The sequence below is a fragment of the Sciurus vulgaris genome (assembly GCF_902686455.1).
Source record: "Sciurus vulgaris genome assembly, chromosome: 1".
Taxonomy (NCBI): domain Eukaryota; kingdom Metazoa; phylum Chordata; class Mammalia; order Rodentia; family Sciuridae; genus Sciurus; species Sciurus vulgaris.
The window spans coordinates 119,816,946-119,940,225 of NC_136461.1; the positions used below are offsets into that span (position 1 = coordinate 119,816,946).

At 37.2% G+C, this 123,280-nt stretch overlaps 3 protein-coding genes across 3 annotated transcripts; 1 reads left to right on the plus strand and 2 right to left on the minus strand.

The window, feature by feature from the left end:
- Positions 1-1,873: 1,873 nt before the first annotated feature.
- On the plus strand, positions 1,874-2,815 carry OR10Z1 (olfactory receptor family 10 subfamily Z member 1; the record flags this gene model as incomplete). The annotated part of the gene is made up of 1 exon (XM_079146416.1): positions 1,874-2,815. One exon carries the CDS (start codon positions 1,874-1,876, stop codon positions 2,813-2,815), a length of 942 nt encoding a protein of 313 aa, XP_079002542.1.
- A 5,357-nt stretch (positions 2,816-8,172) lies between these two features.
- On the minus strand, positions 8,173-115,980 carry SPTA1 (spectrin alpha, erythrocytic 1). The gene is given in 60 exon segments (XM_079102580.1): positions 8,173-8,758; positions 10,138-10,282; positions 11,444-11,590; positions 11,985-12,038; positions 12,909-13,096; positions 14,335-14,386; positions 15,174-15,191; positions 16,310-16,422; positions 17,186-17,482; positions 20,113-20,322; positions 22,592-22,668; positions 23,329-23,491; positions 24,645-24,743; positions 56,147-56,279; positions 57,099-57,220; positions 57,849-57,886; positions 57,889-57,968; positions 59,047-59,185; positions 59,188-59,254; positions 60,549-60,599; positions 60,601-60,654; positions 60,838-60,917; positions 60,920-60,974; positions 61,475-61,528; positions 61,530-61,547; positions 61,549-61,557; positions 61,559-61,609; positions 61,824-61,948; positions 61,951-61,985; positions 62,751-62,854; positions 63,386-63,529; positions 64,278-64,475; positions 64,586-64,685; positions 66,827-67,008; positions 67,828-67,972; positions 69,610-69,701; positions 71,124-71,225; positions 73,968-74,154; positions 74,758-74,909; positions 77,022-77,159; positions 79,858-79,950; positions 80,809-81,026; positions 84,823-84,945; positions 85,781-86,024; positions 89,272-89,453; positions 90,767-90,971; positions 92,446-92,601; positions 92,740-92,817; positions 94,878-94,988; positions 95,615-95,752; positions 97,180-97,281; positions 97,391-97,526; positions 98,553-98,707; positions 107,171-107,315; positions 107,869-108,002; positions 110,200-110,346; positions 111,138-111,278; positions 113,056-113,181; positions 114,481-114,720; positions 115,833-115,980. Coding segments are annotated over 60 exon segments (7,242 nt in total). The 5' UTR covers positions 115,857-115,980; the 3' UTR covers positions 8,173-8,632.
- LOC306654345 (spectrin alpha chain, erythrocytic 1-like) lies at positions 25,141-50,923 on the minus strand (the record flags this gene model as incomplete). Its single annotated transcript, XM_079127810.1, is given in 23 exon segments — positions 25,141-25,408; positions 25,507-25,583; positions 30,777-30,909; positions 31,729-31,850; positions 32,477-32,597; positions 33,681-33,889; positions 35,190-35,294; positions 35,448-35,615; positions 36,042-36,251; positions 36,466-36,628; positions 38,036-38,178; positions 39,231-39,330; positions 41,539-41,630; positions 42,464-42,608; positions 42,775-42,974; positions 44,249-44,341; positions 45,760-45,795; positions 45,797-45,817; positions 45,819-45,840; positions 45,842-45,861; positions 48,591-48,777; positions 49,380-49,566; positions 50,890-50,923. Coding segments are annotated over 23 exon segments (2,856 nt in total).
- Positions 115,981-123,280: the final 7,300 nt, after the last annotated feature.

Genomic DNA, 123,280 nt, shown 5'->3' on the forward strand with positions numbered 1-123,280 from the left:
GCCTCCGGGAGGCAGGCTGGTGCATGTCTGTTGAAAGGTAGGACTTGCTCTCACTGTGAGCCTCGTTGGTGAGAGGAGCATCCTCCCTTGTCAGATCTCTCCCAAGCTTTGGAGGGTAAACACAGAGCCTGGTGGCTGATCTTTGGAGTAAGGGATGCCTTATGTACAACCTGCCATGGGCCCCATTCTTCCTTCAGCACTCCCATAGTCTTAGCATGAAAAAGGAGCCTCCCCTACTCTGCCCAAGGGATTTAGAAAGGATAAAATGACATGGGGAGTGGCTGTATAGACACAAATGTTTAATGTTGAGTAAGATATCTCTTAATCTACATTACTATCGGTATCTCACAGAGTCTGAGGAGAAATCATTTTAAGGGGAAAATAATGTTAGGTTAGCACTGACCATCCTTGTTCACCAGTCCTAATTCTGACTTCAAGAAATTAACTTCACCTTTTTTTTTTTTGTTGTTAATTTGTTCTTTTTAGTTATATATTACAGTAGAATGTATTTTGACATATGCATACATGGAGTATAACTTGCCATTCTTGTGGTTGTACATGATGTGGAGTTATACTGGTTGTGTATTCAGATGTGAACATAGGAAAGTAATGTCAGATTCATTCTACTGTCTTTCCCGTTCCCATCCCCTCTCCCTTCTCCTGGTTCCCCCTGTCCAATTTGGTAAACCTCCACTCCTCCCTCCTTCCTCTGTGCCTATTTTAAACATTTGGCCTTTGGTTTTCATGGATTGGCCTTATTTCACATAGCATGATAGCCTCCAGTTCCATCTATTTACCAGCAAATACCAAAATTTCATTCTTCTTTATGGCTGAGTATATTTCTTTGGGTATATATACCACATTCTCTTTAACCATTCAAGTATTGGAGGGCACCTAGGTTTGTTCCATAGCTTAGCTACTGTGAATTGAGCTCCTATAAACATTGATGTGACTGTGTCACTATAGTATGCTGATTTTAAGTTCTTTGGGTATAAACGGAAGAGTGGGATAGCTGGGTCAAATGGTTGTTTTATTCCAAGTTTTCTGAGGAATCTTCATACTGCTTTCCAGAGTGGTTGTACCAATTTGCAGTCCCACCAGCAATATGAGTGTACCTTTCTCCCCACATGCTTGCCAACATTTATTGTTGCTTATATTCTTGAAAATTGCCATTCTGACTGGAGTAAGATGAAATCTCAGTGTAGTTTTAATTTGCATTTCTCTAATTGCTAGTGATATTAAACATTTTTTCATATGTTTGTTGACCATTTGTATTTCTTCTGTAAAATGTCTATTCATTGACTTCACCTTTCTTGACTTTTGTTGCCTGATCTATAAAATAATATCCATTAAGCCATTCACCTCTACATCTAATAAGCAATGTGTGTGTGTCTAAATAAGGGTACCTGAACATATATGTGGCACATGTATCTTTAAATTTGTATGTACCCAAATACATATGCATTTGTTATATGAGGGCATGCCTGATATATTTATGAACATGGTCATTATGCAATCACATATAATTTTGAATGTGCAAAATATGCATAATTATGTGAGTGCTTTGTATGTACTTACACATATGTAGTCATATATGTTTGTGTACAAATGTGTGCACATGAATTTTGTGATGACTGTGTGTCTGTTTGCAGGTATATGTACATACATGCCTGTGAGAATGGATTCATACATGTTTGTGCCTAACATAACAAATACCTGTCTGAAACCTGACTGCAGTCTCAATCAATCCTTTCTTTTCAGGTTACTACAGACACAAAGAAAAGTGAATCCATAACTGCTGCCTTTTGATGAAACTAGGCACCGACTAGCAAAGTGTAAGGAATTGGCAAACCCATCAGGAATATCCCTCAGAATGGTGCTGAGGAATGTGACCTTCTGGGGAGGCTTTGTTTTTCTTGGATTCTCCAGCTTTGGTGAACTGCAACTCCTGCTCTTTGCCTTGTTCTTCTCTCTGTATCTTGTCACCCTGACCAGCAATGTCTTTATTATTATAATCATCAGGCTGGATAGGCATCTACACACCCCCATGTATCTATTCCTTTCCTTCCTGTCATTCTCTGAGACCTGCTACACTTTGGGCATCATCCCAAGGATGCTCTCTGGTCTGGTTATGGGGAGCCAGTTTATCTCCTACGTGGGCTGTGCTGCACAGATGTTCTTCTCTGCCTCATGGGCCTGTAGCAATTGCTTCCTTCTGGCTGTCATGGGCTTTGACAGATATGTGGCGATCTGCGCCCCACTACACTATGCCAGCCGCATGCATCCTACCCTCTGCGCCCAGCTAGTTAGTGCCTCCTTCCTGAGTGGATACCTCTTTGGGCTTGGAATGACATTGGTCATTTTCCACCTATCATTCTGCAGCTCTCATGAGATCCAGCACTTTTTTTGTGACACACCACCAGTGCTGAGCCTCGCCTGTGGAGATACAGGACTGAACGAGCTAGGGATCCTAATCCTCAGCCTGCTGGTTCTGTTGGCCTCCTTCTTCTTCATCACCATCTCCTATGCCTATATCCTGGCAGCAATCCTGAGGATCCCCTCTGCTGAGGGACGGAAGAAAGCTTTCTCCACCTGTGCCTCACACCTCACGGTGGTCATCGTTCACTACGGCTGTGCCTCTTTCATGTACTTGAGGCCAAAAGCCAGCTACTCTCTTGAGCGGGATCAGCTCATTGCTGTCACCTACACTGTGGTGACCCCTCTTCTGAATCCTATTGTTTATAGTCTGAGGAATCGGGCTGTACAGAGAGCTCTGAGGAATGCTTTCCCAGGGAGCTTACTGAGTAAAAGATGACACTCTTTCCTCTTTGTAAGCTGGTCATAGACCAGACCTTAGGCCAAAGCTGTCCTGCTCAGCAGCCACTGAAAGAGCCCCATCCTGCCTCCTCTTTCTTCTGCCCAGGCTGCTCTGGAAAGCAGAGAGGGGGCTTCTGACTCAACTATCTGTGTTCAACTCTTAGCTCACAATATGAATTTTCACTTTCAGCTTCAAAAATGCCCCCTTAATTACTGAAACCCATTAAGTAATTAAGACTTTTCTTAATTCATTAAAATCATGACAATTTCTTTTTTAATTGAGCTGAACAAAATGAGGGAAATGTGGAGTATTGAAGTGCAAGACATGGCCGGCAGAAACCCTAGCAGGGTCACTATAGAGATTTCCGAAATCATGCCCTGATTAGAACATTTAACCTACAATGTTCTTCCAAGATTTAGAAATCAGTGAAAAGCAGTATGACATAGTAATACCTTGCTAAAATGAAAAGGTAAATTATTCTCCCTCTCACTGGGTATCTTCATCTTTTTATATAGTAAAGCTTTCAATCTCTGACTCATTATTAATTTACCTGCTTCATTTTAATTGGTTATCTAAGATGGGCAATTCTATTTCAGAAAATGTATTTATTTCCTATTCTCCTTGATAACTTGTGGTGCTCTTTGGTGTCAAGGAGCATCCTTGCTCCCTAACCAGCATATTATCCTTTGAATCTGTTGTAGAACTATCTATTCTGCCTACACTGCCTTCTACCTACAATGCTCTATATGTGGTACCAGACATGGTTAGGGATAAGAAGAAGTGTAGTGCATTCCCAGACTGTCAGGTGGGAGCCTGAATGTAAGCTCTTCAACCTAACTCTATAACCCTGGGCAAGCGGCTTAAAATTTACTCCATTTCAAATTCCTTGTCTGAAAAATGGTTTTAACTTCATAGTTTTGGTGAAAAAAAAGGATCATGAATGTAAATAATTTAGTCATAGTCATATTCTAATAAATTTCAGTTGGTGTTATGAATGTGTTATGGAAAGTGATGTCGGCTTTCTGTTTAGGGAGATGTTATTCTGGTGGAGGAAGATCAGAGAAGGCTTCATGTCTAAGGTAGGACTTGAACTTGTTCCTAGAGAATTAGTGAATCCTGAGTGCACTGACTCAGGACACTCTCAGAAGGGAGAACAAAATAACCACAGGCTGGGTGGTAAGACAAGAGAGAACTGTTTCAGACATTGGTGAGTTAGTTGTCCAGGACAGAGCTGAAAACATCTCACAAATTACTGTGAAGTTTACTCAGGTCAGGACTTATTTGTTGGGGGTGGGCAGCAATTTGAATACCTTGCTTCAGACATGATCCTTTAGGCAGTAGGAGACAGGACACATTGAACCTGGGAGCAGATAGTAGAATGGCATCTGTGATGTGATTTCAGATTAACCCAGTGTCAGGAAGGATGATGAATTTCAGCAGGTAGAAACCAGAGGCAAGGAGACCAGTAATCAATCTATTTCTATTATCTTCCAGAGAGCCAGAGGACTGAATAGGGAGTGTAATATTGTACTTTAAAGAAAACTATAATTGTAAGGAATTTTGAAAGAGTGACATCCAAATCCACAGGATTTGGCATGAGACAGAAGTGAGGAACAGCTTCAGAAATCAAGGAAGAATTTAGTCTGTGACAATATTTTTTTCAGATTGTGTCCATGTTTTTTGTTGTTTTTAGGAAATAAAAACATTTTATAATTAGAATTTGATGAAATTTTAATTTGGGAGAAGGGGCCTAGGTCTTAGAGAAAAGAACAAGAGAGAGAGGAGTAGGTGAGTTATTTAGATAGCAGAAAGGTCAGGGTCAGAGGAGAAGGGCCATCCACCCTAGAGTCCTTTTCAGTGTAGGATGGAACATACCTCATTGCTCCAAGGGATTTGAGAAAATTTATTTCCACAGCCTATCAACAACCCAGCATAACAATCTCTAAATGTCCACAGGCCAATAGTGAGTAAAGATGTCCAAGAATCACTAAGCAATATTTAAAGGTATGTCTAGCTTACAAATGAAGTAGTCAAAAGTACAGAAAGGTAAAAGAGTCACTTGGGGGGGGGTGTTAGATATTTCTGAGGTTCATGTCTATAGAACTTGACATAATTGACTTGGGTTGGATACAACAGTAATAGTCTCTGAAAATTTCCTCTCTTAATTAAGGATTTGACCACGTGCTTTAAAAGAGAAAACACTCCTTCTAGGTACATGTGTGCGCACACACACACACCACACACACACACACACACACACACACACACACACACACACACACAGAAGAGAGAGAGAAATAATGGAGGTCTCCCTGATGTGAACATATCATACCTGCCCAACTCATCATCTTTTTTAAGGAGACTCTGGACTCAGGATTGGTGAGTTTTAAGAGTAGTCTAAATGCTTTTTAGCCATGTGACCTATAGAAAGTGTCTTAATATTTTGTGTCTTCATTTTCTCAATTGAGAAATGGAATGATAGCAATATCCATTTGATAGGGATTTGGGGTGAAGATTAATATAAAGTCTTTAGAACAAAGCCTGATACACATCGTGTACACAATACAACCCTCTATTATTATTTGAAGTTTCTAGTCAGTATCACCTTAAGGGGCCTTATCTTTTGAAAGTGGATGTTGGTAGAAGCCAGAGACAGCAGTGTCCAGAATTTTATGTATCACAATAGAGTTGGACAAAGTGCTGTCACCCAGCACTATGTCAGGCTGAAGAAGATCTAGATCCCAAGACATGAGAGGATTAAATACTGGGAAATAGGTCAAGCTATATGTAGGCAGAGTATGGAAATAAGAATCGATGAATGGAATCAGAAAGATTCATAAGAAGTAAGAGGGGTGTTGTGTTAGAAAAGGTACAATTTTGGAAATGCAATCAAGCATTAGGTATTAAGAAAGAAAAACTTAAGGATATATCCAAAGAGCTAGGGTTCAGGAACAGGCTGTAATCTGTAAATCATAAAGAAGATAATTAATAAAGGTTAAGGGAAGGATTATAATTTAAAATAAGTAAACAAATGGTCAAGAAAAGATGAATATTAATAGGAGAAATTAACTTTGAGACTAAGAAGGATATTTGATATAAGTTCTAATATAATATTGTGCACTGAATATTTATAGTTTCCTACTAAATTATGTATGCTGATTAAAAAATTACACTATTTTGCACAGATCTGATTTCCTAAAGAACTGTATGTATGTCTGACCATTTTATCTTAAAACATTTTCATTGCCTTTGACCATAAAAAATACTTTTTCACCCCACATGCCTAAAATATGATCTAGGTCTTGAGATTCTTGGCAGGAGGGTTGAGGATGAAGCTCAGTGGTAGAGTGCTTGCCTAAGTACGCATGAGGCTCTAGCCTTATTCCCTCATTTGGGGGTGAATGTGCAAAACAATGATTATCTTTGTCTTTGATTATTTCAATTTGTGGTCTTAGACTCTCCTTACCTGGTAAGTGTGATACTACACAAAACTGATTATTGATGGTCTATTGGACTGCATTCTTTTCAACTGTAAAATTTTTTGTTACTTGTGATTAATTTAGGTATTTGTAGACATTTATTTTCAAAATGCTTTCTTATTATATTCTGTCGTAGTATTTGTTCGTACAAGAGTCAGTAAAGTACTTATTTAAGTATTTATTTATTGCAGCAAAGATAACTTATTAGCTTTAACCAAAATTCTCTTAAGTGATAGAATTCTTCCCTGAATGGAGAAAGGATTAATTCCCATGTAGAGAAAGTGATTGAGACAAGATGGTAATCAAGTGGCAGTTTTCGCATATTTAGGACTGAGGATTATTTATGTGTGATATTAGGACTTTTACACAAAGTAAAAAAAAAAACCTAAGAATTCTCATGACCAAATGACACCATCACCTTTTATAAGTCAGACCAGAATGTAAACATTTGAAAATGTTCAGATCAAACCTGTCCTGAAAATTCCTGGACAGAACACTGCCTCTTGTTTTGTCTTTAATTTGCAATTTTATTAAAATTCTACTGACATTTTAATTGAAGATTAAAAGGGTTTTTTTTTTATTTTTATAGAACTGCATTTTGATTCATTGTACAAAAATGGGGTACAGTTTCCATTTCTATAGTTGTGCGTGATGTAGATTCATACTCTTGCTCCCTGTCCGGCAACAAGGTCCAATGTATCTCCTCAGGGCCCGCCTGAGGAGAATACGGAGCCGAGCAGGATGATGAGCGTTAGCGGGGCAATGGAAACACACTAGCCGGGAGGTCTGTCAGTGCACGAAGCACTTATTGAGGAAGTTACACAGCTTTTATGTAGGGTGGGGGCTAGGTGGGAACCAATTAGCTCAAAGGTCAGCAGGGCATGGGGATTCACGCAGGGGAGAGTCCCATAGAACTATATGGCAAGCACGAGCTGATCACGTTCATGGAACTACTGCTGCTAACCAATCCCTGACAGTAGAGGGTGGAGATAAGCAGGCCAATCAGGAAGTTACATATAACTGGTTGCTGGGTAAGAACACACTTTTCAGTTTCCAGGGGAGAGTGGCAGTGCAAAGAAGTCCGGGTAAACTGTTGGTGGATCAGGCAGTGCCACGTATGAGGAAGAGGTTGCCATGAGGGTGCAGCCGCCATTATAGGGTGTGTCCCTTATATCATACCATTCATGTAATCATATATGTACATGGGGTAATGATGTCTGTCTCAATCCACCATTTTTCATACCCCTGCCCCCTCCTTCCTTTCATTTCCCTCTATGTAATCTAAATTTCCTCCATTCTTCTCTCACCCCAACCCAATCACCCCACCCCCATTATATATCATCATCCACTTATTAGGGAAAACATTTGGCCTTTGATTTTTGGGGATTGGCTTATTTCACTTAGCATGATATTCTCCAATTCCATGAATTTACCTGCAAATGCCATAATTTTATTTTTCTTTATGACTGAATAATATCCCATTTGTATATATACCATAATTTCTTTATCTATTCATCTGTTGAAGGGCATCTTGGTTAGTTCCACAATCTAGCTATTGTGAATTGAGTTGCTATCACAAATGTTCTTTTTACTACGTTAAACCTTAAGAGGAAATTCAGGGGATTGGGGTACAAGGAGGGGAGCCCTGCTGTAGTGGAATTTATGTCATTCTCACAGTGATAACATCTACTATAATGGTGATGTATGAAAAAGGAACAAGTTAAAAAGAAAAAAAAGGTCTCCATGCTGATCTCCATATGGTTCCATTTTACAGACAAAAATACTGAAGTTCCCCAGAAGATCAAATATCTTCATTTTCAAATGTAAGAATTTAAACACATTCCAAAGTTAAAAAGAAATGCAAGTTACCTTGAATTTTATTTATTGACTCTACTATGGCCATTCTTTACAGTACAATTAGCTGTCCATATTTTGAGAATGGTTTGCTTTCCAGAAATACAGAAGGTCAATTGGGTCAGAAACATTTTATTTAATCTATCCCTTTAAAAAATATTTTATTTTCTAATCTAAAATCAATAAAATAATAAAGGTATACAGAAGTCTAACAAATAAAAAGACTGGCACTCCTCAGCAGTGACGAGTTGCCTCCAAAATTAGCCCATAGCTTCCTCTCCTCCAACTCTGTTAGTTTTTTATACACCCCCAAGCTTGATATATTTTTTAGATCCTGCAATAAATGTAACACACACACACACACACACACACACACACACACACACACACAAATATTTTCACCCTCTACCCTCCCTGTTTCCTTCATTTCCAAATATGTCCCCCAAACCAAGATTTTCCATGATCCACAACAATCTGCTCATTAGTTGCCAAAGTAGGAACTGGTGAAGCCAACATAATCATAGCCAGCAGGATGACTTCGACCCCGTGGGTCCATATACTGCTGCATATGTATGGTGCAGAATGACACTTGTTCTGGGGTTAAGGCCTAAAAAGCATAAAAAGAGAAAGACACAGTTATAGAGATTTGAAATAACTGGTTCCCCATGGCATTCAGATGCACTAAATGCAGGACATGGAGAGCTTCTGGAAGGAGGGACAAGCTCTGTTTCTATTACAACTTTTATTCATAAATTTATGATGTATAGAGTTTTCAAGATGGCAGACTAGAGGGTGACTGCATTTCATGTCGCTCCAGGACTCAGGATTCAAGAAGAGGAGGTATTGAGAGACTTGGGACCAACTCAGAGCCACTGGGTGAGTCTCTCCCATTGGTCGTGGGGCAGTAGTTCCAGAACGCAGGGAACTTTGTGAAGTAAAGTTGCCCAGGGAAAACTCCACTGAAGTGGTAAGCCCAGAAAACCGGGAGCATTGTAGAGGAGGGTCGTTCAGTGAGAGGCTTAGGAGCCAAGTGAGGGTCCCAGGACCACAGGCAGCTTCTTGGAGGAGGGGCCGCCCAGTGAGATGCTTCGGCGCAGGGAGAGGCTCCCTGGCCCAGGAGGTTGGTCTGTTCAGAGAGGGCTGCCCAGCCCAGGTGGTAGTTCTGGACCAAAGGGAACTTCTCGGAGGGGAGTTGCCCAGCGAGACTTCCCCACCGGGTGAGTCTTCCCTGCCGGGCAAGGCTTTGCCACCAGGGCAGTAGAACCAGAGACACAGGCCCAGACCAGCCATACCCCAGCCCACAGTCTCATTCCCCTTTGGCTGACCATCCATCAACAAGTGGAGGCGCCTCTGCCCACTACCAGGGAATATACTCCACCTGAAGGCCCCCACCCCTAGAGGGGCAGCTTTCTGGTGGAACACTGCATTATCAAGTTCCTCCAAGACTTCAGGCTACTGAAGGGAAGGAGGTGGGATATTGGAAATCTACAGGGACACTATAAGTCAATAGAGGAAATCTGCAATATCCATGTATAAACAGAGAAAAAAGATGTACCCCATTTGTTTACAATAAAAATAAATTAAAATAAAATTTTATGATGTGTAATAAAAATGACCAACTCACATTTTCAGCTTGGCTCTTTCTTGAAGAAAAGAGCTTACTCATTTTCACTGCTCTCTCTCATTCCCTAACTTTGACTTGTTAAATAGAAGGGAAATGAATTAGCCTTAAAAACTGAGCTGCAGGTTTTAGGTGAACTGACTCTTAGTCAACAGAGTAGCACTGTAGGTTTTTGAGTTTCATCAAGACAAAATGTAGTGACCAACAAAATAACATTGTGAAAAAGGAGGTGTGAAGCAAAATAAATAAATAAATAAAAAATAATGGGTAGGTGGGTGGGGTTTTCAAAGTAGGCAAACAAAACTGGGATAACTAAAATCCAGATGGTAAGAGAAGCATAGTAACAGAAAGAACTGGAATCTAACCTGTTTCAAGTCCTCTTTGGTAATATAGGCCTTGCCCTCTGCCAGGGAATGGAAAGCATTCTCTATTTCATCACTGGTCTTGATGTTCTCCGACTCCTTGTCAATCAGGAATGATGTATAGTCCTCCAGTGAGACATAGCCCTTTCTGTGGGAGAAATGGAGGAGGAGCTGAACCTTTGCAAGTCAGAGAAGAAGGCAGGCTCCCTTTCCATGCTATGTAGTATCCCAAGGACAGAGAAAACCTCCAGTTCCTCCTTCAAATAAGCTCTCTGAGACTATGGGCTATACTCTCTATTTTGATAATTTCCCCCACCATACAGACAAATAAATGTTGATAAGCTCCAGACTCTGTTCCACATGGGTTGTCACTCTCTTTACACAGTTTTGGAATTCCCCATTAGCACCAGTCCCACATATTTAAATAATGGCTTGTCTTCTTTAGTCTTTGGTATAAGAAAGAATTGGTCCCAAACAGTAACTTATTCTGTCTTTGACTACACCACTCTCACAAGTGCACACACCTCTACCCTCAAGTGTTAGCTCTTGAATCATCTAACATTCCTTAAGATCTCATATATGTGAAAGGATTCTTCTCTCAAGTTCCATTCTCTGAAATAGCTGAAATTCATAAATCAAACATAAAATGTGAACTGGGAAAATTGCAGAACTAGGGGTTGAGTTGGGATTAGTGCCATTTACTTCTGGGTTATTCATGAAAGAAATCAAGAGCTGCCCAATTTGTTTATGGAGTCTAGATCTTCTTATTTTCAAATAAGTTATTTCATGTGTTATGGATCATTTTATTCTTTATGCTTCTCCCTATGTTTTGAATGAGATGTCCCCCAAAAGCTCCCTGTGTGAGACAATGAGAGAGGGTTTAGAGGGGAAATGATTCGGTTTGACAGCCTTAACCCAATCAGTGAATTAATCTCCTGACAGGATTAACTGAGTGGTAATTGAAAGCAAATAGTGTGGCTGGAGGAGGTGGGACTTTGAGGACATGGCTTTGGGGTGTATATTTGTATCTGGCAAGTGGACACCTCTCTCTCTCTGCTTTCTGATCATTATGTGAGTCACATCCCTCTGCCACACTCTTCTACCATGATGTTCTGGCTCACCTCAAGTCCCAAGGAATGGCGCCAGCCTTCTATGTACTAAGACCTTTGAAACATGAGCCAGCAAATAAACTTTTCCTCCTCTACAGTTGTTCTGATTAGCTCTTTTAGCCACAGCAGCTAAAAAGCTGACTAAAACACCCTCCAAACCCCAACTCCCAGGACGATCTGACTCTTGGTCCTCTTCTTACCTCCCTGGGTCCACAGCATCCAGGAACTTCTCAAACTTAGGCTCAGGTTCATCCTCCTCCACCATGGGCAAGTAATAATTGAGTCCTCTCAGGCAGGACCGGAATTCTTTGTGAGTCAAGCGCCCTGTCAAATTCTCATCAAAGTGTCTAAAGAACAAAAACATGTTATCAAGCTCAAGAAAGGAATAGGTCTTGGTTTGCATCAGCTACAGCTGTTTTGACATGTCATAGGTTATGAGAGAACAGGGTAGAGAGCCTGTCTGTATCTCTGGATTTTTTTAACTTAATGAATAGAGGGAAAATCATAAAGAATTGAGCATAAGTGAAATGTATTTTTTAAAGTTCAAGAATCTTATGGACATTTTATGTTAAAAGCTGTGGCTGAAACAAATTAGCATATTTAGATCTTCATTTAAGATCTCATCAAATCTTATAAGATGAAAGAAAATCAAATAAGAGGGAGAAAAGGATTAGTTAGTTTTTGACTAATTCTGAATGATCTAGAAAACAAAGCACCAGTCAATTATGAGGTTGTACTCACTTATAGGTGGTGCTAAACTCCTTTAGTGTCTCCTCACTCACACCTATGGTATCCCTGAAAATAAAGCAGAAATCAACCCAGGAAATAAAACAAGAACAGCAGAAGACATACCACATGGAAGAGAGGGATTTTAAGGGACAATATGCTGTTTGGGTCATCTAGTTCAGAGATTGACAAACTGTGTTCCATGAGCCAAATTCAGTCTGCCATCTGTTTTCATAGTCCATGCATCAAGAATGGTGTTTACATATTTTATATGGTTGAAGATAATCAAAAGAAGAATATTTTATGAAACCTGGAATGTATATAGAATTCAAACTTTAGTGTCCACAAATAAAATTATATTTGAACATGCTCATTCCTATATGAATGATCTATGGCTGCCTTGCCACTATATCAGACAAATTGAAATGCTAAAACTGGAATCACTGGACTCACAAAGACTAAAGCATTTATAATAAGGCCCTTTAGAGGAAAAGTTTGCCAATCCATGATATAGATAAAAATACTGCCCCAAAGCTATTGAGACCTAAAAAGCTGCTTTGAGATAATTTATCTAAAATAAAATTTCACTGTTCTGCTCTATTAGGCTATACTTGAATATTTCTTCCATTCTAGATATTATATTTTGAATGGCATTTGCAAAAGGGAATGTTCTCTGAATACATCACACAAGATGGTGAAGGGACTCTGAGAATTGGATAGAGTCATTTATCCAGACAGATGATGGGTAGACTCAGGGGGAAAGGCATCATGACAGGCCCCAGTATAAACTGAAATCGTCCCTCTGAGAAAATGAGAAAGAATATTGACTCTGGAGGTGAGCGTACTATTTCTGAAGCAGATCTTCCATCCAGTACCCCAAACACCAGCCCTTGGTTAAGTTTCTGCACCCTCCCTGCCCTGGCTATCCATCCTCAATACTTGGCTTGGATCTGTTGCTCCAGATTGTGTTGCATCCGCATCCCCAGCTCATGGAGCTGGTCCCACTGCTGGGCCAGACCAATGGTGCTGTATTTGATGTCGAGGATCAGAGCCTCTTCCATGTTGTCTCCCAGGTCCTCGATCTTGGTCAACTGACGCTTCATGGCCTGAATCTCCTTCTGCTTCCTCTGGATAAAAAGAAGAGAGGTAGTCAGTAAGACTTCCAACACCAAATCTGGAAATAGGAGAGAAGTGAGGAGGCTGATGAGTTTGGGTTTCACTTAATTGCTCCTTTTCAATTATTTTCAGGGACTCACTCCTCTTTTAGGAAAATCACTTCATTTCTGTAGTCCTCATTTATGACATAGTGGGAAGTTTAGGTGAGATGATATCTATCATTCTGGTATTCTCTTTTAAAATTTTTATTGGTGCATAATAATTATTCAGAATAGCTATTTTCATTGGGGCATATTCAAAATGCACGTAACATAATTTGATCAATTTAATTCACCAGTCACTTCCCTCATCCTCTCTTCCTATCTTCCCCTGATACCCTTCTTCTACCTTACCAGTCTCCTTTCTATTATTTAAAATGTGAAGTTAAGAGTTAATAGCCATATTCTGCAGATAAAGAAGAGCAGAATTTCTGGGACTCATGCATCATGAACTCCCAGTGATTACATGTGAATTATCTGCATTAGTGAAATGGCTGAGCTCTAAGTGTTCACTCCTGGGCCCCTTTCATCAGCCTGCAGATAGATATGCATGGGCTGCTGCTGTCACCCAAGCACTTTAAATGACAAATTTCTGCATCTTGACTATGATTTCTCAATGAGGGAATATTGTCCCCCAAGGAGAGGAGGAATGAATTGGATATGATGATGAGGAATGTGTGAGAAAATTTAGACATCATAAGGCTTCAACTATCAACTCTAGCTGCCACCTTACTCTTCTGTTGTTATAAAGAAATTAAATTTAATCAAATGTATGTTACTTTTCCTCTTGAGAAGAGGCAGCTAAAAATAAGATGGAGAAACACTATTCTATGCCCTTAGTTTCACTCAATTGTTGGGAAATGATGTAGATTCATTTATATCATTTTCCACATAAAGTAACAGCACAAATTCACTGATATTCCAGGTTGTAAGCTAAGAACCTTTCTATCTTGCTCCCTTACTTAATTATTACAGCAACTCTGTACTGTAGGTATTAGCTCATTGTACAGATGCAAAACTGAGGTCCACATTTACAACTTGGTGACCTGAGGTTAGAATGCCACTTGACGGCAAGATAGGGACTACATTCTAAGTTTTGGGATTTTGGGTGATAATTACCTAAAAACATTACCACATTGCCATTAAGCAGTTTCTCTTGAATTCTTTTTAATTCTGGCCATGTTTTCAGTGAATAAACAATCATTACTTACTTTATTTGCTTCCAATTGGGATTCTAGAGTTCCTGTTTCTTTGAGTAAAGATCTAGTTAAGAACAAAAAGAAAACATTATTCATAATATCAGAGGACAATATTTCATACAGATATAACAACTTAAAGGCCCTACACATCTCTGCTTCTACTTCTCCCAAGTTATACGGCTTTGATAAGACGAGGTTTCATAAAACTAAATTTTCAAACCAAACCTTCTGTTTGTAGCAATCATTCAGATTGTAAGCAGGACACAGGACTGCCTAGTTCTCTGTGTAGAAGTAGACTTGCATGTATATTTCTGGTTCTATTACCACATGCAGTCATCCCTTGGTACCCATGGAGATTGGTTTTAGGATCCCTATGGATACCAAAATTATGATGTTCAAGTCCCTTTTATAAAATGGCACATATTTGCATATAACCCACACACACCTCCCATACACTTTAAATCTTCTCTAGATTACTTATAATACCTAATACACTGTAAATATCAAGCAAATAGTTGTTATACTGTTCAGGTGATAATAAGAAGAAAAAAGTCTGTATTTGTTCAGTACGGACAATATTTTTCATGAATATTTTCAATCCATGTTTGGTCGAATCCATAGACGCAGACCGTGGACATGGAGGGCTGACTGCACACTTCAGCCTTGTCAGCATGTTTCCTCCTACTGGAATATAGGGTCAGAGTAAAATAAATGAGCTGCTTTCTCACCCTACATTTTTACTTATGCATTATCAATTGTAAAGGGATCATGATGCCTCCATTCTAAGATCTCCTTAACTAATTCTTCCAGAATAATATAAGAAAACAAACATGATAACATGAAATACTGACCCATCCAGAAAATAAGCCCTGGATACAAAGGACCGGAACATGAATTGGAAGACAAAAAAAAAAAAAAGAGAGAGAGAGAAATCATATGTTAACATGGATTATTTCAATGATCCTGTTTCTTCAGATCTGTGAATCATTATAGATCATTCTAAATCATTTGCAGCCATAAAATATGAGGCTGTCCACACTATTTCTTAATCTCTCCCACCTGAGAAGCTCAGAGCTTTTCATTGAAGCTCCTTGCTTCAGCACAGATGTAAAGGGGTATGTTTAATGTTAAGCACACGCTGCCAGGGACTGATAAGGGAACCAAAAATAGAGGCAGAGGAAGATGTGCTGCTTCCTATGAGTTCTAATGATGTATTTTTAGACATGATGCAAGAGTTCTTTTTGTTCATTATCTCAGTGAGTATACAGGAGCAGTCTGTTATGGATTGTCCAGCTACCCCTTTAACCATCAAAACACCTCCTAGTAGATACAATCTACCATTTTGGACCATTTGTTCTAACAAATGTATCCTCTATGTTTCCACTTTTCCAGGTCATTTCCCCAGGAGATGTAACAAATGTTATCTTCATGCATAGAACATTTTGTGCCCAATAAACCGCAGTTAGCCTGTATTAGCTCACTTGATTTCTCACTGCAACTCTAGGAGACAGGCAAAATAATAGCTTCATTTTTGGTGATTTTGGTTGTGCCAGTAAGTACATATGTGACCTTAAGCAAGTGAATTTACTATTTGAACATCTTCACACACTTGGAAGTAATACAATTTGTTCTGTGCACTTTTCAAGGTTGCTCTGAAAGATAAGATAATAGACATGGAAGTACTTTGTAAAGTGCAATGTGGCATACAAACATAAGAATTGCTATTATTTTGGACTGCAATTATAGGCAACAGAAAGTAAGAATACTAAGGAGAGAATAAATAAGGGTGCTTATGGGTGGCAGGATGAATTCTTGTTTCTTGAAGTTATAAGGATTAAAGGAATCATATCCAAATATAAAGCACAGGCAATATGTGATTTGGGAACACAGTACGTGCTGTGGGTGTCTCTCCATTCCATTCACAATGTATGTTGTCAAATAACGTGGGCGGCATAGGGGTTGCGGGATTGGAGGGAGCCCAGCTTACCTGGTCTCCTGGATCCACTGAAGGAAGGCACTGGCATTCTGCTCAAACTCTTGGCACATCTCAAAGTTCTTGACCTGCCTCGCCTCTTCTTTTTGCAACTCCTCCTCCCGTTCCTAAAACCCAAACCACAGACAATAAGACGTGTTGACAACCTGTCTTTGCAGCCTCAGTTGTACATCCCTCTCCCAAATCTGACCTATCTTCCACAGGCACAAGTCTATGTGTTCATATTTCTTCTTACTCCACTGTTTCTCACCTCCAAAATGTGGAGAAGGCCCATGTCACTCCTCATAAGTACTTAGAGGAGTATCTAGGACCAATCACAGTAACAAGCAAGTAAATAATAAAACAAACTTTCCCCTTCTCTTTTTTTTTTTTTTTTTTTTTCTTTTTTTGGTGTGTGTGTGTGGGGGGGTAAAATTAAAGAAACACATAATCAGCTTTAAATAGAAAGATAGTAATAAGAGTTGCCATTAAAAAATGGAGATATAATGAGATTTCTTTGGTTAACCTTTTGGTTTTTTCACTTCATATAGTTCTAATAATGACCATCATCACAGATGACAAAAATTAAAAATGAGCATGTAAAAATTAGTTTGGGAGGTATGTATGAAGTAGAGAATACCTTGGATATGGGATAGATAGGGCTTCTAAATACATATATACGTATACATATACATACGCATACACACACACAGAGACACACATACACAAAGATATTGCTATTTCCCAATATTTCTTAGTGTTAGTTTGTGGCTCCTTTCTCCATTTAATTATTAATAATGTTTATTTGTTTCTTGAAAGACACCAACTAGGATGACAAATTAAGTGGTCATGCTCACTGTAGACTGAAGTCACTCTTCTGTTTCAAATTACCTTGATCATGTCAGGTAGTTGCTTCCAGATCCTTTCCAGCACCTCCACTGTCAGCCAGGTATAAGGGCTGGAGGGCACATCTAAGGCCTTAATCTGCTTATCTAGCTCCAGCAAATGGTTGAAGTCTTCTTGAGCCCCAGCCAAGGAGGCCAGGAAGGCTTCATGGTCCTTGTGCAGCTGTCGGATCTCCTGCAGGGACACGCAGTGAACAGGCTCTGATAGGTCCTCTTCGGCATTCTCACACCAGTTGTTGAAAACTGAAGCCTTGTGTGCAAACTCCCTGAACAGCTCCTCAGCCTGCAAAGGAAAACAAAGACGTATCCATCTTTCCTCATCAAGCCTCTCAGCAGAAGAGAAAATTGAGGATAAAAATAAGGAGCCAGCGCTTTCAAAAGGCGGAACTAAAACCAGAAAGGATCTTGCAATCAGATAAATGGGCATGTGAGGAGCAGCCCTGAGCTGAGAATTTTCTCATTGTGTGAAAGTAGTCAAGTCTTTCCTCATTTTTAAATGAAAAAGTGAATGACTTTGAAAGTTATTTCACCTCTGAGCTCACAAGTGGCAAGGGTGGTTTTCAACTATATTTCTTATTCTAGTATGTGCTCAAGTTCTACCCGGCACATGGAAGACATGCAGAAATGTATGATAAACAAATACATGGCAAAATCATTGGATAAACAAATCAGACAACTCTTTCATTCATTATCCACTTCCTCTTCTTTTCCTCCGAATTTCTGCAGACCACATCCTGCTGGCATTTCTGAGTACACTAAGTCATTTTCCTAATCCTTGTTCAGGTCTCATCTCATGCCTGAAGCTTTTCAAACCACTACTTTAAAACATTTCCTACCCTTTGACCTACATCCTTAGCATGAAATCTATGTATTGTCTGAAAGACTGAATTGTCTTTAATACTAAAAATGTCTTTCCAAAAAAGCATGGATTATTACAAGCAGCAGGTGATCAAAAATAGTTTTAGACTTAAAATGCATCCTAGATTTTGGGTCAGCAGATTGTATTTCTAAAGAGATCCGTCTTGAGAAAATATGAAAATTAGTTTCCTCCCCTACAAAAAAAAAAAAAAAAGACTTAAAGAAAATTCATCTAAAGGAAAAGGAAAAGGACAAAGGTATTATGCCATTACTTCTTATCCTGTGAACTTACTTATTAACTTATTTCAACAACATATATGCTAAAATAAATCAATTCAGAGAAAATTAATATGGTACCTACACAAAAAAACTATAAAGTTTTTTATATTATTTTCATAATATTATGTATTGACTGGATAACTTAAAATATTTTGTAATCTAAAAATAAAATAGGCAAACCCCTTGAATTTTAAAGTTAAGCAAAATAGAATACGAAGTAGCTTCCTATGTAGAATTCATATATATATTTGCACAGTTGAAAACTTAATTGATTTATCTTTTCATTTAAGATTTATTTCTATAAGTTCTATGTCCTTTTATTAACAGAGATATGCTTTGTGTTCTTGGTTCTTGTGTTCTTGCAGCAGAGGATTTCAAGCAAGGCAAAAAATATAGTAAAACCATAGCAAAGTCTATTAAATAAAAAGGCACCCAAGGGAGAGCGAGGGTTATCTTGAGGAAGAAAGTGATAACATACTTCTTTGTGCGCGTGGGGTGGGAGGATGGAGTTGTTAGAAAGTCTCACCCAGGTATCACCTTCATGCTCTCTACTGACAGACTACATTGATTAAACACCCTAATGGCAACTCTTGGTCATCTTGCTCCCACTGACAGGATTTAGTTAGAACTTGGGTTTGCAGGATTTATGGTCAGTGTACTCTGATCTTAATTGTCCTACTTTCCCAAGTTTGGGAATCTTTGGTCTGTGCTATTTGAGCAGAGTCTTGCTTAGGATATTTTAGGAATTAGGCCCTTTTGAAGCATACACTCACCCTTGATTCTTACCTCCTGAATTTATCTACACTTCCTCCTGTTGCAAGAGGAACAGTTTATAAAGCTGAGGTTAGGCAAGTGTTCTGAAACAGCTGTCTTGTCAGACCTTACAACTCCACTAAGGCAGAGACTGTCTGGTTTCCTCGGTACGAAGTATTTTCTTCAACCCCTGACCCACTGATTATGTCTAACTGCTACCTAACAGTTCAGTAGAGTAGAAATTAACTAGGGATCCAGACTGACTTTCATGTGTGTGTTTATTTCTCAATTTCTCTAACTCTGCCAAGTACAATGCTTCTTATGGTCTGGGGATGCTCAAAAATTTCACTGACCCTCTTTTATTATTGATACACCTTATAAGAATAAATATCCAATGCTTTAGCAGCTACCACTGGAAAGAACTTTTAAATCACTTATATCCACATAGAATTTAGTGGTTTAGATTTCATTTTTAGATTCACCATCTGCTTTAGTAGTAAAACTGAGGAAATCAAGAGAGGTTGGCAATATTTTTCTATTCCTTAAATGGAAAAGTAAGTTTCAGAAATGTCACCTGACGCATACAAGGTTGCCCACCTAGGAAATGGCGATATGAGTTGAGAACAGGTTTTATGTCTTCTGTCCAGTGCTCCTTTTATTTGAGTTAGACCAAACCACAAGGCCAGTCTTCACTCCTCTGTGCCAAGTTTTAGTTTTAAGTATGTAAAGACCTTCTACCCTCTTCTTCCAACCACCTCTCCCACTCCCTGCATGCTCCTGGATTCCATCTGAAGTTAGTTGTATAACTGATCAATCCATTTGAAAAAACCCACCTTTCAATCTAAGAAAAAAATTGACTCCTTTTCACTGAATCGGAATATCTTCTTGATCCTTTTCAATGCCCTAAACTGTCTGTAGATTTTTCGAAACAGGATTTCCAGTATCTATTTCTGAATTCCATGGTTAATATCCATGTAGCAGAGACCTAATTGTGCTTCCCTCTTTTCCTTTTCTTTGCCTTACCTTTTGTAGAGGCAGCTGCTTTTCCAGCAATTTCTCTCTGTGGGCTGCAGAGGCTTCCAGCAACTGCTTCCAACGCCTTTGCAGGGCATCATGGCGCTCCTCAATGGCTTTGCTCTGGCTGTGCTGAGCGGCTACCAGTTGGTCCTTCAGGTCAGTGATCTCAGCAAGTTGCTCTTGCTGGAAGCTCTGAAGACTGGCATCCAGTGTGTCCTGAGAAAGACAAGTAGGGAGATCATGAGCAGGAAAAACATACATTCCGAGAAGTCATTCATAACTGGATTCCACATACTTTTATCATTGAAAAGATAAAGGCGAGGCAAGGGTTAAGATGATTTTCCCCATCAAAATTAAACCCTTTCTCTAGCATGCACTTTCCCAGATTCTCTTTTATCTCTTACTACATTTGGTTCAAATTAGTAGCAGTGCACTACTAAAGACCTTGGAAGTGCACAAACTAAAAAAAAAAGACCTCATGCAGGTGTCAGTTACACAAATTAATTTTTTTGTGTGGAACCGTTGGTACCAAAATCACATAATTCAGGAATTTCACTCCCAGCTTTACACCTTAGCTTGCATTAGACCAACTATCCCTTTGAGATCAATTTTAACAGCTGGATAAAAGTAAAAAAAAAAAAATCTGAGGAATCATGGATTGGAGGGGACACAAAAATAAAACTGTAGAACAATTGGTTCAATATTTGGCTCCCTTTCCTCTTAAGTTTAGATTCCTACACTGTATAGGACATACTTCCTAGAAGCCAAGCAGAAATAGCAGCTAAGGATCTAAAATGCTAAGTAGAACTTTTGGTCGTGTTACAATGCTGACTTCAGGACCCATCAGGAAGGAGCTGCCCTGATTATAGGACGTTAGTGGAAATCTCTAAAAGGATTTAGGAGTAAGAGCAACGTGTTCAAACCCTCAAAAAATAAGCATAAAATAAATGCTCAAACTATGTTTTGAACCACTTTAATTCCTGACCAAAATATAAGGAGGTTGGATGGAGAAGGGTCACTAAATTACCACTTTAAACCAAAATTTATTAATTGCTTTAAATGTAAATAAATTCACTTTTTCAATAAATATTGTCAAGTTAGAAAGATAAAATAATACCCAAATGTGTGATATTTACAAGAGACACATCAAATATTTTATTATATAATAATTTTTAAAATACCCAAAGGATGGAAATAGATACACACTACAATATTTTAAAAAATTAGTGTAGTATATTACTAGATGAAAAAAGGGTATGTAAGTCAAGAAATGGTATTAGAAAGAAAGAGAAGCATTTCATAAGCAAAAGTATTAACACATAAGATGATTCCATGATTTTACCTAAACTTTTAACCTAGATCAAAATATATAAAAATAACAAAGTATTTTAAAAACATAATTAATGACCATAATCTGGTTTATAATATAAACCACTGTAAAATGCATAATCTTTACAAGTGTCCATGAAATATTAACCAAAACAGAATATTTACTATATATAAATCAACACTGAAAAAAATATAGAGGATATTTTCAAAACACAATAATTAATTAAACTAGACATAAATCTCAAAAAAAGATAATGAGAAAATTCCCTACTGTTTAGAAATTAAACAATATACTACCAAGTAATGGGTATGTTAAAAAAATAAATTAAATTAGATATGGCATAAAAGTGTAACTGAAAGGTAATAAAAATGACAAAATTTGTGGAATACAGCTAAATTCTTCTCTTAGGGGGAAATTCGTATACTTAAATTCATGTGCTTACATAAGAAAAGAAGAATGGTTAAATTTTTATTATCTAAGAAATTTAAGAAAGAAACAAGAGCATCAAGTTGCTCTAAGAGAAAACAAAATAAAAATAAAAATAAAAATTATTGCCATGGATTGGAAACAAATGTATTTCCCAAAGTTTTATGTGTTGGAAGCTCAGTCCTCTGTGTGATGAGTGCGGGACCTTTAGGAGGTAGTTACATGGGTACATAGGTCACTTGGAAGTGCATCCTCAGAAGGTACTGCTGAACCCCACTCTCTCTGGCTGTCTGTCTCTAGCTGTGATCTCTTCTTTTGCACATGTCCCTACCATCCACCATGGGGCCTTCATTATGCTATTTGGACTTCCAGCCTGAAACTGTAATTTAAATAAACCTCTTCTCCTGATAAAGTCAACCTGCATTTTATAACCAAAACACAAAGTCGTTAACACAAAGGAATGCACAAACAAACAGAGAAAAAGCAATGTTGATTCCGTATAAGCTGAATACCTAGCAGCAAAACTAGTATGTGAGAGAGGGCAAGGGAAAATGGAGGGAGTGAGGCAGCAAGTTATCAATACTGAGAAGGAAAAAGGGAACATACTATAGATGCTACAGACAGTCAAACCCCGATTTTTTGAAATGCAATAACTCCAGAGGACTGAGCTTCTGTGTGATGTGGGTTTGGGGTCCCATGGCACCTGTCAAGATGGTAGCCTGGCCTCACCTGCTTTGCCAGGAGAGTGAGAAAGGCAGTGAGGTCCGCACCATTGTACTTGTTCTCCAGGCTCATTTCCTTCTCAGCTAAAAAGGAAAGACAATTCATAGAAAGAAAAAATATGTTGGTCTTGTAGGAACCCTTTTTGGCAGAAAATGAATTTTTTTAAATTTATTTATTTGGGTAATTTTACAGACTGCATTTTGATTCATTGTACACAAATGGGGTACATCATTTCGTTTCTATGGTTGTGAATGAATTTTTTACCACAGACTACATGAAGACCTCCTGATTCTCCAAGGATGTATTTCATGGGATCAGGGGTATAAAATGGATGGTTTTTCTAAGCTGATAGAGGATAAAAATTACAGACAGATCTAGGGCTAAGAAAACTTTTGAGTGTTTCATAGAACAAAAGGAAAATTGAAAATTAGATATAGATTATAAGTACATCAATCATACATTATAGTTTATATTTCCTACAATGTTTTGTGATGATCCTATCTTTCTGAAAATCACACATTCCCCCCACAAAAAAATCTGTTCTTTGAAATTATGTCACTCAGTTTCCCTAACTTCGTATGTGTATGTGTGTGTGTGTGTGTGTGTACACATGGGTATAACCGTGTCCAGAATGGATAAGAGTGGGTAGTAAAGGAAGTGCCTCTTTCTTCATGGTGAAAGAAAAATCCCCAGAGACTATATTAAACATGGAATTTATCAGGGATCCCAAACTTGACACATACCTATCCAGGACTCTACCACATCAGCCTTCCAGTTAAATTCCTGAAAGGCATAATCATCTTCCAATTGCAACTTCCAAGCTGCTATCGCATTGGCCAGAGAAGGGACCTTTTCATTCAGAACCTGGATCTTTGCAGAAATCTTCTCCTTATTCTGAATTTCATCCTGCAACACCAAGGTGGAGGGGAGAGGAAGACAGACATATAAATTAATGAGTGTCTGGCCTAGCAATATGAATTCATTAGCACTCTTAAAAAGCTCTCATCTCAATGTTTATAGCAGCTCAATTCACAATAGCTAAATTGTGGAACCAACCTACATGCCCTTCAGCAGATGAATGGATAAAGAAACTGTGGTATATACACACAATGAAATATTATTCAGTCATAAAGAAGAATAATATTATGGCATTTACAGATAAATGGATGAAATTGGAGAATATCATGCTAAGTGAAATAAGCCAATCCCAAAAACCCAAATGCCAAATGTTTTTCCTGATAAGTGGATGATGATATATAATGGGGGTGGGAGGGTGGGGAGTGAGAGAAGAATGGAGGAACTTTAGATTATGTAGAGGGAAATGATGGAGGAGGGGGCAGGGGTATGAAAAATGGTGGAATGAGACAGACATCATTACCCTATGTACACATATGATTACACGAATGATATGAATCTATATCATGCACAACCACAGAAATGAAAACATGTATCCCATTTGTGTACAGTTAATCAAAATGCAGTCTGTAAAAATAAAAAAAAATAATTTAAAAAAGAAACGAATATTCAGTCCCATATAATCCAATAAAGTTTCTGAAACTGAAAAAAAAAAAAAACAAAACAAAACCCTGATCTCTCTTATTCCAAATATATAACTACTGTCTTATAAGTCTAGTATATCATTCCATTATTCATCCATGCCCAAGAAGGTTATTTGCACTCTAGTGTCTGAGGATCTTGTCATGTTTGTACACATAAGTATAATTTTCTTAGTTGATATGAGCCTCCAGAAGGTATGGAGTCATTTCTGTTTAGGGGTCTCCACATAGCACTCAGATCAATAAGGTTTTGTAAAAATGATACCTAAACAAAAGAGCAATTCTCAAGTTGCAAAGATGTTTATGTGTGTTTCTGTTCCTTAAAGGATCAGAAAGAAATTTCTTCAGATTCTTAGAATACTCTAATAGCCAAAGCCAGCGACAAGATCTTAATAGCAAGAATGTCAACAAAGGATTTAAGGAAAGGTCAAAGGTACACATGACTATGGGACACTTTCTTCCTCAAAATAAAAATTAGACTTGGATTCTCTGTGTGAGCTCACCTTACTCAGGATGTCTTCTCCTTGTGCACACACATTTTGCACTCGGGTCTCATGGACAGCAAAGTCATTATTCAAAGCTTCATGCTTCTTTAGAAAGTTCTGCATAAATAAAATTAGTGAAATTCAGAATAGCCAAGGATGAAAAATCTGTCTCTACCCACATTCAGGCTCATTGTGATATTATTCACCAGGTTTGGTTCAGCTAAACTCACAGACTGGGTGAGTGTCTGTTCCCTCTGGAAAACTACAAAATTCCTCTCAAGATTCTTCCCTGGAAGGCAGTATCTTTGGAAAATAGAACTTGGAATATAACTGACATTCTTTTTAACTTATCATATGACCTTTACCTTTTTCGGATTTTTTTAATGAGGGTGATATATAAAGATGTCTCTGTGTGGAGATTATAAAATTCTACAAAATGTTGTATATATCAGACAAACAGTAAGCTTTAAGAGTATCCTAAACTAAGAAGTTATCCAAAAGTATGCAAAGAAGGTTAAGGAAATTGTCTTTGAATATCACTTCTGTATATCTGACTGCTCAATGGAAGCATGACATCTGTATATACAGAAGGGTTGACTGCAAACCTTCTGTATATCTGACTGCTCAATGGAAGCATGACATCTGTATATGCAGAAGGGTTGACTGCAAACCTTCTGTATATCTGACTGCTCAATGGAAGCATGACATCTGTATATGCAGAAGGGTTGACTGCAAACCTTCTGTATATCTGACTGCTCAATGGAAGCATGACATCTGTATAGCTGGCAGAGTGGAAAGAGAAGTGAGAATGAGGCATGCAAAGCACTGCTTTTCCATCTTTTGCTGTATGTTCCTAGGAAATATCTTTACCAGTCCTCACCCATCACCACCACCACCACCGTCGCTGCTGCCTTTCTGCATTCTGCTTGTCGTACAGCATCTCATTAATATTTTGTCCTATACAACACAGTAACCCAGGCTAAAGGAAGAAATGGAATTTCTATGACAAATATACCTTTTCAAAATCACCATTTGAAAATAAAAGAATTTTCAATGTATGATGATCTTAAGCATTGCTATAAGATGGTCACTCCTTTTAAAACAAGATGGGCCTCATTATATTTTGTTTCATTTTGCAGAAGTTGTTAATGGAGACTAGATGGATGGATTCCTAGAAACAACCTAGCAAGACTAAGTCATGAAGAAACAGAAAGTAGGAAGACCCTGATAAATAGTATGAGATTGAATCAGAAATTAAAAACCTCCCAACAGAATAAGTCCCAGGACCAGATGGCTTCACTGATGGATTCAGTCAAGCACTTAAGGAATTAATGCAGATCCTTATCATACTGTAAAAATTGAAGACGAGTGAACATTTCCAAATACATTTATGAAACTCGTATTACCCTGATACAGCCAGACAAAGAACCCACAGGAAAAGAATAATAATATAAGTTAATGTTCTCAATGAACATAAATACAAAAATCCTCAACAAAATAATAGGAAACAAAATCCAACAGCACATTGAAAGGAATATATACCATAAGCAAGTGGGATTTATTCCTAGCATGCAAAGATATTTCAACATGCAAATCAATAACTGTGGTACACCACATTGAAAGAACAAAAGATGTTTAAAAATCACATGATCATTTCAACCAATGCAGAAAAATGCATTTGACAAAATTCAGTGACCTTTTACAATAAAAGTTATCAACAAACTAGAAACAGAAAGCCCATAGTGAACATCATACTCAATAGTGAAAAACTGAAAGCTTTTCCTTAAAGATCAGGAACAAGGCAGAGAGGCAGTTTTCCTTAGTCTATTTAACACAGTGCTAGAAGTTTAGCCAGAGCAATTAGGAAAGAAAAAGAAAGGAAGGAAGGAAGGAAATGCATCTAAATCAGAAAGGAAGATGTAAATTGTCTCTATTTGCAAATGACATGATTCAATATATATTAAAAAAAAAAAAAACTAAAGACTCCATATAAAACTGTTAGAATCAATAAACCAAAAAAAAGTTACACAAAATTACACAAGTTACACAAAATTCAATTCCATTTCTACATGCTAACAATGAACTATCTGCAAACAAAAGTAAGATGACAGTCCCTTTCATAATCACATTAAAAAGAATGCAATACTTCAAAATAAGTTTAACCAAGGAGGTGAAAAACTTGTATACTGAAAATTACATAATGCTGATATAAGAAATTTAAGAAAGATATACACAAATGGAAATACATCTCATAATGCCCATACTATGCAAAAGAATCACAGATTCAAAATATAATTCTTATCAAAATTCTAATCACATTTCATATAGAAGTAGAACAAATAAATTCTAAAAACTCATATAGAACCAGAAAAAAAAAAATAATACCCAAACCAGTGCTGACAAAGAATAACAAAACTGGAGGGAACACTTACCATGATTTCAAAATATATTATGAAGCTATAAACAACAGTATGGTACGGCATAAAGAAAGATACAGACAATGGAGCACATAAATAAATCCATGCACATACTAACTAACAAGTATCAAAAATGCACAATGGAGAATAGACAGTCTCTTTAAAAAATGGTTCCGGAAAAACAAAATCTTTGTTTGCAGAAGGAGGAAACTGGACCTTTATCTTACATAATACCTCAAAATCAACTCAAAATGGACTAAAGACTTAAGCTAAGACCTGAAACTATAAAACTCCTGGAAGAAAACAAGCAGAAAGTTTCACAGCTCTGGTTTTGACAGTGATTGCCTAGATATGACACTAAAAGCACAGGCAACAACAAAAAATAAATAAATAAATAAACAAGTGGGGCTTCGCCAAACTAAAATACTATGCACAGCAGAGGAAACAATCAACAGAGTGAAATGGCGACCTACAGAATAAGAGTTAATTCATGCAAACTATTTCTCCAATAAGAAGTTAATATTCAAAATGTATAAAGAACTGATTAACCAATTATAAAAAAGAACTGCTCAAACTCATTACTATAAATAAATAAATCAAATTAAAAAAACAAATAAGAACTTGATCAAAATGAACTAAGAACTTGAGTAAAATTTTTGTTAAAGAAGACATATAAATGTCCCACTGATACATGAAAAAATAATCACTGTCACTAATCACGAAGAAAATGTAAGTTAAATCCAATGAGAAGTAACCTCATACCTGTCAGGCTGCTTATTAGTAAAAAACAAAAGACGGCAAGTGTTAGTGATGGCTTAGATAAATTGGGTCCCTGGTACACTGTTGGTGGGGATTCAAAATGGTGCAGTTATGAAAAAACTGTGTGAATGTTTCTCAGTAAGTTGAAACCAGAACTACCACATGTATCCAGAAATCCTAATTCTGGGCATTTATCTAAAGGAATTAAAATCGGGATCTTGACAAAATATTAGCATTCCTATGGTCAGTTCAGCACTATTCACAATAGCCAAGACGTCAAAAAACCCTAAGAGTTCATTTACAGATGAATGGATAAATCAAATGTAGTATATACATATACTGGAAAGACTGTTCAGCTTTAAAAAAGAAGGAAATTATGCAGTATGTTACAACAGAAATAAAACTTGACATTATGCCAAGTGAAATAAGTCAGTTACAAAAAGAAATACAGCATGATTCTACTTATGTGAGGCAAGCGAATAGAATAAAAAGTGAAGTAAGACAGACTCAGAAAGTCAAAGGCTGAATGTTTTCTCTGACAGGCGAAAGCTAGTCCTAAATAAGGAGGGAGACAGAAGACAGAGAGAGAAAGAGAGAGAGAGAGAGAGAGAGAGAGAGAAGGTGGGTGGGCTTCATAAAAATAGTAGAAAAATCAGTGAACTAGATGAAGGAGATTGAGGGGAAGGGAAGAAGGATGGGAAAGGGTAAGAACAGTGAAATGAATCTGACCTAAATTTCATATATAAATATATGAATATACCACAGTGAACCTCACCATCATGTACATTCACAGGACACTAACTAAAGAAAAAGAAAACAAAAAACTAAAAGTTGAACAGCAGAAAGATAAGTAGAGAGAAGAGAACAGGAGGAGGGAAGAGGAGAATAATTGGGGAAGTACCAGGAACTGAATCAGAATAAATTATATTCCATATTTTTATAATTATGTCAAAATGAATTCTAATGTTATATATAATTAAAAAGAACCAAAAAAGGAAGAAATGAACCAACAAAAAAAGCAGTGGAATGGTAGTTACCAAGGGATAAGAAAAGGGGTAAATGGAATATTAATTAGGCATGAATTTCAGTGAAACAAGTAAAAGTCCAAGAGTTCTACTCTATAGATACAATATTGTATTTGTAGTTACCAATGTGTTGTACACTTAAAATTTATTAAGATGACATCTCATGTTAGGTGTTATTACCAAACCAAATTATTCACTTAGAAAATGGGTAAATGACCTAGAGATATTTCACTGCAGAAAATATACAGATATCAAACATGAAAAATATAAAACATCATTAGCTATTAAGTAATATATATTAAAACCACAAGGAGCTATCACTACACACCTAACCGAATGGTTAAAATAAAATAGCAAAAACAAAAAGTGTTGGCAAGGATATAGAGAAACTTTATCACTTGTGAAATTGGTAGTAAGGCTATAAAATGATATAGATACTATGGAAAACAGTTTGGCTTTAAAAAAATAAATAAATGGATGATTACTCTACAGTACAGCAATTAGACTCATAAACATTTGTCCCTGAGAAACAGACTTATGTTTGTTTGGAAATCTTTCTATCAATATTTATAGTAGTTTTTCCCAAAATAGTCAAAAAGTAGCAACAACCCAAATGACCTCCAACAGGTGAGTGATTGAACTGTGTACACTTATACCATGACACTATTCAGCAATAAAAAGGAATGAGCTATTGTAACACAAAAACTTGAATTAATCACCTGAGTTTTATGCAGAGTGAAAAAGTCAATCTTCAAGAGTGACAGAGAGTATTATTTCATGCACATAACAGCCTTGAAATGACAAAAATTTTTAGAAATATAGAAGAGATTAATGGTTGCCAGTTGTTAAGAATGGGACAGGGCAGGAAGAAAGTAGGTGTGGCCATAGAGGAGCAACCTGAGACATATCTCTGGTGATACTAATGTTCTGACTCTTGGCAGTGTCAACATCCTGGCTATGATATTATACTATGGTTTTTCTGGACATTACCATTGGAAAAAACTTGGTAAAGGATACATAGGATTTTTCTGCATTATTATTTTAATGCATGTGAATTCATAATTCTCAAAATTAAAAAGCTTATTTTTTTTAAAGAAGAACCTTTGGAATATTTGATATGAAACTTTAAAACTACTGAGAGTGGTCAATGATTCAACATGGTAAGTGGTGCTCATGAACACATTCTAAAAGATTTTTTCAAACCATAGGAGTCGGTAATTTGAACTATATGCTGCTTAGATTTTTAAGGTTTCTTTGGTAAGTCTAAATTTTTTTTTATGCCATCATATAAAAATGAATTAATCTCCACATAGAGTTTTGGGTAAAGTCCCAATTTTTAGAAAGCACATTTCTCAAGTTCCCTAGAACATTACTGTTTTACAATCAGTATCTCAAAAGCTGTCAAAATCTATATTAACTCAACATCACACTGTAAACTTAATTTTTCTATTCATTGGGAAACCCAGCCCTGCATTTAAAAGGGCATTTCTTAAGTGGAACTATTGTTTCTAGTAGGCATATTAAAATTCTTTGTATCCTAAAAATTATGTATTCTGGAATTCGTAACCAATATCCAGGCATAAGAGGAATTTTTGTCAAATTACTGTAACATTAGGGTTGGAGGAAATCTTTAGAAAATTTATGCCCTGTAAATAATCCAACCTATCAGGAATGGATTTTAAACATAAAGTCTTTTTGAATCATAGACACAGATTACAGATTAAGATTTGAGGACCATTTTCATGTCTGATTGGTTCCTTTACTTTGGACAATTTACTGATACCTTCAGATCTTTACATTTTCATGCTTAAAATTGGTATAATTATCCAAAATTCCCTCCTCTCCTTCTTTCCCTAGGAAAAGTTTCTAATTTTACAGGTGAAGACATTAACTACTTAAGGATCCGAATTAGAGAGAGAAAAATTGATTTCATTCTGCTTGTTGCTCACCTGAGTAGCAGCCAGTGTGTCTCCAGAATCCCCTCGGGCCACCATCACCGCCTTTTCACTGATCCACGTTTCCTCTTCCTCTGCATTCTCCATGAATTGCAGGAATTGTAGAGACTCTTCCAACCGAAGCCCTCTGTGACAGGGTGGTTAACCAGACATGAGAAGAAGGAATGGTAAGCCACGGATGACAGCATGGCGGCACGATCTCATCCAGGCAGACCTGCTCATACTCCACAAGTTAGCCACAGTTAAACTGGGCCAGAGCACAATCTGCTACATGCCTACTGGTCAGGGGTGCAGATCTCCTGTGAAATGGAGCAGACTCCTGCCCTAGAAGTCCATTTTGGGTCTACTTTCTAGAAAATTTGCTAAAGAAAGGAAACCCTATGGTCCCCAAAAGTAAAATGCTAAGGTTTCATAGTTGAAGACTGTCCACAGTGAGCTAAGTGTCTCTTTCTACAGTACATGATTAAGGAACCACAGATCTAGAAGCTTCCTTTTTCCCTAGGAAGAAATGTCTTCCTACCACCAACAGGTTGGGATTACAGTCAGAAATTGTTATATTTGTGATATAGCTATGTTGTTCCAATTGTCTAGGAGGCTGCAAAAGAGAAAAGTACTCCCTCACTCTTTCATGACTAAGGGGTGTATCTGGGACAATAAAGTAAACCAGATGTGTGGCTGCTAACACGATATGAAGAACACCACTTATAGGAAAATACTGATAAAAGACAGCTGCATGTAAGTGCAGGAAGAAAGGCATTTTCAGAACAGAAGTAATGATCATTTCTGTCTAGGGTAATTGGTGGAGAGCTTCATGGAAGAGTTGAGTAGGACCTTATAAGATAGGCACTCAGGGAGAGTGGTCAAAGCTGAGACAACACTTAATTATCGTCCCAACAACAGTCTCAAAAATGAAGCCCATAGGAAGATAATTGGGCCTCCCACTCACCTGTCCTTGGCCAACTCTTTGAGTTTCTCCCAGTGTTGAACAAACTGAGCTAGCCGCTCCTGGATTTCCTCTTGCCCCACAGCAGCCTTGTCTCCCAGCTTCTCTGCCATATCCAGCACATTCTGAAGAACACACCCATCCATTTTGCATTACTCTATATTCTCTCCCCATTCAGTCACAGTCTCTAGATAAGTATTTGGTCCTTCCTACCCTTTGGATCATTTATAACCTCCATGGGACTTGAGGTAGTCCTAGAAATCCTAGGAACATGAAGGAAACTGCAGCCAGGTCTACCCTGCTAAACTTCCAATATTTTGGCAAATATCTCAGTGTTTGCATTTTGCTTATAATAAAATATCTCAGTGTTTGCATTTTGCTTATAAAGCTGCTTTATAAGCACATGGTCACACATGGACTCTGCTGCCAGGTCAGACCCAGAGTATCCTTTTTCCCATATGGCTATCATACAGCTTTAGCAGATGTCCTAACCTGCATACCAATTGTCAATGACTTTCCAACACTGCTAAAAATGTTCCTTCCAGGCAATGGCACAAACTCCTGTCTAGAATCCTTCTATTCAGAGAAGATACAATGTGGTCAAAAAAAGAACACTTGTGAACTGTATGACTAACTCTCTGAGACTTCGGCATTCTGCATTCACATTTCGAAGCACCAAAATATTGGCTATAACATGAGAGACAGCTGTTAGATTATCTTATCTCCTTGGGTCTGATAATTTTATTCCTACCTGGATAGCAGGTTCATGTGCCACCAGCTCCCCCTCCAGGCGTTTGTGCCTCTTCAATAAGTTCTGAACACCCTGCAGATCCCTCCCATAGTCCTGGGAGCTTACTCGTGCCAGTTTCTCCCTGGAACCAAGAAAGCAATAAAAAATTCTAAGTTTAGATATTGAGGTCACTCAAGAGCAACAGTTTTCTAAATGCATGTGTCAGGGGAGGTGGTAAGCTCTGGAACATTCTGATGCCAATAGCGAAAAAGATAACAACTGAGTCATGCTAGTACAAATTAAAATACTGATGTCCACCATGTGCACACCTGTAAAAAGCCTTCCCATGAATTATTTTGCCTATCTACTTTTGTATATTTTCTTTGCTCATGAACATACATTAATACTACTCTTGGGGAAAAAAAGTGAAAATAGATATGACCTTTATGGCCTTTATTATTTTTGTCTCTCAATATCAATAAAAACAGAATAGTTATAAAGAGTTGGTGTTATAGGGGTCATGCAATTTAAATGGCTCCAAGTATAAAATATTTGAATATCATCATGAAATATAGACAAGATAATGCTATTTTGTACCATCTACAAAGTTTTAAAGATATCCTCTTTGGTGCCCTATGTACTATGCTTCCATCTAATTCATTCATTACTCATAATAATCAGCAGATTTGCAGAAGAGAAGTATGATGGAACAAATTATATAGGAAGCAGAATAGTCTGATTTGCTTAGAGTTCCTCAATCATATTTTTTACAACAAAAGGAAAATTAGTAATGAAATTGTGGTAGATAGAGTGTAACATTCTTTGTTTTATATCCAGTTCAGTGTTATTACCAACACTGGATATAGACAGAATAATGCCAATTATATTATCTGGGTAAGCTATAAAGCCCAGCTATATCTGAGAATACTACACATTCTATGAACTATATAAAGCAAACATATAGAACTTCAAAATTTGGTTCCTAACATGTATATGAACTGCTCACCACTCCCTCCACACTTCTATTCTTCTGTCTAAATCCAGTGAGGAAATTTGGGAAAAAATGAAGCCAACGTGAACTTTAAGCAGTGACAAACATGATTAAAATGTAATACAAATTTTACGTTGAAATTTCATTTCATATAAGTTGGAACATATTGGGTGGATTTTCCAGTCAGATCTCTTGGATTACCCACAAATTGTGAATTGAGTTAAGGGTACATACTCTATCCAGGATTCCTCATCATCTAGATCTTGGAAGAACTGGAACAAGGCATAGGCCTCTTTCAGTTTCTCATGATGTGCAGTTGCCAAGTTCCGAACATTTTCAAACCGCGAGTTGATACTATCCCTTTTCTCCACAATCTGCTCAATGTTGAAAGTTCCACTGGATAGCAGATCCGTAGCCAAGTTTTTCAGGTCCTTGAGTGCATCCTAGAAAGTCCCAATATGTCTGTGAATGGCAGAGTATAGGTATTGTATAGGCCCCAGACTTCAATCATCACTGGTTCTGGATCAAAGACCAGTTCAAATAGATTGCTTTAAAAGATAGCTTGAATTTAGCTGGGCATATAACTCATGCCTGTAATTCCAGCAACTTAGGAGGCTGAAAGCAGAAGGACTACAAGTTTGAGGCCACCCTCAGCAACTTAGTGAGACTCTGTCTTACAATAAAAATCAAAAGGGACTTGGGATATAGCTCAGTGGTAGATCAGCACCTCTAGGTTCAATCATCAATGCTACACACACACACACACACACACACACACACACTCACACGCACAAAAAAAAGATAGTGAATTTGATGGTCTACACTATTACGTATTTTATACATATTTTTCTGTGTTCAGAATAAATAAGGGTCAGACATAGAGTGATAGAGATAGCATGACTATGTTACTGAAACTGTACATTTATTGTATGTGTCCTTGTTCCTCCTTCTGATTTTTACCTGTATCCACAGCTAGAAAATTAGATCTTGGTGAACAATCTCACCATACAGGACTATCTTCCTTTAGAGCACTGATTCATCGATCAAAATATTGAACAAGAACAACTCTATTGGTGGAATGCTTAGGGTTGGCCATAGAACACACCCAGGCTCTGCCCACTCTAACACAGCCTTCTAGCTATGTAACAGGAGATGCCAAGTACTGAAGACCCAAATCAAGAAAGTGTTCAACTTCTTGTCCTTTCTGCATGTGACTCTGTTACCAAAGAAAAATAATAGTAAACAATTCTCTCTATGAAATGAACATCTGCCAGCATTTTTATTACTGTTCCCAGGACAAGTTTTTGGTTGCTATTAGGTTGCAACTGGAATTCTTCACAGGTTTTCTAGAGTGTATTTGTATTTAAATTCATTGTACATGTTCCAACTGATTTTATTTTTTCTCTCTATAATTCTGTAAAATAAAGTTGTATTTTCTTTCAAAGGCTAGATTGAATATATAACTATAGAAAATAGTTTATATACATGTATGGGTGAAAAGATAAACGAGGCAGCTTTTAAGATCCACTTCCTGGAGTTTTAGAGTCTACAGTTCAGTGATAATTGACAGTGACTGTCCCAATGGCTCTGTAGCCCGTAGATTTGACCTGGTTAAAAATGCATGCTGGTTGAGTACACCATGCTCAGTTTTGCAAGGCTACATTCTCAAATGGTCTCCTAGAAAATAAGGGAGAAAAATCAGAAATGTTTTCCTTCTGTCGAGAGGATTTCAATACTACTTACCTCTCGAGCCGACATCTCTTTTTCCAATAGCTGATGCTTCTTGAGCAGGTTTTCTGCAGAAGCCAGGTCCTTGGCCTGATCTTTCATTGCCAGAAGTGTCTCCGCCTGGGGACAAAGCAATAAGTAATAAAGCTGATAGATGAAAAATGTGTTTAAGGAGAATAAAATTTAGCATCTAGTCTACAGTCTTTTTCCAAGAAGGCTCACGAAAGCCATTCTATATAAATTCATTTATTTAAAAAGTGTTCTTTAAGTTACCATGCTCCCACCACCTCCAGGGGCAATTACCTCTGAAAGCCAGAAGTCGAAATCCCGGACACTTGTGTTGAACCTCTGCTGGCGACTAGCCTCATCGAGTTTCTGTCCTTTGTCAATTGTTCTCTCAAGGAGGTTTTTCCAATGTTCTTTTAGCAATTTCAGTTGCTCCTAACTCAAAGAAAGAGAGGACTTTTTAAAATAGTGTTTGGTACTCTGAGTGCTATGACAACTTGAGATGATAATGTAGGGAGTTTCTGTATGTAGGGATTAGCCAAAATTTGCTCTTACTTGAATATCATACATTTCAAACTAGTGATGCTCAATCTGGGAAAACAAGAAGTTTTGGATGAAAGGAGAAGTTTTAAACAAGGATCCTGCACTGATTGCATGGACTAGCATCCAAATGCCAAAAAAATTCTTGGCAGAAAGGATAGGAAATGCAAAACAAGCATGAGAAGACTTGGGAATTCAGTTGAAAGCTTTCTTGGAGATTCAGGAGTTAAGTATGATGGGAGAGGTGGTCTAAGCATCACTGCTTTCTTCCTTCCTTGTCCAACAATCCGAGGGACCACAGAGCACATGCTTGATCCCTACCTTTAGAACAATAAGAAGTAAAAGATTTTTCTTCTTGTACCTTTGCAGCCCAAAGCTCATCCCGAACAGGACCTTTACCTCCATGGTCTCTTCACTGCCATCACATGCCTTCCGCTCAATCAGGGACTTCCCCAGGTTGATGACTTCTTCTACCTGCTCAGCTCGACCATGGACCTCATTTTCAAAGGTCTGATGCTTCAGGTATTTCCTCTGAAGGCAAAGAAAAAACTAAATTACCCTCTCAGGTAGGTGAGATAAAGAAAATGATGTTTAAAGGGGAGAGTTAATATTTCTGTCATATCAGAAGTTTCTGAGGGTAGATGCAGTGGCTTCAAAAGCAAATGAGTGTTCAGTTTATGGGGGTGATCATTCGGCCAACAAGGTGAGACGGTTAAATTTTCCAAGACTCCTATTTTGAACTTGCCTGAATGTTGGTGGGGTCTTTGTAGGATTCATCACAGGCTATGGGCATCATCTCACTGATCCATTCTTCTAGCTCCTCAAGGTCACGGTAGAATTTTTTCAGATCAGCATAGTCTCCAAGTTTTGTTTGTTCAGCAATCAGTAGTGCTTTGAGAGCATCCCATCTATGGGAGGAGGCCAAATCACTCTGTTTACCCTTGCCTTTTACTCTGATGTCAAATACATGAATTTTTTCTATCTTGCAACCTACCCTTTTTCCTCTCATCCTATCTCACTGTTTTCAGACATAAAATGCAGTGATTAGGTCAGGTAATTTCAAAAGTACTTTCTATGTCTTTCATTCCATAAGTCTAGATCAGACAATGTTATCATTTGCATCTTTAATGTCCTCTGAAAGTCTATGTGTTAGGCAATGCAGTAATGTTCAGAAGTGAAATTATGAGTTTCCATTTAATGGATTAATAATCTGAATGGGCTCCTGGGTTGTAACTGTAGGCAGGTGGGGTGTAGCTGAAGTAGCTGAAGAACACAGGTCCCTGAAGGTGTGACCTTGGATTATATCTTGTTCCTGGCTTCTCCTTCTCTCTCTCTCTCTCTCTCTCTCTCTCTCTCTCTCTCTCTCTCTCTCTTATGGTTCTCTAAGCAGCTTTCTTCCACCACACCATTCTGCCATGATTTTCTGCCTCACCTCAGGCCCAGAGCAGTACAGTCAGCCAACAATGCACTGAGACCTCTGAAACCCTGAGCCCCAAATAAACTTTCCCTTGTCTAAGTTGTTCGTTTCAGGTATTTTAGTCACGGTGATGAAAAGGTAACACAGTTTCCAAGATGTCAAATAGTTTAAGGCCTCTAGAAAAGACAAAATCTCAGAATGTCACCCCCATCACAATGCTAGCAAAGAGGTCACTTTGCTACATCTTCCTGTAACATGGGCCTGACCTGTTTAGCACTTGTTGGAGCCGAGCAGTGATCTCTTCCTTGGCATAGTGGTCATCATTTATGAGCTGATCAGCAAAATCTTTTAGGTCATTGATTTTTCCTTCCTAAATAAAGGAAAATAAGAGTTCAGATTCCTTAGGTACCTTAGTCCTTGGTACAATCTCAGACTCCCTACTACGGAAAACAAAAAGATAACCCTTTTGGCTTCAGGAGACAGATCCAAAGGGTAAATGCCTTACAAGGAGGTGTATTTCAACTCAACAGGAGGAAAAATATCTAACAATCTTACTGAGGTGAACTACATGTGGTAATGACCTCCCTAGAGAGCAGTCATTACTCATGCTATTGTAAAGTGAACCCTACACCGAACGGGTTGTTGAAATAGATATTAAGAATACAAAGTCAATTTTAATCCTAAACTTTGTGTTTTAGGATGGCAGACTTCAAGTTCAATTGCACATATGATTTGGATAAGACAGTGTCTACTGTCAATCGACTGTGCCTGCTTTAGACTTGTCTGTAAGAAGTAAATGTCAATCAAAATACTTCTAAATCATAATCCCAGACAAATGTATAAGACTTCTGTCATTATTACAATCATATTATCGGGATACTTATTTCCTTGTTACTACCTGAGCAGCGATTGCTTTGTCCAATCATCACGTTTCTTCATCAGGGCCTCTAGGCTATTTAAGGAATCTTTGTCATCTGACCTCAGGGAATTCTCACGTGCCACCATCCAGCTCTCAATCTGTTCACATTTACCTTGGAACAACTACAGGAAATGAAATTAGAAGTGTATTAAATATTTTTGTAAGTGGACAGAGGAAATGTCTTACCTCTCTCCCCTGACACGGACACCAAGGATCCTGCAAGCAGTGTTTACTTTCTTTCCAGAAACACTAAGATAATGAATCTTACCATATATGGGTTTTCTACTCTTTCCTGAGCACACATTTTATGTGTTTACATAAGCTCTACCCAATTTGAGGGCATTATTTCCTATACCTTACAACTGGCAGATACTGACTGGTTATTTTCTTTGAGACTCTGCTAAACGTTACCCATAGAGTTGGCCTGTGATGTTCCTATACTCTTCCCTCAAAAGCTGTAATCACTCCTTCCTCTTTACTCTCAAAGTGTTCATGAATTTTTGTTTTTTGAAATGATTTCCTTCATTAGAATCATCTGTACTATGTCTAATTTCACTACTTAAAAATATAAATATTATCTTACTAATCTTTGTGACACAAGGGCCTACATAAACCCCTTAATTAATCAATAAATGACAATCCCTCCCTGTCATATTCAGGACTGATCACCAGTGTGTTTGTCACTTCTAACAGGGATAAGAGCAGTGGGTAAAACAGTAATCAGACTATAGAATACAACGTTACACAATCAAGAGATGCCATGTGTTTACACCATGGGAAGTTAGTATCCTGAGTGACTATAATATCCAAACTGCTTACAAAGAACAGACCAGGGCTAATCTGCTTAACTACTGGAACTTGGCTGTACCTGCAAGTTCAGGCATTGGTCTAGCATCTTCTTGCGTTGATCCCAAGCCTTCTCCAAATTATCTCTCTTTAGTTTAACATCTTGAAGTTTATTTTCAATCTCAGGGCTTTTACGGTGCCCACTGTCTATAAGGTCTGTGCCAAAGTTTCTAAGTCCTGGAAGGTGGAGGCTTCTGCCTCCATCTCGTCATGATGCTCCTGTTGGAAAGTAGGGAAATAGACTGGTAAGGCTAATCTTTTTGAATTTTTTTAAATGAGGGGAGTTTATCAGGTCAAATGATTAGTGGTTGTGGATTTCTAGCCATACCTGGTGTCGCTCTATCAAGATCTCTGTGCCAGTTAAGTCCTCAGCCAGCTCCTGTGATGACACCATGCCTCCAATGCCACTCATCCAATTCTCAAGGTCCCTAGAGAAACAGGTATATTGGGATCCATAAAAAAAAAAAAAAAAAAAAAAAAACCAGCAATATTCTACCAGACTATCCGTATTAAACTTTCTAGAAATATTTCCAGAATAATATTTTCTATCTGTCTTCTTATATTTCTATGATGTTTGGTGTTCTTGTTGTGTTAATGATAGCATTATCTTGCATTTGAAAATCTTATCATGCACTTTATTTATTTTAATTCCCGAAATAATCTTGTAAAGAATTATGAGAGGGCTGGGGATATAGCTCAGTTGGTAGAGTGCTTGCCTTGCAAGCACAAGGCCTTCGGTTCAATCCCTAGCACTGCAAAAAAATAAAAAATAAAAAAATTTAAAAAAAAGAATTATGAGAACTCTTTTATTACCATTTTTTGGAGATGAGGAAGTCAGCCTGGAAAAGGTAAGCAATCTGCTAATGTAATAAAATTTTAAAAATACATGCGGACTAGAACCCGGACCTCTAGAATTCTGGACTGAACATATTCCATTACTACTGTTGATTCCTGTTCCTTCAACAGTTTTCTGGGGTTTAATGATATAACTTATAGAGTCTTAGGGGAGACATATCTTTCCTCTTTCCTCTTTTTTCCCAAAAATCTAATACATGTTTTTGCTCAGCACACACATATAGACCCACACAAACATACATACAATGTACATGCATTTCCTACATTATAGATTAAATCAAGGCTTGTTTCCTATTGTTTTAGTAGTCAAGACCTTAAGCAAGGCAAGCTAAGGTTTATTCTTCCAAAGAGATAACTTAAAAGTTATCATGATGGTTAAAATAATAATCTCTAAGAACATATTTAGTCTTGTTGGCTAACTAGGAATCCTTAGATCTGTGCAAGATAGGTCTTTTGATTTTTGTAAAATAATTTATTCATTTATTCAAACATCTAAGTTTTCTTTAGTGCTTATAAAGTACCAAACATTGTGAAAAAGATGTATCTTCACCTTCTAGGGGCTCATACTTTGTTTATATTGAGGGTGGGGGAAGCATATGGATCATAGACACTCATAGTTATTAAAAAACTGAAATCAAAAGTATTATAAAGGAATAAAATAAGACATTAGTGTTTCTCAGAAGCTAAAATATGACTTTAGTTCTGAAATATCAAAGAATAAAATTTCATAAGAAGAAGGAGCCATCATTTAATCTGGAATCTTAGTAATTACATGGAAATAAATGATTTTGAAGAATGGGTATGAATATTATCTAATTACAGTGTGTGAAAAACTATAGCTTTCCAGAGGTGGTAAATTGGGGGAGGAGTTACCAAAAACAACTGCAATCGTTTTGCTCATCTGCTCCCTTTTCTTCTTCAAGCACTGCATTGTGAGTTGCTATCACCTGGACCTTCAATTCCAAATACTCCTCCAAGCAGGTTAATATGATGGGGCAGAGTTATTCTGCATAGTGTGTATTTTCGAGGTGAATTTCATCTTGCGATAATTTTCTGATTGTACCACAACACTGAAAATTCTCTAGGGTTTGGTTCCAACATTTCAAAATTTTTCTCTTTATCACTTCTCCTTACCACCCTCAACATAAAAAATACTATTCTCTAGTTTCCCCTTCTTCAAGAACATTCTCAACCTTTCTTATCCTCATATCTTTTTCTAGTCCCATCCGTATGAATAACATTCTCTTTTACCAATATCCTGACTGATAAGTAATCAAATGCTACTTCAGCTACAGCACAGGGAATCTAATCTGTTCTCTGTATCTCTGAACTTTCACTGCTGTTTGCTAGGATGTGTGTTTTGTTATGTTTTACCTTAGTTGTCTATATTTTTCTCTGCCTGTCCAGCGGTAATAAAGTCCCCTTGCCCTGCATCTCCTGATATAGTACCTTGTATGGGCCATACACTTTGAAGAAGGTTGTTAAGTTGATCCATATGGCCTCACATTTCTTCAAATATCAATCTTTTATGGCTGGAAGTATTGAACTTGACATTTTTGTGCCTCACCAGTTTCAATATTTGGACAGAGTGGTACTTTTCAATCCATGAGTTGATAGCACCTGTAGTACCCAGACTGCTCCTCCAGGCTGTACTTAAGGTCCAAATATGAAATTCCCACCCACAAGATGAAAATCCACATTTGACCTTTACCTGGCCTTGCTGAGGAACAGATAGAATTTCTGGCCTCATTTAGGTTTTCTTTACGGTCCTCTGTAAGCACCTGTAAGTCATCCCAGCATTATTCAGCTCTGTTCGCCGTCTCTGCAGGTCCTCAATGGCATCTGGGTGGGAATCAATGAGCCGCTCTGCTGTCTCTCCGAGTACGGTCACATGAGGAGGTGCAAGAGCTCTGGCAATCAGACTATCGTAGCACCCGATTCTTAGCAAATAAAGAGTCCTGAGTCCTGGTATTAATCTCCCCAAATAGATGCCAGCAATGTACAATCACATCTTACTACTTCATTAAAATAATACCAACCTTTAGTTCACATGATAACTTTTCGAAGTGCTCAACTTCAGAAACCATTCTTCTTTGAAAAAAAGTAAGAAGTTTTAGAAAAGGACAGTTAAATGCTTCTTCCAGTTAGTGGCAGAACCATGGTATAAAAAAGGTCCTTATTCTTTATGTGAGGATATTTCCAATATAGATATTTTCTGTGCTTCTTTTTGCTCTGCATGATAATACCAAGCTGCATTTTGCCTTCAAGGTATCTGGAAAGCTCTAATCTTCTTTTTGTGTTTTGGGGTAGGTGTAAACTTATTCAACTCCTAGCTGAGAAAACACAGCACCAAGCTCAGGCATAGCCCTAGCCATCCTGGGTATGCATAGTTGCTATTTCTTCTAGGCCACTGTCCTGCAACTACTTGACACAACTTCTGATCACTTGACAACCACTAAACAGGCAGGGGGACATTAAATACTCACTCAGATAGTAGAAGTTCAATGTATTTTTCTTGATGTTAATGATCTAGGGGTTAAGTCTTTTAGTGGTCTTGCTTTGGGGACAGAGGACAAGAACAAATATGGTCCAAGATAAGGAAACAAAAGAATAAGAGACTGGAAAAGAGAACCAAAGTAGGGGGCATTGATATGGTTATTATAGCAAATAGGAAGGTGTTGAGAAAGCCAGAAGCAAATATCTCACCTTTTCCCTCAGAGGGGTGAGGTCTCTCTCAAAGACTTCATGTTGTCGCTGAAGCGCCTGAACACTGATCAGGTCGGAGCCGGGGTCAGCAGCTCTGAGGGCCTGGCACTTCTTCTCAATCTGTTCCTTTGTGTCATCTACATCTCTGGTACACAAGAGAATAAAAGATTTTAGAAGTAATGATATGTAACAAAGGGAAACTGACTGGGCTCAGGAGGAAGTCACCACCACCACATTACCACGTCTACCACCTCCATCTCCATCACCACTACCACCAGCTTCACCAATTCCACTACCACCACAACCACTACTTTAACACCATCACAATTACTATCATCATTAATACCACAACTACCATCACCACCTCTACCGCTTCCACCAACACCACCATGACTGCCTCTACCGCCTCTACCACCAACATCATATCACCTCTACCACCACCATTACCATCACCACCACCACCACCACCACCTCTGTTTCCCAAAATAACACCAATGCCAGATAGTGCAGCCTACAGTTTGAAACAAGAGGTCTAACTCAGAGCTAAGTGTTTAACAATTACACGCATGCTTTCTATTGTAAGCTATTCCCATCATACCTACCTGAATCTCTGCTTTCCTCCTTCCTTGCATCTTTAAGACACATTTATACATAGGAAGGTATCTGGTTTCTTCTGCTTTGTTCACTTGTTTAATTCTTGTATGTGTGGTTTATATTTCTTAATGCAAGTACGAATTTGGTAATCAAAGACAAAAATGTATTCAATGAACAAAGTCAATGTGATGTCTGTCTGCTCCTAGTCCTAGGACTATAATTATTTACACCACTGTTTATACCTCAAACTGATACACTATCATGAAAGCATTCATAAAGTGTTAATTATGTGCCAGAGCCCAAGGCAGGCATTAGAAAACTAAAGTTGGAGCTAAGCATGGTAGTGCATGCCTATAATCCCAGCTACTCTGGAAGCTGAGGCAGAAAGATTGCAAGTTCAAGTTCAGTCTGGGAAATTTAGGAAGATCCTGTCTCAAAATTAAAAAAAAAAAAAAAATGTTGTAAGGGTCTAGGGAAGTAGCTTAATGGGAAAATACCCCTGAATTCAATATTTAGTACCACAAAAAAATAAAATAGTAATACATTCAATACATAAATAAATAAATTGAAGTAGGTTGTCTTGGAGTATTGAACCTGCCAAATGAGGAATCTATTGCTGAAAAACCTGATCTCCTATTTGTAAACTGTCTCTATCTCAGGAAAAAGGGTTACACTAACAGCTACGGTTCCCATAGAGTTATGGTTTAGAAATGAATGTCCCCCCAAAAAACTCACATATTAGGCAATGCATCAATGTTCAGAAGTGAAAAAATAAATTATGATAGTTTTGACTTCATCTGTGGATTAATCCACTTGATTGATTAATAATTAATGGACTTAATGGTTGGTAACCATAAGCAGGTGGGGCATGGCTTACAGGAAAGAGATCACTAGAGCATAGTCTAGATCTGGTTCCTTCCTCTCTCTTTCTCCTTCCTTGCTGCTCTGAATAAGTGGTTTTCCTCCTTCAAGCCTTTGTGTCATGATGTTCTGTCTAACCTCATGCCCAGAGTAATGGAGATCACCAATCATGAACTGAGTCTTCTGTGAGCTCGCATTTCTCCTTTAAGTTGTTCTAGGTCAGATATTTTTGTTCACAGCAATGAAAAGCTGACTAACACGCATAATAACTGGACTTGTGAGTTATGTGAGTGTTCTAGAGTAGGACTGCATTTTAGAATTAATTCTTACCTGTGAAACATCTCTACAAGCGTGTGCACTGCCTAGCAGCTGCTGCTGTTCATCAGCAAGCCTCTGCAAGGAATCCCAGCGTGTATTCAATTCCTAAAAAGAAAAGATACATCAGACTTTGGAACAAGGAGCTGTCCAGATAGCTCAATGGTATCTATGACTAACTGGGACTTAAATTATTGCTTTCATGTTATCTCCTTCAGAAATTGTCTTGCTTTACTTTTTTCTTGGACAGGCTAAGCTTGGTCCACTCTTATGCTGGGGCAGCAGATAAAGGGATTTCTTCTCTTCCAAACTGATGATTCCCAGTAGATCCATCAACCCTGGAGTCATAATTGATGCTTGCTATCACACAGATCATATTATATATAACCTCTGAAAAAATGAGTAAAACTGTTGCCTTGGTAGTTAGAATCTGCTACAGTTCTCCAGGGCAAACATAATACCTTTCTGTATTCTGAATTGAATAGACCTAGTAATCTCTAAGAGCCTTACTTTCTGTTAGGAGTATACCTATTCATGCACATTACTTCTTCCTCGACAACCACCACAGAAGCAAGAATGGACCTCATCTTGCCAGTTTATAACAACACACAGACTAGACTTCCATTAAGTTCATTAGTCTTTTATGGAGTCATAGCTTCTAGACACAGAATTTCCTCCCTCTCATCTCTATTCCCTCTCTTCTCCCTCTTTATTATGTTTATCAGAACCCAACTCTTACGGTAACTTTCTTGATTATCCGCTTTCTAGTATCATAGCTTCTTATCTGCACTTTCTTTGCATTCATGTATTTGAGCAATGGATCTCTTATGTGAATGGTAACAAAAGGGAAGTGATTGTTATAATTTAAAAATTTCATGTCAGTTCAAATGCATGTATTGCAAAATTTTTATTCAAAGTTACATTTTGGGGTAGGGATAGAAGGCAAAAACTTTATTTTCAACTTATGGAACATAGCACAGAAAATTAAAAGGAAATTTAGAGATTTTTCTATCTAGCATTCTTGCTTTTCAGATGTGGAAACTGAATATCTCAGCAAAGAAATGAGTTGCCCAAGAACACACAGACAGGGATAGGGCCAGCACTTAAGCTCAATTTTCCTGATGCCCAATGCATAGTTTGTAAACTTCCTAAAACTGCTTCTTGAAACTAAATCTGAATTTATGGTCCCAATACTTTTGTCCTCCCTTCACCAAAAAAAAAAAAAAAAAAAAAAAAAAAAACAACAACAACAAAAAAAAAACTATGTGAGAACATAGAGGACACTCAATAAATTATAATAAACAAACATTATTTAACTAAGTTCATTTAGACAATAAAAATGGCTGGACTCCTATAGTCTGGCTTCTCCTGTATGGCTGGGCTTCCCTGTATATCAGTTTCACACTGCTGTCAATTCCTGTATATCCTAACTGATCTGCTGACTATGAGATGGAGTACATTAGAGTAAAATGATGATTGCAAGGCCCAACCTCCTGGTGAGGAGGAATGGAAGGAGCCTCAGTTACCTGCCGGATGTGAGCTCCTTCTGGTGTCAGAAGTTTTTTCCCATAGCAGATCATCAGCTAACCTTGTTGATATCCCTTACCGGGCTCATTGGTCTTCAAATCCTGGATGAGAAAATTTGTCCAAGCAGTGTCAACCCTCTTCTCAAAAAATTCCATATTATCTGGGCATCTTCACATCTATTCAGTAAGTATTATTAAAAACATATCGGTAACCTCACTTGCATTACACAAACTGCTTTCTTTTTTTTTGTGGGGGGGGGTGTGCAGGGATTGACACAGGGCCTTGTGCTTGTGAGGCAGGCACCTACCACTGAGCTATACCCCAGCCCCATAAACTGCTTTCTTCTAAGCAGCCACGAGGAAAATACTCTTAAACGCTCTACACCCAGTAACTATCAAAACCTTGCCAAGAGAACTATTATTCATCTAAAGTAATGAAGCATATCCATCTACTTAGATTTATTAAAATTTCCCTATAGTTGCTTTAGTGTCAGAGGTATCTATACCTGAGCTATGTAATATTATTTTCTGTCCTTATAAATACCTCCATCTTTATAGAATTTCATTGAGTTATGATTTTCCTGTATAAAAGGATATTGTAAAAATCAGCACAAGGGAGTACACACACTATCTATGTGCACGCACACACACACACCACACACACACACACACACACACATACATATACACACATAATGGGATATAGCAAAAGGAAAAGGAAGGAAGAAACTTATATTCAGTGCTAGATAAGATGATCGAATAAAAATAAGAGGAAAAAAAGATGATGAAAGGATGTTAGGTAGATAATACTTAGACATTTTCTCACTGTAAAGTCAGGTTATTCTTCTCTTCCCACCCCAATCTTTATCCAGAATTAGACTCTACACGGAGTCCCCTCTCAACATCCTATCTCTCACCTGCACAAAAATCAACTCAAAATGGATCAAGGACCTTGGAATCAGACCAGAGACCCTGCATATTATAGAAGAAAAAGTAGGTCCAAATCTTCAACATGTCAGCTTAGGATCAGACTTCCTTAACAGGACTCCCATTGCACAAGAAATAAAATTGAGAATCTAACTGGGATACATTCAAACTAAAAAGCTTTCTCTCAGCAAAGGAAACTATCAGCAATGTGAAGAGAGAAGCTACAGAATGGGAAAAAATCTTTGCCACTCATACTTCAGATAGAGCACTAATTTCCAGAATATATAAAGAACTCAAAAAGCTCTACACCAGGAATACAAAGAACACAGTCAACAAATGGGCTAAGGAAATGAACAGACATTTCACAGAAGATCTACAAGCAATCAACAGATATATGAAAAAATGTTCAACATCTTTAGTAATTAGAGAAATGCAAATCAAAACTACCCTAAGATTCCATCTCACCCCAATTAGAATGGTGATTATCAAGAATACTAGCAACAATAGGTGTTGGCAAGGATGTAGGGGAAAAGGTACACTCATACATTGTTGGTGGGGCTGCAAATTAGTGCAGCCGCTCTGGAAAGCAGTGTAGAGATTCCTTAGAAAACTTGGAATGGAACCACCATTTGACCCAGCTATCCCACTCCGTGGCCTATACCCAAAGGACTACATACTACAGAGATGCAGCCACAACAATGTTCATAGCTGCTCAATTCACAATAGCCAGATTGCGGAACCAACCTAGATGCCCTTCAATTGATGAATGGATAAAGAAATTGTGGTATATATATACAATGGAACATTACTCGGCCATAAAGAAGAATAAAATTATGGCATTTGCAAGCAAATGGATGAAATTGGAGAATATCATGCTAAATGAGATAAGTCAATCTCAAAAAACCAAGAGATGAATGATCTCGCTGATAAGCGGATGACACATAATGGGGGGTGGGAGGGTGGCAAGAATGGAGGAAAGAGGGACTGTATAGAGTGATAAGAGGGGTGGGAGGGGTGGGGGGGGAGAAAAAAAATAAGAGAATGAATCAAAAACTATTACCCTAGGTAAATGTATGATTACACAAATGGTATGCCTCTACTTCATGTACAAACAGAGAAACAAGATGTATCCCATTTGTTCATAATAAAAATGAATTTAAAAAAAATCCCATCTCAACCTGGGCATCAACAACACAGTACAAGCCAGGTGTGGTGACATATGCCTATAATCTCAACATCTCAGGAGGCTGAGGCAGGAGGATCCTGAGTTCAAAGCCAGCCTCAGCAACACCAAGGTGATAAGCAACTCAGAGAGACCTTGTCTCTAAATAAAACAAAATAGGGCTGGGGATGTGGCTCAGTGGTCAAGTGCCTCCAAGACCAATCTCTGATACCAAAAAAAAAAAAAAAAAAAAACAAAGACAGTATGATATAGGGCAAGTTTTGAGGAATTCTGGGAAATCAGTAGTTAATTTCTTCTGCATTTCCTAACCAGTGATTAACGACTACAATAAACAGAGGAAGACCTGACTTGTGGAGTTTTCAGTAGCATTGCAGAGAATATCTAATAAGTATAGTAAGTATTAAATCAATTGAAGAGTCATGTAGGAGGACACATGGGACACAAAGAATCTATGACAAGCCTCAAAGGGTGTCTAGAGAAAGCTCCTCTTCCTTTTTTTGGCGGGCGGGTACTGGGGACTGAACCCAGGGGCACTTGACCACTGAGCCACATCCCCAACCCTATTTTGTATTTTATTTAGAGACAGGGTCTCTCTGAGTTGCTTAGCACCTTGGTGTTGCTGAGGCTGGCTTTGAACTCACGATCTTCCTGCCTCAGCCTCCCAAGCCCCTGGGATTACGGTTGTGTGCCACCGTACCCAGTGAAAGTTCCTCTTACTTACCCTTTGAAATTCATCAAACTTTTTCTGCAGCTCCCAAACATCATCAAGTTCCACTCCAGTGTTTTCTGCTTTTTTCTCTTGAATCCACTCCAACATGTCTCCTGCCTCATAGGCCAGCAGAAATTCATTATAACGTTGTAGCAGGCAACGTCTGCGTTCTTCTGCACGATCACAGAGAGAGCGGTACCTGGGTGGGGAAGTCATGAGGATGGAAAAATGGAATAAAAGATGTAAAAGATTCAGAAGAGTAGAGACAGGATTAAAAAAAACAGGGAGTGAAAGAGACAAAAAGTGAAGGAAGAATAATTTCAAAAGAAGATCAGTAAAGGAGTGGGCGAAATAAAGATGGCAGCAAAATAAAGCATTAGTAGCAGAGAGCTAAACATAGTATTACATTTAATAACAATAAAAATGTCAGTGACCTGAGAGTATGGCTGGCAACATCCCTTCCTATTTTATCAAATTGAAATTCTTACATGATGCCCCCAATATTAAACAGAATAAACCAAGTCCACATTGGTTGTCAGGAGACATTTTATCAACCTTAAAGGAATGAGCAGAGATTCCACAGACAATGCTGTATTAAGTGTCAGACCTCAGGCAATTCATTTAATGGTTTTGGGATTCCCTCTCTTCATATAAAAATTCAAGTGTCTGGAGGATCCTAAGATTTATTTTTCCTGTTCTTGAAATCTTTGAATATGTATCTCTAACCAATGAGAAGAGTGCCTTCATTCAATAGGAAAATTTTGCGAAACACTGTCCATTTCTCCAGCATCCAGAACTTACAGTTCCTCAATCTGCTCCTGGCGCTGGGCAATTTCATCTGGCTCTTCTCGCCGCCGCTTTGGGACCATGGGGAGCTCATCATGGGCCAGTTTTCTGACATAGACAGCTGGCACAAAGCCCTGGTGATCATCCGCTTCAACCTTCCACCAGTCCTGAAGGGAGAACAGATTCCCACTCCTCCTCAGTCCTTGGAAGACCCACAGACAAGAAGATTTTGATTCTCCTAACTAAGGTTCTAGGCACAGACACAAGTTGGTGGCCAAGAAAAACTAACCATCACTTACAGTTGGGTATGTGATTTCCACAGATTACCAAAAAAAAAAGTTATTGTGAAATTTCAGAAATTGCAGAGGTAAGCCCCTAAAATCAAATAATATGGTATTTTATGTCATTTCCCTAACTGTAGAAAGGGTTTCAAAAATCAAACCTGGCTCTTCCAATGGATGGTGCACTTTTGTTCACCAGAAATCCAACAAAGTGTCTTGGGGGTGGTCATGTGTGTGATAATACTGCACAAAAATGTCTTCTCACATCTAGAGGTTCTAACAATTGTCAATTATAGAAATCCATTAATGTAAACTCTTTTCTTTTTTTGTTAGTATTATTGTACTAACTTTTGGTAGTTCATTTTCTCATAGAAAAATGTGGTGAAATAAAGAGGTCTAGGCAAAGAGAAAGGAAGGTGGGTGGGCTGGTACATGGTGGTTTTGTTTTGGGGGGTTTTTTAAAAGATTTTTGTAGGTGTAGATGGACGGCATGCTTTTCTTTTCTTTTTTTTTTTTCTTTTTTTTAATTTTTAAGCAATGCCTAGGATCCAACCCAGTGCCTCACACATGCTAGACAAAGCACTGCCCCTGAGCCTCAACCCAGCCTAAGCGTGCAGTGCTTTTCATGAGGAAGCATTTTGTCTCTCCAAAAACATAGAGTAACAATATGCCAAGGTCTCTTCTTTTTTTTTCATCAAAACCTTTTGAAACTTAATTAGGTATTAGAATATAAGAATTACTTGGCTTCTTATGATAAATGTATTTAAAATCCCAGCCCACTATTTTATCATTCATTGTCTTTATGGTCATAAAGTATAAAGAAAATCAAGCAGATAAAAGACTCATCATTCCCTCCCTCCCTCCCTCCCTCCCTCCCTCCCTCCCCCCTTCCTTCCTTCCTTCCTTCCTCCTTCCTTCCTTCCTTCCTTCCCCTTCCTTCCTTCTTCCTTCCTCCCTCCCTTCCTTCCTTCCTTCCTTCTTTCCTCCCTCCCTTCCTTCCTTCCTTCCTTCCTTCCTTCCTTCCTTCTTCCTTCCTTCTTTCCTCCCTCCTCCCTCCCTCCTTCCTTCCTTCCTTCCTTCTTCCTCCTCCTCCCTCCTTCCTTCCTTCCTTCCTTCTTCTCCTCCCTCCTTCCTTCCTTCCTTCCTTCCTTCAGAGAAGTGAGAATGAGGCATGCAAAGCACTGCTTTTCCATCTTTTTGCTGTATGTTCCTAGGAAATATCTTTACCAGTCCTCACCCATCACCACCACCACCACCGTCGCTGCTGCCTTTCTGCATTCTGCTTGTCGTACAGCATCTCATTAATATTTTGTCCTATACAACAGTAACCCAGGCTAAAGGAAGAAATGGAATTTCTATGACAAATATACCTTTTCAAAATCACCATTTGAAAATAAAAGAATTTTCAATGTATGATGATCTTAAGCATTGCTATAAGATGGTCACTCCTTTTAAAACAAGATGGGCCTCATTATATTTTGTTTCATTTTGCAGAAGTTGTTAATGGAGACTAGATGGATGGATTCCTAGAAACAACCTAGCAAGACTAAGTCATGAAGAAACAGAAAGTAGGAAGACCCTGATAAATAGTATGAGATTGAATCAGAAATTAAAAACCTCCCAACAGAATAAGTCCCAGGACCAGATGGCTTCACTGATGGATTCAGTCAAGCACTTAAGGAATTAATGCAGATCCTTATCATACTGTAAAAATTGAAGACGAGTGAACATTTCCAAATACATTTATGAAACTCGTATTACCCTGATACAGCCAGACAAAGAACCCACAGGAAAAGAATAATAATATAAGTTAATGTTCTCAATGAACATAAATACAAAAATCCTCAACAAAATAATAGGAAACAAAATCCAACAGCACATTGAAAGGAATATATACCATAAGCAAGTGGGATTTATTCCTAGCATGCAAAGATATTTCAACATGCAAATCAATAACTGTGGTACACCACATTGAAAGAACAAAAGATGTTTAAAAATCACATGATCATTTCAACCAATGCAGAAAAATGCATTTGACAAAATTCAGTGACCTTTTACAATAAAAGTTATCAACAAACTAGAAACAGAAAGCCCATAGTGAACATCATACTCAATAGTGAAAAACTGAAAGCTTTTCCTTAAAGATCAGGAACAAGGCAGAGAGGCAGTTTTCCTTAGTCTATTTAACACAGTGCTAGAAGTTTAGCCAGAGCAATTAGGAAAGAAAAAGAAAGGAAGGAAGGAAGGAAATGCATCTAAATCAGAAAGGAAGATGTAAATTGTCTCTATTTGCAAATGACATGATTCAATATATTTAAAAAAAAAAAAACTAAAGACTCCATATAAAACTGTTAGAATCAATAAACCAAAAAAAATTACACAAAATTACACAAGTTACACAAAATTCAATTCCATTTCTACATGCTAACAATGAACTATCTGCAAACAAAAGTAAGATGACAGTCCCTTTCATAATCACATTAAAAAGAATGCAATACTTCAAAATAAGTTTAACCAAGGAGGTGAAAAACTTGTATACTGAAAATTACATAATGCTGATATAAGAAATTTAAGAAAGATATACACAAATGGAAATACATCTCATAATGCCCATACTATGCAAAAGAATCACAGATTCAAAATATAATTCTTATCAAAATTCTAATCACATTTCATATAGAAGTAGAACAAATAAATTCTAAAAACTCATATAGAACCAGAAAAAAAAAAATAATACCCAAACCAGTGCTGACAAAGAATAACAAAACTGGAGGGAACACTTACCATGATTTCAAAATATATTATGAAGCTATAAACAACAGTATGGTACGGCATAAAGAAAGATACAGACAATGGAGCACATAAATAAATCCATGCACATACTAACTAACAAGTATCAAAAATGCACAATGGAGAATAGACAGTCTCTTTAAAAAATGGTTCCGGAAAAACAAAATCTTTGTTTGCAGAAGGAGGAAACTGGACCTTTATCTTACATAATACCTCAAAATCAACTCAAAATGGACTAAAGACTTAAGCTAAGACCTGAAACTATAAAACTCCTGGAAGAAAACAAGCAGAAAGTTTCACAGCTCTGGTTTTGACAGTGATTGCCTAGATATGACACTAAAAGCACAGGCAACAACAAAAAATAAATAAATAAATAAACAAGTGGGGCTTCGCCAAACTAAAATACTATGCACAGCAGAGGAAACAATCAACAGAGTGAAATGGCGACCTACAGAATAAGAGTTAATTCATGCAAACTATTTCTCCAATAAGAAGTTAATATTCAAAATGTATAAAGAACTGATTAACCAATTATAAAAAAGAACTGCTCAAACTCATTACTATAAATAAATAAATCAAATTAAAAAAAACAAATAAGAACTTGATCAAAAATGAACTAAGAACTTGAGTAAAATTTTTGTTAAAGAAGACATATAAATGTCCCACTGATACATGAAAAAATAATCACTGTCACTAATCACGAAGAAAATGTAAGTTAAATCCAATGAGAAGTAACCTCATACCTGTCAGGCTGCTTATTAGTAAAAAACAAAAGACGGCAAGTGTTAGTGATGGCTTAGATAAATTGGGTCCCTGGTACACTGTTGGTGGGGATTCAAAATGGTGCAGTTATGAAAAAACTGTGTGAATGTTTCTCAGTAAGTTGAAACCAGAACTACCACATGTATCCAGAAATCCTAATTCTGGGCATTTATCTAAAGGAATTAAAATCGGGATCTTGACAAAATATTAGCATTCCTATGGTCAGTTCAGCACTATTCACAATAGCCAAGACGTCAAAAAAACCCTAAGAGTTCATTTACAGATGAATGGATAAATCAAATGTAGTATATACATATACTGGAAAGACTGTTCAGCTTTAAAAAAGAAGGAAATTATGCAGTATGTTACAACAGAAATAAAACTTGACATTATGCCAAGTGAAATAAGTCAGTTACAAAAAGAAATACAGCATGATTCTACTTATGTGAGGCAAGCGAATAGAATAAAAAGTGAAGTAAGACAGACTCAGAAAGTCAAAGGCTGAATGTTTTCTCTGACAGGCGAAAGCTAGTCCTAAATAAGGAGGGAGACAGAAGACAGAGAGAGAAAGAGAGAGAGAGAGAGAGAGAGAGAGAAGGTGGGTGGGCTTCATAAAAATAGTAGAAAAATCAGTGAACTAGATGAAGGAGATTGAGGGGAAGGGAAGAAGGATGGGAAAGGGTAAGAACAGTGAAATGAATCTGACCTAAATTTCATATATAAATATATGAATATACCACAGTGAACCTCACCATCATGTACATTCACAGGACACTAACTAAAGAAAAAGAAAACAAAAACTAAAAGTTGAACAGCAGAAAGATAAGTAGAGAGAAGAGAACAGGAGGAGGGAGAGGAGGAGAATAATTGGGGAGAAGTACCAGGAACTGAATCAGAATAAATGTATGTATTTCCATATTTTTATACTTAAGTGTCAAAATGACTTCTAATGTTATATATAATGAAAAAGAACCAAAAAAGGAAGAAATGAACCACAAAAAAAGCAGTGGAATGGTAGTTACCAAGGGATAAGAAAAGGGGTAATGGAATATAATTAGGCATGAATTTCAGTGAAACAAGTAAAAGTCCAAGAGTTCTACTCTATAGATACAATATTGTATTTGTAGTTACCAATGTGTTGTACACTTAAAATTTATTAAGATGACATCTCATGTTAGGTGTTATTACCAAACCAAATTATTCACTTAGAAAATGGGTAAATGACCTAGAGATATTTCACTGCAGCAAAATATACAGATATCAAACATGAAAAATATAAAACATCATTAGCTATTAAGTAATATATATTAAAACCACAAGGAGCTATCACTACACACCTAACCGAATGGTTAAATAAAATAGCAAAAACAAAAAGTGTTGGCAAGGATATAGAGAAACTTTATCACTTGTGAAATTGGTAGTAAGGCTATAAAATGATATAGATACTATGGAAAACAGTTTGGCTTTAAAAAAATAAATAAATGGATGATTACTCTACAGTACAGCAATTAGACTCATAAACATTTGTCCCTGAGAAACAGACTTATGTTTGTTTGGAAATCTTTCTATCAATATTTATAGTAGTTTTCCCAAAATAGTCAAAAGTAGCAACAACCCAAATGACCTCCAACAGGTGAGTGATTGAACTGTGTACACTTATACCATGACACTATTCAGCAATAAAAAGGAATGAGCTATTGTAACACAAAAACTTGAATTAATCACCTGAGTTTTATGCAGAGTGAAAAAGTCAATCTTCAAGAGTGACAGAGAGTATTATTTCATGCACATAACAGCCTTGAAATGACAAAAATTTTTAGAAATATAGAAGAGGATTAATGGTTGCCAGTTGTTAAGAATGGGACAGGGCAGGAAGAAAGTAGGTGGTGGCCATAGAGGAGCAACCTGAGACATATCTCTGGTGATACTAATGTTCTGACTCTTGGCAGTGTCAACATCCTGGCTATGATATTATACTATGGTTTTCTGGACATTACCATTGGAAAAAACTGGTAAAGGATACATAGGATTTTTCTGCATTATTATTTTAATGCATGTGAATTCATAATTCTCAAAATTAAAAAGCTTATTTTTTTAAAGAAGAACCTTGGAATATTTGATATGAAACTTTAAAACTACTGAGAGTGGTCAATGATTCAACATGGTAAGTGGTGCTCATGAACACATTCTAAAAGATTTTTCAAACCATAGGAGTCGGTAATTTGAACTATATGCTGCTTAGATTTTTAAGGTTTCTTTGGTAAGTCTAAATTTTTTTTATGCCATCATATAAAAATGAATTATCTCCACATAGAGTTTTGGGTAAAGTCCCAATTTTTAGAAAGCACATTTCTCAAGTTCCCTAGAACATTACTGTTTTACAATCAGTATCTCAAAAGCTGTCAAAATCTATATTAACTCAACATCACACTGTAAACTTAATTTTTCTATTCATTGGGAAACCCAGCCCTGCATTTAAAAGGGCATTTCTTAAGTGGAACGATTGTTTCTAGTAGGCATATTAAAATTCTTTGTATCCTAAAAATTATGTATTCTGGAATTCGTAACCAATATCCAGGCATAAGAGGAATTTTTGTCAAATTACTGTAACATTAGGGTTGGAGGAAATCTTTAGAAAATTTATGCCCTGTAAATAATCCAACCTATCAGGAATGGATTTTAAACATAAAGTCTTTTGAATCATAGACACAGATTACAGATTAAGATTTGAGGACCATTTTCATGTCTGATTGGTTTCCTTTACTTTGGACAATTTACTGATACCTTCAGATCTTTACATTTTCATGCTTAAAATTGGTATAATTATCCAAAATTCCCTCCTCTCCTTCTTCCCTAGGAAAAGTTTCTAATTTTACAGGTGAAGACATTAACTACTTAAGGATCCGAATTAGAGAGAGAAAAATTGATTTCATTCTGCTTGTTGCTCACCTGAGTAGCAGCCAGTGTGTCTCCAGAATCCCCTCGGGCCACCATCACCGCCTTTTCACTGATCCACGTTTCCTCTTCCTCTGCATTCTCCATGAATTGCAGGAATTGTAGAGACTCTTCCAACCGAAGCCCTCTGTGACAGGGTGGTTAACCAGACATGAGAAGAAGGAATGGTAAGCCACGGATGACAGCATGGCGGCACGATCTCATCCAGGCAGACCTGCTCATACTCCACAAGTTAGCCACAGTTAAACTGGGCCAGAGCACAATCTGCTACATGCCTACTGGTCAGGGGTGCAGATCTCCTGTGAAATGGAGCAGACTCCTGCCCTAGAAGTCCATTTTGGGTCTACTTTCTAGAAAATTTGCTAAAGAAAGGAAACCCTATGGTCCCCAAAAGTAAAATGCTAAGGTTTCATAGTTGAAGACTGTCCACAGTGAGCTAAGTGTCTCTTTCTACAGTACATGATTAAGGAACCACAGATCTAGAAGCTTCCTTTTTCCCTAGGAAGAAATGTCTTCCTACCACCAACAGGTTGGGATTACAGTCAGAAATTGTTATATTTGTGATATAGCTATGTTGTTCCAATTGTCTAGGAGGCTGCAAAAGAGAAAAGTACTCCCTCACTCTTTCATGACTAAGGGGTGTATCTGGGACAATAAAGTAAACCAGATGTGTGGCTGCTAACACGATATGAAGAACACCACTTATAGGAAAATACTGATAAAAGACAGCTGCATGTAAGTGCAGGAAGAAAGGCATTTTCAGAACAGAAGTAATGATCATTTCTGTCTAGGGTAATTGGTGGAGAGCTTCATGGAAGAGTTGAGTAGGACCTTATAAGATAGGCACTCAGGGAGAGTGGTCAAAGCTGAGACAACACTTAATTATCGTCCCAACAACAGTCTCAAAAATGAAGCCCATAGGAAGATAATTGGGCCTCCCACTCACCTGTCCTTGGCCAACTCTTTGAGTTTCTCCCAGTGTTGAACAAACTGAGCTAGCCGCTCCTGGATTTCCTCTTGCCCCACAGCAGCCTTGTCTCCCAGCTTCTCTGCCATATCCAGCACATTCTGAAGAACACACCCATCCATTTTGCATTACTCTATATTCTCTCCCCAATTCAGTCACAGTCTCTAGATAAGTATTTGGTCCTTCCTACCCTTTGGATCATTTATAACCTCCATGGGACTTGAGGTAGTCCTAGAAATCCTAGGAACATGAAGGAAACTGCAGCCAGGTCTACCCTGCTAAACTTCCAAATATTTTGGCAAATATCTCAGTGTTTGCATTTTGCTTATAATAAAATATCTCAGTGTTTGCATTTTGCTTATAAAGCTGCTTTATAAGCACATGGTCACACATGGACTCTGCTGCCAGGTCAGACCCAGAGTATCCTTTTTCCCATATGGCTATCATACAGCTTTAGCAGATGTCCTAACCTGCATACCAATTGTCAATGACTTTCCAACACTGCTAAAAATGTTCCTTCCAGGCAATGGCACAAACTCCTGTCTAGAATCCTTCTATTCAGAGAAGATACAATGTGGTCAAAAAAAGAACACTTGTGAACTGTATGACTAACTCTCTGAGACTTCGGCATTCTGCATTCACATTTCGAAGCACCAAAATATTGGCTATAACATGAGAGACAGCTGTTAGATTATCTTATCTCCTTGGGTCTGATAATTTTATTCCTACCTGGATAGCAGGTTCATGTGCCACCAGCTCCCCCTCCAGCGTTTGTGCCTCTTCAATAAGTTCTGAACACCCTGCAGATCCCTCCCATAGTCCTGGGAGCTTACTCGTGCCAGTTTCTCCCTGGAACAAAGAAAGCAATAAAAAATTCTAAGTTTAGATATTGAGGTCACTCAAGAGCAACAGTTTTCTAAATGCATTGTCAGGGGAGGTGGTAAGCTCTGGAACATTCTGATGCCAATAGCGAAAAAGATAACAACTGAGTCATGCTAGTACAAATTAAAATACTGATGTCCACCATGTGCACACCTGTAAAAAGCCTTCCCATGAATTTTTTGCCTATCTACTTTTGTAGTTTCTTTGCTCATGAACATACATTAATACTACTCTTGGGGAAAAAAAAGTGAAAATAGATATGACCTTTATGGCCTTTATTATTTTTGTCTCTCAATATCAATAAAAACAGAATAGTTATAAAGAGTTGGTGTTATAGGGGTCATGCAATTTAAATGGCTCCAAGTATAAAATATTTGAATATCATCATGAAATATAGACAAGATAATGCTATTTTGTACCATCTACAAAGTTTTAAAGATATCCTCTTTGGTGCCCTATGTACTATGCTTCCATCTAATTCATTCATTACTCATAATAATCAGCAGATTTGCAGAAGAGAAGTATGATGGAACAAATTATATAGGAAGCAGAATAGTCTGATTTGCTTAGAGTTCCTCAATCATATTTTTTACAACAAAAGGAAAATTAGTAATGAAATTGTGGTAGATAGAGTGTAACATTCTTTGTTTATATCCAGTTCAGTGTTATTACCAACACTGGATATAGACAGAATAATGCCAATTATATTATCTGGGTAAGCTATAAAGCCCAGCTATATCTGAGAATACTACACATTCTATGAACTATATAAAGCAAACATATAGAACTTCAAAATTTGGTTCCTAACATGTATATGAACTGCTCACCACTCCCTCCACACTTCTATTCTTCTGTCTAAATCCAGTGAGGAAATTTGGGAAAAATGAAGCCAACGTGAACTTTAAGCAGTGACAAACATGATTAAAATGATAATACAAATTTTACGTTGAAATTTCATTTCATATAAGTTGGAACATATTGGGTGGATTTTCCAGTCAGATCTCTTGGATTACCCCAAATTGTGAATTGAGTTAAGGGTACATACTCTATCCAGGATTCCTCATCATCTAGATCTTGGAAGAACTGGAACAATGCATAGGCCTTCTTCAGTTTCTCATGATGTGCAGTTGCCAAGTTCCGAACATTTTCAAACCGCGAGTTGATACTATCCCTTTTCTCCACATCTGCTCAATGTTGAAAGTCCACTGGATAGCAGATCCGTAGCCAAGTTTTTTCAGGTCCTTGAGTGCATCCTAGAAAGTCCCAATATGTCTGTGAATGGCAGAGTATAGGTATTGTATAGGCCCCAGACTCAATCATCACTGGTTCTGGATCAAAGGACCAGTTCAAATAGATTGCTTTAAAAGATAGCTTGATTTAGCTGGGCATATAACTCATGCCTGTAATTCCAGCAACTTAGGAGGCTGAAAGCAGAAGGACTACAAGTTTGAGGCCACCCTCAGCAACTTAGTGAGACTCTGTCTTACAATAAAAAATCAAAAGGGACTTGGATATAGCTCAGTGGTAGATCAGCACCTCTAGGTTCAATCATCAATGCTACACACACACACACACACACACACACACACACTCACACGCACAAAAAAAAGATAGTGAATTTGATGGTCTACACTATTACGTATTTATACATATTTTTCTGTGTTCAGAATAAATAAGGTCAGACATAGAGTGATAGAGATAGCATGACTATGTTACTGAAACTGTACATTTATTGTATGTGTCCTTGTTCCTCCTTCTGAGTTTTACCTGTATCCACAGCTAGAAAATTAGATCTTGGTGAACAATCTCACCATACAGGAACTATCTTCCTTTAGAGCACTGATTCATCGATCAAAATATTGAACAAGAACAACTCTATTGGTGGAATGCTTAGGGTTGGCCATGAACACACCCAGGCTCTGCCCACTCTAACACAGCCTTCTAGCTATGGTAACAGGAGATGCCAAGTACTGAAGACCCAAATCAAGAAAGTGTTCAACTTCTTGTCCTTTCTGCATGTGACTCTGTTACCAAAGAAAATAAGTAGTAAAACAATTCTCTCTATGAAATGAACATCTGCCAGCATTTTTATTACTGTTCCCAGGACAAGTTTTTGGTTGCTATTAGGTTGCAACTGGAATTCTTCACAGGTTTTCTAGAGTGTATTTGTATTTAAATTCATTGTACATGTTCCAACTGATTTTATTTTTCTCTCTATAATTCTGTAAAATAAAGTTGTATTTTCTTTCAAAGGCTAGATTGAATATATACTATAGAAAATAGTTTATATACATGTATGGGTGAAAAGATAAACGAGGCAGCTTTTAAGATCCACTTCCTGAGTTTTAGAGTCTACAGTTCAGTGATAATTGACAGTGACTGTCCCAATGGCTCTGTAGCCCGTAGATTTGACCTGGTTAAAAATGCATGCTGGTTGAGTACACCATGCTCAGTTTGCAAGGCTACATTCTCAAATGGTCTCCTAGAAAATAAGGGAGAAAAATCAGAAATGTTTCCTTCTGTCGAGAGGATTTCAATACTACTTACCTCTCGAGCCGACATCTCTTTTTCCAATAGCTGATGCTTCTTGAGCAGGTTTTTCTGCAGAAGCCAGGTCCTTGGCCTGATCTTTCATTGCCAGAAGTGTCTCCGCCTGGGGACAAAGCAATAAGTAATAAAGCTGATAGATGAAAAATGTGTTTAAGGAGAATAAAATTTAGCATCTAGTCTACAGTCCTTTTCCAAGAAGGCTCACGAAAGCCATTCTATATAAATTCATTTATTTAAAAAGTGTTCTTTAAGTTACCATGCTCCCACCACCTCCAGGGGCAATTACCTCTGAAAGCCAGAAGTCGAAATCCCGGACACTTGTGTTGAACCTCTGCTGGCGACTAGCCGCATCGAGTTTCTGTCCTTGTCAATTGTTCTCTCAAGGAGGTTTTTCCAATGTTCTTTTAGCAATTTCAGTTGCTCCTAACTCAAAGAAAGAGAGGACTTTTTAAAATAGTGTTTGGTACTCTGAGTGCTATGACAACTTGAGATGATAATGTAGGGAGTTTCTGTATGTAGGGATTAGCCAAATTTGCTCTTACTTGAATATCATACATTTCAAACTAGTGATGCTCAATCTGGGAAAACAAGAAGTGTTGGATGAAAGGAGAAGTTTTAAACAGGATCCTGCACTGATTGCATGGACTAGCATCCAAATGCCAAAAAAATTCTTGGCAGAAAGGATAGGAAATGCAAAACAAGCATGAGAAGACTTGGGAATTCAGTGAAAGCTTTCTTGGAGATTCAGGAGTTAAGTATGATGGGAGAGGTGGTCTAAGCATCACTGCTTTTCTTCCTTCCTTGTCCAACAATCCGAGGGACCACAGAGCACATGCTTGATCCCTACCTTTAGAACAATAAGAAGTAAAAGATTTTTCTTCTTGTACCTTTGCAGCCCAAGCTCATCCCGACAGGACCTTTACCTCCATGGTCTCTTCACTGCCATCACATGCCTTCCGCTCAATCAGGGACCTTCCCCAGGTTGATGACTTCTTCTTACCTGCTCATGCTCGACCATGGACCTCATTTTCAAAGGTCTGATGCTTCAGGTAGTTCCTCTGAAGGCAAAGAAAAACTAAATTACCCTCTCAGGTAGGTGAGATAAAGAAAAATGATGTTTAAAATGGGAGGTTAATATTTCTGTCATATCAGAACGTTTCTGAGGGTAGATGCAGTGGCTTCAAAAGCAAATGAGTGTTCAGTTTATGGGGTGATCATTCGGCCAACAAGGTGAGACGGTTAAATTTTCCAAGACTCCTATTTTGAACTTGCCTGAATGTTGGTGGGGTCTTTGTAGGATTCATCACAGGCTATGGGCATCATCTCACTGATCCATTCTTCTAGCTCCTCAAGGTCACGGTAGAATTTTTTCAGATCAGCATAGTCTCCAAGTTTGTTTGTTCAGCAATCAGTAGTGCTTTGAGAGCATCCCATCTATGGGAGGAGGCCAAATCACTCTGTTTACCCTTGCCTTTACTCTGATGTCAAATACATGAATTTTTCTATCTTGCAACCTACCCTTTTTTCCTCTCATCCTATCTCACTGTTTTCAGACATAAAATGCAGTGATTAGGTCAGGTAATTTCAAAAGTACTTTCTATGTCTTTCATCCATAAGTCTAGATCAGACAATGTTATCATTTGCATCTTTAATGTCCTCTGAAAGTCTATGTGTTAGGCAATGCAGTAATGTTCAGAAGTGAAATTATGAGTTTCCATTTAATGGATTAATAATCTGAATGGGCTCCTGGGTTGTAACTGTAGGCAGGTGGGGTGTAGCTGAAGTAGCTGAAGAACACAGGTCCCTGAAGGTGTGACCTTGGATTATATCTTGTTCCTGGCTTCTCCTTCTCTCTCTCTCTCTCTCTCTCTCTCTCTCTCTCTCTCTCTCATGGTTCTCTAAGCAGCTTTCTTCCACCACACCATTCTGCCATGATTTTCTGCCTCACCTCAGGCCCAGAGCAGTACAGTCAGCCAACAATGCACTGAGACCTCTGAAACCCTGAGCCCCAAATAAACTTTCCCTTGTCTAAGTTGTTCGTTTCAGGTATTTTAGTCACGGTGATGAAAAGGTAACACAGTTTCCAAGATGTCAAATAGTTTAAGGCCTCTAGAAAAGACAAAATCTCAGAATGTCACCCCCATCACAATGCTAGCAAAGAGGTCACTTTGCTACATCTTCCTGTAACATGGGCCTGACCTGTTTAGCACTTGTTGGAGCCGAGCAGTGATCTCTTCCTTGGCATAGTGGTCATCATTTATGAGCTGATCAGCAAAATCTTTTAGGTCATTGATTTTTCCTTCCTAAATAAAGGAAAATAAGAGTTCAGATTCCTTAGGTACCTTAGTCCTTGGTACAATCTCAGACTCCCTACTACGGAAAAACAAAAAGATAACCCTTTTGGCTTCAGGAGACAGATCCAAAGGGTAAATGCCTTACAAGGAGGTGTATTTCAACTCAACAGGAGGAAAAATATCTAACAATCTTACTGAGGTGAACTACATGTGGTAATGACCTCCCTAGAGAGCAGTCATTACTCATGCTATTGTAAAGTGAACCCTACACCGAACGGGTTGTTGAAATAGATATTAAGAATACAAAGTCAATTTTAATCCTAAACTTTGTGTTTTAGGATGGCAGACTTCAAGTTCAATTGCACATATGATTTGGATAAGACAGTGTCTACTGTCAATCGACTGTGCCTGCTTTAGACTTGTCTGTAAGAAGTAAATGTCAATCAAAATACTTCTAAATCATAATCCCAGACAAATGTATAAGACTTCTGTCATTATTACAATCATTATTATCGGGATACTTATTTTCCTTGTTACTACCTGAGCAGCGATTGCTTTGTCCAAATCATCACGTTTCTTCATCAGGGCCTCTAGGCTATTTAAGGAATCTTTGTCATCTGACCTCAGGGAATTCTCACGTGCCACCATCCAGCTCTCAATCTGTTCACATTTACCTTGGAACAACTACAGGAAATGAAATTAGAAGTGTATTAAATATTTTTTGTAAGTGGACAGAGGAAATGGTCTTACCTCTCTCCCCTGACACGGACACCAAGGATCCTGCAAGCAGTGTTTACTTTCTTTCCAGAAACACTAAGATAATGAATCTTACCTATATTGGGTTTTCTACTCTTTCCTGAGCACACATTTTATGTGTTTACATAAGCTCTACCCAATTTGAGGGCATTATTTCCTATACCTTACAACTGGCAGATACTGACTGGTTATTTTCTTTGAGACTCTACTAAACGTTACCCATAGAGTTGGCCTGTGATGTTCCTATACTCTTCCCTCAAAAGCTGTAATCACTCCTTCCTCTTTACTCTCAAAGTGTTCATGAATTTTGTTTTTTGAAATGATTTCCTTCATTAGAATCATCTGTACTATGTCTAATTTCACTACTTAAAAATATAAATATTATCTTACTAATCTTTGTGACACAAGGGCCTACATAAACCCCTTAATTAATCAATAAATGACAATCCCTCCCTGTCATATTCAGGACTGATCACCAGTGTGTTTGTCACTTCTAACAGGGATAAGAGCAGTGGGTAAAACAGTAATCAGACTATAGAATACAACGTTACACAATCAAGAGATGCCATGTGTTTACACCATGGGAAGTTAGTATCCTGAGTGACTATAATATCCAAACTGCTTACAAAGAACAGACCAGGGCTAAATCTGCTTAACTACTGGAACTTGGCTGTACCTGCAAGTTCAGGCATTGGTCTAGCATCTTCTTGCGTTGATCCCAAGCCTTCTCCAAATTATCTCTCTTTAGTTTAACATCTTGAAGTTTATTTTCAATCTCAGGGCTTTTACGGTGCCCACTGTCTATAAGGTCTGTGCCAAAGTTTTCTAAGTCCTGGAAGGTGGAGGCTTCTGCCTCCATCTCGTCATGATGCTCCTGTTGGAAAGTAGGGAAATAGACTGGTAAGGCTAATCTTTTTGAATTTTTTTTAAATGAGGGGAGTTTATCAGGTCAAATGATTAGTGGTTGTGGATTTCTAGCCATACCTGGTGTCGCTCTATCAAGATCTCTGTGCCAGTTAAGTCCTCAGCCAGCTCCTGTGATGACACCATGCCTCCAATGCCACTCATCCAATTCTCAAGGTCCCTAGAGAAACAGGTATATTGGGATCCATAAAAAAAAAAAAAAAAAAAAAAAAACCTGCAACTTTCTACCAGACTATCCGTATTAAACTTTCTAGAAAATATTTCCAGAATAATATTTTCTATCTGTCTTCTTATATTTCTATGATGTTTGGTGTTCTTGTTGTGTTAATGATAGCATTATCTTGCATTTGAAAATCTTATCATGCACTTTATTTATTTTAATTCCCGAAATAATCTTGTAAAGAATTATGAGAGGGCTGGGGATATAGCTCAGTTGGTAGAGTGCTTGCCTTGCAAGCACAAGGCCTTCGGTTCAATCCCTAGCACTGCAAAAAAATAAAAAATAAAAAAATTTAAAAAAAAAGAATTATGAGAACTCTTTTATTACCATTTTTGGAGATGAGGAAGTCAGCCTGGAAAAGGTAAGCAATCTGCTAATGTAATAAAATTTTAAAAATACATGCGGACTAGAACCCGGACCTCTAGAATTCTGGACTGAACATATTCCATTACTACTGTTGATTCCTGTTCCTTCAACAGTTTTTCTGGGTTTAATGATATAACTTATAGAGTCTTAGGGGAGACATATCTTTCCTCTTTCCTCTTTTTTCCCAAAAATCTAATACATGTTTTTGCTCAGCACACACATATAGACCCACACAAACATACATACAATGTACATGCATTTCCTACATTATAGATTAAATCAAGGCTTGTTTCCTATTGTTTTAGTAGTCAAGACCTTAAGCAAGGCAAGCTAAGGTTATTCTTCCAAAGAGATAACTTAAAAGTTATCATGATGGTTAAAATAATAATCTCTAAGAACATATTTAGTCTTGTTGGCTAACTAGGAATCCTTAGATCTGTGCAAGATAGGTCTTTTGATTTTTGTAAAATAATTTATTCATTTATTCAAACATCTAAGTTTTCTTTAGTGCTTATAAAGTACCAAACATTGTGAAAAAGATGTATCTTCACCTTCTAGGGGCTCATACTTTGTTTATATTGAGGGTGGGGGAAGCATATGGATCATAGACACTCATAGTTATTAAAAAACTGAAATCAAAAGTATTATAAAGGAATAAAATAAGACATTAGTGTTTCTCAGAAGCTAAAATATGACTTTAGTTCTGAAATATCAAAGAATAAAATTTCATAAGAAGAAGGAGCCATCATTTAATCTGGAATCTTAGTAATTACATGGAAATAAATGATTTTGAAGAATGGGTATGAATATTATCTAATTACAGTGTGTGAAAAACTATAGCTTTCCAGAGGTGGTAAATTGGGGGAGGAGTTACCAAAAACAACTGCAATCGTTTTGCTCATCTGCTCCCTTTTCTTCTTCAAGCACTGCATTGTGAGTTGCTATCACCTGGACCTTCAATTCCAAATACTCCTCCAAGCAGGTTAATATGATGGGGCAGAGTTATTCTGCATAGTGTGTATTTTCGAGGTGAATTTCATCTTGCGATAATTTTCTGATTGTACCACAACACTGAAAATTCTCTAGGGTTTGGTTCCAACATTTCAAAATTTTTCTCTTTATCACTTCTCCTTACCACCCTCAACATAAAAAATACTATTCTCTAGTTTCCCCTTCTTCAAGAACATTCTCAACCTTTCTTATCCTCATATCTTTTTCTAGTCCCATCCGTATGAATAACATTCTCTTTTACCAATATCCTGACTGATAAGTAATCAAATGCTACTTCAGCTACAGCACAGGGAATCTAATCTGTTCTCTGTATCTCTGAACTTTCACTGCTGTTTGCTAGGATGTGTGTTTTGTTATGTTTTACCTTAGTTGTCTATATTTTTCTCTGCCTGTCCAGCGGTAATAAAGTCCCCTTGCCCTGCATCTCCTGATATAGTACCTTGTATGGGCCATACACTTTGAAGAAGGTTGTTAAGTTGATCCATATGGCCTCACATTTCTTCAAATATCAATCTTTTATGGCTGGAAGTATTGAACTTGACATTTTTGTGCCTCACCAGTTTCAATATTTGGACAGAGTGGTACTTTTCAAATCCATGAGTTGATAGCACCTGTAGTACCCAGACTGCTCCTCCAGGCTGTACTTAAGGTCCAAATATGAAAATTCCCCACCCACAAGATGAAAATCCACATTTGACCTTTACCTGGCCTTGCTGAGGAACAGATAGAATTTCTGGGCCTCATTTAGGTTTTCTTTACGGTCCTCTGTAAGCACCTGTAAGTCATCCCAGGCATTATTCAGCTCTGTTCGCCGTCTCTGCAGGTCCTCAATGGCATCTGGGTGGGAATCAATGAGCCGCTCTGCTGTCTCTCCGAGTACGGTCACCTGAGGAGGTGCAAGAGCTCTGGCAATCAGACTATCGTAGCACCCGATTCTTAGCAAATAAAGAGTCCTGAGTCCTGGTATTAATCTCCCCAAATAGATGCCAGCAATGTACAATCACATCTTACTACTTCATTAAAATAATACCAACCTTTTAGTTCACATGATAACTTTTCGAAGTGCTCAAACTTCAGAAACCATTCTTCTTTGAAAAAAAAGTAAGAAGTTTTAGAAAAGGACAGTTAAATGCTTCTTCCAGTTAGTGGCAGAACCATGGTATAAAAAAGGTCCTTATTCTTTATGTGAGGATATTTCCAATATAGATATTTTCTGTGCTTCTTTTTGCTCTGCATGATAATACCAAGCTGCATTTTGCCTTCAAGGTATCTGGAAAGCTCTAATCTTCTTTTTGTGTTTTGGGGTAGGTGTAAACTTATTCAACTCCTAGCTGAGAAACACAGCACCAAGCTCAGGCATAGCCCTAGCCATCCTGGGTATGCATAGTTGCTATTTCTTCTAGGCCACTGTCCTGCAACTACTTGACACAACTTCTGATCACTTGACAACCACTAAACAGGCAGGGGGACATTAAATACTCACTCAGATAGTAGAAGTTCAATGTATTTTTCTTGATGTTAATGATCTAGGGGTTAAGTCTTTTTAGTGGTCTTGCTTTGGGGACAGAGGACAAGAACAAATATGGTCCAAGATAAGGAAACAAAAGAATAAGAGACTGGAAAAGAGAACCAAAGTAGGGGGCATTGATATGGTTATTATAGCAAATAGGAAGGTGTTGAGAAAGCTCAGAAGCAAATATCTCACCTTTTCCCTCAGAGGGGTGAGGTCTCTCTCAAAGACTTCATGTTGTCGCTGAAGCGCCTGAACACTGATCAGGTCGGAGCCGGGGTCAGCAGCTCTGAGGGCCTGGCACTTCTTCTCAATCTGTTCCTTTGTGTCATCTACATCTCTGGTACACAAGAGAATAAAAGATTTTAGAAGTAATGATATGTAACAAAGGGAAACTGACTGGGCTCAGGAGGAAGTCACCACCACCACATTACCACGTCTACCACCTCCATCTCCATCACCACTACCACCAGCTTCACCAATTCCACTACCACCACAACCACTACTTTAACACCATCACAATTACTATCATCATTAATACCACAACTACCATCACCACCTCTACCGTTTCCACCAACACCACCATGACTGCCTCTACCGCCTCTACCACCAACATCATATCACCTCTACCACCACCATTACCATCACCACCACCACCACCACCACCTCTGTTTCCCAAAATAACACCAATGCCAGATAGTGCAGCCTACAGTTTGAAACAAGAGGTCTAACTCAGAGCTAAGTGTTTAACAATTACACGCATGCTTTCTATTGTAAGCTATTCCCATCATACCTACCTGAATCTCTGCTTTCTCCTTCCTTGCATCTTTAAGACACATTTATACATAGGAAGGTATCTGGTTTCTGCTTTGTTCACTTGTTTAATTCTTGTATGTGTGGTTATATTTCTTAATGCAAGTACGAATTTGGTAATCAAAGACAAAAAATGTATTCAATGAACAAAGTCAATGTGATGTCTGTCTGCTCCTAGTCTAGGACTATAATTATTTACACCACTTGTTTATACCTCAAACTGATACACTATCATGAAAGCATTCATAAAGTGTTAATTATGTGCCAGAGCCCAAGGCAGGCATTAGAAAACTAAAGTTGGAGCTAAGCATGGTAGTGCATGCCTATAATCCCAGCTACTCTGGAAGCTGAGGCAGAAAGATTGCAAGTTCAAGTTCAGTCTGGGAAATTTAGGAAGATCCTGTCTCAAAATTAAAAAAAAAAAAAAAAATGTTGTAAGGGTCTAGGGAAGTAGCTTAATGGGAAAATACCCCTGAATTCAATATTTAGTACCACAAAAAAATAAAATAGTAATACATTCAATACATAAATAAATAAATTGAAGTAGGTTGTCTTGGAGTATTGAACCTGCCAAATGAGGAATCTATTGCTGAAAAACCTGATCTCCTATTTGTAAACTGTCTCTATCTCAGGAAAAAGGGTTACACTAACAGCTACGGTTCCCATAGAGTTATGGTTTAGAAATGAAATGTCCCCCAAAAAACTCACATATTAGGCAATGCATCAATGTTCAGAAGTGAAAAAATAAATTATGATAGTTTTGACTTCATCTGTGGATTAATCCACTTGATTGATTAATAATTAATGGACTTAATGGTTGGTAACCATAAGCAGGTGGGGCATGGCTTACAGGAAAGAGATCACTAGAGCATAGTCTAGATCTGGTTCCTTCCTCTCTCTTTCTCCTTCCTTGCTGCTCTGAACTAAGTGGTTTTCCTCCTTCAAGCCTTTGTGTCATGATGTTCTGTCTAACCTCATGCCCAGAGTAATGGAGATCACCAATCATGAACTGAGTCTTCTGTGAGCTCGCATTTCTCCTTTAAGTTGTTCTAGTCAGATATTTTTGTCACAGCAATGAAAAGCTGACTAACACGCATAATAACTGGACTTGTGAGTTATGTGAGTTGTTCTAGAGTAGGACTGCATTTTAGAATTAATTCTTACCTGTGAAACATCTCTACAGCGTGTGCACTGCCTAGCAGCTGCTGCTGTTCATCAGCAAGCCTCTGCAAGGAATCCCAGCGTGTATTCAATTCCTAAAAGAAAAGATACATCAGACTTTGGACAAGGAGCTGGTCCAGATAGCTCAATGGTATCTATGACTAACTGGGACTTAAATTATTGCTTTCATGTTATCTCCTTCAGAAATTGTCTTGCTTTACTTTTTTCTTGGACAGGCTAAGCTTGGTCCACTCTTATGCTGGGGCAGCAGATAAAGGGATTTCTTCTCTTCCAAACTGATGATTCCCAGTAGATCCATCAACCCTGGAGTCATAATTGATGCTTGCTATCACACAGATCATATTATATATAACCTCTGAAAAAATGAGTAAAAACTGTTGCCTTGGTAGTTAGAATCTGCTACAGTTCTCCAGGGCAAACATAATACCTTTCTGTATTCTGAATTGAATAGACCTAGTAATCTCTAAGAGCCTTACTTTCTGTTAGGAGTATACCTATTCATGCACATTACTTCTTCCTCGACAACCACCACAGAAGCAAGAATGGACCTCATCTTTGCCAGTTTATAACAACACACAGACTAGACTTTCCATTAAAGTTCATTAGTCTTTTATGGAGTCATAGCTCTAGACACAGAATTTCCTCCCTCTCATCTCTATTCCCTCTCTTCTCCCTCTTTATTATGTTTATCAGAACCCAACTCTTACGGTAAACTTTCTTGATTATCCTCTTTCTAGTATCATAGCTTCTTTATCTGCACTTTCTTTGCATTCATGTATTTGAGCAATGGATCTCTTATGTGAATGGTAACAAAAGGGAAGTGATTGTTATAATTTAAAAATTTCATGTCAGTTCAAATGCATGTATTGCAAAATTTTTATTCAAAAGTTACATTTTGGGGTAGGGATAGAAGGCAAAACTTTATTTTCAACTTATGGAACATAGCACAGAAAATTAAAAGGAAATTTAGAGATTTTTCTATCTAGCATTCTTGCTTTTCAGATGTGGAAACTGAATATCTCAGCAAAGAAATGAGTTGCCCAAGAACACACAGACAGGGATAGGGCCAGCACTTAAGCTCAATTTTCCTGATGCCCAATGCAATAGTTTGTAAACTTCCTAAAACTGCTTCTTGAAACTAAATCTGAATTTATGGTCCCAATACTTTTGTCCTCCCTTCACCAAAAAAAAAAAAAAAAAAAAAAAAAACAACAACAACAACAAAAAAAAAACTATGTGAGAACATAGAGGACACTCAATAAATTATAATAAACAAACATTATTTAACTAAGTTCATTTAGACAATAAAAATGGCTGGACTCCTATAGTCTGGCTTCTCCTGTATGGCTGGGCTTCCCTGTAATCAGTTTCACACTGCTGTCAATTCCTGTATATCCTAACTGATCTGCTGACTATGAGATGGAGTACATTAGAGTAAAATGATGATTGCAAGGCCCAACCTCCTGGTGAGGAGGAATGGAAGGAGCCTCAGTTACCTGCCGGATGTGAGCTCCTTCTGGTGTCAGAAGTTTTTCCCATAGCAGATCATCAGCTACCTTGTTGATATCCCTTAGCCGAGGCTCATTGGTCTTCAAATCCTGGATGAGAAAATTTGTCCAAAGCAGTGTCAACCCTCTTCTCAAAAAATTCCATATTTATCTGGGCATCTTCACATCTATTCAGTAAGTATTATTAAAACATATCGGTAACCTCACTTGCATTACACAAACTGCTTTCTTTTTTTTTTGGGGGGGGGGGTGTGCAGGGGATTGAACACAGGGCCTTGTGCTTGTGAGGCAGGCACTCTACCAACTGAGCTATACCCCCAGCCCCATAAACTGCTTTCTTCTAAGCAGCCACTGAGAAAATACTCTTAAACTCTCTGACACCCAGTAACTATCAAACCTTGCCAAGAGAACTATTATTCATCTAAAGTATGAAGCATATCCATCTACTTAGATTTATTAAAAATTTCCCTATAGTGACTTTTATTGTCAGAGGTATCTATACCTGAGCTATGTAATATTATTTTCTGTCCTTATAAATACCTCCATCTTTATAGAATTTCATTGAGTTATGATTTTCCTGTATAAAAGGATATTGTAAAAATCAGCACAAGGGAGTACACACACTATCTATGTGCACGCACACACACACACACACACACACACACACACACACACATACATATACACACATAATGGGATATAGCAAAAGGAAAAGGAAGGAAGAAACTTATATTCAGTGCTAGATAAGATGATCGAATAAAAATAAGAGGAAAAAAAGATGATGAAAGGATGTTAGGTAGATAAATACTTAGACATTTTCTCACTGTAAAGTCAGGTTATTCTTCTCTTCCCACCCCAATCTTTATCCCAGAATTAGACTCTACACGGAGTCCCCTCTCAACATCCTATCTCTCACCTGCACAAAAATCAACTCAAAATGGATCAAGGACCTTGGAATCAGACCAGAGACCCTGCATATTATAGAAGAAAAAGTAGGTCCAAATCTTCAACATGTCAGCTTAGGATCAGACTTCCTTAACAGGACTCCCATTGCACAAGAAATAAAATTGAGAATCTAACTGGGATACATTCAAACTAAAAAGCTTTCTCTCAGCAAAGGAAACTATCAGCAATGTGAAGAGAGAAGCTACAGAATGGGAAAAAATCTTTGCCACTCATACTTCAGATAGAGCACTAATTTCCAGAATATATAAAGAACTCAAAAAGCTCTACACCAGGAATACAAAGAACACAGTCAACAAATGGGCTAAGGAAATGAACAGACATTTCACAGAAGATCTACAAGCAATCAACAGATATATGAAAAAATGTTCAACATCTTTAGTAATTAGAGAAATGCAAATCAAAACTACCCTAAGATTCCATCTCACCCCAATTAGAATGGTGATTATCAAGAATACTAGCAACAATAGGTGTTGGCAAGGATGTAGGGGAAAAGGTACACTCATACATTGTTGGTGGGGCTGCAAATTAGTGCAGCCGCTCTGGAAAGCAGTGTAGAGATTCCTTAGAAAACTTGGAATGGAACCACCATTTGACCCAGCTATCCCACTCCGTGGCCTATACCCAAAGGACTACATACTACAGAGATGCAGCCACAACAATGTTCATAGCTGCTCAATTCACAATAGCCAGATTGCGGAACCAACCTAGATGCCCTTCAATTGATGAATGGATAAAGAAATTGTGGTATATATATACAATGGAACATTACTCGGCCATAAAGAAGAATAAAATTATGGCATTTGCAAGCAAATGGATGAAATTGGAGAATATCATGCTAAATGAGATAAGCCAATCTCAAAAAACCAAGAGATGAATGATCTCGCTGATAAGCGGATGACACATAATGGGGGGTGGGAGGGTGGCAAGAATGGAGGAAAGAGGGACTGTATAGAGTGATAAGAGGGGTGGGAGGGGTGGGGGGGGGAGAAAAAAATAAGAGAATGAATCAAAAACTATTACCCTAGGTAAATGTATGATTACACAAATGGTATGCCTCTACTTCATGTACAAACAGAGAAACAAGATGTATCCCATTTGTTCATAATAAAAATGAATTTAAAAAAAATCCCATCTCAACCTGGGCATCAACAACACAGTACAAGCCAGGTGTGGTGACATATGCCTATAATCTCAACATCTCAGGAGGCTGAGGCAGGAGGATCCTGAGTTCAAAGCCAGCCTCAGCAACACCAAGGTGATAAGCAACTCAGAGAGACCTTGTCTCTAAATAAAATACAAAATAGGGCTGGGGATGTGGCTCAGTGGTCAAGTGCCTCCAAGACCAATCTCTGATACCAAAAAAAAAAAAAAAAAAAAACAAAGACAGTATGATATAGGGCAAGTTTTGAGGAATTCTGGGAAATCAGTAGTTAATTTCTTCTGCATTTCCTAACCAGTGATTAACGACTACAATAAACAGAGGAAGACCTGACTTGTGGAGTTTTCAGTAGCATTGCAGAGAATATCTAATAAGTATAGTAAGTATTAAATCAATTGAAGAGTCATGTAGGAGGACACATGGGACACAAAGAATCTATGACAAGCCTCAAAGGGTGTCTAGAGAAAGCTCCTCTTCCTTTTTTTTGGCGGGCGGGTACTGGGGACTGAACCCAGGGGCACTTGACCACTGAGCCACATCCCCAACCCTATTTGTATTTTATTTAGAGACAGGGTCTCTCTGAGTTGCTTAGCACCTTGGTGTTGCTGAGGCTGGCTTTGAACTCACGATCTTCCTGCCTCAGCCTCCCAAGCCCCTGGGATTACGGTTGTGTGCCACCGTACCCAGTGAAAGTTCCTCTTACTTACCCTTTGAAATTCATCAAACTTTTTCTGCAGCTCCCAAACATCATCAAGTTCCACTCCAGTGTTTTCTGCTTTTTTCTCTTGAATCCACTCCAACATGTCTCCTGCCTCATAGGCCAGCAGAAATTCATTATAACGTTGTAGCAGGCAACGTCTGCGTTCTTCTGCACGATCACAGAGAGAGCGGTACCTGGGTGGGGAAGTCATGAGGATGGAAAAATGGAATAAAAGATGTAAAAGATTCAGAAGAGTAGAGACAGGATTAAAAAAAACAGGGAGTGAAAGAGACAAAAAGTGAAGGAAGAATAATTTCAAAAGAAGATCAGTAAAGGAGTGGGCGAAATAAAGATGGCAGCAAAATAAAGCATTAGTAGCAGAGAGCTAAACATAGTATTACATTTAATAACAATAAAAATGTCAGTGACCTGAGAGTATGGCTGGCAACATCCCTTCCTATTTTATCAAATTGAAATTCTTACATGATGCCCCCAATATTAAACAGAATAAACCAAGTCCACATTGGTTGTCAGGAGACATTTTATCAACCTTAAAGGAATGAGCAGAGATTCCACAGACAATGCTGTATTAAGTGTCAGACCTCAGGCAATTCATTTAATGGTTTTGGGATTCCCTCTCTTCATATAAAAATTCAAGTGTCTGGAGGATCCTAAGATTTATTTTTCCTGTTCTTGAAATCTTTGAATATGTATCTCTAACCAATGAGAAGAGTGCCTTCATTCAATAGGAAATATTTTGCGAAACACTGTCCATTTCTCCAGCATCCAGAACTTACAGTTCCTCAATCTGCTCCTGGCGCTGGGCAATTTCATCTGGCTCTTCTCGCCGCCGCTTTGGGACCATGGGGAGCTCATCATGGGCCAGTTTTCTGACATAGACAGCTGGCACAAAGCCCTGGTGATCATCCGCTTCAACCTTCCACCAGTCCTGAAGGGAGAACAGATTCCCACTCCTTCAGTCCTTGGAAGACCCACAGACAAGAGAGATTTTGATTCTCCTAACTAAGGTTCTAGGCACAGACACAAGTTGGTGGCCAAGAAAAACTAACCATCACTTACAGTTGGGTATGTGATTTCCACAGATTACCAAAAAAAAAAGTTATTGTGAAATTTCAGAAATTGCAGAGGTAAGCCCCTAAAATCAAATAATATGGTATTTTATGTCATTTCCCTAACTGTAGAAAGGGTTTCAAAAATCAAACCTGGCTCTTCCAATGGATGGTGCACTTTTGTTCACCAGAAATCCAACAAAGTGTCTTGGGGGTGGTCATGTGTGTGATAATACTGCACAAAAATGTCTTCTCACATCTAGAGGTTCTAACAATTGTCAATTATAGAAATCCATTAATGTAAACTCTTTTCTTTTTTTGTTAGTATTATTGTACTAACTTTTGGTAGTTCATTTTCTCATAGAAAAATGTGGTGAAATAAAGAGGTCTAGGCAAAGAGAAAGGAAGGTGGGTGGGCTGGTACATGGTGGTTTTGTTTTGGGGGGTTTTTTAAAAGATTTTTGTAGGTGTAGATGGACGGCATGCTTTTCTTTTCTTTTTTTTTTTTCTTTTTTTTAATTTTTAAGCAATGCCTAGGATCCAACCCAGTGCCTCACACATGCTAGACAAAGCACTGCCCCTGAGCCTCAACCCAGCCTAAGCGTGCAGTGCTTTTCATGAGGAAGCATTTTGTCTCTCCAAAAACATAGAGTAACAATATGCCAAGGTCTCTTCTTTTTTTTTCATCAAAACCTTTTGAAACTTAATTAGGTATTAGAATATAAGAATTACTTGGCTTCTTATGATAAATGTATTTAAAATCCCAGCCCACTATTTTATCATTCATTGTCTTTATGGTCATAAAGTATAAAGAAAATCAAGCAGATAAAAGACTCATCATTCCCTCCCTCCCTCCCTCCCTCCCTCCCTCCCTCCCTCCCTTCCTTCCTTCCTTCCTTCCTTCCTTCCTTCCTTCCTTCCTTCCTTCCTTCCTTCCTTCCTTCTTTCCTCCCTCCCTTCCTTCCTTCCTTCCTTCCTTCCTTCCTTCTTTCCTCCCTCCCTTCCTTCCTTCCTTCCTTCCTTCCTTCCTTCCTTCTTTCCTCCCTCCCTCCCTTCCTTCCTTCCTTCCTTCTTTCCTCCCTCCCTCCCTTCCTTCCTTCCTTCCTTCTTTCCTCCCTCCCTTCCTTCCTTCCTTCCTTCCTTCCTTTTTTTTTCCTCTTTCTTTTCTGCCAACCTACCCTGCACATTTTGAACTTGCCAGTACATGAACTAATATCTTAAAATCTCTCTCCTTCGTTCTTTCCATCCCTCCTTCCTTCCTTCCATCCTTCTTTCAATCTTCTTTCCTTCTTTTCTTCTTATAGGTCTTTCTGTGTTGCTCAGTCTGGCCTCAAACTGGGATTTACAGGTGCACTCCACTATACCCAGCAAAAGACTCATCTTTTCTCATACCTCTCCTGGCCCTAGATATTCCTATCCCATCAATATGAATACTGTCACAGAATGGAAACAAGCAAAGAGATGGGAAAAAGGGACAATTTAGTCCTATAATGTTATACATTATAGAATTGACATACCTTACATATTTTATGTTAATTATTAACTTTTTTGATTCTTCATTTCTTTCATGATAAAAATTAGGATTGTAAGTCCAGAAGGTTTTATAGGGTGATTCACAATATCTGGAGAAAGGATACTACTTAGTATGTTATAAATTATTTAAAAGACAAAATGAATAAAAATGTTGAGGCTGTTCATGTTGGTTCATGCCTGTAATCCAGATGACTCAGGAGGCTGAGGCGGGAGGGTCACAAGTTCAAGGAGAGCCTAGACAATTTAGTGAAACCTATCTCCATATGAAAAAGAAAAAGTGATGGGAATGTACTCAGTGGTAGAGCTTTTGCCTAGCATACACAAGGTCCTGATCCCCAGAACTGGAAAAAGAAAAAAGTCTAGTGGTAAAAATATGATTATCTGATTATCTGGCAAGGTCAGGAGAGATGGCTGTGAAAACAGCACTTCTTTGATGGAAAGATTAAAGGACAAGTCACCTTGTTGATGGAACTGAGCAAAGTTAGCACATCATTCTTCTTCATGGTGACCTCTCGGTGGCTACGGGCCTCAAAGTCATATAAAGCCACAACCCTTGCTTCTTGAGCAGCATCCTCCATGGGTGCAGCCTGCTGTTGCTGAGGGGAAAAAAAAAGGAAGCAGATATCAGTCATGTATTGGAAGCATCTCTCTGTGGAACCTGCCTCACAGGAGGAGCCTAAGTCTTATGTGACTGTCAAAGATTAAAATATGTGGTTTTCAGAAATACTGTAACACTTATCAGGAGGCCAGCAGGTCGGGAAATATGAACTCAGTGTGAACAAGTAAAGCATCTCGTCTCAGAAATGTTAAATGCTGAAAGTCAGTGTTCCTAATGTGCTCCTTAAGGAGACCAGTGGAGTAGAGGATGGGGATGGGGGAAGGGAGGATGGAAGGGAAAGAGGAGGTACTGGGCAACAAAACTGACCAAATGCTTTTATGTTATCTGCATATGCATATCACAATGAATTCCACTATTTTATATAAGTGTAACGCACCAATTTAAAGAGTAGACAGACTTGAAGGTCCAAAAGGATTATACACATTGACATTTTAGAAAACTGTCTGAGAAAGTTAAAAACCCACTCCCTATTATCACCTCCCCTTTACAGCCTCTGCTGACAACTTTCCCCACTATCTTGACGTTTGAGTCAGAACTGTGGACCTTAGGGTGACCTACAGCACAAAGGTTACAGAATTTAAAATATTGAGAACATAAACTGATAATATTAAATATGTCTTCTGTTTCTCTTTAGCAAGCAGCCTGCTCTTCAAGGAAGGGTTTTTTCCTGAGTTCCATTTTCTGCAAATTACCGTATCTCAGAAAATGAGTCCAAGAAAACCCCTCTTCCTAATAACAATTCACCCGTTCTTCAGATTGGAGCTGAAGATGTACCTCTCCTTAAAGAGTCCCCTGATGAAGTCCCTTCAAACACTGGTTTCCTTATGACCACAGTGTATAAGTCTCTTTGTTAATTTCTAGGCACCTACTGTGTGTATCCAGCCAAAGGCAGAACACAGGAGCTGTGATGTGCTGAATCTGTCTTTTGTCTGGTCTAGTGTGTGAATCCTGAGCCTCTCATTTGAAGGAATTCTTTGAATGTAAAAAAATGGCTCATTTTTTTCCCTTCCAACACCTATAGGAAACATTAATTCTATGATTCACTGGATTCTGAATTGATCACCCTTCACCACACTGCCTTTCTCCTCATGCCCTAGCCGTTCTCACATTCTCAACCAATTGTATCTCTACTTCCCAAATACACTTAATTGTTTTGCACCTCAGTGCATCTACTCCTGGTTTATGAACTTAATGTCATTAATAGAAAAATGGGTGGAATTTGAGGACCATATGTTTTTTCTCCTATGTGAAAAAAGTAGGGGAGGGATCTCATGAACTCAGACAGGAAATGAGTAGAGGAAGAACCAGGGGAGGAAGAAGGGAAAGGAAAGGTGAGGTACTGAGAAAGAAAATTGAAAAACTTATGTTATATGCATAAAAAAATATGTTGCAATGAATTCCACCTTCATGTACAATCATAATTCATCAGTTTAAAAATTACCTAAAGGAATATTTTGAGAAAATATGGTACATATTTACATTGGAGTTTTACTCAGTTATAGAAAGAATCAAATTATGACATTTGCTGGTAAATGGATAGAACTGGAGAACATCATGCTAAGTGAAATAAGCCAGATCCAGCAAGTCAAAGGCCAAATATTTTCTCTCATATGGAGAAGCTAGAGTGAAATAATTTTTTTTTTTTTAAAGGGATCTCATGAAAATAGAAAGGAGAATAGTGGAATAGGGCAAAGGGGGTCAAGGGAAAGGGAGGAAGGACAGGAAAGGGGAAGAACTTCAGAATGAAATTAACCAAAATTTGATATGTGTGTTTATGAATATATTACAATGAAATCCACTATTATAGATAATTATAATACACCAATTTAAAAATAATTAATGAAAGGAAGGCCAATAGAGTAGAGGAAGGAGATCAGATCGGGAAGGGAAGAGGGAAGAGGAAGGGGTAGTACTAGGGATTGAAATGGAGCAAATTATGTTATGTGTACTTATGAATATGTTAAAATGAACCCCAAAATTATGTATAAATACCATGCACTAATAAATAGATTAAACAACTTTAGGACTGTATTTCCATAAAAGAAAAAATCCTTTTCCTTCTTGTCTGCACAGAAAACCTCCCATTTTATAAAACAAACAAACAAAAAACTCAGATAAAATGGCTCCCCTCACCTTGAAAATTTTCTGTCTTCCAGCACTCTTGTTTCAGGAAACAGAAGGCTCCTTTCTTTGATATTCTTATTTTTTTTGGTTCTACATGCACTACGTGAACTTAATTATTTAAATTTCCAGCCTCCTAATGAAGTGCAATTTTCTTGCACGTCAGTATCACTTTTTGTTCATACTTCCAGATGGTAAACATTTATTAAGCATTGTTACAAAAAAATTAATGAAGGGAAGTAAAGAGTTAAGGATTCAAAGAAAGAAGGAAGGAAGAGAGGGAGGGAGGGAGGGAGGGAGGAAAGGAAGAGTATAAATAAAAAGAATGAGGCAAGTCAAAACCAGATATCAATGAACACATAATATAGCTTACTGAAAACTTCTTTTGGACTAAATCTCTGTAGATTTTACATTTCCTGCCTAACAGGATTATAGAATTTAGTATTTTCTTTGCAACCCTGGGAGGGTTGTAGGAAGTAAAATCAGTGATAAGAAAATCTCTTTGCCTCCATGGTGAGTAACATTAATTCTTCCCATCACCAAGTCCTTCTTACCTGGCAGGCTTCTGCCTGATCCCGTAGCGCTTGCATACTCTTGTCAAATGCATTGAGATCCACCAAGAAGGCCTCATGCTTCTTGAGGAGAGCCTGTATTTATTGACAAGAAGATCATCAGAACAAATACAGCAGGAACACTAATCCCATCAGGAAGGTACTTTAACTACTATTGTTTTCGATTATGCTGATATCCCTAAGGCTTGGTAAGAGACACTTTCTATCTATTACAAAGTTCTTTTTAACCCTCCATTGGCAAGACTCAAGAAAATTGGAATTGATAAATAATAATTTCAATATATTTGTTAAAGCTAAAGTCAATTCAAATTTGCCCATGTTTTAACCAACACGCCACAGTTGAAAGAGAGTGCTAATGATGATCTTATCTTGTAGGATAAACATCAGCATAACTTTAAATTCATATTTCAATTAGTTTTCAGGACTAGGGTTTGTGAAACAATATATTGGCTTCCCATAGGACAATGAAGAAAATGGGTACAAAGAGTTATTATGATCTTTGAAGTTCTTCTTGTCCTGACATACCTGCATGATTTTTTATATTTAAATAAAGAAATAAAGATGCCTATATCAGAAAAACATGTTTGCTTTATGAAAGTTCAAGTTTAGTTATTCTGAGAAGTTTCAGAATAGGACCAAGATAAGTATATATCTTTGTTCACATCTTTTAGATTTAGAAACTCCCCAAAGAATCTATAAATCTCTGTGGGATTAGAAAAATGTAGTGTATCTTCTGGGATCCCTACTAACTCTGAGGGTATCCCAGCAGATAGAAGTCAAAGGTGATAACTTTGGAAAGTCCAAATAATCAAGCAGAACATTTATCTGTCCCACAGTATGAAAAAAAAAAAAAAAAACAACAAACCCACATTAATAATTTGGTAGCGTTTGGTGAATATTCACTAGACAATGTTCACCCAACCCCTGCCTTACCCCAGCGGCTTCTTCATCAGCTCCATAGTTAGTGTTGTCCACAATAGGCTCCTTCTCTCTGATCCATGCCTCTGCTTCATGCAGATCAGCCAGGTATTGTTGGAACTGGACATTGGCCTCAAGATCATTCTGCCGCCTCTTAGCTCGAGCGTTGAGAGATTCCATATTCTTGTTCAAACTCTCAACCCTAGAGGCAATATCTTCCGCAGCAAAGTGTCCTGTGGAGTAGTTATAGAAAAGGTGAGGATGACCTTCAAGAATGTCTGCTGTACTCTAGTCTTTCCCATGATGTGGGAGAGAGGGGGAGGACTGACAATGGTGCTGAAAATAGTCAATGTCATACTTTTCATAAGTTCTCTGAAAATTGGAAAATCTGAAGTAAGATGAGCAGCTAGGTCTAACTTGTGTGTGTATGTGGTGATAAATGAGTTGATATAAACGAAGAAATACAGATCTGAAAAGAAAACACCCATGTGTAGCTTTTACTCTGAGTATCAAAAGTGTCTCTTCTCTAGTCTAAACAGAAAAATCGACAGACTTCTATTTCTGTTCATAAGCTATTTATTATAGGAATTGTACTTCCACATTAAACAACTGGAAAATAGGGAAAACATATTATATACAATGATTTTCATGCAAGATATAAAACAATGAAAAAAATAAAATATATACTACTATTGCTATAGGTTATGCCCTCAGCAGTTTTGGGGATGGAGTTGGTAGGAGAGCTAACCCCACTGGAAACTCCCAGTCACACTGAATTAGGAAGATAGAGGTCGGAGTCTGGGAAAGACAAGACAACTAGAATTTGTGAGGCAGAGCACTAAAGAGAGGGATGCTGCACAGAAATGGAGTTTTGGAATTATGAAGAAAAGTCCCTTAAGTATCTGACTGACTACTTTTTTACACACATGTGAAAGGAAGTTCCTAAAGGGTTGGGAAAGAATGACTTAAAACCCAAAAACTCCTAGAGCTCACATAAAGCAGGAAATAACTAAACTATAAACCTGCAAAGTACAAAGATATTGTAATACATGAGTTGAGTCTTTAGAAGGGTAATATCTTAGTATTAGACTAATCTGTAAATTAGTCACAGAATAAAGTCTTCCCTGGAAGAACCACAACAAAGCAGATCCAAGAAGCTCAATGATTGCCAAGCCATGGAAACAAAGAAGACCACATGAATTTACAAGATAATCCAGTTGATGAAAATGAGTGATAAAAAGAAAAGCTTAAAAGAGTTAGGGGAAAAATGGGGCATCGCACACAGAGGAGCAAAGATAATGATGACAGCAGATTGCTCATCAGAAACTACAAGTCAGAGGAAAAAATGTGGCAGCCTCTTTAAAGTACTGAAAGAAAGAAATTATTAATGATGAATGTTATTATGTGGTGAAAATATGTTCCAAAATGAGGGTAAAATAAAGACCTGCAGATGAACAAAAGCCAAGAGATTGTATAGTTAGCACACCTGCACTACAAGTTCATAAAGCAGAAGGAAAATGATACACATGAAAATATTTACCTAAACCAAGGACTGAATATGCTGGAAATGATAAATACATTAGTTATTTTGTTCACTTTTGAATCTTATTCTAAGCTAATGGCATATCACAGCAAACATAATGACAAGCAATGTAGGATTTATAACATACAAAAATTTAAAATGTGTAATACCAGGAGCACAAAGGATGAAATGGGAAAATGGGAGTACACATTAAGGGTCTTGTATTACACATGAAATGATGTGATACTATTTTTTATTTATTTATTTTTAATTTTTTATTATTTATTTTTTACAGACTGCATTTTGATTCATTGTACACAATGGGGTACATCATTTCATTTCTATGATTGTACATGATGTAGATTCACACCATTCATGTAATCATACATGTACGGGTAATGATGTCTGTCTCATTCCACCATTTTTCATACCCCCCCTTCCCTCTCATTTCCCTCTACATAATCTAAACTTCCTCTCATCTTCTCTCACTCCACACCCCCCTAGTAATTAGAGACAACTCTAAGATTTCATCTTACTCCAATTAGAATGACTATTTTCAAGAACACAAAAAATAATAGGTGTTGGCATGGATGTGGAGAAAAAGGCACACTCATACATTGCTGGTGGAGTTGCAAATTGATGCAGCCACTCTGGAAAGCAGTGTGGAGAATCCTCAGAAAACTTGGAATGCATCCATCTTTTAACCCAGTTATCTCACTTCTGGGTTTATACCCAAAGGACTTAAAATTAGCAAACTACATTAACACAGCCACATCAATGTTTATAGCAACTCAATTCACAATAGCTAGATTGTGGAACCTACCTAGATGCCCTTCAGCAGATGAACGGATGTGATACTATTTGAAGTTAGGCTGTCATAAATTAAAGATCTATATTTTAAATCCTAGAGCAATGGCTCTCAAATACTTTCTCTCAGAATCCATGCATGACTTTAAAAATTACTGAGGACACTAAACCACTTTTGCTCATGCTCAAACTTATTGAAAGTTACCATATGAGAAATCAAAATAGAAAATGTTGAGACTCAAAAATACACAAACATGTATTCTAGTAGACACTTGGACAATGACATCACTGCACATCCTGTGTATTCTCTGGAAACTTTACATATGCCAATAAAAGAAGAAGTGTGAGAAAAGAACACATAACATCCTAACATTTTTCCAAAATATCCTGACAATGTGCACTCTCTTAAAGAGTCTCCAGTACCTCAAGCCACAACTGGAAAACATCTGCACTAAAATAAACATATCCTCACACAAAAGAGAACTGTTAATTACTAGACCAAAATGGAGATACAGAGAATTTATAATAAATACAGAAATAATTCCAAGAAGACAGGAACTGATGGACAAAGAGGGGAAAAAATGGCAAGATGCTAGATTTAAACTCAACCATATGATAATTGTGAGGTGTGAATGTTGTAAACACACCAATTAAAATGGAGAGAATACCAGATTCTATAGAATAAGCAAGACCTAACTAAGCAAAGGGATCAAGAAGTATAAACCATACTAAAACTAATCAAAAGACAGCTCAAGTGTCTATATTAAAAACACATTAAGTAGATTTCAGAATAAGATATATCAGCAGGAATAAAGATGAATATTTTATAATGTAAGGATTTAAATTAATCAGAAAGATATAATGATCCTAAATATATATGTATAAGATAACAGAGCTTCAAAATACATAAAACAAACTTATAGAAGAAAAAATTTACAAAGTTCCCAATTACAGTCAGATATTTAGAGAAACAAAAGGTGAGTTTCTATAGTAACCTAGAAACCCCAAATCTAAAATTCATCAATTTTAATCACTCAATTGGAATTTGAACTTTGTCTTAGCAGACTTTATTTTAACCTATACTTTTTGAAAACTGGACACTGGGTGGCAAAAATGGATTCTTCACACAGCAAAAGGAAAATCTCAATTTAATCTGCATTGTTTATTCTATGCTTGGCCTGTGATATTCAAGTATGAACATTATATTAAAGTAGCAGATGTTTCTGAATATGGAAGATCAGAATGAGGAGAGTCATTGAAGCTATATAAAGTGAAAAGTTCAAAGAAATGTCACCTTTACCATTAAGATAATAAGACACTAGAAACCTAAGTCTCCACAATACTGGAAGCTCCTATATAGGAAAGGGTCTTGACATGCTATAACCGGTTTTGAACTTAGATTTTTGAGTTCTGTAACTTATAGAGAAGCATACTGATGATTTGGTAAAAGCATCTTATTTTGATAATTTTGACTTTAAAAAAAAGGGGATCAGATGATGAGGTTGGGAGATTTCTAATATTGGCAATATGCAAACAAAGCTGTATATCATCTGTCAGAAATTTCTAAAAGGAATTTCTGCATCGAGTGGGAAAATGGATCAGTTATTTTTAAATTTCTTTGAAGCTCTAAGATTGTACAAGTCTCTTCCCACGGGTCTGGTCTGTGATATTTCAGTCAACTCCATATGAATCACACATACCTTCCTCTACCATTTTGTTTCCCCTCTCTGTTATCACTTGGATTCGTGGCTCATGGCTGGTAATGTCTGCCAAGATGACTTGGTGCCTGTTCAGAAGATTTTTGGCTGCAACTAAGTCCTTGCCTATAGAGAGAAACAAAATTAAAGTTTGGGATTATCCTAGTGTATGGAAGGAACTTACAAAATGTGACTCACTTGTTGCCTATCATTAATATTTCACAACAAACACAATTACTGTGAATTTCCTCCCTCTTTTGAGACCCCCCATCCATACTCCTTGTTTCATTTTCCCTGTCTCCTAAACATTCTTTACTTCTCTTCCCTTCAAAATTTCTTTCCCATACTTCCTATTCAAAATACCTCTCCAGAAACTCTGTGCTTTTACAATTAACCTCAATTTCTTCTACAAAGATTGCCTAGATTAACTCCTCTATTGATAGTACTGTCCAGTCCCTCATAGATCTTCCCAATACATATGCACAAAGTCACCCTTTATTTGTATACCCTTTTTTTCTGCACTTGAACCTAAGTATCCTGGTGTAGTCACTTGTGAACTAATACCTTACAAAGGACAAAACAATTGTACTCTATCTGCTAACTTTACATAGAAAGGGTGCCACCCATAACCCAGACAAAATCTAACTTGATACCTTAAAACATTAGCCATGACTTTTCAGTCAAGAATAGTCACAATAACTTAAGTTTTAGAAGAGTCAGTAAAAAGCTGAGTACTCTAGATCTTCCCAGAACTACTGAATTCACAGCATCATTCATGTGTGGTTTCAATAGGTAAATCTGTTGGCATTATTTAGATGGAGGTCTGGACAAATTATTATGAATCTGGAGGTGAGTGGAGCCAAGAGCAAACTTTCTACTCCAACACTACTCTGTCCCAGATCTCTCTACCTGCAGCCCTTGGTCCTCTCTCCAAGGCTCAACCTTCTCAGGCTGTACTAACCAAGCTGGGTGGATGCTGCTGAAGGTTCAGTCTCTTGGATCCAGGCTTCCTCATCTTCTGTGTCTCTGCAAATCTGCTGCAGACGAAGTAGGTCAATGAGCTTTTTCTTCCGGGTGGCCAATGGCTCTTTCAGAGCTTCAAATCGGGACACCAAGGATTGCTGCCTGGCCCTCATGTCCCCGGCATCAGGATGACCTATTTCTTCAAAATGTGCAGCCATATCTGTGAGGGTGTCCACCTGATCCTGAAGGAGAAAGAGAAAGTGTGTCAGGACATACCAGCATTTAGGAAAAATGAACTGGATTTCCAAGTGATAAGGGGGGGCCATGGGAGAGTTTTCCATATGTGGCATGCTAAGATTTCCAATCAAATCAGTAAAATGGAGTAGGATGGACTGTTACGTTGAGGATTACCTCATGAAGCTAAGACCTCTTTTATAAGAAAGATGGGAAAAGGGAAGACTTGTTGAATGAAATTAACAAAACCATCCTATGTACATCTATGAATATACCATAATGAATTTCACCTTTAGCATGTCCATAAAGTAGTAATTAAAAGAAAACTATAAATAAATAGAAGGAAGACTAGTAGAGGAGAAGAAAGGGAATGGGGAAAGATGGAGGGAAGGAAAAAAGGGAAAGGGGACATACTGGGGATTGGATTGCATCAAATAATATTCCATGCTTGTATGATAATGTTGAAATAAACCCCAATATTATGTATAACTATAATGCACTAATAAAAAATGAGAGAGAAAAGAAAGTACAAAATGCTCCAAGGAAATCCTATAAATTGGAATTATAGTGTTTTAATTATGCATATTGATGAATTAGAAACCCAAGGAAAGAAGTAGGAATATTTTTCTATCTGTGTTTCCATTTCATGCTTTCTCTGCTTTTAAAATGAGCTATATTTTCCAATATAAAATGAGAACTTCTGAGGCTTAAGTTTGTTGCATAAGAGGAACAAAGTCTACAAAATGGAATGTGGTGTTACAAAAGCAAAGGTCAGAACCTCAGCAAGACAGATGCAACAGCACTGGCCTTGAGGACAACCTAGTTGTCCCCATTTGGGCCAAATGTGAAAAAGGATGGATACAGGATTGTGAATGATTTTCCTGGAAATAAAATTCTCGCTGTATGCCTGTAGGTTAAAATAGAGACGAATTTCAAGTTTGTTAGAGAGAAGAACGATAGCTGGTCTTGTATAAAAATGGTACACATGCTTGTTTACTTCTTTTGTTTGTATTTTTTGATGTTGTTGTTGAGGAGGAAAGCTTGTAACATAAAAGAAATTCTTTGAGAAAAGAGGAATTGCAGGCATTGGTTTTAATTATTGTGTTTTATCATCCAATGGTCAGCCTATCCAGGAATTGATCTCTTTCTTCAATTTGGAACAAAACATTGACTATCAATTGTTTCTTAAAATGTAAATTCACTACTCTGTAAAAAATAAGGGTCCATAAATATTTAAAATTAAAATCTCTCTTTAGATAATTTTTCTCATTTTCATGGGACACTTTGGACAACTTCATAGTATAATAGAGTGATTTTCAAACATCATCATCATCATACTATGAATCCACCATACTCTGAAACTCTCTAATGTAGTGTAAGATTCCCTAAAGGTAGGGAGATGGGAGGCCTGCCTTCTATTCCTAGGGGTGAGTTAATTGCAATTTGATCATGGGAAAGTTTGTTCACCTGTTTTGATCTGTTTCCTCACCTATATAATGAAGACTTTGGAAAAGGAAATACTGAACATATTTCATAACTATAACATTCTATACTTAACAAAATCAACTTTGCAGAACTGGGAATATAGCTCAGTGGTTGAACACTTGCCTAGAATGTGTGAGGTCCTGGGTTCAATCCCCAGTACTATAAAAATAAATGAATAAATAAAATGAATTTTGCAAGCATCACTTCTTAGCTTCTACTAGGAGAACCAATTTCTAGTGATTTGTTACTCTTATTTTTCCCAAATGATGTGACAGATACCTATTTCTTAAGTGTTTACACATGATGCTCACCATTTTCAAGTTGTCCTTTTTCATTTACTTTTAAACAAAAAGATAAACTTTTGGACAAGTAAACAAATCTTATCTTCTCCCCTTTAAAAATTTGTTTCAAACTCCCTACCACTGTGTAGATTTCAAATTCATCTGTTATAGTTTAGATATGAGGTGACCCCTAAAGCTCCTGTGCAAGACAATGTAGGAAGTTTTAGAGGTGAAGTGATTGAATGATGAAATCTTTGACCTGAATTGACTCTCTGGTATGGATTAACTAGAGGTAATTCAGGGCGAGTAGGGTGTGGCTGGAGGAAGTAAGTCACTGGATGAAATAATCTTTGAAGTTTATATTTTTTCCCTGGTGAGCAAATCTCTCTCTGTTCCTGTTGCCATGTCCTGAGATGCTTTCCTCTGCCATGCCCTTCCACCATGATATTCTGTCTCACACTGAGACCAAAGCTATGGAGGTGCCAACCATGGATGGAAACTTTGAAACTGTAAGCCAAAATAAACTTTTCCTCCTTTATTTTGTTCTTGTCGTATCTTTTGAACACAGTAAAGCTGACTAAAATATCATCTTTGAATGGTTTTCCTATCTCTATCCTTTTACTTTATTCAAAGTTTCATTTGAGTCATCCCTAGAGTTATATAAATGACTGAAGGGTTGTTTTTGTTTTGTTTTGTTTTCTGTAGATTTTTTTGGTTTTCCCATTTAAGTCAGAGTGACAAAGAACAGAATTTTAAGAAGCATATTATAAGAGTACAGATTCATGTGACCTTCTAGGGAAGAGCAAGATCATTTTAAAATTAAAAGCTAAGATTCCTAGGATAAGAAATTGAATTAGCTGTAACTGAATTCTTCCAAAACTCACAATATAAATGTTATGAAAACTAACTAGATAAATTTCTTCTAAATAACAGTCTAGTGGAATGTTAGGGCCAATAATCCTGAAATTAGGAACTTAGTCCTACCCTGTTGTTAATTTTCTCTGTGACTTTGGGAAAATCAATTTACATATATGTGGACTTTAATTTTCTTAACACAAAAGATAAGATTGACTATACTTTCAATTCAAATAATAGAATATCAGAATGGGAAATTTTAGCCAAATTTTATCCAAAACCCTTATTTACAGGTGTGGATACAGAGGCAAAAGATGAGATGACCTACCAAAGATCATGTAACTAGTAAGTGACTGATTGTCTAACATACTTAGGCTTCTGGAATAAGTAAACTGTGTTATATTTAGAAAAGTTAATAAAGACAGGCACTCAGGAGAATGACTGAATTGGAGGAATACTGGGAATTCTGACTAACTAGAATTCGAATTTACCTTTGGTTCCTTGCTTTCTTAATAATAATAATAACCGTTAATAATAATTACTTAATAATTATTTATTACTTAATAATAATAATGAAGATACTCAGAGCATATATACCAATTGCCTACAGTTAGCCAAAGAGCTAACAACAAACCTGACGAGAAACCACAGCCGACTCCAGGAGGCCATGTTTCCTGAGTAGATTCTGAACATCAGCAAGGCCTTTCCCATAATCCTCAGAGGCAACCTGCCCCTCCACTTCCTCCAGCCAGTGCTTCAAGTCTTCTGCATTATTTTCAAATTGTAGCTGCTGGTTAGCTTCATTCAGTTGAGTCCCTAGGAGAAGACATTAGGCATAAAATATTAAGAACATTGTTCCTTTATACAGTATAATATACCTTCCCTCAACATAAAGGAGAAACAAACATTTTGATATTCCAAAGAGAATGTCATTATATAAAAAAATCACCTTAAATTCGTAGAATTCTGATGGTATTTGGTTTGAAATACAGTAACGTTCTCAAAACAAGATCAACAATAAGTAATAACCCCTGGTGAAATAAAATTAATCTGTGTCAGATTTAAACCTTCTTGGGTATTTTCATTTTTATTTATTATTCTACTCAGAACTTACTTTCAAAGAGATTCAAACCCAAATGTCACATTTTCTCTGAAAAGCATAAAATGTGGGGTTGGTTCAGTTTGAAATTTTGAAGTTTCTTTGAACTTTGCTATGCCCTCCTTAGTGCCTGTCCTCCATCACAAACCATGCCCCATAATTTTTTCTTCCAAAAAAGTCTTGATTATTCACAGTCTTCTTGGCTGAATTCTTTATGATCATATAGCAATTATTTGCATTATTTCTGTGAAGCAATTACTAGATGTTCTCTTAGTAAAGCAATTGCTAAATGAGCATAGCAGTGACATGTTATTACAACCAGGTTGGATTTTTTGTCCTAACCAAAAATGAGAAGACAGCCAAAGAGTCCATGTAACACATCTCTTCCGTAACCAGGACAGAGTAATATCTACAGATAATGTTCAGAGCAATTGAGGCAATTAATTATTGATAACTGATTAATTCTCCAAAGTAAGAGCTAAGGTAAAATATCAGTAAGACTATTCAGGCACACATGTGGGAATTTTTTTAAGGAGCTTACAACATGTAGAAAATCACATGATAGCAATAATCTATTCATGTATAATCTCTTAATGGTAATGTTTAATGTCTAATATGACCCATTCAAAATGTTACAAGTGGGTCATAATATTCTGTCTAGTTTATAGAACCAAAACATCTAAAACCTACTTTAAGTACATTAGATTTAGATACAGAACCAATACTGAATGCATGGTTCATGAATATTTATTCGAGAAAAGAGAAAACAAAGGGAATAAGTGAAGAAATCAAAAGTATTTTGGCTTTAAAAAACCCTACAAATGTAAAGAAAACATAAAATTTTGTTGGTATATATTGGGAAAAATTTAGGTTGGATTTTAAATCATTGGCCAACAAAAGGAAGACATAAAGAAGTAAATGGATAGCATCCCTACTCAGAGGTCACCAGGTAAACTCATTCTTGTAAAGGTGAAAGTGGTATGTTTCAGAATGTAAGAACTAGCCTTCCAACAAAACCTCTGCTTCTAACCTTTCTGAGCAGTTGCCTCCATTAACTCCTTCCAGAGGCTGGTAACTTCATTCAAACGAGCGGCCACGTTATCAGAGGCATAGTGATCATCTTCAATCATCTTTTGGCCAGTTTTCTCCAGGTTATTGAGCATGATCTCATTAGTTGCCAATTCCTTTTCAAAGTCTTGCTGCTTTTGAACCCTGCTCTTCAAGTTCTGTGTATCCTGAGAGAAGATGTCAAATAAAAGAAATAATTATCTGGAGAATGAGGGGCAGAAATACTGAGGACAAAGGATTATTCTCAATATAAATCTAACTGTACTAAGACAAGATAAGGGAGAAGAATCCTTGCCCAATGCTTGGGAGACTCATGCAATCAATCCCTCCTTCCACACACATGGCAGAATGGCTAAGCAATATAGCATTTATTTCTATGGAGTCTGAATAGGGCCTGAAGATCACTTGGAATGCAAGCATTAACAATCAATCAGAGATATCATGAGGGATGAAAATTACTTTCCATTTCTCTCTTAGTACATAATCCATCCATTCACTTGTCCCACATAAAAAAAGATCTGTTTATTCTGAACATTTGGGAGCCATATAGAAGGCACACTTGCTACCTAGTTTCACAGAATGAAAGGTACAAGCAAGATTCATAGACCTATGAATATATAAGAATCAGCTGGGCTTGGTAGGCACCACTTGTAATCCTAGTGGCTCAGGAGGCTGAGGCAGGAGGATTTCAAGTTCAAAGTCAGCCTCCACAGTGAGGCCTTAAGTAACCTAGTGAGTCTCAAATAAAAAAAATAAAAAATAAAAAATGAGCCGTCAATATGGCTCAGTGGTTGAACCACTGACATAAATAAGTAAATAAATAAATAATCATAAGGATCACATGTAACCACTTCAGACTAAATGATATCTGGAAAAGTAAATATTGTCAATAGATACTGAACTAGAAATTCAGAGACTAATTCTAGCCCTGACTGTAAATGTGTATTATAACGTCTGTGAGTGCAAAATATGTGTTTGCCACAACTCAAAGGAAGAAAAATCAATGGTCAGAGATAATTTAGCAATTTCATAGTCACAGAAACTTCAACAGTAAAGGGCAAGAGTTAAAACCTGGGTTCACCTTTGCCAGAGCTCAGGCTTTGACCCTGTATGTTATGCCACCTTCTAAATAACTAGATAACTTGGGACTTTTTCCAATTAGACCCTAGTTTCCTTGTATATAAAAGAAGTGATTGTTCCCTCTCAGTGGCAAAACTGAATAAATCTATGTTATGTCAAACTCTTAGGTTACTTTTTAGTTGATGGTATTTTTTTTAATTTGAAATGTATCACTGGGATTTGAAATAATATTTTCCTATTATAAGGATGGTACACAAAGGAATAGAAGAGTTGATAAAGGGACAATAAGCAGATAAATAAGGAGCCTTTCCTCTCTTCCCCCATTCTGTTAAGGACTACTAGATGTTCTGCCAGAGGGTAGGAGTGAGGGGCAACTAGCTATTTAAAAATCAGAATCTTGATTCTTGTTTTTTAACTATATATATGTATAGCCTCAGGTGAGTCATTGCCTTTTCCCCAAACCTTGTTTCCTCATCTATAAATGGGGATCATCAGCCATCTCTTCAGTCCCATGAAGCTAACTGATGATAAGCATATTCGGGGTCTGGAAACCTTGCCTACCTTGTAATCTTCATCATCTGCCAACTTCTTCTTCTTGTTAATCCAGTTTTTCAGGTCATCAGAGTCCTGATACAGTTGCTGCAGAAGTAATGAATCCACCAGCAATTTCCGCCGAGTGGCAGCCCTTTCTCGTAGGGCATCCCGGCGGGCCAACAACTGCAAAACATGAGCAAACTCACTACTGTCAGCAAAACCACATATGGATGCCTGAATTGCTCACCTTTGGACACCATGCCCCAACTCTTCCTGATCCCAGTGCACAGGCAGTTAGAAGTTGTGTGCCGGTGGACATACCTCATTACGGATAGCATCAATGTTCTCTGAATCATAATGGTCGTTGTCAATCAGATTGGTTGCAGTATTGTCTAAGGTCTGGAAAAAAAAAAAAACAGAGTGTTTTTTTTTTTACTCAGAGACCACTGAGTGAGCAGTCACAGTTTGAATCACTGTATAAAGATGAGGCATAGCAATGTGGGAAGACAAGTTTGAGGGTCAGAAGATCTAGGTCCCAGTTCTTATTTCTGTTATAAATTGTATTTCAAAATACATACCTGAACTGTATCAATTAGCTTCTCTATGTCACATTTTTGATTGACAATTATAATTATACAAAATAGTGGTGTTTGTTGTCACATATTCATACATGTGTACCTCAATACCTTTTCAATCCAGGCTACAGTGAATGAATGCAGATGTTACTAAAAGGTAAATATTTGATTTATTCACATAGAAAAATAACTCTCTATACAAACCAAGTCCAGTGGCCAGTATCTATCTCTCTTTCTCTCTCTTTCTATCCCCCCAACTTCACTCATTAACCTATAACATATATCTATATCTCCAGCTGCATAGGAAAGAGGAGTCAGAAATTGTAAGCATGAATTTTTGCCATATTCATTCATACTCCCCAAATTGCTAGAGTTTAGAATGGATTAATTGGAATAGGAAAATAATATAAAGCAAATGATAACAGCATAAAAATAAAGTATTATATACTTTTGGCTTTGAGAATCAATAGAATAAGCATATGGATTAATAAGGGACCATATTAAGCACCATATTGATTAGGAAAGGGAACAGGGAAAGGAGGAGATTAGGGAAAGGAGAAGTACTGGAGACTGGTTTCCAGGTTTGCATAATTATGTCAAAATGAACCCCAATATTATGCATAACTGTAATGTACTAATATTTTTAATCTAAAAAATTTAAGTAAAATTATTCCATTCAAAGAAGGGAAGACTTAGAATTTGTCATTTTTGATGCTAGTGGTGGCAATGGTGTGTGTGTGTGTGTGTGCGAAAGAGAAAGAGAGAGAGAGAGAGAGAGAATATTAAGGTCAACATAATCCCAGGAGACAGCAAAAGACATATAGTATATAGTATAAGGACACATAGTCTGCCTCAAACCTTTATGAGTCCTGCTTATATATTTTATCTATTTTCTGAAACATTATTACCTTTGGTTCTCAAAACATCTCTATACTGGCATTAGATGAGAAACACAAAAATGAAAGCATATTAGAAAATAAAAATATACCATAAAGGAAAAGAACAGATATTACTTAGATATCTAGATATTATAAGAGAAAATTATAGGAAGATATAACTAGGATGGAGAAACAAAAACAGATTCAAATATTTAAGTAATGATTCTATATTAAATATGGGCTGCAAAATGAATCAAAATGCAGCCCGTAAAAATAAAAAATATTTTAATAATAAAAAATAATAAAAAATACCCATCATTAGCTTCATCAGAAAAATAATTGCCTATGATCTTAAAAGTCTTTCTAAATATGTTTTGTAGGGAAGAAATATATTGGAAAAATAATGTGCGATTATTTTTCTGGATGTTTTCCCTTTTTCCTAAAGGTAAATGCTTATTAAGTTCTAGCTTTCAAATTACATAAAAAATTTTACATGTGTATAATATGAAATCAAAGAGTTTTTAAAAAATAAGTAAATATTGCCAATAACAAAACAAGGATGGAAACTTTTTTTATTTTCTTTTTACTAATTGTACATAATAGTGGAATTTGTTATTACATATTTGTACATGCACAAAATATATCACTACTCTTTGGTCAGTTTTTCCTCAATACCTTCTTTTTCTTTCCCCTCTTCTCTTCTTCTGGTCTCTTTCTTTTATTCTACTGATCTCCTTTCTATTTTCATGAGAGTTCCTTCCTATAACCCTTTCCCCCCTTTTCCTCTCTAGCTTCCACATGAGAGAAAACATATGACCCTTGACTTTCTGAGTTTTGTTTTATATTGTTTAACATAATGCTCTCAATTTAGGGATGGAAATTTATTCACAATAATCTTCAAGCTATGTCTGAGAGTTACAGGAGTGATTTTATCTAGGGACATATGTTGGATGAAGTATTGTATGCCAACAGGAAACCAATGCCCCAATCAGGACCCATTTCTTACTGTGATCTTCTCTTCTTGGGCAGTAAAGGCTTCCTCAAAGTCATCATGCTTCTGCAGAAGGGCTTTTACACTGCCCAGAGAATTTCCCAGATCTTCATTTTCCAAGAAGGCCTGCAGAAGACAGAAAGAAACATACCCAATATCTTCTTTGGTGAGAAATATTCCTCTTAGACTATACCTGAGATAAGCACTAAGGAGGAAACCAAGGGAGTTGGAGAGCAATGTGGGATTTAGTGCAAACCAGGAAGGTATGTAGGGATTAACCTCAGATATCAGGAGCTTAAGACTTCTTACTAATGATTCCAATTTTCTCACCTCTATCACTGGGTCTATCCATATGGAATTTTCTCAACCAATCTAGGTATTATCTGAGCTCTTAAACTGTCTCCAAAGGACTACTTACCTCCTCCAAGAAATCTTGTCTGATTAATATTGCTTGACTCATCACAATTTTTTCTACCTAACCCCTTAATAAATGGACATTACTTTAACCTTCTATTCAGTTATGATCCAGCCTATATGCTGCCTTTAAATATTTTTCTATGCATCTGCCCAGGAGAGGATTAAAAGAGTCATACAGAGTGGGCTCATTTTTACTTTTTTGTCATGGATCACCCTTTAGTTCCCAAGTACAAGTTCTAGCTCAAAGAAGTGGTTGTGAGATGCTGATCACAGGCATGGTGGTAAATGGAAGGGTGAAGGAAGTGATTTAAAATTGACTGGAATCCTCCAGCTACCTCTTGTCTGCTCATCCAACTGTCTACTTGCTCACTGTCTCGGTAGAAGAGGTGAAAGTGCAGGCATTGCTGGTATTGTTGCTGACGCTTGGACCACAATTTCCGCAGGGCAATCCACTCGTTAGAAAGTGTCGTCATCTTTGGAAAGGAGAAGATAATGTATCAGAAGGACATTTAATTATTTTATCCTATATTTACTATGCAGCTTATAAATGCAAAAACCCTTTTGAAATTTACAAAAATGAATAGAAAATGGGATTTTTCTCTTAAGGTTCCAACACTTAAGCAAATAGTTGTAGTGTAGAAAAACTGGGATAAACACCACAAAAGAGATTCAATATACTGTATATGTAAAGAAGGAAGAAAAGAATAATTCAGATTGGATTAATTAGGGAGTAAAGGTCAGGGAAAGTATGAGAAGTATTGTACAAAATGGAGATTTAAAGAGCAGAGAGGTAGTATCAGAATTGTAGAAGGACATAGCCCTGGGAACAAGTAGATATTATTGGGATACTAATTATTAGGTTATAGAATGTGCTGTAGAAGAAAATGCAGTGGGTAGATTAATGGCTAGACAGCTCATGAAGTTGAAGTTCAGAGAGTGCTTAAAATGTCAGACTGAGAAGCTGGTATTTTACTCTGAAAAAGAACAATCAAAGAAAGAGTAAAAAGAACACATTTTCAAACAGAAAAAAAAAGTCCTTGTTTCTGACCAACCATCTACCCAAGAAATTCTAGTTTATTATAGTTGCTACTATTAACTTCATCAAAAATCAGCACAAATTTTCAGAATCCCAGGATCGTGGCTAGGTTTTCATGGATTTAGGGTTCTGCCAAAGAATAAAATCCATAATATAATGTTACCACAGAGTTCTGGGGAAATTCAAAATATGTTTATCTCAACCTCACCCATCACACGAGCTGGGGGCTATGCTTAGAGTCTAGTAGGATAAAAAGAGGCATGAAAATCTTATTGTGACTATCATCTCAAGGACTGATCAGATTCTGTGACTGGGTCAGGGAGTTAAGACAAGTCCTCATGTTCTAGCATGTTAGAATGATGGCAATTCTGATTTCTTCATTCAGTGGACTTCTGCATTGAAAATTTTGAGGTATACAGGAGATAGGAAAATCAACTAAATTTGACATTGTAAAAAGGAGAGAGGAAAAGGTACAGAGGCCAGCCACATGCCAGGCACCATGCTAGGCATTACAGGGGACTTGAACTTTAAGAAGGTACAGACTTCTTTGAATTTGTAATCTAGATATGAGGAGGGGAATGTAAAAAAGGGAAGCATATGCAATGAGGCAAAATAGTACAAGGATTTAAGTTAGGCAGAAGTCGGAGAGTTGATGAAATAGACTCAAAGGTAAGCAAACACTCCTTATGCTGTCAGGAGACTCCGCATATGCAAAAGGGGACAGGGTGAAGCTCGAGTTCCCATTAGTAACTTGTTTGGATGACTTCTATCCTATTCCCTTTCCAAGATTACAGTAGTGTTATGAGATCAAATGAGGAGTGAACATGCAATCCAGATTTCACAAAGCCTGTTAAACTAGATCACCTTTTCCCGAATTTCATCAGAGGCTTCATGCTTGCCATCCAGCAACTCCCAACCAGTCATTTCAGCAGCTTGAAATCGGTCATCATAAGAATCAATCTCGTGCTGTGGCCACACACAAAACAAAACAAAGTCTCAGAAAACCTCTGACGTTCTTGGTGCTGAACCGAATTCCCTCCTCCCTCCTCCAACTGGATAGAACTTTCCCGTCCACCTCATGCTGCAGATGCCTGTCCAGTAGGGCTTCCCCAGCCGCCACATCTGCAGGCAGCTCATCAGCATTGATCAGAGCAGTCTTCTCATTCATCCAGCCTGAGAGCTCATCATAGTCAGATAAGAACCGCTGGTACCTGTGGAAAGGGTGAGGTAAGGGACAGGAAGGGGAAAACAAAAGGCAAAGGACTTTGAAGGGAGTTAGGGTCAGACTGAGTTAAGATATGTGAGCTCTTCCTCAACCTGATCCTTTCCTTCCCTCTCCCTGATGTTCTTCCTGCTATTTGCATCAGGAATCCTTTAGTGGTGCAGGTGGGAAGTCCTTCACAGCAGGCTCAATATTCGTAGGTGTCATGTGGATACCATGTACAGGCTTTAGATCTCCATCACCTTGAGGTCACAGTACCCTAGCAGTACTTGAATGAAATACAAAACAGCCAATACATAAATAGATGTCATGTAAATAACAGAAAGCACCATGTAGGAGAGGGGCCAGAACTGAGATTAGGATTCCTTGTATCTTAGCTCACATTTAGCCCTATTAATTAAAAAGCAAGAACTTCAGGGTAGGTAGTAGGGAATAATATTGACCAAATTATATTGTTATATTGTGTGCATGTGTGAAAAAGTTAACAGTGGATCCCACTATTGTGTATGATAATAATGTACCAATAAAAGTAATTTTAAAAACCAAAACAATGGTTAATTATTCAAAAATTTTTGATTTGAAGTCATATCAATAAGATAAATACTATCTTCTGGAAATTTAACTATTAACCACAAAAATTAACAAAATTACTAAAGCAATGCCTGGTTTTTGCAAACTTTTAACATAAAGTCAGAAAATAGTTATGGAGTTATTTCTATGCTCTTCAGCTTGGAAATTTAAGTTCTGCAGCAGGAGCCAGGATTTTGGAATATTATATCATCTGGCTTTCCAGCTTTATGGGCCACTTTACAATACCTTACAAGGATACACACAGATAAAGACAAGGAGGCAGGTGAGTGGAGGTGTGATGCTGAGTATCACATCCACAAATTAAAACTTCATTTGCCCCTGCTAAATAGGCAGGAGAGCTAAGACCCTCACTATTTTCTTCTTTTGACATTACACTTGAATCCTGTGGAGGTAAACAGAGCAATAGGAAAGAGGGATATCCCACCCATAAGAAGCCTGTAGTTTTGCATATCTGATAGTAGCCAAGGCACGGAGGTGCTCCCAGTTGGAGAGCAGATCCTCTTTCATCTGCTTGATCTGAGGTTCCTCCGAAGGATGGGAAATCATCAGCTTGTCTGCTTTGGCACATAACTCTTTTACCTTTGGAATGAAAAAGAAATCAAGTAAGAAATCAAGCACTCTGACTCCTGGCAAAGTTTTGTGGCAAAAGTGTAATAAATCATATGAAAAATAATAATTTACAAATATATTTATGTTGATATATTTTAACTTGGATATTAAGAGATTATAGAAGAAGATGGTGGAGTGAATCTAGGCTGCAGTCCTCAACCTCTCCACAGCCTAGAAAGGAAACAGTGAAAGAACAGCTGACCAGACAGTCTGCACAGGAGCTCAGACACAGACAGCCCACAGACAGACTACTCCCACCACAGTTCACAGTGATAGGTAAAACCACTGTAAACTAAACCAACCATAGTGAAGGCTTCTGTGCCACAGATGACCCACTGAGAACCTGCACCCACAGGCCGCACACTTGGAGACAACCACCAAGAGCTTAGATAGCATCCCTCCAAAGAAGACCCAGTGAAAGGGAGTGGGCACCCACAATTCACAACGGCAGGCAATAGGACCTCAGATATAGGAAGGTCAACTGACTTTCTATCCCAGTCACAGGTGAACTGCATCAGCCACGGTGGTGGTTTCTGTACCACAAACCACTCACAGATAGCCTGCAATTACAGGTCCCACACTTGTAGAAGTCACAAGACTCGATGCCACTTTAAAGAAGGCCCTGTGAAGGGAAGTGGGGGCAGAACATTCCACAGTAGTCAGCATGACAACACTGAGCCCTGCATTCTGTGCTCCCACACTCAACAGAAACAGCCAGCAGATGCAGCACAGCACCATCCAAGCATGCAGGTTCAGGCCCCTAAGCTGAAGAACAAGAATTGACTGATGAGAAATCCACAGCAACCTGGGAAATATCTCCAGTGCCTCAGCACCTGTAGGAACACAGCTGTCAGTCCCAGAGTTAGCTAACTCAGTTCTCAGCTAGATGTGCAGACCCACATAGGGCAAAATCTGAGAATAACCTCAAGCAGCCAAGGAGAACCTTGCACTATACCCCAGAAAGGGGCTTACAGAGGTGCACCCCATAGTCACCGGCCACTATGCAGTGTGCCCACATAAAAACCCATCAACCTGTGACCTATGCACTTCCAGAGAGGACAGGAGCACTACACCCTCTCACATGGTTCTCCAGTGCTGCATCAAATAGACTACAATACCTCTACCTGAGACTGTCACACCTCCACACTCAGATATACCTGGGACAGTCCACACTGGATTTGACAGCACTGGATACATGGGACTTTTCTTCAGGAAGGTATATAAGACTACACCTCCTAACAGGAAATAACTGGGATACTATGTCACAGACAATTGGTGGGGGGCATTTCCTCTGATCAAGCAGAAAGCTAGTAGGTACCTAGACACACCAAAGATCAGAGGGGGAGTCCTAGAACTGTATTAGAGGTGAGTTGGTATGATTGCTATCTCCATAACCAGGGAAACATGGAGGTAAAGCTGAAGAGTCATAAGTACCTTCTAAAGGTCCCAAATCTTGATGAAATCCAAACCAGGAAGACTCAATGAGAAATTCCCCCACTTGGCATGAATTATTATAAATAGATCTAACATAAATTTTGATTTTACATATATTACTTTTCATTTTGAATTAATAGTTATTCCCCTCGTAGTCAATATTGTGCCCTCAACCCATTGATTGTATTTCTTCTAATATTTTAACTGGAATCATTCTTTGTTTTCCTAAGTTCAGGTTTGCTCCTCTTGGTCCCTCTTTTTCCTCTTGCATTACCAGCTACTGCCTCAAATTCACCCCCATCCATCTTTTTCTTTGCCTAGTATCTTCTCTCAAAGTGGTGCTGATACTGGAAACAGTAGAAGGTGCACATTGAGTGGGAGAATCAATACCTATATATTTGCCCAGCCTAGGACAAGTCCTTTGCATAAAAGTAAAAGCAATAATCATCCCAGCAGAAGGGTAGATATGCAAACAATATAAAAAAGCAAACTACCCCAAACAGCCCACTGCATTTCAAAAAGTGATCTCACTGACACCACAGTAGAGGAAATGTCAGTGAAAAAAATTTAGAAAATTCATGTTAAAATGTCCAGTGGGCTGAAAGAAGATGTAAAGGGTGAATTTTGAGAGAAAACAAAGGTGTAAAAGATCATTTCAGTAAGGACATAGAGATTCTGGAAAAGAACCAAATAAGCCCTGAAAATGAAAGGCTCAATAAATCAAATTTAAAATTCAATTGAAAGCATCACCAATAGATTAGGCCACTTTGAAGATATATTCTCAGGCCTTGAAGAGAATGTATGTAATTTTTTAATTGGTTCTTTCTTGATTTCTTTTTTTTTAATATTTGTTCTTTTTAGTTATACATGATAGTAGAATGTACTTTGACATACCATACATACATGGTGTATAATTTCCCATTCTTGTGGTTGTACATGATGTGGAATTACACTAGTTGTGTATTCACATATGAACATGGGAAAGTTAGAAAGACTTATATAATCTTGAAAATAAAGTTAACAAAAAAGAAAAGATGTTAACCAACTATGATCAGAATATTTGATAAATCTGGGACAATATTAAGAGAATAGATCTAAAAATCATAAATGAAGACACCAAAATGCAAACTAAAGGAATGCATAATCTTTTCAATAAATTAATTTCCAAAGCTTTCCAAACCTCAGGAATGAGGGAAATTCAAATACAAAAGATATTTAGAACCCTAAATAGGCAAGTTTGAAAAGATCCTCTCCAAGACAGATCATAATTAAAATGTCTAATATGCAAAACTGGGAAAGGATCTTAAAAGTCACAAGAGAAGAACAGCAGGTCACCTTTAGAGGTAAGCCAAAGGGAATTTCAATGGATTTCTTAACCTGGATCCTAAAATCCAAGAAGACTTGGAATAATATATACTAAGCTCTTATTGAAAACAGTTGCCGACCAAAATTAATATACACAGCGAAACCATCCTTCAGAATTGAAGTTGAAATAAAAGCCTTCTATGATAAGCAAACTATAAGAGAATTCATAACCACTAAGCCTGTACTATGACACATACTCAATATTTCATGCAGAAGAAAGGGAAAATAAAAATCAAAGCCAACATGGGGATGAATATTGCTACTAATAACAGTGAATTAGAGGAAAATCAAGTCTGAATTAAGCATCAGAAATAGATCAAAATGTCAGGAAATAGTCTCTTTATATACTAACACTGAATATAGATGACCTAAATTCTTCCATCAATACATAAATGAGCAGAATAGCTTTAAATGCAAGACCCAGCCATATAATGCTTACAAGAGACTCACCTGATAGGCAAAGACATTCATTGACTGAAGGTGAAAGAATGGAAAAAAATACACCATATAAATGAAGACCAAAAGCAAACAGAGTAGCTACTCCCATATCAGACAAAGTAGACTATAAGCCCAAATTAATATTTCATTCACTGGCAGTTGAATTCATTTTGTTCTCAGCAGCATATAAAACCTTCTCAAAATAGATCATATTTTACAGTATAAAGCAAGACTTAGAAAATACAAATTAGAGATAATTCCTTGCATCCTATCAGATCATAATAGTATGAAATTAGGAATCAACAAGATAAAAAACAGAAATTATTTTAATACCTGGAAATAAAATAATGAATTTTTGAATGAAGAATAAATCATACAAGAAATCAGGAAAAAATTTAAAAGTTCTTAAAATGAGAATAGTGATATAACAATCAAAATCTCTGGGACAATATGAAGGCAGTTGTAAGAAGAAAGTTTGTAGCATTAAGTCCCTACTTTAAAAAAAAAGAAATATCCCAAATAAATAATTGATAATGTTATACTTCAAGGCTTTAGAAAAAGTAATAATCAATTCCAAAAATTAATAGAAGACAGGAAATAATTAAGATCAGAACTGAAATTGAGAATAAGACACAATAAAAATTATTGATGCAAAAAAGAATCAGTTATTTGAAAAGATAAGCTAGATTGACAAGCCCCTAGTCAAACTAGCCAAAAGAAAGAGAAAGAAGACCCAAATAAACACTTAGAGATTAAAAAAATGAGATATCACCTGACACTTCTGAAATCCATACTATCTTTAGAATCTACTTTGAAATTTTATATTCTAATAAACTAGAAAATTTAGATAATATTGACAAATTTTTAAGATGAATATGATCTGCTCAAATTGAACCATGAGGATATAGAAAGCTTAAACAGAACAATGTCAATCAATGAAATTGAAGCAGCAATCAAAAGCCCAGAAACAGATGAAAAGCAAAGGAAAGCCCAGGAACAGATGGATTCTCAGTGGAGTTCTATCAGATTCCAAAGAAGAACTAACACCAATTATTCTCAAATCATTCCATGAAATAGAAAAAAAGAAATACTCCCAAATTCATTCAGTGAAGCCAATATCACCCTGATACCAAAACCAGACAAGGACACATCAAGTAATAAAAACATCAGACCAATATTCCTGATGAACATAGACACAAAAATAGACATTAGGAGGATAGAACACCATGATCTATCTAGTGAGTTTCATCAGCAGGGATGCAAGATTGGTTCAACATGTACAAATCAATAAATGCAATTTGCCACACAGAGTTGAAGACAATAATCACAAACTCATCTCAATAGATGCAGAAAATGCATTCAACAAAATCCAGCATCCATTCAATGTTAAAAAAAAAACAAAACCACTGGAGAACTAGGAATAGGAAGAACTCACCACAATGTAAAGACTATAAATGACAAATCCAAACCAACATCATACTGAATGGAGAAAGACTGAAAGTATTTCCTTGAAAGTCAGGAGCAAGATAAGAATGTACACTCTAACCACTCCTATTAATATAGTTCTTAAAACTCAGCCAGAAAACTCGGGCAAGAAAATGTAATTAAAGTGATCCAAATAGAAAAGAAAGAAGTCCAATTTTCTCTCTTTACTGATGACATGATCCTATAACTAGAAGTCCCCAAAACACCCCATCAGAAGACTTCTAGACCTGGTATAAAATCAGAAAAGTAGCAGGATACAAAGTAAACACAATATATTGATAATTTTCCTGTACTCTGATAATGAATCTGCTAAACAAGAATCAGGAAAACTATCCCATTCACAATAAAAAATACATGACTAAATAAAAAACCTGGGAATTAATCTAACCAAGGAAGTGAAAGACTTCTACAATGAAAGCTATAGAACATTAAAGAAATAAAGAAGACCTTAGAAAATTAAGAACTACAATGTTCTTGGAAGGCAGAATTAATATTGTCAAAATAATCATACTACCAAAAGCATCATACAGATTCAAAGCAATTCCCAACACAGATACTCTTCACAGAACTAGGAAAAAATAATTCTAAAATTCATTTGGAAGAAAAGGAAACCCAGAATAGCCAAAGCAATCCTGAACAAGATGAGTGATACTAAAGGCATCACAATACCTGATTTCAAATTATACTACAAAGCTGTAGTAACAAAAAGAGTATGGTACCTGCATAGAACAGATGTGAATAGCAATGGACCAGACTAGAAGACACAGAAACAAACCCATAAAGTTATAGTCATCCAATATTCAACAAAGGTGCCAAAAACTTACTTTGTTGAAAAGACACCATTTTGAACAAATGGTGCTAGGAAATTAGTATCTATATGTTAAAGAATAAAGCTAGGTTCCCTATCTCTTGCCCTGCACAAAAGTCAACTCAAAGTGGATCAAAGATCTAGAAACTAGACCAGAAACTTTGCAACTGCTAGGGAAAAGAAAGCAGGGGCAGCTCAACAGTCCAACATATTGGTACAGTCTCTGACTTCCTTAACAAGACTCCCAAAGAACAAGAAATAAGACAAAAATCAATAAGTGCAATGGCATCGAATCAAAAAACTGATGCACAGTGCAGGAAACAAGAGCACAAAGAGAGAGCCCACAGAATGGGAGAAGATCTTTGCCAGCTGCTCCTCCAATGAGATTAATATTCACAATATATAAAGAACTCAAAAAACTCAACACCAAAGAGACATACAAACCAATCAATAAACAGACATTCTCAAAAGAAGAAATACAAGTTTCCAAAAAACATATTTTTAAAATGTTCAATATCACTAGCAATCAGAAAAGTGAAAATCAACACTACATTGCTTCAGTTAAAATGGCAATCACCAGGAATTCAAACAATAATAAATGCTGACAAGGATGTGGGGCAGGGGGTACACTCATATATTGTTGGTTGGATGACCAATTATTATAGTCATTCTGGAAAGCAGTCTGGAGATTCCTCAAAAGACTAGGAATAGAACCACCACATTACCCAGCTATCCCATTCCTCATTATTATCCAAAAGAACTAAATCAACATACTATAGTGATACAGGCCCCTTGATGTTTTTTGTGATGTTATTCACAATAGTCAAGTTATGAAGCCGGTCTAAGTGCCCATGTAAGTCTAAGTGCAGTGAATGGATAAAGAAGGTATAGTATACATATACAACAGAATTTTACTCAGTTTTAAGAGGAACAAAGTCATCACATATGCTGATAAATGGATAGAACTGGAAAATATCTTGCTAACTGAAATAAGTCAGACTCAGAAAGTCAAGAGTTGAATGTTTTCCCTTACATACAGTACATACAGAAGCTTTTACCAAAGTATGGGGGAAAAGTGTGGGGAGAAAAATTCCATTAAAATAGAAGGGTGATCAGCAGAGCAGAGGAAGAGAGGAAGGGGATTGAGGGGGAAATATAAAGGATGGGCAAAGGGAGGAACTGCATAATGAAGTTGACCAAACCATTCTATGTACGTATATGAATATACCACAGTGAATTTCACCTTTATGTATATCTATAAAGCACAAAATTTTTAAATATATAAATATAAATAAATGGAAGAAAATCCATTAGTGTAGAAGAAGGGGAACAGGAGAAGGAGCAGGGAAGGGAAAAAGGAAGTACGGGGGACTGAAGTGGAACAAATTATATTTCATGCTTGTATGATTATGTCAAAATGAACTACAATATTATGTATAGCTATAATGTACTAATAAAAACAAAAATGCATGACATTAGTAAAATTTATTGAATACTTTTTATCTCTCATTGTGTTCAGTGCTTTGTATGTCTTTTCTTAATTTTTTTCTTCATTGAATAATATAAAGTAGAAACTTCTTATTCTCCTTTTATGGAAAAATGGAGATGAAGTGTTTTATTTAATTAAACTAACTCAGTGTCAAAATCAAGGTTTATTTCTAGTTTTTTTATAACTATTTTTGGTACTGGGGATTGAACCCAGGGGTACTTTCCCACTGAGCCATATCCCCAACCCTTTTCATTTTTTCTTATTTTGAAACAGTCTCACTAAGTTGCTGAGGCTGGCCTTGAGCTTGCAATCCTTCTGCTTCAGCTTCTCAAGTCTCTGGGATTACAGGTATATACCACCTCATCCAGCTCAGAAATAAGGTTTCTTGTTTATGCTTTTATATTGTTTCCCTAAATTTTATTGCGGAAGTCACAAAGACACTTCTACCCACAAGGCAAAGAAAATTCCAGTAATACTACACCATTTTGATCACAATTCCTGAAGAACAGGGTTACAATGTCAAAATGCGAATATGGGTGACGTTCCACATGTTACCATTAATTCTCTCATCATACTCTAATATAATCAGGTATTTTAAAGGGTTTGGCATTTTTTATAATTATTCATCAAATCCTAGGATTTAATTATTCATTATTACCAAAAAAGACCAAAAACAAGAAAACAAATGAGAAAGAACGAAAAAAGTAGCATGGTGGATATTTGTAAAAACTGGTCACAGGGACAGGACTACAACTAAAAACCAGCAAGTATGAATCTGTGGGTTGATTGCTCTGTGGACACTCAGTAGTAATTGGCTTAAGTTGTGGTTGAAGTTGTAAGGGAAAGAAAGAAAGGACAAGAATCATTCAAGGAGGTGGGCTTCCTCCAAGTTCTATCTATGTGTCTAGTCTTCTAGACATAGGAACTGGGGTTTTTCAACTTACAGAAGGAAACCTAAAGGTGGATTTAGGAATCCTTAAGAGTCTCAGTGTTTACTATAGAATGAGAAGAAAATGTTTCCCTGATATACTGAGTGAAGGACCAAAAAAAGCAGGATTCAACTGCAATAAGAAAATGTGGACAGATGAAAGATTCTGGCATAGGGTAGCTTACTAAGAGGATTAAAGAAACATCCTTGGGGGTACCATTTTATTTTTATATTCTGAAATATATAACAAAGATAACAAAATATAAAGCATATATGTATGTTTAAATAAAAATAATTTGAATAAAATATAGTATCCCAGAACAAGCATGAACTACAATGAAGGAATATATTCAAGTGCCACGTGATTTCTCATTCATTGAAAATAGTAAATTTAGTGTGTCCTTTGGAGGCATGGTATTAAGCCACAGGTCCACCAAATACCTTTTCTAATTCCAGGGGTCAGCCATTCCTTCAACAGTGTCTTACCTTGTCCTCCATGACTGCAAGATTTCTCTCAAGTCCTTTATGATTGTGAAACAGTGCCTCAGACGTAACAAGATCTCTGCCATAGTCTTCAGAGGTGACTAGAGGCTCCTTCTCCTTGATCCACTGCATGGCTTCTGTCATATCCCTACCAGACATTAACATGAGCTCTAATAAAACAAGATGGCAGGCATTGCAGGACAAACAGAACAACACAGCACAGAGCATGGGCCAGCCTAGTTCTCCCAGGTAGCAATTACCTACTTTCCTGCATACTAGCAAAAAGTAATTTAAGATATTTTTCTTGTTATTTGTTTCCATTGAGATGTTAGGAAAAGATGCCTCGTCACGGTTGAGCATCCAGAGATGCAACACATATCTGAGTCAGCTCTTCATGAATACTTTCTTCCCAAATCCACCTTCCACCCCCCATCTATTTCTTCATCACTTTTCTGCAGAACGTCCATCACTAATACACAAGTACTATTATTTCTGTAGTTGCTGTTGCTTTGGTCTCCCACCTCCACAGCATGGCTATAGAGCAGATCACAGTCTTCTTAATTCTTTTGCTGTCTCAAAGACAAGCACATCATGCACTTTGGTTTGAGGTATTGACCACTCATTGCTAAAAGGAGTGACAGAGGCCAAATAGCATGTTGCTATTTTAAAAGTTTTCTAAAAGACAGTGACCAGATTCATACCTTTTGAATCTCTGGAGGTCTGCAGCACTATACAGGTTTTCTCGTCGTTGGTGAGCAAGATCACAGAGACGCTTCCAGGCAGCATTTACTTCATCCTGTTTGGTCTTTATCAAAGGCAGCTGAGGATGGCTCTCCTACGGAAGGAAATTAGTATTGATGTTATGCAAAGATGAGGTCATATCAAATGTCATTTAAACACACTTTTCCATACTTTTTATCCTTTGTCAGTAGTAGAGAATGACCACCAGAAGCAAACTCTGAACTTCACCATAGCCCTGCTCCCTGGCTCCCACCTGATCCACATCACCAAAACACAGAAAACCAACCTGCCAGACGTTTTATCCTGTGCCTACAACACTGAACTAGAATGCTCAGTCCGAATGTTATTTTCAGAGCTCCACAATTTCGATGCCTTCCAAATCCCCTGTAAACTAGAAACCAAGGAGAAGAAAAGAAAATCCCCTTTGTGAAGTATGACAATTTCCCAAAATGCTAGTACTTTGGTTCTTTACTTTTTGTGATCATGATATTTTTGAGAGTCCAATGAAGGCTATTTTCCTCTTCCCAGAATTATACATACAGGCATACACACATGGTTTTGTAGAAAATTTCAGGTATTCTGAAAACCAACTGAAACAACAAGATCTATCAATGTTGGAATCAGCTTGCAACACCATCCTGGTTTGATACTTCTCAGTGTTGAAGAGTTCTCATACGTCCAAGTCCTCAGCTCTTCCCATCCTCATTTCTTTCCATTCCCATTCCCATTCCCAAGTTTGATGTTCAGACATAATTTCTACATCCTCCTTCTTAAGTATATGGTCCTATCTACTATAATGGTATAGACCCACTTCAAGGGGCAGAAGATACACTCTAATTGTATTGGATTCATCTTTTTTCTGTGGTAGGCTGGAACGAGTGGGATTCATGCCGTTTTGTCACTTCTCCCTCTAAGAGATGGAATTTGTTTCCTCTTGCCTTGTCTCAGGGTCCGCCTTTGAGTTGCTTATCAACAGAATGTGACAGAAGTAATTTTCCATGAGTTCCAGCACCTAAGTCTCAAGTTGTCATTTGCTTTTGTTCTCTTGGGATACTGGCATATAAACAAGAGTAGCCCACTGAAGAATGAGAGACCACATTGAGAAAACCTTCATCTTCTTTGCCAGGGCCCCAAACACATGGTGGAAGCCATCTTAGGTTCTTCACCCCTAAGAGGAGTCACCAAAAAACTTCAGTCACATAAGAGAAACAGATGAGATTTGGAGAATGACCCAGTCCAGCAGCTCAAATATCTGACCAATGGACTCATGAACGAAAGACATGTTTGTTGTTTTAAATTTTGTGGTGGTTTATTAAGAAGTAATAGACATATTGGAAACCTCCCACAGTAGGAGAAAAATGGGAGAGGGGAAAAATGCAGAGTATTGGAAATGTGGCCTGGAAAAAAATTAGCAGACATATGCTGGTTTCCCTTCTTCAGAACCCATTCTTCTGAATTCTTGGTTGTTCTTAAAGAGCTACTAACATTCCTACTTTTGGGTTGCAATCATAATGAAACTATAAGAGGATAAGTACAATATAGCCAACTGTTAGAGATTTTATATATGTGTGCATGTGTGTGTGCGTGTGTCTGTTATATGAAAGTGTGTCTGTTATATGACTTTCTCTCTCCTTATATATACATATGTGTGTGTGTTTGCACATAAAATCAGGTTTCCAAGGTTTCTTTTTTTTTTTTTTTTTGCATATACTAAGGTTATTTATTCCTAAACAGACCCTTTGTCTACTCAGAGACTACAAATTCATTTTAGTTATTTCTTAAGTAAATGATGATAAAGCTGCCTCCTTTCTCCTTTCCATCCCCTAAAAATTCATGTATAATGATAGAGTATGTTGTATATATGTTTCTGTGCATATATATATATGTGTGTGTGTGTGTGTGTGTGTGTGTGTGTGTAATAGATAACATATTATTTTATATTCCTCACTACTTTATTCTTGTTTCTTTTCATGAACAAAGAGTGCTCTGTAAATATGAGTAATTAATGTACTGCATGATATAACAGTAACTTCATTGCTCCTTATGAATTTTCACACACACACACACACACACACACACACACACACACACACCTCCATTTCCATGAACTGGCCAGGGCTGGATGGATTCAAAGGGGAGAAGAAAGTGCTCAGGTTATGTTACTACAGGAACATGCTACCCTCTGTTTTCTCACAATGTTTGTCTGCCTTCATATCCCACCTATTTACAGCCAGAAATTATTCTTGGAGGTCAGAACCCTTTCCCAGAAATGACTTTCACTCCCACCTTACCTCTGCACATTCATTGGCATACTGGTTCACTTTATCCACTCTCTCCTCTCGAGCTTCCAGTTCTTTCTGGAACTCTTCAAACTTCTTATGCAAAACTTCTGTTCTCTCCCAGTCCTCACCCAGCTCTGCAGATGTCACTATAGCCTCCTGTAGATACAGAAAAGTTTCCTGATCCACTGATAAACATTAGGAATTTCTGCAGGTAAAAAGCCTAAAATCTCTGCATTCTCAGGATAACTCCAATGCAAATCCTGGGGGAGCCTGGGAGAACTGCCCCCATCCCCAGGAAAATCCAGAAACCAGAGTGCATTTCTTGAGTCGGCACCTTGCCAAGGGGCCAGTGATCTCTAGAATAAATCTTCAGTAAAATCAGGTGCACTGTTGGCCAGAGCCTCTGGAAGTACCCTGTTATGTTTTTGGAAGATAAGGAGTCCATTCATTCTGATTCTACTCCAACATCCTTTTGTAAATACCAAATATCTTAAAAAGGCATTGCACTAAGTACTTGCTTGTATACATCTTCAATAAATGTGAGATTATTCCCTACTTAGAAAAATGAACCCCATGGATATAGGAATTGAGAGGGGATTAGAGAAAGGGCCAGACATACTCTAAGCCAGGCCCCAGAGTATGAACAAAAATCTAGGAGAAGGAGCTAAAGATCATAGGAGGTAGAACAAGGATGAGCCCAGATCACATTTCAAGTCCTATTCTTCATGTAAGTCTTTGTCTTCTCCATATTTGGATTCATAGCTTTAGGCTTACACCCTACAGTGGTAACCTCCAAATGCCTCTAAATCTTTGCCAGAATCCCCCTTTCTCCATGGAATCAATTCCAAGAACAGACACTCTGACTTCTTTGTGAGCAGTGTGCAGTGAGTTGCTATGAAGTTCCTGGGACAAGGTTAGGGAGGTTCTGTACACATTCTGTCCTTTACCTTGTCACCAATCCATTCCAAGATGTCCTCACACTCCTGTAAGTACTTCTGGAAATACAGAATCTGCAACAGCAGGTTGCCTTTCTCCTGCATCAACTCCAGCAGCAGGTCCCATAGGCGACGCAGTTCCTCCAAATGGGCCTTTGGGGGACAGAGGCAGAATCATTCACAGAGGCTATGGAGCAGGTACTGATTCAGAGAATTGTTCAGGACAAGAGCTGGAATAATGATTCCCCCTCCCATTCATTCATGCATTAATTGTTCAATAAATATCTAAAGAAAGGAATAGGATGTATATGAAAATAGTTATTGAATTAAGCCAAATATGATCTTGCATGGGAGAAATTTTTGCAAAAAATGCCTTGGGGTTTTAAAGGTGGAATAACAACAAGCAATAAGATAGGCAGGAAGAAGGATGCATGGAAGATTGTTTATTTGAACTGAGCCTTAAGGAAAAGAAAGATTTTTGACAGGTAGAGTATAGGTAGAAAATGTTCTAAAAACAGCAAATAACTGTGTTAATGCTAGAAAAGAAACAGCATGGACTGTTTGCCAGAAAGTGTAATAGCTATAATTTTGCTGGGTTACTGGAAATCAGTAGCACCAAAATAGTAAGAGTATTTTGTGACTATATAATTTGAGACCATATAGAGGGTTTTGATCGCCTTAGCTCAGAACATCATGTAATGCATTTCTTGTGCAACTGAAGTTACTGTCCTTGTCATAGCTACAAGAATTGTTTTTAAGCTACTTTGTTGCTCAAGGTAGCAACAAAACTGTGGACTGAATTTCTTTCTGAATCTTACCATGATGCTATCTGAGATAGCCCTAATGATACTGAAAGATGGCAGATGTTTTAATCACTTCTCAAATGTTTTAATAAATGTAGAATATTAGTTACTGAGTGATATAAAATTGTTTCTATTGTATCTGAATTTTGAAATTTTCCTGTGAGTTCTTTTTAATGAGATTCTTTACTGGTTGAAGTCTACGTTGTCTTATGATATTTTATTGATAGTAAAATAGGTTAGTTTTTTGTCTTTTGTTCATTTTTGTTTGTTTGTTTGTTTGTTTTTTGGTACTGGGATTGAATAAGCTTTTCCACTGAATCACATCTCCAGTTCTTTCTACTGAGATAGGATCTCCCTAAGTTGATGAGGCTGGCCTCCAACTCGTGATCCTCCTACCTCAGCTTTTCAGATCACTGGGATTATAGGCATAGAATTTTTATGCTACATACAGAAACACAATCCCCAATTTTATAACATGCAATCTGAATTTCTGGTAACTTAAAAGTATATAAACAGTAAAAAGTTCACTAATGCAAAAATTATCAAAAATGACTATATTAATACAAACATCTGGAAGAATGAATGGGTTAAGTTAGAAAATGTTATCTTTACTTCTAGAACATTTTCTGAAGATGAAATTTTAGGATGTTTGTAGTAAGAGTAAAGGAGAATATGAAAAGAGATATTAGTCATGAGATGTGGGACGTGAAAAGAAAAAAACTTTCATAGACAAAGAGGCAAGATTTCAAAGTAGATTCAAATGGGAAAACATCATTTGTTTAAAGAGTTTACGAGCCAAGGAGAATGAGGTCAGAAAAAAATAGAAAAGTCACTGGGAAAAACTTTTATCTGAGAAATGTGGAGCAGGTTGACATGGTTTTGATGAACCAATAATCCTACAGTGTCATAAAGAGAAATGAAGTACCATCCAATGACATATACCAATCACAGTTCTCTTCCTACCCCAAGGAAAACAAGGACATCCCATCACTTTTCCCTCAATCCCAGGAGACCACCAGTGGCAGAAGCACTTATTCTAAGGCTTATATCTGATATAATTGATTAAAACCCTGATAACAAATTTAACAATGAGAAACTTCTCTTTGAGACCCCTACCATACATTTACCTTGGTGTCCTCATGGGCAAAGTGATCTTCAGTAAATCGAACTTTCCTGATTTCTTCCAGTTCAGGAAGGACCTTTGATTTTGCTTGCACCTCTGCTACAAAAGATTCATGCTTCTGATATTTCCCCTGAAGTTTAGAAATCAGAGTGTATGGATAATGAATCATTGTCTCCCTGATCATAAAATGATCTTTACTCTTCTTCTCTTACTTTCAGACAGCATTATTTGCTCCATAACCTGAATTCAATGACAAGCCATGGCCATTGTTGCAATAGTCCTATCCTAAAAGTAATAGTCACTCTGGGTAAAGCCCCTAAACGTAGGTTTTCAAAGGATCCCAGGGTCAACATCAGAGACCATGGAGAGGGTCTTTTCCTGCCCCTGCTACCTTTGGGGACTCTAGCAAATATCCTATTATTTTAAAGACTCCATAGACTCCTCTGAAATTTAAAAGATGTGATGTCTCCTTCAAAGAATAGCTAAGTTCCGTTGAGTGTAAAGCTCAAAGAAGATGACAGTTATAATAATGGATTTTTAAACATACATCCTGGCTCTGTGCTTATCTTATGCAAACTAATCTATTTACCATACATTACTTAGATTTTGTTCCAGGTACTCCTGTCCTTTTGGCATGTGAACTCCCCTCTTCTGATCATGATGATAGCACATGCTATAATACTACATCAACAGATAGATGTGGAATTCTCCACCCAACTTCTTCTCCCAGGATTTTTCATTTGAACTTAACAAGAACCACAAGCAGCATCTGGAGAAGAACTAAGAAAAACCTCGATTCTGAAAAGAATGGAGAGCAGTTGCTTTCGAAGCATTTATGATTTCTTATCATGATTTTATGCTTCATGTCACAAAATATTGAAATCACATGGTATGTCAGAGATTCCTTAAACTTTTGGTCACCATTTTGTCCATGGTTTAATTTCAAATACTATCTTGAATAAGTTTCCTTTGTAAATAAGATCCTGAAGGTTAAGAAGTTGAAAACGTATGTCCTTTAGAGATTTAATTACTGTCCTTGGTAATAGTCTAATCTTTCTATTACATCATTCTGCTACTATTAACCAGCTAGATACTTAAATCATGAATGTACGTTCATTATAAGAAACATTTCTACTGTCAACAACTGTTTTTTTTTGTTGTTGTTGTTGTTGTTTGTTTGTTTGTTTTTGTTTGATTTTCCTTTTCTCAGCCTCATCTCTCCAAATTTAGAATGGGAAACGCATCTCTAGATTTTTCCTTAATTCAATTTTTGAACTTCCCACTCTACTGGCTTACTTATTTACGTTTTGTCTCTAAATGGAATCAGATGGCACTCACACCTGCACTTCAACAATCACAGAATGAAAAACCTGTTTCCCTCCATAGAGAACTTAGGGTCTGCTTGGGAAAGTCCATGGAGGTGAGTTACCTGTATGTTTGTGGGATCTTCATAGCTTTTATCTGATGCAATCTCAACTTTCTCCATGATCCACTTCTCCAGGTCATCCGCATCTCGCCTGAAAACCTGGTAGTAATAGGATTCTTCCAGCTTCTGGCCCCTCTCAGCAACCCGTTCCTTGAACCGCTCGTACCGATTCAGCACCTCCTGACGCCTCTGCTGAATTTCTTCAGCTGTTTCCAAAACCTTTGGCCCACTGCTCTCCATAATCTGCAAGGTAAAAAAAAAAAAAAAAATTAAAAATAAATAATAAAAATAAAAATGCTTTTATCTGCTGCTAGTTCTTATATCTTTAGCATGCTGTCCTTCTTATATATCCCATGGCTTTTATTTACTCATGTTGGATCTATATTTAGATACCTTTAAACTTATTTATGTTTATTGTTTGAAGTACTGCAGAGCTTAAACCATAGAACTCTTAATCATCCAAAACACTCAACTTTTCCCATAAATGTGGACCAACATTTATTTTTCAATAGAAAGAATGAATGTGGGCTACTGGAGCAAGTCTAAATTAACAAAATCATAGAATTTCAGATGGATAAAAAAGAAATGATATTTTATGGACTCTAAGAGCTAAAGAAGGCACTGAAAGTTGATTAAATATTTAGAAATTATTTGCAATTAACTTTCAATTATCTTCATGAATTATATACAATACTGGAAATTTTTTGTTTCTTCATACCTAAAAATGTAGATCATGTGTTCTTTATTCTTTGCTTTATTCAAAAACACTGAAAGTTTAACTTCAACCTGTCTTCTATCCACTTTTCATAAATTTCTAATTGTTAGTATTTCAGTAATTGTTTTTGTAATGTAAAATCTTGTACAAACAACATAAAATAATCCTCTTCTTTAAAGGGATCCAACCTGTGTGACCATATCCAGCAAATTTTCCACAGGGTCCACCTTCACTCATAGAGATCTGAACACTGTTCCCTAGCTTACCTTAGCCACAACATTCTCTGTTTATTCTTTCTAAATACAATTGCTTCTTTGCAGGTCACAATTACTATTGCAGCTGTAAAATTGCATGGAGACTCAAATCTTTATTATTTTTTTCAAGTTACCTGGTTTTTCCTCTATGTGAAATGACTTTAACAAGTTGTTGCTGTATAGGCATAGGTCCTAGTTTATTATTTAAATTTTAAAAAATTTAAGTGAAACACTCATGAAAAGGAGAGCTAAAATTCTCTACATCCTAGAAGTCAAATAAGAACAATTCTTAATGACCCTGTTAAAGATATTATAAGAGAGTTCAAAGGAGACAGAGTTCCTAATATTAGTGACAAATTGCACTAAGAATTTAATTCTGTACTCACGGTTTCCATTGGAGAGTGTTCCATTTTTCCCAAAGGTCTAGAACTTGGCAAGATAAAATGTATGAGAGAGAAAGAGAGAAAGGAGGTGCATAGAACTGTCTACTCTAATTCAAATAGGAATGTCAGAAACATTACAAATGTGGCAAAAAAAAAAAAAAAGTTCAGAATCCCGCCTGCAGAGACAATCAACATTATCTTCAGGAGACATACCCAGCTGAGGCAGCTGCTAACTTTCACAGATACAATGTTGTGACTCATCACTTTTGAAGTCTATGGTGCTCAGTGTCTCAGGACTTAAAAAAAAAAAAAAGAAAAGAAAAAATGCAAGCAAAGTTTCCAAATGAAGAGTAGGAAGTAAAGACAGAGACATAAGACAAAAGACTACATTTAGATGTGTTTTGTTTCTTTGATTAGTTTTAGATTTGATAATGCTGAGAATCATGGATCAGGAAGGAATTTTCTGTCGTTCATTTTTGACTCTGTAATGCAGAATTGTAAGAGCTCAAGCCATACATAGGTTCTTATTCTGACCCATTTCTACAACTCAACAACTTCATTAGGCATTTAGCAGCCTTTAAGTCAACAAATTATCCCGACTTTTGCTGTAAGCTCAATCCAAAAATATAGATGATTTTCTCTATGGCCTCCTAGATTCGATTTTTGAAAATCTGATATACTTGTCCCCTTGACACTTAAATAGAAGGAAAAACCGATAAGATATATGATATGTTCATTTTTTCATTTAATTAAACTAAATTAATTATTAATTTGGAGACTACATTTGACAAACTGTGCATTACAGAACATTTGAAAACAGGGCTGACTCCTAAAATATGAGATAAAAGTCACACTATTTTACGTATTGTTTTTAATGAAGAGAAAAGGAGGAAGGAGTATTTTCAAGGGCATAGCTCTTTAGTTTACCTTACTAAAGAAGAATAAACAAGCAATAAAGAAAAATTGCAGGATGGCTTTAAAATCTCTTTACAAAGCAGTGGAACCATCCAAGCCAAACTTCTTTCAATTTGCTTTTGTTGCTTAAGCTTTTGTTCTCTTGTCCCCAAAATCATTGCCAAGACCAATGGCATGAAGTTTTTCCACATGTCTTCTTCTAGCAGTTTTATAGTTTCAGGGCTTATGTTTAAGTGTATAGTCCAATTTGAGCTGATTTGGGGGGTACGGTATTTAAGTGTCCAGTTGTGTATTAATATGCAATCTTCCCAACACCATGTGTTGAAGAGACGATTTTATTTCATGATGATCAGTTCTGTTTATTGAGTCATCCTGTATCTTTGACCATAATGTTATTACATTTTTTGCACTCTTGGTGAGATGAAAGAAACCAGGGAAAGAAACCAGAAATGCTGTGCTAAGAGAAGTTTGACTAAAAATAAAGAAAAGAAGAATGTCACGATGGTTATGTTGAAATGAATTTGATTTCTTACGTGAATATTCATAAGCCAAATAACTACAGAATGAGACATGACATTCCAGAGACTGCCTTATCATGAAAAAGTAGGAATGATAATACCTGCATTACAGAATCTTTTAAAAATTAGAAACTATGTAAATGAATCACACCAGTATGTGCGGTATATATGCAATGGATGCTTGTTCTCATCTCTTAAATAAAGATAATTTCCCCTCCTCATACCAACTCCAGACTGAGGTTCCCTAGAACATGTGATATAATTCATTTACTAAACTTGTGTTCCACCTTTAGTGCCAAATTTAATTTAAATGGAATAAAATCATATTATCCTCCTAGAAGAAAACCTGAAAGAAGTCTTCATGAAATTGATCTTGGCAATAATAGCTTGGATATGGAAATAAAAGTGTAAGCAACAAAAGTAAAGGTAGACAAGTGGTACTAGATCAAACCAGAAAACTTCTGTGAAGGAATCAATCAGCAAATTAAAGCGCAACCTACAAAATAGAAGAACATAATTTAATCTATTTGATAAAGGGTAAACTATCCAAAACATAAGGATTCTTTCAGCTCAATAGCAAACACAGCAATAAGAACCCAATTTTAAAAAAATCAAACAAACAGAATTGGGGATGGAACTCAGAGATAGAGTGCTTGTCTAGCAAGCATTAAGGCCCTAGGTTTAAACCCCAGCATTGAAAAAAAAAAAAAAAAATGAGCAAAGGACCCAAATAAACATTTCTCCAAAGAAGACATACAAATGGTCAACAGGTACATAAAAAGGTGTTTCATGTCACCAATCATTGGGGAAATATAAATGAAAACCACAATGAAGATCATCTCATACTTATTAGTATGGCTATTGCCATAGAAAGAGATATAAAGAGAGAAAGAAGTTTAAACCAAAGATGTGGAGAAATTGGAATCATTTTACACTATTGGTGGACATATAAATTGGTGCAGTCAGTATGAAATTACAAAAAAATTAAAGATCTACCATATGATCCAGCAATTCCATTTCTGGGTACATATTCAAAATAATAGAAATCATTAAGAGATATTTACACTCCAGTGCATAGCTATGATATGAAAACAATCAAAACGTCTATGACAGATGAATAGATAAAGAAAATGTGACCTATAAATACATTGGAATCCAGGCATGGTGCACAAGCCTGTAATATCAGTGACTCAGGATGTCAAGGCAAGAGGATTGCAAGTTTGAGGCCAACCTGGCCAACTTAGTGAGACTCTGTCTCAAACATGCACAAGACAGTAATTAAATGGGGGGAAAAAACTAAAAGTAAATAGCAGAAACATCAGTAGAGTAGAGGGAAGGGAACAGGAAACAGGAGGAAGAGGGAGGAAAGGGAAGTACTGGGAACTGAATTATAACAAATTACATTCCAAGTTTTTATAATTATGTCAAAATTAATTCTCTTGTCATGTATAACTACAAAGAAACAACAAAATAAAGAACTCAGTGGTAGAGTGCTTGCTAGCTTGCTTGAGACCTTGTATTTATTTCTCAGCACTACAAAACTTAAGTACATACTTAACATATGGTGGAATATTATTGTCTTTAAAAAGAAGGAAATTCTGTCATGTAGAAAACATGGATGAAACTTGAGGAAGTTAAGCTCGTCAGGGAAGGACAAATGATACAACTTTATAAGTTGGAGTTCATGAAAAAGTTGAAGTCATAGAGGCAGAGAGTAGAATGGTTATTGTCAGGGACAAGTGGAAGAGAAATGAGGGGTTGCTAGTCAATGGATGTAGTTTCAGATGTTCAAAATAACTGAAGATCTGATGTACAGCATTTAAGGGTCTTCATGCAATACTGTATAAAGGACTGGGGATGGAGCTCAGAGGTAGAGTGCTTATAATACAGTGTGGTGCACTTAAAATTTTTTGTTAACTGGGTAGATTTCACTTTAAGTGTTTTTAGTGCAATTTTTAATAAGTTGATAAGAACCAGTCTTTAGAGAAAAGAAGCAATATAAACTCCTGAAGTCCACAGGAAATGTCCAGGAAAGAGGTTTGTGTAACCAAAACAGATGAGGTCTTTAGGTTTTCAGTCATTACAGCCAGGAGGGATACATTGTAAAAGTTGCTGACAGCTCTTAGGCTGTTATTCTGGTCCCTGTTGACTTTAAATTCAGTCTACCCTGTATTTCTACTCTCTTGAAAATGGTATAGATTTCCAATCTCTGAATATTGTTTACTACTATTAGTAGTGTCACAGCATGTCCTTGGGATGGATGGAGGGACATGATGAGTAAAACTTATGTCCTAATGGCTTAACACTTAGACCACTGACCTTCTCCTTGTATTCCTATCACCTCCCAAGAATGCTCATCAGTCCATATAACAAAAATGGCATGGGACTGGCATAAATGCAGATACATAGATCAATGGTATAGAAGAGAAGACACAGAGACAAATCCACATACCTATAGTCATCTGATACTTGACAAAGATGCCAAAAACATGCATTGGAGAAAAGACTGCCTTTTTAACCAAAGGTGTTGGGAAACTGGTTATCCATATGTAGAAGAATTAAACTAGACCCTTATCTTTCTTTCTGAATAAAAATCAATTCAAAATGGATCAAAAACCTAGGAATTACAACAGAAATGATGCAACTCCTAGAAGAAAATGTAGAGTCAACCCTCTAACATATAGACACAAGAAATGACCTCCCAATAGGACCCCTTAAAGTTCGGGAAATAATACCAATAGTTAATAAATGGGATGACATCAAATTAAAAAGTTTCTGCACAACAAAGGAAAAAATTAGGAATGTGAAGAATAAACCTACAGAATGGGAGAAAATCTTTGCTAGCTACTCTTCTAACAGAGGGTTGATACCTAGAACATATTTACAACAAAAAAAAAATTTACAACAAAAAAACCAAATAACCCAATTAATAAATGGGCAAGTAGACACTTATCAAAAGAAGAAATACAATAGGCCAACAAATATATGAAATAATATTTGATATAATTAGTAATTAGGGAAATGCAAATCAAAACTAAACCCAGATTTCATCTCACATCAATCAGAATGGCAGTAATCAAGAATACAAATAATAATGAGTGCTGCAGAGGGTGTGGAATAAAAGGAAAATTTTTAATCCTATTGGTGGAATTGTAAATTAGTACCACCACTATGGAAATCAACATGGTGTTTCCTCAAAAGACTAGGCATTCAACCACCCATCTTTACCACCTCTCAGTATTTAAAGTCATCATACTACAATGACACATGCATACCATGTTAAGAGTACCACAGTTTACAATAGCCAAACTATGGAACTCGATTAGGTGTTCATCAGTGAGTGAATGGCTAAAGAAAATGTGGTATACATACACGATGGAGTGTAATTCAGTCATAAAGAAAAATGAAATTATGTCATTTTCAGGAAAATGGATGGAATTAGAGATCATTATGTTGAGCAAAATAAGTCAAACATGGAAGGTCAAGAGTCATACATTTTCTCTCATAAATGGAAGTTTGATAGGAAAAAGGAACAGAAAGGTGGGGGCAGAGCTCATGAAAATCAAAGGTAAATGGGTAGAAGAAAGAGACCAGGGGGTAGGGGGCAGGGAAGAAGGAGGGAAGTACTAGGGAATGAAATTCCTCAAACTATATTGTTACAAATAAATATGTAACAACAAATCCCATCATTATGTACAACTATAATGCACCAATAAAAGATGTAAATAAAAAGAGAATGCTCATCAGCTCTGATCACATAGAAATCCTGATGAGAACCAACTTACTTGCTGGTAAATGGATGGAATTGAGGAATACCATGCTAAGCAATTTAGTCCAAACCCCAAAACCAAATATTCTTTTCATATGCAGAAGCTAATTCACAATAAGTGGGGGCACTCAGGAAGAATAGAGTTACTTAGATTAGGGAGGAGGAATAAGGGAAGGGAAAAAGGGTATAGGGGTAGAAAGGGTAGTAGAGCAAAACAGACATTATTACCCCATGTACATATATGACTGCATGACCAATGTGATCCTACAATATGTACAATCTGAAAAATGAGAAATTATACTCCAGTTATGATAAATCAAAATGCATGAAGGCATTGTTGTCATGTATGACTAATTAGAAAAAATTAAAAAAAATTTAAAGAAAGAATATACAGTAGATCCCACGCAGACACAAATGTACAAAAAAATCCATAAAATTGTGTGCCATGCAATGAGCAAAAAATTTTGAGAGGTTACAGGAGACATTGGAGTTTATTACAGAGAGCTTAAAAGAAAGTAAAGGAAGGCAATTCTGTTTTTCTTCTTTTAGAAAATTACGAATTTGCAAGTCTGCATACATTTTAAAATAAAATTGAAGAACAAATAACCTTAAAGGAATTGGAGCAATAAGAAGTTAAAGTGAAGACAATTAAGTGCAAAAAAAAAAAAAAAAAAAAAAAAAAAAAAAAAAAAAACTTAATTTTTAGATGGCATTATTTACTGTTCTGACTCACTTAGAAGTCAAAAAATGGAGAAAGTTTTAAGAGAAAACTTTTAAAAGAGAACTCCTGTGTACAATTTTTAAAGGGTGGGGGTGATTTGTAGGGTTGTTGTACTTGGCCATGGTTATCAGCTCTGGGCAGATCTGAACTTCTCACAGTAGTGTAATCTGCACTGAACAGCTTTCAACTGTCCCTGCTCAGACATTACAACCAAGTGAGTGATCTTCTCCTGGCCTCAGACACTCCAAAAATTAATGCCTTCATTTACTGTGAAATTTGTGGAGTCTGACTTCCTTGATTCATATATCAACAAAGACAAATATGTTATCTTTAATGTAAAACTAATCCCTCCCCCCATGTAATAGACATCATCATTAATCTGTTATTTTTAAATTTTACTTTTGTCTCTCCAGAAATAGTGTTCATTTTTAAATTTCTCCAGTTTTGATTACTAAAGGAATCAAGAGAGTAGAGATATTTAAAAAATGAAAAGTTGTTTTGTTTTTGGTAGTTCACTACCCACTTTAACTCTTAACACTTCAGGTTCTCTGAGGTTATTTGCTCCCTACATTTCTTTTATGTTTTAAAAGAATTTATGAATCTGACATACCTTTCCTATGTACATATGTGGCTATACCACAGTGACTCTATCGTGTACATCCACAAGAAATTAGTTTTAAAAATAATTGTGGGTATAGCAGAAAGAACAATAGAGGGATGGGAATAGGAGGTGGGAAGAGGGGAGAAGAAGGAGAGGTACTGGGGTCTGAATTAGAACAAGAGATATTCCATGCGTGTATAATTATCAAAATGAATTCTGTCACATAAAACTAAAAAGAACCAATAAAAAGAATTTATATCCTTCACCTAGATTCCTCTATATCAGTGATTTTTTTCCTCAGAAAAAGAAGAAATCAGGATTCAGCTCAAATATTATGACCCCTGCCCCCCAAACACACATAATTCCAGACTTTAAATTTGTGTCCTGGCCCCACAAAATTCCAAGCTAAAACCTAAATCAGTGTCTCTGTATGGGAAATTAAGCTGGTGAGTAGGTGCTCATAATTAAACATAATTAAATGTGTTCATAAAAGTGGGTTCTGATCCCAAAAGTTTCATGCCCTTATCAGAGGAAGAGACAGAAGCTCTCTCTCCACCACGTGAGGAAAAAGTGAGAAGGTGGCCATCTGCAAGCCAAAAACAGAGTTCCACCAGGAAGTCAAGTCACCTTGGCACCTTGATCTTGGAATTCCCAACCTACAGAAATGTAAGAAAACAAATTTCAGTTGTTTAAACCACCCAGACTGTAGCATTTTATTATGGCAGACTGAGTAGACTAATACATTCCTGGAAGTGATTCTACTGGGATTCAGTTTTTCTCTCCTAAGTATTCCCATGGCGATTAAGATTTTACTTTAAATGTTGTGGTTAATATTACAATAGCATGTCTCTTTCCCCAGTTAATTTTTAGACTGTTTTAAACTTGATGTTTCACTAGTAAATATTCAGTAAACATGGATGTAAATGA